We start from the raw sequence: 144,179 nt of genomic DNA on the forward strand, positions 1-144,179 counted from the left end.
CTGCCTGAGTTCGATTCCTGGCCAGGGATCTCATGAGTAGGAAGTAATTGAAACGTTCTGTTGTGCCATTCAGGTTCCCCTTCACTCCCGTCCATCCCTCGGGGGTAGCACTTGAGTTTGCCGGCTCAATGGGCCTTCATCCCGATATCAAAAACAAAATATTTTAATTTGCATATCTGAACTGGTCCCATTCCTCACTCTTCACCCCCCCCCCCACACTAGCCAGCATGCTTGACTGGTTAAACTACCTCCATTGCAGATGCCGTGTGGGGATGCCTTCAATCAGCAGAGGCTTTACAAGTGGCTGAAAACGCATTATGTATTTGTGAAATAAAAATTGGACAAGGGCAATGGAAAACAGGCACATGTGCAATTCATGTCCATTTCTCCAAAAACGCTTAGACCTAAGCGTGACATTTTGTAATTCCATTTCTCTACGTAATGTGAATTAGGAATAATTTTTAAACCACATTTTAAGCACACGAGTTTTTGAGCATACAAATTCAACCACGAGACTTGTATTGAAAGTTAGATCAACCGTAGCTGTTTATAACATACAACATAAATAGCTTCTGGGCAAGTGTCTGAACATCTGAATGCAACAGGGAAACTTGCTTCCAAAAGCAATGTGTGGCGAATTGCTCCGAGGCCGTAAGAAGTTGGACAAACATTTCAATATAGGACGACAGAGCTTGGGAAATTGTTGGTGCTGGTTGTGGCTGCCTTTCCGCTCGTTTGTAGTTTCCTGAGCCTCCCTGCAAAAATCTGCGCGTGTTACAAATTCTGCGGCGTTTTGAGATGCAATTTGCACGAACGGCACGATAATGTCAAGCTACTGTCGACACGCCAATGAGAAGTTTAGCTCTCGAATGCTTTTTGGGTTGTACCGCGTGTTGCTAGGCACGATGCCCGCCATATCGCCCCACGTGTTGGGAGATTCAGGGAACTGAATTTCAGTTCCTGAATATTATTTTCGGAACAACACGCGGGGCAATCTGCATACAGAGAGATCGACAACACTAACGCAAAAACATACTACTAATTTTGTATCTGGGCGAGGCTCAATTAAACGCACAAAGCACGCATATTTTGTGTTGTCACTGGTGATCGGACCACGACCATCAATTCTCTGAAAACGAGAACCTAGTTTAACCACAGGCGGTCCCAGTAGTCCACGGGCCAGAGCAGACATTGGCATCACCCACAGTAGCAAAATAAATGAGTAGCCGATAAGAGTGAGCGATTTGATAACCCACTCGTTTCAAATGGTTATCACATAATTCACCATCATTGGCCAAGTAAATAAATTGGAACCGCTCAAGTTATGCCACATCTCGTGGCACCGACAAGTGGAATATTTGGTTTTGGGCCTCATGGACGACAGCTCAGTGTCTTTGAACTGGGGCATTACCCTATTCCCCAAGCCCTTCATAGCAGATGCATAGTAGTGCTGGCTGGTACTGGCGATCCTAGTAATGGATCACGTATCATGAAAGAGCGATACAACACCTAGAGTATACATGTACATGAGGCATGTGACGACCAATCCAATCACCCCACGCGACGAATCGATGGGTTTAGTCGTGTCCTCGAAAAACCTGACAACCACACACACACACGGTAGAGGGCAGCACTTTACAAATCTCTTTGCATATGAGAGTGGTGTGACAAAGCAATAGCTTTACATAATCAAGAGTTTGAATTTATCCAAATTAAGAATGAATGTGGTGTTTTTTTGTGCTATCATAGGTGACAGGGCCGAGACCCATCAACTCACTACTACACTTGAGGACCCCGTTTTAACCACCGAAAGCTGCCGGGATTCGAACCCAGGATTTCAGCGGTGCTGGAATTATTTCCAACAATATTGGTGCCTGTATTGCTCAGTTTAACAAAGGATTCAACAGTGGAGAAATAAAGCTGATTCTGCATGGACCTTCAGTGCTTGCGAACAGCTCTTGCCCCAACACTCCGTTAAGGCTATATGGGGGGATCTTTGTTGCCGCACGTGTGGCTGTTGCCGCAACCCACTTGAAGGCCACGACAACAGCCACGAGCGTGGGAGGAGCCGCGCCATTCGCCACGGGCTGCACGTGGCGACGGTGGACATTTACTGGTCGTCTGTGAAAAAAGAGCTTCGTGAGCTTGTCGGATTCCTCCAGTCAAAAAAAAGATTCCGATTCTGGCGGCGAAGGTCGTGGCGACGGTCGTGCCGGCGGCAGGGGTCACGGCGCCGTGGTGCGGGCGGCAGGGGTCACGGCGCCGTCGTGCGGGCGGCAGGGGTCATGGGGCAGGGGTCACGGCGCCGTGGTGCGGGCGTAACCCTCCTGCAGCTCGACGGCGAGGCGCTCGTAGCGTGCCCGCGTCTCCGCCATCTCCCGGTCGTGCCGGGCGTCCGTGCCGGCGCAGTGCTCGCGCATCCGCCGCACGCTCGCGTCCAGCTCGGCGCGACGCCGCTCTCGCCCCTTCCCCAGCGCCTCATGCTGCCCCGCAGAGAGACCAGGGGGGGAATGACGCGATCTATCCACTGCCGGACGAACGGCCCTTCTGTCAAACCGTCGGGCCACCTCCCGCCGACTTTCGACAACTTGTTGCGTTAGTGGCAGTAGGATTTGGCTGCAATACATTTCCCCGTGACGATAAGCGGCTTCATTGAGATATCATTTATGGCCAGGTCGCTTCTGAAAAAGGGCTATTTAGCTCAGTGGGCCTTATCTCGTATAAAAAACAATGCCGAAATCAAATGGGAGTTTAGCCGGGTGGTGGTGGTCGTAGCTACGCTGCTGCATATGGCTGCCTTAGTCCAGCACTGTACAGGCAGCAACGAGGAGGGTTGGTGGATCACCGCACATACAGATATTGTGAAATGACCTTCACGTGCCGGTCGAGGAGGTGCTATACCCTGGCTCGCCAGAAGGCAGTAAATTAAAAATGTGAATTCCAAATGTTCCGTCTGTAGGGGACAGTGTATGGACTGGAGCGATGCTGATTATTTTATGGGCTGGAGTGATGGTGATGAGTGTGTGGGCTGGAGCGATGGTGGCGAGTGTGTGGGCTGGAGTGATGGTGATGATTGTGTGGGCTGGAGTGATGGTGATGATTGTGTGGGCTGGAGTGATGGTGATGATTGTGTGGGCTGGAGTGATGGTGATGATTGTGTGGGCTGGAGCGATGGTGATGATTGTGTGGGCTGGAGCGATGGTGATCATTGTGTGGGCTGGAGTGATGATGAGTGTATGGGCTGGAGCGATGGTGATCATTGTGTGGGCTGGAGTGATGGTGATGAGTGTGTGGGCTGGAGCGATGGTGATGAGTGTGTGGGCTGGAGTGATGGTGATCATTGTGTGGGCTGGAGTGATGGTGATGAGTGTGTGGGCTGGAGTGATGGTGATGAGTGTGTGGGCTGGAGCGACGGTGATGAGTGTGTGGGCTGGAGCGATGGTGATGATTGTGTGGGCTGGAGTGATGGTGATGAGTGTGTGGGCTGGAGTGATGGTGATGATTGTGTGGGCTGGAGTGATGGTGATGATTGTGTGGGCTGGAGTGATGGTGATGAGTGTGGGGGCTGGAGTGATGGTGATGATTGTGTGGGCTGGTGTGATGGTGATGAGTGTGTGGGCTGGAGTGATGGTGATGAGTGTGTGGGCTGGAGTGATGGTGATGAGTGTGTGGGCTGGAGTGACGGTGATGAGTGTGTGGGCTGGAGCGATGGTGATGTGTGTGTGGGCTGGAGTGATGGTGATGATTGTATGGGCTGGAGCGATGGTGATGATTGTGTGGGCTGGAGTGACGGTGATGAGTGTGTGGGCTGGAGTGATGGTGATGGTTGTGTGGGCTGGAGTGATGGTGATGATTGTGTGGGCTGGAGCGATGGTGATGAGCGTGTGGGCTGGAGCAATGGTGATGAGTGTGTGGGCTGGAGTGATGGTGATGAGTGTGTGGGCTGGAGTGATGGTGATGAGTGTGTGGGCTGGAGTGATGGTGATGATTGTGTGGGCTGGAGTGATGGTGATGATTGTGTGGGCTGGAGCGATGGTGATGAGTGTGTGGGCTGGAGTGATGGTGATGATTGTTTGGGCTGGAGTGATGGTGATGAGTGTGTGGGCTGGAGTGATGGTGATGGTTGTGTGGGCTGGAGCGATGGTGATGAGTGTGTGGGCTGGAGTGATGGTGATGAGTGTGTGGGCTGGAGTGATGGGTGTGTGGGCTGGAGCGATGGTGATGAGTGTGTGGGCTGGAGTGATGGTGATGATTGTGTGGGCTGGAGTGATGGGTGTGTGGGCTGGAGTGATGGTGATGAGTGTGTGGGCTGGAGTGATGGTGATGATTGTGTGGGCTGGAGTGATGGTGATGAGTGTGTGGGCTGGAGTGATGGTGATGAGTGTGTGGGCTGGAGTGATGGTGATGAGTGTGCGGGCTGGAGTGATGGTGATGGTTGTGTGGGCTGGAGTGATGATGATAATTGTGTGGGCTGGAGTGATGGTGATGATTGTGTGGGCTGGAGTGATGGTGATGATTGTGTGGGCTGGAGTGATGGTGATGAGTGTGTGGGCTGGAGTGATGGTGATGAGTGTGTGGGCTGGAGCGATGGTGATGGGTGTGTGGGCTGGAGTGATGGTGATGAGTGTGTGGGCTGGAGTGATGGTGATGAGTGTGTGGGCTGGAGTAACGGTGATGATTGTGTGGGCTGGAGTGATGGTGATGAGTGTGTGGGCTGGAGTGATGGTGATGAGTGTGTGGGCTGGAGTGATGGTGATGAGTGTGTGGGCTGGAGCGATGGTGATGATGCCGATTATTTGGGCTGGGCATTCCTCCTCACCTCACGAGGCTCATCCTGGTGCTGCAGGATGCGGTTGCACATGCGGTTTGCAGCCTCCACTGTGGAACAGACAGAAGGCAAGTCATGATGGGGCTCATTACATCTCGTAACGACGCTCCATCATCATCATTTACAGCCTCTTTGTCAAACTACTGCTGGGCGAAGGCCACCGGCGCCGTGTTGGACATGAGGGTTGCTTGGCCGTAGTTCATCCATCACGCGGGTCCGTGCAGGTTTGTGAATTGGGAGGCAGGGAGAGAACGGGGGTGGTGGGGAGGGTGGGATGCAGGTTCCAGAATAAGTTCAGGTATCACGAGGGACTGACGTTAGCCATGGTTGGGAATAGAACTTGGGTGGCCGGGTTTAATGTTCAATTAAATGTGCCTGAGAGGGTAGTGGGGTGGGCGGGGGTGTGGGGAGCAGTGGCACAGCGGTGAGCGCAATGCGCTACGAACCCGATTCGATTCCCGCTCACGGACAATACCACTGACAATTATCTGAACCGGTCCTGGGCCTCCCCTCCAGGTCGACTCAGCCTCAAATGAGTACCTGGTGCGGCGTGTGAACATCAGCAATGGGGAGATGAAGGCAGCTGGACGTGGTGCTGGCCACCCACCCCCTCATGTGCCGCGCCGGCCTTCACAGGTGCAACTCGCTAACAGCACTTGCCCCAAAAGTTTGTTAATGCTATCCGGTGGATATTCGTCTTTGCTGGACGGTGGTTCAGTGGGTGTTTATCGCACAGCGTTATCAACTCGGCGACCCGAGGATGATCCAATGTGAATGTAGCTTGACTATCAGGACGTTTTGCTATCGGGGACTTAGCCGATGGAAGATCGTCCGAATTGTCATACGGGGCTTCCCCATGGGGGAACGTTGTCGTTGGTTACGTGTGCCTGCGTCTGTGCGCGTGTGCCCCATGCCTGTATGCAATCGTGGTGGTCTCTGCGCGGAACTCACGGCGAGCGAGCATGGTGGGGAGCTCCTGGGCGAGGGCCAGGGCGTCGGGCAGCAGCGAGTCGGCCATGCGCGTCATCGTTTCCCCGGTCTCCTGCAAGCGGCGCATCTCGCGGTACCCGCGCCGCTCCTGCTCTCTCGCACGCCAGGCACTCGCTTGCAGGTTAAACCCACCTAGGGGAGCTCCAGGACTGGTTTGAGTAGTTCAGAAATATGGAAATCAAACTCGGGATAGACGAGTTTGCAGTGCAGAGCGCTAACCAATGCGACAAAGACAAACATCCCGGGTACAGCCTGAACAGACTGTAGGAGCAAGTGCTGTTAGCGAGCACTTATCAAGACTGGCACGGTATATGAGGGGGTGGGTGGCCAGAACCACGCCTGACCGCCTTATATACAGTACAACAACAACCGCCATGCGCCACTAAGTGGTGGTGACGTCACCACGGTGCTTGTGCCAGGCTAAGTGCACGTTAAGGCCACGTGAAGTATTGAACGCCCGCCGGAAGGTCACGGGGCAGACCCAGGTGCCATGGGTCGACTGACTGAGATGACTGGTCGATGCACCACCTGTGCTCCCACCACTGTGCCAACTTTCTGCGTTTTATCCACCCGGCGCTCCGCTTGTAATTGCTGTTGTAGGGCGACTGCCTCCAACTGCCCAGTAGCTTCAAAGTGGCTTGGCACTGTCCAGTAGCGTCCTTCATGAACCTCCAGAGGCCGATCTTGATAACGCTGCTACCGGTCATCGGCTGTACATCCTCAACATCGGATCGATGATCGCGATGCTCACCTCGAACTCCCGAAGCATGAAGCGAGCCTGGCCATGCGTGAACGCTTTGTGGTCCAAGAGGCGGGTGCTGATCTCTCCAGCATCTGCAACACGATCATCATCAGAACCGTTATCAGCAGCATCACGATGATCAGCAAAAGCACAAATGGCATCATCGGCACAATCATCATCATTAGCATCACCAGCAGTACAATCATCATAATCATCCATTATTTCCTTGAAAATACTTCCATCAATTTATGCTATCAAAACCTGTATGATTATCATCATGCCACTACCATCTTCGTTATCACCAATATTTCCCATGACAATCAACATCACCACCATCAACAACTGCACCTTAGACCAGTCACCATTATCACTGAAACACAACACGAGCTCACCCTTCACGATTTTTTCCATCCCGGTTCGCGTGGCCATCGTCTTCGTGTCCGTGGAAAGAGAAGTTGAAATCGGGTAAACCCGCGGGGACAAAATCGGAATGAACAAAATCCATCAACATGGTCACCCAGCACCAACATCAACGCACATCTATGTCAAAATCATTTCAGGCTTCCAGTAAACCACGTGACTTCTAAGTGGCCACCCCCACTCCGAATCCCCCCCCCTCTCCCCGCCCCCTGTGAAAACAGACGTTGCTCCTCCACGTAGCTCACTCCTGCTCGCTCCTTCCTTCCCTCTCTTCCCCTTCTCCCATCATCATCATCACCCTCTCATTCCAAACATCTTGGTCCGGCCATTCTTTCCTGCACGGGTGCTCCTCCTCCTCTCTTCCTGCTGCTCATCTTGAGCCGTGCCCTCCTCTTTGCCCATCTTTGGGACATGTTGTTGTTGTTTGACTTGCATCCCACTGGGATTTTTGCACACAGCGTTGGTGTACGGTGTTTTTTCTGCAATATTTTGCTGTCTTTTCTTGGATTTTCTGTTTGCACTTAGTCACATATTCACTTTAAGATGTTTTTTGTTCATGTTTTTGTTTTTTGTTTGTTGCGGTTGCACCTGATTCAAGAGCCGAATGGCTCACAGGGCTATACCTAATAAATGAACTTGATCTGTCCCGGCATTCGTTCCCTCTCCCTATTCCTTTATATTTTTTTCCCACGCATTAATTGCTTGACTCTTACTCCCGTTCCTGTCATGTGTCCCACGGGTAAAGAGTTTCCGTATCATTTTACAATGCACGTAGACAGTTCGTACACTCCTGAATGATGATGGCCTCCAAATGTCGTGCCGGTCTCTGGTCATACGTCTCCACGGTGGCCATTGCGATTTGGCCAAAGCGGGGGGACACAGCAGTGCAGTGTAACATTCGAATTTGCTTCACTGCCGTGACATTTCCTTTACACTGGCCACCGTTGCAAGCGGATTATCCGGGTGAAAACATTTGAAACTAGCCGAGAAGCCGTTTCTCTGCAATGACAAATAAGAGACGGCTGTCATTTGTATACTCTTCTCATAATTCTGAGCTCGAAGCACAAAAGTAATCTGGTTAATTTTTTTTACGTAAAACTATTCTCGAGGATTTTGACGAAAACATTACACTGGAGTAATAATTTTCGATTTATAGCTTTCGTGACTGCAGGGATTCATCTTCTTGGTTCTTTCGGTAAAGTCACGTAGAAGGGATATAAAACATAATATACAATTCTCACGACGTTTCGGCCACAACGGCTGCCTGCGTTGTGGCCGAAACGTCGTGAGAATTGTATTTTATTATGTTTTATTTTTATTATTTCCCTTCTACGTGACTTTACCGAAAGAACCAAGGAGTAATAATTGTCAAGTCAGAGCAATTTTAAACGAACCGTGTCAGTCTTCCGCCTGTTACTCCCACACCTCTTCGGGGTCACGACTGTGCCTTTTCAAATTTCTTCCGCCGTTTATGCATTCAGACGGAAAATCCCGTTTAGCCAGTTACCCAGACAGTTTGGGTGACCAGCAGCCACTAACAGCTAAGTTATCGTCGGGGTGCAGGGGAGGAGCCCAGCCAGCAGCCAGCCAGGAAACTCGAGGCACCAGGTTATGTTGACCAAAGCAATACCCAGGCTTCTTTAAGCTTTGCGTGGCTTCCGAGATCTGACGCGATCGTACGCATTCTGGGTCATTGCAACATGACAATAATCACGTCAGCAGCATACATCGATGATGATCTTTGCATCGCAAGCACATCGCCATCAATGGCATCAGCATTTTCAATCAATTACCACCAAAATAATCACCGTAGCATAAAAAACAACTCTGCATCAGCACCATCAGAATCATCACCACCATCATGGCATTACCATCTCATCCGCCACACCGTCGTCTTTACAATCACCACCACCACCAGCGTCATCATCATCACATTGCATTATCATTTGCACCTAAATCCACTATTAGAGTCGCACATTCATCATGAAATCAGCACTATCAATTCACCACCATCATCAAGCTATCACACCATCCGTAGTCAACAATCACCGTCAATTCCATCATTACCATTATCGTCACCGCTTTTAAGCGCTTGCACTCGCATCAGCCCGAGTGTCTTTTATCTCATAACTGAATTACAAATCACGGCGGTTAAATTAACACTCAGATCAATAACAACAACAACATCATCATCATCAGCTGACTCCTGAAGGCGTCTGTAACACTGGGCCCACGTGATCCGCGTGCAGCTTGACTTCCGGGTCGAGTGTCGCCCGCCACGCCCCTCCGAAGCCCCGCCCCTCCGACGCCCCGCCCCTCCGAAGCCCCGCCCCTCCGAAGCCCCGCCCCTCCGACGCCCCGCCCCTCCGACGCCCCGCCCCTCCGACGCCCCGCCCCCTCCAAAGCCCCGCCCCTGCCCCCCGGCGTTTTCGGTAGAATCTTCCGGCTTCGGCGAAAAACAGCTTCATGGCTCAATATCCTTCTTCCACAGTCTAATTAAAAAACATTTGATTCTGAATCCGGTAGATGTACATTTTCTTTCTCGGTAGGCGTCTTCTGATTCCGGTGAAGGCCTCCCGAATCCAGGTACAGTAGATGGAATTGCCCTTCTCGTTAGCTGCACGTCTGATTCCGGTAGACAACTTTTGAATCCGGTAGAATTATATTCTTGGTTCTTTCGGTAAAGTCACGTAGAAGGGAAATAATAAAATTGTATTGTTTTATATTTGTATTATTTTATTATTTCCCTTCTACGTGACTTTTACTGAAAGAACCAAGAATATGAATCCCTGCAGTCACGAAAGCTTTAAATCCGGTAGAATTCTAGATTTGAAGCTTTCGTGACTGCAAGGATTCATACGCTTAGGTTTTTTCGGTAAAGTTACGCAGGTAAAAAAATAAGAATACTGCTATTATTATTTTTTTAATAATAAAAAATAATATACTTCTATTATTACATAATAATAAAAAAATAATTATAATAAAAAAAAAATCTATATTTTTATAATAATAAAACAACAAGATTTCTATAATATTTATTATTTATTTTTGTGACTTTACCGAAAAAACCGAAGAGTCCGATAGAATTATCCAGAATACACACAGACGTCTTCCGATTCTGGAAGACACGTCAGAATATTCTTTACAGTCTTCCTCTTCCGGAAGAAGAAGATTACAACAAATCTATTACGTCACAGCCCCCACTACCGCCCCTCCCCCCCACTCGCTGTCGGCATCAATGGCGGACGCCGAGGCGGAGGAACGCGATCGGCGCGCGCGGGAACTCGAGGACTTCGCGCAGCAATGCCGACGGCGCCTGGAGGAGGTCGCCTCCTCCCTGGGGTGGAGCATGGAGGTCCTGGAGCGAGCGGCGAGCGAGGAGAGCCCGGTAAGTGGTGCCCCCTTTTAAATTCACTTCTCCACCCGTACCCCTCTGCGCTGTAGAAACCTAAGGATCGTTGCGCCGCTGTTTCGAATTGGTAGTCCGTATTGGCGACGCACGTTGTTACGCCCCCTCTGATTGGCTCTTTCTTCTGGAGTGTCTCTAAAACGAGCATAGCTATTGGGCGACGTTTTGCGACGTGCTTATGTGGACTACGATACTGAATTGACGTTGGCTACGTATGGTGGGAAAGAGGTTCAACATCCATACAGTCCTGTCTTCTCCGGACCATGAGACGAACGTTTCCTCCCTGTATCGTAAAGCAACAGTTGTGGCTGCATCGTATTATTTTGTAGGTGGCTTTGTGTGTGTGTGACCAAGATTTGTTTCACGTTATTGACACCGGGCACAAGTTTGGGGTGTACGTCTTGGTGAATGTGATCCGCGTGGCTAAAGATGGGATTGTGTTTTCCCGACTGCAGGTTGTGTGTCCCATAAACTCGGGGCACCGCATGCCGGCCGCATCACTGGAGCGGCACGTCGAGACATGTCGACTCAGCGCGCAGGGCTACTCCAAGGACGACCAGGCGAGTGCCCGAGTGTGTGTTTTGTCACCTGTAGTGTATGGCGGTTGAGGAGCGGTAGTGGAGTCGTCGGGGGGTGGCTCGTGACATTTCCACTAGGTGGGGCTGTTGGGAGTGAGCTGAAAAGATGGTGTTCTAATTAAGAAAAACATCGTCATGTTATTGGCCTTCCCATGAAAGTGATATAATTCCTGGTGCGATGTGTAAACATCGCTGCTGGGGAGACAAAGGCGGCCAGGCCTGGTGCTGGTCACCCACCCCCTCGCGTGCCGTGCCGACCTTCATATAGGTGCTCACTAACAGCACTTGGCCCAAAAGTCTGTTTAGGCTACATAGGGGCTCATTGTCTCGTCTTGTATGGTGATAGAACACAGTGTGAATGAGACCAAACAGTCTTGTCTAGTTGACCAAGTCCGTAACATGGGTGGATGAAGAATTTTAACATTTAAATTTTCACATTTTGTGTTTTTTTTCAGGAGAAGATGATCGACACAACTTTTTTCTACGAGAAGGCCAATGTCCCGTCGATCAAGATTGGTAACAGTCGCACATCACGACTCGACACGAAACCATCAAGATTTCAATGTGCCCACTTCATTCGGATCTTTGTGTGTTGCAGACAAAGAGCAGCAAGCACAAATCATCCGTGAGGCGAGGGTGAAGAGCTCACAGGGCATGGGGCTCTTTGCACCAGGTGAGAGGGAGGGAATCTTCATTTACTCACTGTGGGCCTCGTGTGTTCGTGCGTGCATTGGCACAGTGGGGAGCACGTGTGGTGCATCTGCCATTCATCTCGGCTAAACCACAAGACCGGGTTCCAGCGAGCCTTTGGCACTTAATGCGATGGTCTCAAAAGTGCACCTAGCCTGGCACAAGCGCCGTGCAGATGCCACCAACACTTGGTGGTGAATGGCGGCTGTCGTGTGTGCGAGCTTGAGTCTGATTAGCTTGCCAGCCCATTCAGAACGTAGCACAGCACAACCGGGTGTGGTGGCATGCCTGTGATCTAGCACTTTGGAGGAAAGGGTTTGGTGGATCACATGGAGAACTGTGCAACTGCCAAACCTGCTGGGCTTCCATGCAGATCTGCGCTCAATTATATTATAATTCGCAATGATATTGCGACTGTGCTTAATTGTGCTTGAAAACATTACCACAGGTTTCTTTGATGTCGTTTTCAAGAGCATGTTTGGATCAGTAGCGGATTACTTTGAAGGCACAGGGGTTTCTGAATCGGGTAGAGATTTGAGAAACTCCTAAACTCACTAAGATGCCAGGTGGCCAGGAGATGACAGTACAGCAAGTGGGTTCTTGAACCCGTTCGCGCGAATCTCTAAATTATATCCCCAGCGTTTGCGTTTTGGGTTCTCTTCGAGTTCTCTGGGCTCCTTCCGCATGCAAAACTAATTTGAAATGAGACGTTCAGAACGACCCATCGCATGCCATCCTCACACCCAGGTCTTCGAGTGCCACATGGGTCTTCCCTTGCCCCCCTCCCTACCGATGAATCCCATATTAATTTGCCATCCAGGACACAATTAAAATTTTGCATTCACAGATGTCCAGTCAAAACTGTCAAAACTGGACATCTGTGAAAAAGAGCTTCCTAGCTCATTTGATTTCTCCAGTCTAAATAAAGCATTTAAATACAGAAGCAGATAACTACGCACACTGCCTAAAAAAATAATAATTATAACTTAAATGCAAAAAAAAAAGGCATCACCACCAGGCGGAAATGGTAGATGGCTGTCGCCTGATGAAGCTGGTTGTAATTACTGGCGACACGTCGTGCCCAGATTGTAAATGTTGTGGCTTGGCACTCCAACACACAACCGGTGTGCTGTACTTGTGACGAATTGGCCACGTTCTGTTCACGTCACAACCCTTACTAGTTGGCTGTGTCGTGTGGCGGCGGGTTTTAACGACACATTTATATATTTACGCGATCTAACCCAAAAAAACCTCTTATGGATGATATTGGTCGCAAAGCCTACGTGTTAAACTGGTCGATGGCTATGTTGTACTGATGAGCCTTAGCAAGGATGAAACCTGCAACCTGTATGCAGTTGTCGGTGCCTATCACCAGGCAGTGTGCAGAATGCGTGCGAGAATGGTGTCATTTTGATCTGCAACGCACAGTGAGGTTTTCTTTTTGCTGTTTGCTGATGTCCGCTCTCACGATGCTACCACGCGTGGCAACGGAGCCGGCGAGCCGGCTTCCCACAATGCAGTCGTATTCAACCTTATTACGCCAGTGGTGTCACTGTACGTCACTAGAGGGCGCTATGGTGGCATTCGTTTTTCTCGTTCACCAAACGGTAACAGCATTGGTACCAGGCACGTAGCAATGTACTGGTTTATCGATCTTGATTTGAAGCTTTCGTGACTGCAGGAATCCATACTCTTTGGTTCTTTCGGTAAAGTCACGTAGGAAAGCTTTCCCACCTGATAACGGACGCTTGTGTTGCGCCCGAAACGTTGCGATTTATTTTATTTTATACCTACGTGACTTTACCGAAAGAACCAAAGAGTATGGTTTATTGATTTTAATACAATGTATAGTGCACGAGAGTCGATTATTTGCGTTTTATGAAAAATATGTGCAAATGGTCATTACATTCAGGCAAATGGATTCAACAAAACTATACAAACGAGACAGGGAGAATGTAAGGAGATATATAAAACATGACGGGTGAAAACCAGATTTGAAGAGTAGTTGCCTTCAGCCGTTTCACAACCTTTGAATTGGGACAATTAATCACATTGCTGGTTAAAGCCTTTTTGTTTTGACTTTTTTGCTCCCCCTACTTCCTCCCACTCTCCTTCCCCCCCCCCTCCCCTCCCCCAGTCACAGGGGTGAGTATGTGAAAGACGGAGTGAAGCATTGGTCGTTTTAGCGCTTGCTCGCTCGCTCGCTCGCTCTGCCAGGGTGTTGTATAGTCTGCCCTGGCAGTATCCTTCCGCCTGGTATCCTTTCACCAGCTCACCCACTGTCGCCGAGTCTCGTGCACGTGTACACACGCGCGTGTGTGTGTGTGTGTGCAGTGCGTGTGCCGGCCTTCATAGGTCCTCGCGAACGGCACTTTCTCCAACGGTCTGTTAAGGCTATACGGGGGTGATCTTTGTCTTTTTCACTGGAGGAGATGGAAGAGGCTCGGTCATGTAATATTTTTGGGAAGCGTAACGGCGAAGAGGCGTTGGGCAGGACAGCAAGCTGGGACACCCATCAGATGAGAGACGAGCACACATTGATGATAGGGTGGAGGCTGATGAAAGAAGGAAGACGGGTTGATGGAAAATGAGAAGTCAGACTTCAAATAAGACTTGAAGTATCAAGATCTCTGAGCAGCCCATCCAAATTTGTTGGTGTTGCTGCACTGGCCAGAGGCGCTAAAGCAACAATAACCAAAAACCGAACATGCTTGTCAATCACGCTGGCCGCTAAAAAGGAACAAAATGTAACAGGTGACGTTTTGGGTAATTTCATACAAACACTGAGTCCATAGAGATGCAGTGGATAAGAGTTGAGTTGCAGACTGCGCTTTACACCACTTTCATCCAGATGTATCCACTCGCTGCCAGTGGTAGAAGTGACCGGTTCTTTGACCTGCAGGCGTGAGTCAATAGCTGAGAACACACAAGCAGAGTAATCGGGTGACAGGAGCTGGGGTAGTTGTAGAAATAATGACCCGGGTTCGATTCCCGTTCATGGCCAACACCAGTGATAGTTATCTGAATGGGTCTTGAGCCTCCCCTAGGTCGACACATCCTCAAATGAGTACCTGGTATGATGTGTAAACGTCGCCACTGGGGAGACAAAAGCCACTTGGGAGACAAAAGGCGGTCGGGCGTGGTACTGGTCATCTCACTCCCTCCTGTGCTGTGCCGGCCTTCATAAGTGCTCGCTTATCAGCACTTGCCCCAACAGTCTATTAAGGCTAAACGGGGGATCTTTGTCTTTGTGCACGAGTGAATGGTGGCACAGTACTGAGTGTTCGGACTTGGCAACCATGGTTCAAATCTCAGCCATGGGTATAACATCAGTGGCGAACGGTAACTGAATCTTTTCCAGAATGCCCTTCAATCGGGGGGCTGGCGGGGGCGGCATGGGGGGGGATCTCCTTCTCCCTGTGATGCATGAGCGTGGGTGGTTGTGCTCGTGAGCAGGTGTTGCGCACACGTTTGACTAAATATGCCGCCCGGTTGCCCTCTCCTGACTACTTTTCAGGAGGGTCACAAGTGGCTGTTTATTTTTGTTTAAAAAAATAATATATATGAATCCCATTGCCGATATTCTTTTACAGAAGCCAATCAAGTTTTTGACCCGTTCGGTTACAAGCAAGAACCTCAAATACTGTTATAGCTGGACTAAAATAACAAACCAATAATCACTTTAATCGGGAACTTCAGGGACTACTTTCCGCGTTGGACGGTGCACAGGCGGTTCATGCAATCACGCTGAGAAATGACCTCAACTTCACCATCATTATGAACACTGCAGAAACGTGGTTGTAATCGATTAATATCAAGAAGCCATCGTGGCCAATGTTTATTGACGTCACCGCAGCTACACCGTTGTTCACTTAATTCTGCTAAATCCTGCAGTTTTAAAGGAAAAGTTCAACAAATTAACACATTTCAGAAAAGCAATGCCTGACTCGTCGTTAGCTGCGTTGCCACGTCTGCGGAAACATCTGTGCAGTCCCAGTTCAGAACCGTCCTTGCGCAGTACCGACTGTAGCATTAGATCATGCGTTCTAGAATCTGCATCTTGATTTGTGGTTGCATTAGTGGTTTAAATAACATCACTGCAAGCTGTAAATGGGACAAATGGAAATCATGGGGTTTTGTGAAGAAAACGGATATACCTCGACACTCGCCGGCACTGAATAATCCCGGTATCCGTGTGTGTGTGCATTTCTGTATGTATGGCTGTGTGAGCGTCTGTGTGCCTATGTGTGTGTATGTGTGCATGTCTATTCGTGTGCGTGTGTGCCTGTCTGTTCGTACGCGTGTCTGTGTGTCTATTCGTACGTGTGTGTGCGCGTGTGTCTGTGTGTGTTCGCACGTGCCGTGTACGCGCAGGCGAGTACTCGGTTGCACCAGGTGCGGTGCCGCTGACCTACGACCGTGCGGCGTGCGAGCTCACGCGAGCCGATCGCGTCGCCATCTACGACTTCATGGTGGCAGAGGCGGCCAGGATGGGGGCGGCCGCGAGCCAGCCAATCACAGACGAGCTCTATATCGACTGGGCGGCCAAGCTCAAGAAGGGTGAGGCACGGGGTGGATCAGAGAGGTCTGAGATGCCAAGTTGTCACCGCTGTAAACCTCCCGAGTACGGATTTCAGCAGCCGCCAGACTGAGTTGATGGTCTCAGCCCATCACCAATGAATTGCATAGAGCCCCATAGACTAGTACTATGGCCCGTAGACTTGCATTGCGACCCATAGACTTACACAGAGTCTCGTAGAGATATCATGTTGAACTACACTCACTATAACATGAAGACGCATTGAAGAGATAAAAGCTCTTTTGGATTGATAATTGTTTTTTTTACCCTTCTATCCGTATGGATCATGTTTGCATAGACCACAATACCTGCAGTCATAATGCAAACAAAAAACACAACTCTGATAATGTGCACTGTCCTGCACATTATCAGAGTTATCATTAGCAGAGTTTTGTTTTTTGTTTGCATTATGACTGCAGGTATTGTGGTCTATGCAAACATGACTCCTTGTAAAAAAGGTGTAAGTTTTGTTGCCAGATAGAAGGGTAAAAAAAACAATAATCATATTTTTTACTGGCAAATGAGGTTCCAATGGTCTCTTTGATTTTTAATATTTCCTCTTTCCCTGCCTAACCATCCGTTTGTCTGTCACCCATCCGTCTTTTGTCCGTTCGGTCTCTCCGTCTGTTGTCGCGTCCCTCGTGCAGCCCAGTCGAAGCAGAGCGGCCCCAAGTCGCACCTCGAGGTGCTGGCCGAGATGCGTGACTACAAGCGCCGGCGCCAGAGCTACCGCGCCAAGAACGTGCACATCACCCGGCGCTCCCACACCGAGGTGTCCCGCTCACTCGATGCACGCTCGCTTGCTCGCTGACTCACATACTCAATCACACGTTCGTTTACGCTCTCGCTCGCTCGCTCACATACTTGCTCGTTCCCTCACTCACTAGCTCACTTGTTTACTCGCTCGCTCACTTGCACGTTTACTCGCTCGCTCGGAGTTGGGAGTTATGGGTTTCATTTACCAACACGCTCGTGCGCTCACTTAAGCATCTTAGCCGCATTAATCGGATACCAGAGGGTCATATGTTAGGCCTGACAAGTCATCTTTGTCACTCCAAGGGCCTCTGTGTGAGTTAAAACTAAAGCAAAATGTTTTATTTTAGCAGGTAAGGCCCACTGAGCTATGTAGCTCTTTTTCAGAAGCGACCTGGCCACAAACGATAGCTCAATGGAGTGGCTTATCACGTGTAAATTTATCGCAGCCAGATACTCTAAATGTGTGTTGATTCTAAATGTGGAGGGAAAAACCGGGGGACCTGGAAAAAAATTCACGTGACCACGGTGGGGGAGACACGCAGACTCCAAATATACATTGCGTCAGGTTTGGGATCAAACTCACGACCCCCTGTATACCAGGCGAGGTAGTTAACATCTCGCCACCGCGTGTCAATGCGTGGGTTCCCGTGCCAAGGGTGTTTGAAAGTCTAACTCGGCCCTCGGTAAGGAAGAAGCTCCCTGCCCTTTACAACGACCGCTGCACCTCACTCCATGACGCGGGCGCCTTGTTAACGGCGTGGTCGTTGTGTCTCATCGCGAACCCTCTCGTCGCCCTCGGGATCGCCACCGCGGCGCTCGCTCAGATCCTCCGGGAGGTGATCACCGTGCACACGGGCGAGCTGGCGCGCCAGTGGCGCGAAGATGCTGCGGAGGGGGGCGCGGTGGAGGGGAGTGGCGGGGAGGCTGCGGCTGCACCGCCCTCCAACGAGGACGCGCCCGACAATCGTACGGCCGACCGACGCAGCCGGTAAGAGGCATCGAGTGAGCGAGAGGATGGTTGGGGCGAGAGAGTGGTGGGGCGAGAGAGTGGTGGGGTAAGGGATTGCTGGGGCGAGAGAGTGGTGGAGTGAGAGAGTGGTGGAGTGAGAGAGTGGTGGAGTGAGAGAGTGGTGGAGTGAGAGAGTGGTGGGGTAAGGGATTGCTGGGGCGAGAGAGTGGTGGAGTGAGAGAGTGGTGGAGTGAGAGAGTGGTGGAGTGAGAGAGTGGTGGAGTGAGAGAGTGGTGGAGTGAGAGAGTGGTGGGGTAAGGGATTGCTGGGGCGAGAGAGTGGTGGAGTGAGAGAGTGGTGGAGTGAGAGAGTGGTGGAGTGAGAGAGTGGTGGAGTGAGAGAGTGGTGGAGTGAGAGAGTGGTGGGGCGAGGGGGTGATGGGGAGTGAGCTGATGGTGGGGCGAGAGGGTGGTGGGGCGAGAGGGTGGTGGGGCGAGAGGGTGGTGGGGCAAGGGATTGCTGGGGCGAGAGAGTGGTGGAGTGAGAGAGCGGTGGAGTGAGAGAGTGGTGGGGCGAGGGGGTGATGGGGAGTGAGCTGATGGGGGGGCATGAGGACGGTGGGGCGAGAGAGTGGTGGGGGGAGAGGATGGTGGAGAGCGACCATTGCACCAGCGCTGAGTTTTTGCCGCAGCTGCTGAATAGAGTTTGGGGCAACGCGTCTTATCCACATTGATGTCGGCGGCACAGTTGGTGGATCAACGAATTTGTGGAGTTCTCGTCCTATTTTCCCTGAAAATAAATCCATCCCCTTGGTTGTAAAATCACCATCATCATGAGACGTCATTCATCCACTGCTGGATGAAGGCCTCTCCAAGACGTCTCTGTCGCTCGGGGTCTCGCGATGCTACAGATCAATCGGCAACTTTGCACAAGTTGATTTCATCGTTTTCTTAGGTTTTTTCGGTAAAGTCACGTAGGTAAAAAATTAAAATTAATAAAAATCAAATAAAAGATAAAATAAAAATCACGACGTTTCGGAGGCAACACAAGCTTCCGTCTTCAGGTGGAACCGTCACAGCACGATTGCTGTTTCAAATACTTGAGTACTTGATACAGCTATCGTGCTGTGACGGTTCCACCTGAAGACGGAAGCTTGTGTTGCCTCCGAAACGTCGTGATTTTTATTTTATTTTTTATTTGACTTTTATTAATTAAAATGTTTTACCTACGTGACTTTACCGAAAAAACCTAAGAATATGAATCCTTGCAGTCACGAAAGCTTCAAATCTAGAATTGATTTCATCGCTCCGTCTTTGTGGTGGACGCACTCCCGGCCATGTTTCCACCTCTGGCTGCCAGTCCATCGTTAGTGTCCACCTCGGCCCATCGTCCCTTCTAGCCGTGACTTGTCATGTGCAAGCCCACTTGCCCGTCTGAACGGTAAACGTGATTTATGTCTTGTCTGCGTTCATTCCGTGGTCCACTTGTCTCGGTTTGATTTATTGCGTGAAATTCTCCGTGCACAAGGTTTTGGCTTGCGTTCCATTTTCTTTGTCTGCATCCGTTTGTCGGATCCATACGGATGTTAAACGGCCTCCTCGTTGTTAAGCCTGACTCTGGAACCAGACGAGGCAAACGTCGATTCTCTGTCACAGCTCCAGTCATATGGACTTTACAATGACATCTGTGTCGTCACTTCTGTCAGAATCTGAAGACGCTTTCTCCCTTTCGCGTATTCTTCCACGCCGCTCAATGTCCTTTTAACGTAAAATTTGTGCGCCTGGCAACTTTAATGAGAGCACGAATGTTGTAACACTTGACGCTTATCCTCATCATTTCATCATGGTTCTACTCGCTTTACTGTGGGTTAGGTGCTTGTTGTGGGCCACCATTCCTGTGCTGAATGGTTTGAAACTAATGGCAACGACTGCAATGATTTGCATCGTCCTCCTTCCTGAGCTGTTGTGTTTGATCTCTCAGGTCGAGGTCGCGAGAAACTCGGCGCTTGGATGACCGGGAGACGAGAACCCGGAGCCAGAATCGGGGCTGGGGCCGCGATCACAATCCGAACCGGAGTCGGGAACAGAGTCGGGAGCGAAGTCGGAACACAAGTCGCCATCAAAGTCCGGAGCGGAGCAGGCATGGGAGCAGGGATCGCAGTCGGGACCTGGGCCGGAGGAATCGAAGCCCGGAGCGTAGCAAGAACTGGCGTCAGGACCGGAGTCGGATTCAAATCCCGGTTGCCAGTCACAGCCGGAATCACAGCCGGGATCGGAGTCCAGAACGGCAGAGCAGGAAACGGGACCGGAGTCGGGACCGGGATGAAAGCGCAGAGCGGAATAGTAACCGCAGTCGGCATCGGAGTCCGAATCAAAGCCCGAAACGGAGTGGCAGCCGGAATCGGAGTCCAGAACGGCAGAGCAGGAAACGGGACCGTAGTCGGGACCGGGATGAAAGCACGGAGCGGAATAGTAATCTCAGTCGGCATCGGAGTCCGAATCAAAGCCCGAAACGGAGTCGCAGCCGGAATCGGAGCCGGAATCGCAACCCGGATCCAAATTCGGACCGGAGCAGCAGCGGCAGCGGGAGCGAGAATTCCCACGGGATTGCCGAGAAGAAGCTGCGCAAGAAGAAAAAGAAGAAGAGGAAACGGAAGCGCGAGAGGAGCCATCGGAAGAGCCAGGAGTGTGGTGGTGGCGGCGGCGGTGACGAGGAGGAGAGCGGCGAGGCAACGTAGACGCACCGTGTGCGCCGGTGCTGCAACTGCGGGTAAAGGTGCAGCTCTGCAACCGCTCGCTCTTGCTGCTACTGGAGGAAGGGCTTCCACTCTGGGGAACTCTAAAACGGGAAGTTGGTCTGCTCCCCACACCGTCGGGACGTGCTGGAAGAGGTGGACTAACCCACGCGCGTGGCCTGCCTGCCAATCGACCGACCGACCGTGGTTAAACCCCGTTCACACGGTGTAGATGGGATTCAAGAAACCCGAGATGGAGTTGAACCGCCGTCGTCTGGGTTGCACGTCCGGTCTGCTGAGCGTGGGCGATAGGATCCGTCACGACCACCACATCTCCACGGCACGCGGGAGTTTGGCTGTAATTTGAAAGGACCTCAAAGAGACCGTCTCTGATGCAGGCCCTATGGCCCCCACACTGGATGTTAGACCGAGTTGCGTGGACGTCGCGTGCCCTGACGTCGACGTGAATAAAACCTGTTCGCCACACAGCCGCGGTGGAGCTTAACTCTATGGGTCACATGGTGATGTGTGTGGTGATTGCTGCCCGGACCGATCCGGTGTGAACCCACTCTTACCATAACGTCGGTGGCTCCCATCCCCCCTTTTCCTTGTCTTCTCTCCCCCCCACCTACCGGCCCAGTCGACTGCCCGCTTACTCCTGCCGGCAAATATTGCGAGTAATGCTACAATAACAAACACAAAAATATTACTGCGTTTTAATTATGTTCACATCTAATTGACACGACATTCAGTTAACACTTCACAACCGTTAACTATAAATGCTTACAATTGAATATTTACACTAATAAAACCCCTTACCGGTGCCGTGAAGCCGACTGGGAGGAAGTTACGTAATTCGCTGGGGTGTAGAATCGCTTCAGAGATACTTTGATGGGATTCAAGAATGTATTTTGTACAATTTGTAAAATAAGTTCCAGAAATAAATGGTGACAATCGGAACGGGAGGTAGCACGAGCATAACACGTGGAAGGCCGAGGTGTCCAAGGCCACGGGTTCCCCAAATTTCACACTCCAGGTAAGCACATGGCATTAGAAATACTCGTGCTTTCGTTAACACGGTGACCACTGCTGTTGCGTGATTTGTCTCGCGTACGTCCCCCCCCCCCCCCTCTGTCATCCACCCCTCCCACCCAGAGCTGTCACACATACCCCCGGGGTTACGCATACCACTGGTTAACTACCGCTGCCCTACATCGCACGGGCCGACGATGCGTCAAGCTGCAAAGTGTCCTCGTAATAAACGGGTTCGGGCCTTCCAACGTATAAAAGTCGGATGGATTTATTTGGCGATAAAAAGAAAAACACCATCATCCTTGGCTCGCGCGCCGCTGAACAAACCCGCACGGCTCGCGCCGTGGTTTTGCCGCGTCGGTCGTAATTGCTTCGGTCTCTGCCCTCCTCGCCCGCTATTACGCGCCGGCTCTTCAACGGCCGACCCCAACGCAGCGGACGTCCGCGCGACGTCCAATTTCAAGCAAAGCCCTGCGGCGACATGCACCGGCTGGACACGCGTGATTTGTAACGCGACCTGCAGGAGGAGTTGGAAGTTATGGGTTTTCAAATGACGGTCCTTGCACTTCAAGTTTTTTTTTTTAACGTTTACAATCAACAGGTGTGCATGTTGAGGCAATGGCTCGAATGAGAAACATTCTGTACGTTCGTCGGTGACACTGCAGAGAGGTGATCTGCTATGAAGAAGGGCCGTTTGCTGACACGTAACCTGTTATATATCACTACTGTCAAGGGGGCAGCGATGTTGACGGATGTGTTGAGTTTTTTGTTTTCTGTGCTTGTGCACCACTGCCAATGCTCCGTCACAATCGCTCTGTTATTGACCTGAATGTTTAATTGCATCTCTTTCTCTTATGATGGGAAAAACATTGTTCCACAATAAACCCTCGATGAGTCTTCAGGCTGAGTTTCAGTAGGCTTCCTGCTCCATGCATTATGGAGTGTTTTTTTTTTGTCCCCCTTCGTGGGAAGAAACTTGAGTGCCCAGAGAAAATCCGCACGTGCGGGGGGAGATGACGCACAACACGTTACAGATTCCATTGCTGTTCTGCCATCTGCCCACCTCGCATCCCAAGCCTGCTACAACACCTGACATTCCCAGGCAAAACTGCCAATCCACCATCCCAAATACCAACCAATCTCAAGCTCGTCAAGCCTCTCGCCATCCTACTTGCCTTGGGTGCCACGGTGGCGAGATGTTAACTACCTCGCCTGCTATACAGAAAGTCGTGGCTGCTATCCTGACGCATGTCTGCTTGTAGTTTGCATGTTCTCCGTGTGGACTTTTCTCCTGATCCTCCGATTTTCCCCCCTCCACAAATAGAAAATTGCGTTTAGAATATTTAGCTGCTTAACGTTTCCAAATGATGAGCCTCTTTGTTGGGCTATCATTTGTGGCCAGGTTGCTTCTGAAAAGGAGCTGTTTCGCACCGTGGGCCTTACCTGGCGAAATGAAAACAGTAATAGTAATATAACCTGTCGGAATTACCACCACTTCTTTGCTCACTTGAATGGAGCACTGAAATGTGAACCTATTTGGCGTGGAGAGAGTTAAAAAAAAAAGGCACTGATGTGGTTTAAAAAGTCAGAGGTCTCCTGCTCTAATGAACATTGAGGCGGTGCTCGTCTGCCGTGAACAGCCCTGCGGAGCCGCTGGTGGACATTCTGCGTTCCAATCGTGGGGCAAGTCTATCCAGGTTTGAACAAACACATTCCTGCTGCGGAGGGAGCTGGTAGGAACGTTGGGTTGCTCGGTCAATGGCCAGGTCAACGGCGGCGTGGTGTATTCCGTAAATATGCCCGACTGAGGGCGTGCACAAGCCGGCGTGAGTAGGTTAAACGTTTGAGTTTTATAAGGGCACCACGGAGTGACCAGCAGATCCCCACCCAGCCCCACCCCTCCCACCCCCCACCCAGCCCCACCATCCCCACTCAGCCCCTTCCCACCAAGCCCCACCCTCCCCACCAACCCAGCCCCTCCCCTCTCCATGCAGCCCCACCCCTCCCATTTTTGGATTCACGACGGACGGACGGACACTATAATCCTCTGTGGGCTGGTGTAACCAGGAGGTTCCTAGCGGTATAACTCCGTTTGAAAATCCAATACCTGATGAAGCCACCGGTAAGCTGGTGCTCTTGTTGATACATGCATCCATACGCTGGCCACGTACATTGGTAATGTTTTCAAACTTGACAATCTTGTTTGGTCATGGACTTTCACTGACAAAAATGTTGACAAAACTACCGACGGTTCCACCTGAAGACGGAAGCTTGTGTTGCCTCCGAAACGTGATTTTTATTTTATTTTTTATTAATTTGAATTTTTTACCTATGTGACTTTACCGAAAAAACCTAAGAATATGAATCCTTGCAGTCACGAACGCTTCAAATCTAGAATTGACTTTAAATTGTTTTTTTTATTTTACCAGGCCAGGCCCTCTGAGCTATTTGGTTCTTTTTCAGAAGCGACCTGACCATAAATGATAGCTCAACGAAGTGGCTCATCGTGGAAAATGTATAGCAGCCAAATACTCTGAACGCATATTGTTGATTCTAAATGTGGTGGGAAATACCGAAGGAGCCGGAGAAAATTCCACGCGACCACGGTGAGAGAGACACGCAGGCTTCAAATATACAGCAGGCGTCAGTTTCGGGATCGAAGCCACGGACTCATGTACACCAGGAGAGGTAGTTAACATCCCGACACCGTGGCGCCAACAAATACGGTTCGACCACTGTTGACTTCTCACCACAAAGTGGTTACTTTGACCGTCCTCCCGGAGGGCTCATGGGTTCAAGTCACCCCCCACCCCGAACCCCAACCAGGACCTGAACCCGGACATTTTCCCATTGCGAGCCGGGCTCGTCCCTACAGGCGAGGCACCAGGCGCGTCGTGAGGGCGGTGGCAAAAGTGACGGACGAGGGCTTTGTCGCCTCCGATGTCAATCACCGGCATCAGAAAACGCCGGGGCGAAATTATTGCCGGCCATTCCAGAGTCGTTAGGTCTATAATAAACCCCGCGTGTTTCTCACGCACGCGATAATGAACGCCGACTCGTGTTGGCATCGAGAATTAATAAGCTGTCGTGGGTCACGCCACATTGACAATTTAGTGGTCGGCTATATAAAAAAAAATATGTAGCGTAAACGTCCGCTCTCAAAACCCTTGTACGGTTGTGTCGTACGCGGTCGTTTTGTTGTGTTGGCAACCCGAGGGCACCCAGACTGTTCACGATCCATCACTAAACTAAACAATTGTGATTTAAAGCTTTCGTGATTGCAGGGATTCATCTTCTTGGTTCTTTCGGTAAAGTCACGTAGAAGGTAAATAATAAAATAATAAAAAGAAAACATAATAAAATAATATTAAATAATAAAAGAATATGTTTTTTTATTTTTATTAATTTATTATTTCCCTTCTACGTGACTTTACCGACCGAACCAAGAAGATAAACAATTGTGTTTTACCAGCTAAGGTCCACTGAGCTATGGAGCGACCTGGCCACAAATGATAGCTCAACGAAGTGGCTCATCACGTGGACATGTATCTAGCAGCCAAATACTCTGAGGCGCACGTTGATCCAAACGTGGAGGGCAAAACCGGAGGACCCGGAGAAAAAGCAAACTTGGTCGAAGCCCTCATCCAGCAGCGGATTGACAAATGGGCCGTCCATGCACGTGTGTATGTTACAAGTGGAGTGTTGGACGGGGTGATACTAACTCTGGCAAGTTAACATTCACCCCCCACCCCCACGGCAGAGATGTCGGGGTATTCAACAGGACGCATGTCTCTTGTTTGTTGACTTGGCAAATGCGTACACGGTGCCATCAAGCAGGCTTTGGGTTAGTCTTCTCGCCATCGGGGTCGCTGGCCGTCTGCTCGTGACGATTAAGGGCCTTCGTGATGGTGGTCAGGCCCGGACAATCCTGCGTGGCCTGAGGTTAGAGTCGTTTACCTAAATAAAGTTTTGTTTTTGGGGGGTGAGATCGCGTAAATGTAAACGTGTCGTTAAACCAGCCACGACCCAACACAACCAAATTTGTGAGTTTTGTCACGTAAACAAAATGTGCCAATTGGTTACTAATTCAGCACACCGGTGTGTTGGAGAGTTAACCAACAACAGCCAATTAGTAAGGTGTGTGTACATGCCAAACCTTACTAATTGGCTGTCGGGTAGTGGCGGGTTTAACGACACATTTACGCGATTGAACCCAAAAAACCTTTATGGATCATATCGGTCGCGGAAGCCTACGTGTTAAGCCGTTTACTTGTTCACCTTGAAGTGTGACAGGGATGTCCTCTGGCCCCTCCACCGTTTAACATCTTTTGTGACCACTTTATGCGAGAAGCTTCCCATTGCTGTCCCAGAGGAATTTCCATCAGCCGCAGATACAATGGGAGGCTGATAATTTCCCGAGTGAAGTCAAGGGATAGTATCTTTTGATCAACCGCGTTATGAATATTCATGACATGAGAAATAGTTGGAGGCTCTGCTGCTGAGCCTGGAGCATGCCAACAAGAGGTGGGGCCTTACCATCAGCCCCACCAAAACAAAGCACCTGCCTGGGTATTTTGTGGTATGGAACACTCCACCCCTTCAATTCCCCATGAGTGATGGGGCAGTTGTGGGAAGATTAGAGAAGTTCCATACCTGGGCAGTGTGTTCATGGCCAGCTCCAGTTTGGCAGCGGAGGTCTCATTTAGTTCATCAGCTGCGTAACGCTGTGTGGGAGCTACCTGGTCTATCAATCCATAAGAATCTCCGGGGTTTCTCGGTCACAGTGATGCCCAGCATTCTCTACGTTTTGGATATGTGGACCCCCATAGAAAGGTATCTGCGCTGGCTTAAAGCCTCAGAGGTCGGCCTGCCTACGATCAATCCCGAGTTTAACCAGGCTGGATTGTGTGAGGAGCTCAGATCTGGAAAGCGAGGCTACGTTATGGCTGGGTCATGTAGCCCGCATGCCCATTGGCCGAATAGAGGGGGATACACGGGTGCTGCACGGGACAGAGAAGAGATGGACTGACGCAGTACAGGAGAATGTGGAATTGAGTGGACTTGGCCTCATTGGAGGAAGTTTGTGAAGGATGCTACTGGGCAGTTGCAGGTAGTCACCCTCCAAATAACAACGGAAGAGCGACACTCACAACAACGAGCGGTTTGCCGAGTGGATAAAACGCAGCAAAGTTGAAACACTGGGGAGTACAGGTGGTGCATCTACCGGTTATCTCAGCCAACCCACAACACCTGGATCTGTCCCATGACCTCCTGCGAGCAATCTTTCGACACTACACGTGTCTTCAAGGTGCACCTAGCCTGGCACAAGCGCTGTGGCAACGTCGGTGTCTGTGTGTGAGGGAATGTGGGTGTGAGAGTCTAGGGTTGTGTGAAATAGAGTACGTGTGTGTGAGTGTGAGTCAGAGAGGGAGAGATAGATACGGGCATCAGTGTGACTGTTTTCATTAGTAACGCCTCTTTTATCACCACTGTGGTGTATTTAGCATCCCGCACCGACACGCGCACACAGATATACACACTGACACACACAAAAAACAAAGATCCTCCGTATAGCATTAACAGACTTTTTGGGTCAGTGCTGTTAGCGAACACCTATAAAGATCAGCACGGTACACGAGGGGGTGGGTGGCCAACACCACGCCCGACCGCCTTTGTATCCCTAGTGGCGATGTCTACGCACCGCACCAGGTACTCATTTGAGGCAGAGTCGACCTAGGGGAGGCCCAGGACCTGGTTCAGATAATCCTCACTGATGTTGACCGTGTGCGGGAATCGAACTCGGGTCGCCGGGTTCTCAGCGCAGCGCGCTAACCACTATACTACCGCTCCCCCACACACGCATTGGCACACACAGACACATGTACGTATGTCTTTTTGAACTTCTTTCGCACCGTACACAGCCAACCGTGCTAACCGGAGGTGATATGTACACGTAAACATTGGCACATACAGATATAGACAACAACAAAGGGCCCCCGTATAGCCTTTGCCAGGCTGTTGGGGCAAGTGCTGTTCGCACTTTGAAGGCCGGCACGGCACACGAGGGAGTGGGTAGCCAACACCACGCTCGATCGCTTTTGTCTCTCCAGTGACGATGTTTACCACACCTGTCAACCCACACGGTTCACCCCGTATTCTTGTAGAGGGAAGTTGAGTTTTCAGGTCCATACGGCGTACAGCCGTTTCAATACGGGCAAAACTATGTTTTTCTGTCTATTTGTTTGTGTGTTTCTCTTGTGATATGACTTTGTAGGATGAACGTTGAGATGTATAAGGCGCACGGGGTGACCAATAAGATCTGAATTGGTCTGTAATAAGGTACGGCACTTATTCTTAGGGTTTTTCGGTAAAGTCACGTAGGTAAAAAATTAACATTAATAAAAGTAAAATAAAAAATAAAATAAAAATCACGACGTTTCGGAGGCAACACAAGCTTCCGTCTTCAGGTGGAACCGTCACAGCACGATAGCTGTATCAAGTGAGAGAAATTCCAAGGAAACAGTCCTTGTGTATATACTGGTTGAGGGTGGGAGGAGCCAAGGTAGGCCCTGAATATTATTTTTGTGAGGTTTTACCTACGTGACTTTACCGAAAAAACCTAAGAATAGGTAGGGCACTGATAAGGGGTTGACAGGTATGTGGTTTATGCACCGCACCAGGTACTCATGTAAGGCTGAGTCGACCTACGGGAGGCCCCGGGACCGGTTTCAAATATCGAACTCGGGTCGCCGGGTTCGTATAGTGCATGCAGCACGCTCACCACCGCGCCACCCAAGACAAAGCCACGACAGAGACACAATGCTGTTTCAATCATAATTATAATTGAGACGAGGCTCAAAAGAAAGCCGTCTCTGGTGTGGACCAATCAGTTTCAAGGACAAAGCATCTCCACTTCAGTAATATATTTTCTTGCTGTGGCTGTCACACCTGATGATGATTGCTTGTGTTGCAATCGAAACGTCGTGATTTAATTTAGTTGTTTTCATTTATTATTTTGTTACCTACGTGACTTTACCGAAAAAAACAAAGAGTATGCATCCTTGCAGTCACGAAAGTCAAATCTAGAATGCATTTCTTATCAGAGTGTGTTTTTTGTTTGCATTTTGACCACAAACATTGCGGTTAATGCACACACGATTCCTTGTAAAAAGGTTTCAGTTTGCCAGATAAAAAATGGGGAAAACCCCTATTATCATAATTATCATTATTCCACTTCTTTACCCGGGGAAAACCTCGTTGGGGTCTCAAGACCCGTCTAGAGGAGGCTTCTCCCAAAAGTTTGTCACTGGATGTGGCGATGATCTGCCGCGTAGATGCCCAGTCGGGTACATTTTTGGCGGTGTCTTTTTCCGAAATTGACACGAATATGGGACAAAAGCAGAGGGTAACACGATGGCCTCGTCTTGCCAAGGACGTCACGGGTTCAGTGATACTATTATTCATAGAGTGGTACTGTTAAACATACAGCAATGAGTAATGCTAGTGTTCATACGGTAATACTATTATACAGGAATACTATTATCCATATGTAATACTATTATACAGTGATAATATTATACATACAGTAATACTATTATACATTATTACTATTATACATACAGTACTACTATTATACAGTAATACTATTAGACAGTAATACTATTATACATACAGTAATACTATTATACAGGAATACTATTATACATACAGTAATACTATTAAACAGGAATACTATTACCCATACAGTAATACTATTATACAGTAATTCAATTATACAGTAATACTATTATACATACAGTAATACTATTATACGTACAATAATACCCCGATATACGTCTCCCCACCTCTACGTCGTTTCTCAGCTGCGTCGTCGCCGCGTTATTATTATCGCCGCTACCCGATCGGCCGTCGCCGCTACCCCACAGCCAACGTCGGCTGACGGCATTGTCCAAGCCCCCTTCTCGTTATGCGTCGCCTCTCAGCCCCCCCCCCTGCCGCAGTACGACTCCCCTGTGCACGAACGATCTTTGCGTCGGGCATAAAAGACACCGTTGCCGTGCTGCAGAGTACAATATATATTACATAGGCACGCTCATTTTGGCGATTCGGCGGGGCTGGGAGGGAGGTTGGGAAATGTGACTTTTCGTCGCGTCGTTTCGATATGCGTCGTTGCACCGTGCAGGAACGCATCCCCGACGTTAACCGGGGTGGTGGGGGGGTGTTGCCGTGGATTTTGTTTCAGGGCCAACAGCTTTACTGACACGAGCGTGTCGAGTTTGTTGTTAGTCGTTGTTGCTAATCGTGATTGTGCGCGACTGCCAAACGCAGCAGCAACAGCAGCAGCATCGCCAAACGTTTTTCTAGAGTCGAAATCAACGCTGCTGAGGATATTTATCCACTCCCAGAAGGCCCTGCGGCTGATAGGATGTGTAAAAAAAAAGATAAATGCAAGTGGAGGGAGAGATGTGTGGGAGGTGGATCGTCTTCTAATTCACTCTGTTGACGAGACTTGTGACTGAACTTCGATTCTGTTCCTACGCATGATGATGGCAGTAGCAGCAGCAGCAGAAATCGTGTTCAAGGAGCTCGATGCTAATGTCGAGGTCTGTTGCTGCTGCTGCTGATGGTCACGACCAGAGGGCTTCAGCCGAGGGAGAGTTCGTGTGGTGTCAGCTGTTTCTCCTCCTCCGTTGAAGGAGCGCAGGCCGCAGTGGGTTTACTCTGCGGTCCATACCTGGCCAGAATCACACGAGTTGGGACGGTCTTTAATTGTTTTCACGATGTGTGCATCTATGTATCTCTCTGTGTCTCTGTGTATGTCTATGGGTTTCTATGAATCTCTCTGTGTCTTTATGGGTTTACTACATGGCCCAGAGTTTGGTTGAGGACGTACGCTTTCGCGACCAATATTATTCATAGTTTTGGTTGCGTGGCCAAAATTTCTACTGTGGCTTGTATTGAATGTACCTCACTGTGTATCTATGTATCTCTATGTGTCTCTATGTATGTCTATGGGTCTCAGCAAGCAGGCATAGTAGGGGGCACAGGTGGTGCATCTACCAGTCATCTCAGTCAGTCAACCCATGGCACCTGGGTCTGTCCCGTGACCTCCTCCTACCAGCGGGCGTTCGACACTTCACGTGGCCTCAAAGTGCACACAGCCTGGCACAAGCGCCGTGGTGACGTCACCGCCACTTAGTGGTGAATGGCGGTTGTTTTTGTTGTTTGTTGTTGTCATGTGTCTCTATATATCTCTATGTGTCTCTATGGGTTTTACTACATGGCCCATAGTTTGGGCTGCATGGGGCCATAATCGCACGACCGTGGCTCGGGCAAGGGAGGAAAAAAAAGCGTATTAAAGCAAGCCTGGCCCTGGTGCACGGATGGTTTGAGTTGTCTGAGCCCTGGGTTCCCAGTGTCCAAGCAATGTTGCTTTAATCGCCCATAAATACCACACATTCAAAGGGGCTCGGGCACATTCACAGAATCCCACACACACACGCCAAGCTCATGCTGGCACAGCGCGCCCGATCGACTAATACGCATGGAACTAATGAATCATTGTTATCACATTCATTGTGAAATTGTTGTTCAATCATCGTTATCGATTCGTTCATTCATTGTCGTCAATCGCCGTTCTAAATAATCGCTATCAATCATTGGCATGAATCCATCGTGATGCATTCATTGTTATCATTGTCATCAATCGGCATCGCCACCATCGTCGTCGTCTTCGGTGAGCCATGATCAATCCACTGCTGGACGAAGACCTCCTCCACCAAGTCGCCGTCTCTTGAATCGGGTGCAACCGCAACAAACAAAAAACAAAAACATGAACAAGAAAACATCTTAAAGTGAATATGTGACTGAGTGCAAACAGAAAATCCAAGAAAAGACAGCAAAATATTGCAGAAAAAACACCGTACACCAACGCTGTGTGCAAAAATCCCAGTGGGATGCAAGTCAAACAACAACAACAACCACAAGACAACTTAGATTAAGGCCATCAGTCTAACTCTGTACTACAACAAACAAACATGGCTAAACCAATACACTTTTCGAAATCACCAAAAAAAAGCTATGAAAGCAATGAAAAGGCAATCATAGGAACTGTGACGGAATTTTCACAATAAATGGCATAATCAACATGTACTACCAAAACCCTGCAGCCAAACAATCCAACCGGCGCCTGTTTGTGTGCCGAGTGCATTCGTTTGCATCATCTCGTCGTCGGCTTAAACACAGCGCACATGGTGGGCTAAATACAGAATAATTAGCTTGTTTGCCACAACCATTATCATCGGCATCATCAAAGGGCGCGTTCGGCGTTGTGCAAACAAAAAAAAGTGTTCCCTATCGGAGGAACCGCGTTATAGCGGAAAACGCGTCATAGTGTGAACACCGCCACGCGTTAAGCGATGACTTGCCGTCCACAGAAAGCTAAGCAGGGTTGAAACTGGACGGATGCTTGGATGGGCGACCGCCGTGTGCATGAAACAGGTGGCTGCTGCTGCTGCCGCTCCAGCTGCTGCAAAACTACGTTGTGCGAAGCAGATAAAAAAAATTCAGTGTTGTATTGTACTCCTATGCTCCCATGTACACGCTCCCCGCCTTCACCAGCCAGCATCGACGAGCGTGGTGAAGTATGGTCAAACAACGCCCGCGATGAACAAGGCGTGGGGCAGCCTCCATCCAGCAGTGAGCCTCACAAAGGGATGTGAATTATTATATCGTTATATTATAAAATGAAGTAATAATTGTTGCACTTTGTCACGCTCACGTCACCCATTCCCTCTCCAAACTGCCAATCTCCCTCCCCAACCATCTCCCTCCCTCGTGTAAGCCATCATCTCCACACTCCACATCTCACACCCCATCTCGCCATCTCGCCACCGTCTCCCTCCTACCCCTCACCCCCCCCCACCTCTCTCTCCGACCTTACAACTATCACCAATACCCATATCTTCCTCACCCCCTCCCCCCGCCAATCATCTCCCCACCCATCTCTGTCTACCACTCGTCTCTCTCTGTCTCCCACACACCCACCCATTTCTTTCTCTCTCTCCCACCCACCCACACATCTCTCTCCCACCCACCCATCTCTCTCCCCTCCCATATCCCCTCCCTCTCGCCACCTTCACCTATAATATCCCCGTGTCTCTCCGAGTCGTCGTGCACACAATCTTTTCTCCATCCCATCCTTCCTTCCCTCCCCGTCTCCTCCTTCTCGTCCCGCGGAGCCACAGGGACCCGGCTATGGACCCCTTCTCCTCCTCCTCATCGGGCGAGCGCTCCCCGAGCGCTCCCGGCGCTCCGCGGAGGAGTCGCAGCGACAGGCTCGGAGAGTCCCCGCTGAGTCCCGGGCTCTCCCCGCGGAGTCCTCGGAGTCCCGGCTTCTCTCCGGCGGACAGAGCCGTCGCCTTTCTCGCAGGTGAACTCGCGCGCGCGCGTGCGTCTGTGCGCGTGCGTCTGTGCGCGTGTTGGGAGCGGTGGTGTAGCGGTTAGCGCGCTGCGCTATAAACCTGGCGACCCGGGTTCGATTCCCGCTCACGGCCAACATCAGTGACGATTATCTGAACCGGTCCTGGGCCTCCCCTAGGTCGACTCAGCCTCAAATGAGTACCTGGTGTGGTGTGTAAACATCGCCACTGGGGAGACAAAGGCGGTCGGGCGTGGTGCTGGCCACCCACCCCCTTGTGTACCGTTCTGGCCTTCATAGGTGTTCGCTAACAGCACTTGCCCCTACAGTCTGTTAAGGCTATACGGGGGATCTTTATCTTTGTGTTGGGAGCGGTGGTGTAACGGTCAACGCGCTGCGCTACGGATCCGGCGATCCGAGTTCGATTCCCGCTCACGGCCACCGACACCAGGGACGATTATCTGAACCGGTCATGGGCCTCCCCTAGGTCGAATCAGCCTCAAACGAGTACCTGGTGAGGTGTGTAAACATCGCCACGAGGGAGACAAAGGCGGCCGGGCGTGGTCCTGGCCAGCTACCCCCTCGTGTGCCGTGCCGGCCTTCATAGGTGCTACTCGCTAACAGCACTTGCCCCAACAGTTTGTTACAGGCTACACGGGGGGTCTTGGGTCTCTGTGCGCGCATGTGTGTTCCATTTGAACTGGACAAAGTGCCATCATCGGTGAGCTCCTTCGGCAGGCGAGGCTGCGTTGGCTGGGTCACGTAGCCCGCATGCCCAGCCACCGCATGCCCAAGCAGCTTCTGTTTGGCCGAATAGAGGGGCATAAATTGGCACGGCACGGGCTACGGATGAGATGGGTTGATGTGGTACGGTAGGATATGAATTTGATTGAACTTACTGGCACCAGCGGTGTGAAGATCGGCCTCTGTGGAGGAGGCTCGTGAAGGATGCTGCTACTGGGCAGTTGGAGGCAGTCGCCCTCCAATAACGGAGGGTGGAGGAGCGACGCTCACAACAACGAGCGGCTAAAATGCAGAAAGCTTGCATAGTGGGGGGGGGGGGGGGCATCTGCCAGTCATCTCAGTCAGTCAAGCCATGGCACATGGGTCTGTCCCGTGACCTCCCGTCAGCAGCGAGCCTTCGACACTTCACGTGGCCTCACGGTGCACCTAGCCTGGCACGAGCGCTGTGGATGTTGTTGTGTCCGCGTGTGTCTGAGATATTACAATCTTCATCATTATCATCATCAACAGCATCGTATGATATTTGTATCGACAGCAGCAGTAGCAGAAGCATAACCGTGATCGTTTTCATAATCGGGGCGATTGTCAAAAGCAGCAGCACATTCATCATCATCAGAAGCAGCAGCAACAACAGAATCATCGTGTATATTATCATCTTCAGCGGCAGCATTAAAGTAATCAATAGGAGCAGAATCATCATCATCATCGTCACCAAAAGAATCATCAGGTTCCGTCTTGTCAACATCCTCACCATCACCGTTACTGTAAACAAATGGTCTGATGTTGCGTTGGCAGTGACGCACAAGCACACTCAACAACAACAACAACACACTCAGCAACAACAACAACACACTCAACAACAACACCACACTTAACAACAACACACTCAACAACAACAACAACACACTCAGCAACAACAACAACACCACACTTAACAACAACACACTCAACAACAACACACTCAACAACAAGAACACACTCAACAACAACACACTCAGCAACAACAACAACAACACCACACTCAACAACAACACACTCAGCAACAACACCACACTCAGCAACAACAACAACACACTCAACAACAAAACACTGAACCACAACACCACCCTCAACAACAAAACACTCAACAACAACACATTCAACAACAACAACAACAACACAACAACAACACACTCAACAACACCACCCTCAACAACAACAACAACAACACAACAACAACACACTCAACAACAACACACTTAACCACAACACCACACTCAACAACAACACACTCAACAACAACACACTCAACAACAACACACTCAACAACAACAACAACACACTTAACAACACCACACTCAACAACAACACAACAACAACACGCTCAACAACAACACACTCAACAACAACACACTCAACAACAACAACACAACAACAACACACTCAACAACAACACACTCAACAACAACACACTCAACAACAACACACTCAACAACAACAACAACACACTTAACAACACCACACTCAACAACAACACAACAACAACAACACAACAACAACACAACAACAACACCACACTCAACAACAACAACACAACAACAACAACACAACAACAATACCACACTCAACACCACCACACTCAACAACATCGATGGAATCGGTGTCTCCCGCGCAGTTTCTGGGTGGATAATTCAGTGGAGAACAAAAAAACAAAATTTGTTCCTGGCTAGTAAGTGTTATTTCCTAATTGCTTATGCCTCAAAAGTACAGAAAATTCCCCCCAAACTTTGCCTTTGTGACCAGGACAGTGATATTTTGAAATGTACCTATTGTCAATTAGAAAACGTGTGCATGTGTGTCATTCCTTCACGTGAAATCCTGGTCACAAAAGCAAAGTTTGCGTGGAATAAGAGCCATTTTCTCGACTTTTTAGGCACGAGCAAAGAAAAACTAAACACTTCCTACCCAACGACAAAACTCGTGTTCCATAGATCGTGTCACTACTGACGAAGCACATCGCGGGGTCGCGAGAGGCATTCGCCCATCTGCTACTGGCAAAGAAGAGTTCACGCCTGGACGGTGGTGCACGTCTGCCCTCGTGAAGCTTGCGAGGGCACACGCCGGGGAGATGGAGCGATCGCAACAGATTGTGTGCAAGTGTTAGGAGGAGGTGGGGTGGGGGGGGGGTTATAGCGCGCTGCGTGGACGCTACGGACCCCGGCCGGCCGAGTTCGATTCCTGGCCACGGTCAACATCGATTGTATCTGGAACAAGGTCCTGGGCCTCCTCCCCTAGGTCGACTCGGCCTCAAATGAGTACCTTGGGCGCGGTGGAGTAGACATCGCCACTGGGGGAGACAAAGGCGGCCGGCCGTGGTGTTGGTCACCCACCCCCTCTTGTGCCGTGCCGGCCTTCGTAGGTGCTAGCAGCACTTGCCCCTACAGTCTGTCACAGGCTACACGGGGGATCTTTGGATGTTTTATATCACAAACCACGAGGCAGGGAGGGCTGCGATGGATGGCAACGACCTGGGAAGGAAGTTCTGGCATCCAGCAGTAGACGGAGCACGGCTGGTGATGAGGGCGATTGCAAATAGCCGAGTGAGTCAATCGCGTGAACGGGCTGTGATGTGACGAGGTTGTTGTGACGAGGTGTTCACGTGGTGTTCACGCTGTCACGTGCGCTGCTTGGCTCGCTTCAAACTAAAACCATTACGGGCGTGGCAAGTGCACAAGACAGAGACAAAGGTCCCCCGTATAGCCGCGGGTTTTTTCAATTTTTCAGGTCAAGTGCCAGATAAAGACGGCCGGCCGGCCGCCTTTGTCTCCCCAATGCCGACGTGTCACGCAGCCTGGGTGCGCGTTTAAGGCCGAGTAGACCTAGGGGAGGCACCAATTCCAGGCGACGACGATAACGTCGCACAAGTAGGTTATGTAAAGTATTTGGCGCTTTGAGGTCGGCGGTAATGATACGTGTTGTAGCTTCAGCGAGTGAGATGACTGACAGATGCACCACCACCTCTGCTGCACACTCTGCCAATTTGCCGTACGTTTTTATCCGCCCGGCGCTCCGTCCGATGTTGTGAGCGTCGCTCATCCATCCTACGTTGTTGTTGGAGGGCGACTGCCTCCAACCGCTCAGTAGCTTTCTCGACGTGCACCGCGCCTGGCACTGAGCTCCCTTACACAATTGGGTGGATCTTGACACGACTGGCACGGGTCTTTGGCAAATCCACTCAGCCCCACGTCGTCCCGTACCGCATCAGCTCGCCTCTTCTGTAGTCCGTGGCACGCCCGTGCCCCCCCCCACCACCCGCCTCTATCGGGCCCAACAGAAGCTGTTTCTGTGTCACGCACGCACACCTGGACACAGGTGATGTGTACGATGCATGTCACGGTGGTCTCGGCCACGCGTGGCTTCAATGCAAAACGAGCACTTGGAGGGAAATTAAGTCACCGTGCGTGAATGTGTGTGTGTAACACTGTGTGTGTGTAGCACTGTGTGTGTGTGACATTGTGTGTGTGTGACAGTGTGTGTGTAACACTGTATGTGTGTGTAACACTGTGTGTGTGTAACACTGAGTGTACCATTGTGTGTGTGTGTAACAGTGTGTGTGTGTGTGTAACATTGTGTGTGTGTAACACTGTGTGTGTAACACTGTGTGTGTAACATTGTGTGTGTGTAACACTGTGTGTGTAACACTGTGTGTGTGTTTAACACTTCGCGTGGCCTTAATGTGCACAGAGCCTGGCACAATCGCCGTGGTGGCGTCACCGCCACTTAGTGGCGAATGTCGGCTGTTGTTGTTGTGTGTGCAACACTGTGTGTGTGACACTGTGTGTGTGACACTGTGTGTGTGACACTGTGTGTGTGACACTGTGTGTGTGACACTGTGTGTGTGACACTGTGTGTGTGTGCGGTAGTGTAGCGGTTAGCGCGCTGCGCTATGAACCTGGCGACCCGGGTTCGATTCCCGCTCACGGCTAACACCAGTGACGATTATCTGAACCGGTCCTGGGCCTCCCCTAGGTCGACTCAGCCTTAAATGAGTACCTGGTGCGGTGTGTAAACATCGCCACTGGGGAGACAAAGGCGGTCGGGCGTGGTGCTGGCCACCCACCCCCTCGTGTACCGTTCCGGCCTTCATAGGTGCTCGCTAACAGCACTTGCCCCTACAGTCTGTTAAGGCTATACGGGGGATCTTTGTTTTATGTGTGTGTGCGACACTGTGTGTGACACTGTGTGTAACGCTGTGTGTGTATAACACTGTGTGTGTCACACTGTGTGTGGGTAGTGGGGAGCGGTAGCGTAGTAGTTAGCGCGCTGCGCTACAAAACCGGGTTCGATTCCCTCTCTAGGTCGACTCAGCCTCAAATGAATACCCGGTGCGATGTGTAAACATGGACACTGGGGAGGCAAAGGCGGCCGGGCGTGGTGTTGGCCACCCACCCCCTCGTGTGCCGTGCCGGCCTTTATAGGTGATGCTCGCTAACAGCACTTGCCCCAACAGTGTGTTAAGGCTACACGGGGGATCTTGTGTGTGTGTGTGTAACACTGTGTGTGTTGGCTGGGTCATGTAGCACGCATGCCCAGCCACCGCATACCGAAGCAGCGTCTGTTTGGTAGGAACAACACACGAGTGGCCAGCACCACGCCCGGCCGCCTTTGTCTCCCCATTTGCTGACGTTTACACACCGCACCAGTGCACTCATTCGAGGCTGAGTCGACCTATAGGGGAAGCCAAAGAACCTGTTCAAATGATCGTCACCGGTGTTGGCCGTTTGCGGTAATTATCGAACTCGCGTCGCCCGGAGGTCGGAGCGCAGTGCGCTCACCACTGCGCCACTACTCCCACGCGAACGCGTGCACGTGCACGCGCACGCGTTGGTACGCGCCCGCGAGCGCGCGCTCACACGCACGTGCCCCCCCCCCCCGCATCCTCACATCGCTCACCCGTCACGTCAGCTGCCACTGCGTGTCGGGTCTCGACTGACGCGTCGCAGAAGGTCTCGATTATAAATCAAAGCCTCGCCTACCTGCACCGCTTACCTGGATAACCCCTACCCCCCTGTCCCCCCCTCCCTCCATCACCCCCCTCCTCCTCCACCGCATACCTGTACTACCCCTCCCCTACCCCCCTGTCCCCCCCTCCCCCCTCCATCACCCCCCCCCCCTCCTCCTCCACCGCTTACCTGGATAACCCCTACCCTACTCCCCTGTCCCCCCCTCCCCCCTCCATCACCCCCCCCTCCTCCTCCACCGCTTACCTGGCTACCGCCCTACCTTGTTTTGAAGGGACCAGCCCCGACTGGACATCTGTGAAAAAAAGAGCTTTAAAGCCCATCGGATTTCCTCCAGTATAAATAAAAATTCTTATTCTGAACACCCCCAAAGACAAAGATCCCTCGTGTAGCCTTCACAGACTGTCGGGGCAAGTGCCGTTAGAGAGGTCACCGATGAATGTCGACACGGCACACGAGGGAAGGTGGGGTTGACCAACACCACGCCCGGCCGCCTTTGTCTCCCCAGTGCCGATGTTTGCAGGGGATACTCATTTTGGGCGAAGTCGAGCCTAGCGGAGGATCGCTTCAAATATCCGCCGCCGTTATTTGCTGGTCGTGAGCGAGAGCCCGTCGCGCGCTAACCGCGACACAATCGCAGCGCTGCAGCTCCCCATCAGCGAGACACGCGAGACAAAGCTCCCCCGTATAGCCTTGACAGACCTTTGAGGCAAGTGCTGTTATCGAGCGTCCGCGAACGTCGGCAGGGCATCCGAGGGGCGCGTGGCTTGGCCAACACCTGCGTAAACATCGCGCCAGACAACCCATTCGAGGGCGAGTCGACCTAGTGGAGACCCAGGACAGCCTCATATATTCGCCACTGTTATTGCGGCAAGCCGGGTTTCGTAGCGCTCCCCGGCACCTCGAGATGCGCACAGGCACGGAGTACACGCCGCTAGCCCCAGCCATCTAATCAACTAAAAAGCAACGAACCGTTCGATCGATCACTCCCTTCCCCACAGCCTCGGGCGGGTGAGGTATGGGGGGTGGTGGTGGAGGTTAGACCAGAGCGGGCTAGTTCAAAAGGCAGGGCTTCAACGAATGCTATGAGTGGAACGCTGTAGCCCAGCGGGCATGCGGCCGCTCCCATTGAAGGAGCCGCGTGTGTGTTGTGTGTGGGGGGTGGGCGTCCGCGTGGTGGTCGTGGTGGTGGTGAACGAGGCAGTCCCATCTGGATGGCTGCAGGGCTGGGTCTCGCAGCCCACCGTCAATGCCAAACGCTCGTAAGTGGGTAATGATATTTTTTATACGTATTGTGTTATACAAACAGCAAAACAAGCCGTATGAATTCAACTTTTTTTGTTTTGTTTACCAGATTGTGCCCACTGAGCTTGTATCGCAATTTTGCGTTATGAGCGACTTGGCCACAAATGATAGCTCGACGAAGTAGGCTTAACATCACGTGTACATTCATAGAAGCCAAACGACTCTAAAGGCACCTTCATTCTAAATGTGGAGGGAAACACCCGGAGGACCGGGAGAAAGATCCACGCGACCACGGGGAGAGAGAGAGAGAGACACGCAAACTCCAAATGTACACCAGGTGTCTGGGTCGGGATCGAACCCACGACCTTCTGCATACCAGGCGAGGTAGTTGACATCTTGTCACTGTGAAACCCCTAAGACGCTAATGATGCGGCTATGCTGTGGTTCACGATACGATATTACAACCAGCGATATGACGATTATCGCGATGCCAGGATCGCTTAACCGCCTACAATAGAATTCAATTATTTGACTCAAGTTATTTTTCAGAGGCGACCTGGCCACGCACCCGATGATGGCAGCTAATCACCGAAGTGGCTGACATCAACATTATCATCACACGTGGGAACGTAGAGCAGCAGCAGCAGCCGAATAATCGGAACGCGTGTTGATTCGCAATGTCGGAGGCAGTCACCCGGGGAGAGAGAGAGCACGGGGACTTCACTCCCTCACACAGACTAATACTGTCACACACTCTCACACACACTCACACTCACTCACACACACAACAACAACCGCCATTCGCCACTAAGTGGCGGTGACGTCACCACGACGCTTGTGCCAGGCCATGTGCACCTTGAGGCCACGTGAAGTGTCGAACGCCCGCTGGCAGGAGGTCACGGGGCAGACCCAGCAGGTGCCACGGGTCGACTGACCGAGATGACCGAGATGACTGGCTGATGCACCACCTGTGCCCCCTACTGTGCCAACTTGCTGTGCTTTAGCCACCCGGCGCTCCGCTCGTTGTTGTGAGCGTCGCTCCTCCGCCCTCCGTTGTTGTTGGAGGGCGACTGCCTCCAACTGCCCAGTAGCGTCCTTCACGAGCCTCCTCCACTGAGGCCGATCTTGACACCGCTGGTACCAGTCATCGGCAAGTCCACTCAGCTCCACGTCCTCCTGTACCACATCACTCCATCTCTTCTCTAGCCCGTGCCGCGCCCGTTTAGCCCCCTCGATCCGGCCGAACAAAAGCTGTTTAGGCATGCGGTGGCTGGGCATGCGGGCTACATGACCCAGCCAACGCAGCCTTGCCTGCCGGAGGAGCTCACTGATGGGACTTTGCCCAGATCTTTCAAGGACTTGTGAGCTCCTCACACAATCCAGCCTGGTTAAACCCAGGATGGATCGTAGGCAGGCCAGCCTAAATGTTTCCAACCGGCGAAGATGCTCCACTAGGGGGGTCCACGTTTCGCAAGCATAGAGAAGGGAGGGAATGACCGTGGCCGAGAAGACCTGAAGCTTCGTGCGGAGCGACAGACCAGGTAGCTTCCACACAGCGTTACGCAACCGATGAAAAGATATTGCCGCTCGACTGATTCGGAGTGAGACCTCTGCTGATAAACTGGAGCCGGTCATGAGCACACTGCCCAGGTATGGGAAACTCTCCACTCTCTCCACAACTGCCCCATCACCGATTGGGAGTTGTGGGGGTGGAGTGCCCGATGGTACAAAATACCCAGGCAGGTGCTTAGTTTTGGTGGGGCTGATGGTAAGGCCCCACCTCTTAGTGGCACGCTCCAGTCTCAGCAGCAGCGTCTCCAACTCCTCTTCTGAATGAGCAGCTATTACCAAATCATCGGCATACATAACGTGGTTGACCAATAGGGAGCCATCCCTTGATCGCACCCGGGCGTCGATCAGCCTCCCATTGTATCTGTACCAAATGGTAATTCCCCCGGTACAGCTATTGAAGGCTTCACGAACTACGCAGTCGAAATAGATGTTAAATAATGTGGGAGCCAGAGGACATCCCTGTCGCACCCCAAGGTGTACAGGGAAAGGCTCCGACTCCCGGCCACGTAGTTTTACCCGGGCCCGCTCACCATCATGAAGGTCCTTAATGATCGTGAGCAGTGGGTCAGGGACTCCGAAAGCACGAAGAACAACCCAGAGCCCAGTCCTACTGATGGTATCATAGGCCTTGACCAGGTCAATGAAGCAGAGATGTAGGTCTTTTTGGAATTCCCTACACCTCTGCTGTAGCAGACGGACAGAAAATATGGCATCTGTGCAGGACCGCCCTTTCCTGAAACCACATTGGGGCTCCGCAAGCCTCTCCTCAGCATGCCTAGCAAGGCGATGTTGAATAATCCTTGCCAGGACCTTACCCGGCACACTGAGGAGTGAGATGCCCCTGTAGTTGTTACAGTCGGTACGGTCCCCCTTCTTAAAGAGGGGGACCACCAGGGCATCCTTCCAGTCCTGCGGAACCCGTCCAGTGGTCCAGACTGTTGTTATGATGTCATATAGGGCAGTCTGTGCACAAACGCCACCCTCCCTCAGCATTTCGCCTGGGAGATCATCTCTGCCCGGTGCCTTCCCTGGTCTCAGACTCCGGATCGCCCTCAGTACTTCCTCAACAGCCGGTACCTCAGCCAGCCACTCACAGGGGGTGACCTCTTCCAATATTTGAGGCACCGCAGCCTCAGCAGGGTTATCCCCACTTTGTGCCATGATGTTTTCCTGGCTGAGAGATTTTCCCTCCCCCAGGACCTCACAGAAATGCTCAGCAAATCTGCAAACCTGTTCCTGGGGGTCGGAGATTGGATCACCGTTTTTTCCTCTAATGATGGTAATAGGTGTGGCGCTGCAGGTTACTTTTTGGATGGAGTTACACACTCACACACTGTCACACACACTCACTCACACTCACTCACACGCACTCACACACACTATCACTGTTACTCTCACTCACTCTCTCTCACTCACTCTAACTCACTATCTCTCATTCACTCTCACACTCACTCACACACACACTCACACACTCTCACACACTCTCACACTCACTCACACAGACTAATACTGTCACACACTCTCACACACACTCACACTCACTCACACACACTCACACACTGTCACACACACTCACACAGACTAACACTGTCACACACTCTCACATACACTCACACACTCTCACACACTCACACTCACTCACACACTCTCACTCAATCACACTCTGACACACTCTCAAATAAAAATAATAAACCTCAATATTTTAAGAGCCACAAGTATGCACGCGGTGAGTAACGGTCACGAAGGGGTCACTAAAGAGCCGGAACCGCAGGTCGCCAAACCCCTGATCTAGCCCAAGGAGGTGAAGTATGGTCTCGTAACCTCCGCGACTCGCACGGCGTGCGCGGATATTTCACGTGGCCGCCGCCGTGCGTCATCGAAATTGAGAGTATCTTGCGGCGTAACAAAAAAACATTCTTCAGAATTCGCAAACATTTTTGGACCTTTCGAACCGAGGTCGGGGGGGCTTGCAATAATTCATCGCGATGCAGGCGGTCGCGTAGTCGTCTGTTCCACTTGGTGGTTGACACCACACCACCCGCAGTATTGACCAGGGCGGACCACCGGAGTCGAACCGCGCCAACCTCCGCAACGAGCGGCCCCAACGCGTAACCACTGCGCCGTCAAGTTGACGAATGTGACGAGATTTTGTTTTTGTGCATGTGAAGAAAAAAAAACCTTTAGCGGTTTAACGAAGACATCAGACAATCGAATTTTTTTTAATTTTGGAGACTTGAGTTAAGGCTGCCTTGCCTGCCCCTCGCCACCCTCCGGGTGCTGCTGTCACTGTCTCTGCGGTTGGGCAGTTTCCACCGAACTCTGTCTGGGTTTTCTCAACGCCCCCCCCCAGCAGAGAGGCCGAGAGCGAGCGAGGGAGCGAGGGTGGGAGCGAGCGAGGGAGGGAGGCGACTCGCGTTGAGGTGACAGCGCTGAGAAATGTGACTGTCACACAGGTGAAGTTGATCGGGACGGCCGCTTTGTAAGGGTTATTACTCCGTCTGTGGCTGCGCGTGTTTACCCAGCAAAGCCTCGCGGAGTCCCAAGACTCGTTCTGCGGAGGGTCCTGCCACATTCTCGCTGTTAGGGGAGTGGACGATGATCGTTAATTGTTCTGGAAATTCCAATCGAGTGATTTTTTTGGTGTATTTTTATTGATTCACTTGGTGAATATAAACTGAACTGTAAGCTAATTTAGTTATTTGTTTTACCAGGTAAGGTCCACTCAGCTTTGTAGTTTTTTTTTTAAAAAGCGACCTGGCCACGAATGAGAGCTCAACAAGGTGGTGACGGTGAAAACTATTGAACCACTCAACTATTTGTATTTATCTTCTTGGTTCTTTCGGTAAAGTCACGTAGAATGGAAAAAATAAAATAATAAAAAAAATTTAACATAAGAGAGACAGAGTCTCTCGACAGACCTGTTCTCCACCTGAGGACGGCTGCTTGCGTTGTGGCCGAAACGTCGTGAGAATTATTTTATTATGTTTAATTTTTATTCTTTTATTATTTCCATTCTACGTGACTTTACCAAAAAAAAGCAAGAAGATGAATCCCTGCAGTCACGAAAGCTTTAAATCGAAACTATTTGTATTTATTTACCAGGCAAGGCCCACTCAGCTTTGTCGCTCTTTTTTTGCAGAAGCGACCTGGCCACCACAAATGGTAGCCCAGCCGAAGTGGCTCATCATCATCATCACGGGGACATTTGTAATGGTAGCCAACAAACTCTAGAACGCGTGCCGTTGATGCTAAATGTGAAGGGAGAAACCCCGGAGGAGCCGGAGAAAAATCCACGCGACCACGGGGACAAAGAGAGGGAGGGAGAGGAAGAGACACGCGCAAACTTCGAATACACAGCAGGCGTCGTCAGGGGTCGGGTTCTAACTCACGTAGCCGGCGCACAATGGCCTCCTCCTGCGAATGGCGTCACGTGGATCTCGAACATACTCCGTGAAGCGGATTGGCACGGCGCGCCGTGTTTGTAATACACGACCGCGGTATTAACCAGGGCGGCCGCTGGATTTCGAACCGCGCCCAAACCTCTGCCTGCGACAAAGCGGCGGTCGCCATTGATTTGATGCAACGCGCATTGGGCGAGAGATGTAATCGAGATGCAATAGCGAATTCGGTGCGCTCGTGTGTCTGAGCCTCTGTGTGCCTCTGTGTGTGTGTGCAAATGTCCTGGTGCGATGTGTGTTTTCATCGCCACTTGGGAGAGACAAAGGCGGCGTGGGCGTGGTGCTGGCCACCCACCCCTCGTGTACCGTGACGACCTTTATAGGTGCTCGCTAACAACACTTAGGATATACGGGGGGGGGGGGGGGTCTTTGTCTTTATATTTATCTTACTATTCATGCGTGTCTTTGTATTTGCACTAATGGTGTCGCGGTTAGCGCGTTGCGCTACGAACCCGGCGACCCGAGTTCGATTCCCGCTCACGGCCACCAACACCCAGTGACGATTATCTGCACCGGCCCTGGGCCTCTCCTAGGTCGACTCAGCAGCAAACGAGTGCCTGGTGGGGATGTGTAAACATCGCCACTGTGGAGACAAAGACAATGTCGGGCGTGGTGCTGGCCACCCCACCCCACCCCCTCGTGTGCCACGCTGCCCTTCGTAGGTGCTGCTCGCCCCAACACTGCGTGCACGGCTATACGGGGGACCTTTGTCTTTAGCTTTGTCGCGCACGTGTGCGCTTTTTGCCCGAGTAAATCCGCTGCTGAGTGCGCGCTTCCGACACGAGGCGAGGAATTCGCGCGCGCGCGAAAGTTACTCACGGGTCGCTAGACTCCCGATGGAGCATCACACACACGCGCGCGCACGCACACAAAGACAAAGATCCCCCGTGTAGCCTTAACAGACTGTTGGGGCAAGTGCTGTTAGCGAGCAGCACCTATGAAGGCCGGAACGGTACACGAGGGGGTGGGTGGCGAGCACCACGCCCGACCGCCTTTGTCTCCCCAGTGGCGATGTTTACACACCGTACCAGGTACTCATTTGAGGCTGAGTCGACCTAGGGGGAGGCCCAAGATATGTTCAGATAATCGTCACCGGTGTTGGCCGTGAGCGGGAATCGAACCCGGGTCGCCAGGTTCGTAGCGCAGCGCGATCCGCTACACCACCGCTCACATCGCTACCCCCCCTCCCCTACACACACAACAACACCGCACACAGACAGCACTCCCACAAACAATGGGGCTGTATTAGAGGATTTTTTTTTACCACCGGGGCATAAATTCTCACTGAATATTATTTTTTCCGGCTCGCTGTGTCGACTGGCGTGTACGGTGGCAAGTGACCGTCAGTCGCCACAGCCCACAGAGCGATACTCGATGTGGTGTGCCGGGTACGTACGTATTTTTGTGACCTGTTGCCGAGTAGGCGCGATTGAAATGAGTGCCCCCCCCCTCCCCCCCGGACACAGATTTGTGGTGGGAATGACAACGCAGGCAATACTGGGCAGTGAGGTCAGGTGACGGTGGTGGTGTTGATGGTGGTGGTTGTTGTGATGATAGTGGTGGTGATTGTTGTGGTGGGTGGTGGTTTCGGGGTGGTGGTTCTTGTGATGTTGGTGGCGGTTGTTGTGGGTGGTGGTGGTTGATGCGGTGGGTGGGGTGGTTTGGGTAAATGCGTGGTGGGTGGAGTGGATGGGGTTGTGGTTGTTGTGATGGGTGGGTGGGGTGGTTGGGGTAGTGGGTGGGGTGGTTGGGGTGGTGGGTGGGGTGGATGGGGTAGTGGGTGGTGGGTGGGGTGGTTGGGGTGGTGGGTGGGGTGGTCGGGGTGGTGGGTGGTGGGTGGGGTGGGTGGAGTGGTGGTTGGGGTGGTGGGTGGTGGGTGGGGTGGTTGGGGTAGTGGGTGGGGGTGGGTGGAGTGGTGGTTTGGGTGGGTGGGGTAGTAGGTGGTGGGTGGGGTGGGTGGAGTGGTGGTTTGGGTGGATGGGGTAGTGGGTGGTGGGTGGGGTGGTTGGGGTGGTGGGTGGGGTGGTTGGGGTAGTGGGTGGTGGGTGGGGTGGGTGGAGTGGTGGTTTGGGTGGATGGGGTAGTGGGTGGTGGGTGGGGTGGTTGGGGTGGTGGGTGGGGTGGTTGGGGTAGTGGGTGGTGGGTGGGGTGGGTGGAGTGGTGGGTGGGGTGGTTGGGGTAGTGGGTGGGGGTGGGTGGTATCGTGTCACTGTGACCGATAAAACTCCCAAGCGAGCAACACATTCACAGAGGAGTGGGCAAAGCAGGGGAAGTAGGACCAGTGGTAGAGTTAGGTTTAGGGTCAGTGAGCGTCTAGTACTAGTGGCTGGTTGATGTGTTGATGAGAGTTAGGTTTGCTCAATGCACCTGCAGGTTTAATTAAAGCCATCACGATCGGCCCGACCGTTCGACCTGTGTGTCTCTCTCCTCTCTCTCCCTCCTCACTCTCTCTCTCTCATCTCTCCCCACTCTTTACGATCAGAGGAAACAAGAAGATGCTCAGTATAGTCGGCACTTTGCTTTCGTTCATCATTTCGTTTTTTTTCAATGTTTTGCTTTATGTACCCCCCCCCCCTTTTTAAATGAAAGATTTTCACAAAAGATTTCACGCTCTGCTCTCCTCCTTCGTACCCCTTCCCTCTATCTCTACCCCCTCTATCTACCCCCCTCTCTCTCTCTCTCTACCCCCTCTCTCTCTACCCTCTCTCTCTCTCTACCCTCTCTCTCTCTCTACCCCCCCCCTCTCTCTCTACCCCCTCTCTCCCGACTCTATCTCTCTCCTCTCTCTCGCGCCTCCGCGACACAATCCGCGCGTTTCTCTTCTGGAATGCATTCAGAAGCCGTCGAAGGGCTGACGACACACGCACACACGCATCGCGCGCTGGTGAGCGGTATCATCATCTCCCCTCGATCTGGCACCTCCATACATCCATCCAACACTGCGTGTGACCCCCCACCTCGTCTTCCGTACGGCTCATGCAAATACAGGATAGCGACGACGACTGTGTCAAGGTGGTCAAGCCAGGCAATGGCCGTCGGCTGCAAGCGGAGTATGTGTGTAGGTGTGTAGGTTTGTGGGTATGGAGGTTTAAATTCGAATTTTTTTTTAATTTTATTACTTTGGTTCGCCCATCCCCTCCATGCGTTCAAGTGGGATGGGTTGGAACGTTCCAGCGAAGAACGATAACTTACGCACGGGCGGGCCTTGGCTTTAGAAACAAAAAAAGTGGCCGTTCTATTGTTTGGATGTGCAGGAGGCTCGTGGGGGGCGTTACGGGGCAGCGCCAGGCTAGGTGCACCTTGTGGAGGCTACTTGGGGCAGTTGGAGGCAGTCGCCATGCAACAACAGCGGAGGCCGGATGAGCGACGCTCACAACAACGAGCGCAGCGGCCGGGCGGCTAAAACGCAACCAGGTGGCAGAGTGGGGAAGCACATTTGGTGCATCTGCCAGTCAACGCACTCAGTCAACTCATGACACCTGGGTCTGTCCCGTGACCTCCCACTAGCAGCGAACCCCCCCCCCCCCGACACTTTACGTGGCCTCAATTTGCACCTAGCCTGGCACGAGCGCCGCGGTGACGTCACCGCCACTTTGTGTCGAATAAGCGGTTGCTCTCTCACCTAAAGACGACTGCTTGTGTTGCGATCGAAACGTCGTGATATTTTTTTTAATTTTTTTTGTGTGACTTTACCGAAAGACCCATAGAATAAGCGGTGGCTTGTTGTGGTCGCTTGCAAATATTTACCGAACAATATCCCCCCTCCCGCCCCCTCCTCCCTCCCCCCCAACTTAAATTTGACTCGCAACGAAACGTGGCCGCCGCCTGGCAGACAGAGCGCGCGGTGGTTGGACCGACCGTCAAAAGGCACCAAACCGTGGTGGGGGTGGGGGGGGCTCCATCCGCAGCATGGCAGAGGTCGCAACCGGGTAGCCGATACCCGTACCCTACCCAATACCCGGCTACCCGTACCCGGCCGGGTACGGGTACGGGTACCCGTTTGCGACCCTGGTGCGGCCGGGTACGGGTAGACCGTGAGTCACTGCTGAGTAACCGTTTGTCACTCATTTCCCAACGTCTTGTCTCTTTTCACAATTCAAGTTCCTAGAATCAACCCACCCGCACCTGCAACATGGCTTCATCCCAGAGGTCGCAATCGGGTACCCGATACCCGTACCCTACCCGTACCCGGCCGGGTACGGGCAGGGTACGGCCGGGTACGGGTACGGGTACCCGTTTGCGACCCTGGTGCGGCCGGGTACGGGTACGGGTAAGGAATCAAAACCCGTTTGCGACCTCCGTAGCAAGGACGAGAGACGCACGATAAACCTGGCGACGGGAACGGCGGCGGCCTGAAGGGTGGGGAAGGGGCACCAGGAGAGGGCGAACCGCCGTGGAGACGGAGCGATGAGATTCTGCACGTGCGCGGGAGATAATTGATATTGGCTGATGATGATGGTGGTGGTGATGGTGGTGTAAATGATTAAACTACGTTTAGTTTTGGTTTACCATGTAAGGCACCGCTTTGAGCCGTATAGCTCTTTTTCAGAAGCGAACTGGCCACCGAAAATAATCGACCAACGAAGTGATGATGATGGTGTCAACTATTGAACTACTAAACTATTTTTGTTTAAATTGATTTGGCCAGGTAAGGCACACTGATCTATATAGCTCTTTTTCACAAGTGCCATAGCCATCACAAATGATAGCTCAACGAAGTGGTGATGGTGTAAACTATTGAACTACTAAATGTTTTATTGATCAATTTGACAGGTCAGGCCCACTGAGCTATATAGACATATTTTTTTGCAGAAGCGACCTCACCATCGTAAATGATGGCTCAACGAAGTGGGCTCATCGCGTGGAAATGTACGGCAGCCGAATACTCCGAACGCACTATATTGATTCTTAACGTGGAGGGAAAAAACCGGAGGACCTGGAGAAAAGTCCACGCGACTACGTGGAGAGAGAGACACACAGATTCCAACTCTACAGCAGGCGTCAGGGTCCCGATTGAACCCAGGCGAGATAGTTAACATCTCGCCACCATGACCAGATGTGTAGTTGATGATGATGGTGATCCTGATAATAGTGGGATAGTCCCTCTAGAAATGTAATGGGAGATTGTCCCTGGAAACTGGAATCAAACCCTAGTCCCGTGGGATGCTGGCTATGAAGGCCGTGGCGGTGGAGGGGGTGGGGTTCTCACGATTATATGGAATCGCTCATCACTCTGGCGCCGAGGCGTGAAGTTCGTGCTCTGAGTATGAAGTCGTTTGAAGAGGGAATCCCGTGAACTCATTTGACATCACACAGTGACGGCACACACACGAACTCATTCACCCACTCCCTCACGCGCCCATTCAACCACCACACTGCAAGTGACAACAACACCCTCAACCACTCACCTACCAATTCACTCACCAACCTACTAACCAACCTTCCAAAGATCCCCCGTGTAGCCTTAACAGACTGTTGGGGCAAGTGCTGTTAGCGAGCACCTATGAAGGGCGGCACGGCACACGAGGGGGTGGGTGGCCAACACCACGCCCGACCGCCTTTGTCTCTCTACTGCCGATGTTTATCCACAGACGCACACGTACATAATAACAACGTCCCCTCGTTGAACCTCACAGGCTATTGTGGCAAGTGCTGTTAGCGAGCACCTATCCAGGTGTGGACGGGGACACGATGGGGTGGGTGACCAGCACCACGCCCGAACGCCGCCTTTGTATCACCAGTGCTGAATGTCATACATCGTACCGTGTATTCACTTGAGGCTGAGTTGACCTAGGTGAGAGCCGCACCATATGATCGACAACAAAACTTAAATCACACTCATTGAGGATTCATCATCCCGGCTCTTGCCACCAGAGGGCACACGACTAACCACCATCGTCTACACTTGCAGGGGTGGGGAACATTTTTTCTGCCAAGGGCCGTTTGGATATTTATAACATCATTCGCGGGCCATGAAAAATTATCAACTTAAAAATTTGCCTGTTATATTTGATCCAACATTTCATTAACTCACCCCTAATGTGATGGCTGGAACTGCTTCTCTTTGGCGAGGCGTTTGATGTTAGCTGGTGTTGACGATGTTGCTACTCGCAACTGCTTTTCCAGGTTTGCTCCGAGATTTATTGATTTTCGAGTCCCGCCTGCGGTTGCCTTGGCAGGGCCAGACACAAATGATTTCGCGGGTCTGATACGGCCCGCGGGTCGGACGCTCCCCACCCCTGGTCTACAGCAAGCCATTAATGTATGCACGGTATGTTGAACTTCTTTCGCACCGTACGTAGTCAACCGCGCTAATTGGAGGTGCCAACGTAAATCGACTGCTGGGTGAAAGTAGGGCTGAACGATTTGGGGAAAATATCTAATTGCGACTTTTCTGACAGATATTGCGATTGCGATTTGATTTGCGATTAAATTTGTTTTAAGTCACGCTTCAGTTCAATATTCACTGTGTAATAGATTTAAAACATGTGATGGAGCATTACCATATGATACCATCAAAATATGAACTGCTCGATATATTCTAATGCAAGGATGAGAACTTAAAAGATATTAATTGCTTCCAACACGTATTTATAAAAAAAAGTTTTAATGGAAATAGAATAATCTAACATAGAACAATTGTTAAGTTAAATAAATAAAGTTATAATAATACAAAATAAAATAATTCCAATCAGAAAGTAAGAGGACTTTTCAAATCGCAAAAAATCGCAGCCTTTGCGATTTGCTAATCGCATTGTTTCAAATTGCGATTTGAAATCGATGAACCGTTCAGCCCCAGGTGAAAGCATCCGCAAGCCGTTGCGATCTCTCGCGATCCAGCGATCGAACGCTCCATCTCCTGTGCGGAGGCCCCTAACATCTCGCTCCGACACAACAAAACGCTCGCTCACAGCCCCCTCTGCACGCCGGACAAAGGCCTTCCCCGCGCCGCTCATGCGGGTTTGTTTGACCATACTTCACCACGCTGGTCAGTGGGCAGAATCGAGGGCCCTCTCCTCTGTCGCTCGCCACTGATGTTAGCCGTGAGTGGCAAAAAAACAACTCCACGGGTCTGCCAATGTTCATAGCGCAGTGCAGACCCATTTAGGGTTCATCCTCACAATCATTAGTCAAGCCTCGTCCAGCCCTGACTACCTCTAACCCTAACGTTGGCATGAGCCAGTGGGGTCGCTATGGGGTGTGCAGGCGGTGCAACTGCACCGGGACGGGAGGTGGTGGCTGCGCTGCTGCCATGTTTGGCCATGTTTGTTTGTTGTAGTACAGAGTTAGACTGATTGCCTTTATCTAAGTTGTCTTGTGGTTGTTGTTGTTGTTGTTTAACTTGCATCCAACTGGGATTTTTGCACACAGCGTTGGTGTACGGTGATTTTTCTGCAATATTTTGCTGTCTTTTCTTGGATTTTCTGTTTGCACTTAGTCACATATTCCCTTTAAGATGTTTTCTTGTTCATGTTTTTTTGTTTATTGCGGTTGCACCCGATTCAAGAGCCGAATGGCTCACAGGGCTATACCTAATACATGAACTTTGAACTTTGAACGTGGCCGCCTGTCACTCAGCGCTGTCGATCCAGCCTCGAGGGTTGGTGGATCACCGCCAAGCAAGCCCGTGGGGGAGGGGGGGTCCACCCGGGTGGCAGTTGCACCGCCTGCACCACACTCGGTAGCGGCGCCACTGCAGGTGAAGGGGACGCGTGGGGGGGGGGGGGGTGGTGAGGGGGAGACGGGGAATTTTTGGCACTTTTTGTACGCAGCATGGACGGGTTGTGCTTTTTCTGTAATTATTTTATTGTTTACTTAATGCGATGTTTAGATTTGCGTACAATTAATTTTAGGTGTATCTTGTAATTGTATTGTTTGTTGCGGTTGAACCCAAATCAAGAGCCGAATGGCTCACAGGGTAAATCCTAATAAATGAAACTGAAACTGGGAGGGGGGGGGGGTGGGGGATGGGGCGACTCGCCAGGGTGACCTCCCGCACGGGACGATCGTCGTGGGGGGATACCCCGGGCGTTGGCGCAAGGGTACGGGGCGGTAGCGGTCTGGGGGTTGGTAGGTAGGAGGTGGAGAGCATGATTAGTCATCCCGCACGTGTGTGTGTGTCTGTGTGGGGTTTATTTTATTAGTGTAGCGGTTAGCGCTACGCTGCGCCATGATCCCCGCTTCGCGAGTTCGATTCCAGCTCACGGCCAACACCACGGTGACGATTGTCTGAACCGGTCCTGGGCCTCCCCTAGGTCGACTCAGCCTCAAATGAGTACCTGGTGGCGCTGTGTAAACATCGCCACTGGGGAGACAAAGGCGGTCGAGTGTGGTGCTGGCCACCCACCCCCTCGTGTGCCGTTGCGGGTTTTCATAGCTGCTGCTCGCTAACAGCACTTGCCCCGACAGTCTGTTAAGGCTACACGGGGGATCTTTGTCTTTCTTTTGTGTGCGTGTCTGTGTCACGTGGGGGTCTTCATAGGTGCTGCTCGCTAACAGCACTTGCCCCGACAGTCTGTTAGGGCTACACGGGGCACCTTTGTGCGTGTGTGTTGTTTCGGTGTGACCGCTGCGTCGTCATGAAGGTGGGCGCGTGCGTGCCTGTGCGTTGTTGTCCGCGTGTAGCTGCGTGTGCGTGCGCGCGTGCGTGTCTGTGCGTTTGTGCGCTAAGAACCCGCCGACTCGAGTTCGATTCTGGCTCACGGCCAATGTTTCTTGACGAATGTCTCGACCGGTCACGGGCGTCCCCTAGGTCGACTCAGCCTTATAATGAGAAGCTCGTGCGATGTTGGGTAGACATCAGCGCTGCGGTGCTGCTCGCTAACAGCACTTGCCCCAACGGTCTGCCGAAGGCTACACGGGGGGTGGGGACCTTTGTCTTTTGTGTATCGTGGCTGCCACAACGCGAACCCTGGCCGCACCCACAGCCAATAGCCTCGTGAACCTGACGCGATAAGGACGCATAGAGGACCACTCCCACTCAAAAACAAACCCACGCACCATCATGCACAGACAAAGATTACCCCCCCCGTATAGCCTGCACAGGCTGCTGGGGCAAGTGCTGTTTAGCCAGTACCTGAGTGTGACCGGCACCACGCCCGGTCGCGTTTGTCTTTCCCACTGCTGGTGTTTTACACACTGGACCGTACTTACTAAGTTTGAGTCTCTAAGTGATACATTATGAGTTCTACTTTGCCAGTACCAACATATGAGAATAGGTTTTTTCCCCTTTTTTCTGGCAACAAAACAGTTGTTAAGATGTTAAAACACCAAAATTAAACCTTTGACAAGGAATCATGTCGGTATTAACCACAATACTTGTGGTCAGAATGCAAACAAAAAAACATACCCTGATAATATATGCATTGTCTTTGAAACGGTGTTAGACCAGAGGACGCCAAAAGGCGTACAGCCTCTTGGCGTCTTCTGGTCTAACACCGTTTTGAGACGAGGCTCAAAAGAAAGCTGTCTCTGGTGTGGACCAAACAGTTTCAAAGACAAGGCAAATATTATCAGAGTATGTTTTTTGTTTGCATTCTGATCACAAGTATTGTGATTAACGCAGACATGATTTCTCGTAAAAGGTTTCAGTTTGGTGTTTTAACATCTTAACACAGCTGTTTTGTTGCCAGAAAAAATGGGAAAACCGATTTTCTCTTCAAGTGCTGTTAGCGAGTAGCACCTATGAAGGCCCGCACGGCACACGACCGCCTTTGTCTCCACCAGTGGCTATGATTACACACCGCACCAGGTACTCATTTGAGGTTGAGTCGACCTAGGGGGAGGCCCAGGACCGGTTCATAAAATCGCCACCGGTGTTGGCCGTGAGCGGGAATCGAACCTTTGCTCGCCGGGTTCGGAGCACAACGTGCTAACCTCTACACTACCGCTCCCCACATATATACGAAGACTAAGATTCCCCCGTATAGCCTGTGACATATATTCACACATACACACATACACAGCGTCCCCACCAAAACACACACACACGAAATACACAACTCCACACCCACCCACAGGGTCCCCACCCAACACACACGCGCCCACACACACACACCCTTCATACACGACTTCAGCTGCTACGCGCTCAGTGCAGTGTAGCGGACCAAACTGGCACCTCCAGCAATCCATTTGGTAGTTTTTCAACTCGTTGGCGTGAGCGCAGCTTTATTGGTAACGAATGACAGCCCTAGGTGCTTGCTGTGGCATTCAGTAGAATCGTTTGGGCTGCTGTGAATTCTGATTAGCTGCGGGTGGTGCAAATCCACGCTGTGTGTTAGTCCACCTGTTACTCCACGCTGTGTTTACGCGGTGTGTTAGTCCACGTGTTCGCCCGCGCTCTGTGTTAGTCCACGTGTTAGTACACCTGTGTTTACGCGGTGTGTTAGTCCACGTGTTAGTACACCTGTGTTTACGCGGTGTGTTAGCCCACGTGTTAGCCCGCGCTGTGTGTTAGTCCACGCGCGCTGTACCCTATGAAGTTAGTCGACACGCGGGGTTGAGTTTGGACCTGTGTTGTTCCTGCTGCTGCTGCTGAAGACGCTATGAGTGCACTCGATGAAGTGAAGAAGGAAGCGATTGATGGGAAAATACACAATAAGCAAGGTATCGTGACACCATCATCATTATCATCAGTTGCTACATCATCATCAGCTGTGGCTATGTTATCATTGTTATCAGCATCATTGTATCATTGTTATCAGCATCATTGTGTTATCAGCATCATTGTGACACTACTACAACCACCACGACCAACTCATCACTGGAATTATCACCATCACTCGGTCATCATCATCATCATCACTGTCACCATAACCACCATCGCTCCATTCTCATCATCACACGATTAGCAAACACCGTCAACAGCATCACTCCCTCATCATCATCATTACACCACTGTCACCATCATCACCACCACCACTACACTGGCATCATTGTCAATCACGCATGATCGGGGAAATGCGTCGTAATAACAATCATCATGATCATAATCGCCACAAATACAAATCTATCTGGGTCATTTCACCACCAATATCACCACTGCACCATCATCACCACCATCACCAATAATACATCATCATCATTACCACTCCACAATCGTAAACACCACTACATCATCATCATCACCATCACCACTACCACCAACATACACAATAATCATTGCCATCACCGATGTCACAATTACAATGACGACATCACCACCACCACCACCACCATCATCATCACAAACATCTGCAGCTTCAACACCATCATCATCATCGTCGTGAAAAACTCGACATCTACATCTCACGATGTGTATCATAACCGCACCCTCTTGTCACGACGGACGACAGCCCGGTAGCACACGCACGCACACACACACGCACGCACACACACACGCACACACACGCACACACGCACGCACACACACACGCACACACGCACGCACACACACACGCGCACGCACACACACACACACACGCACACACGCACGCACACACACACGCACACACGCACGCACACACACACGCGCACGCACACACACACACACACGCACACACGCACGCACACACACACGCGCACACACACGCACACACGCACACACACATGCACACACACACACATGCACACACACACACACGCACACACGCACGCACACACGCACACACACACACGCGCACACACACGTACGCACGCACGCACACGCGCACGCGCACACACACGCACGCTCAGTCGCTGTGCAGGTGAGAGAGCCTTGAACCAGATAGGGGTCCGTGTGTCAGTCTGTACATAAGGAAAAGAATCCCCCGTGTCACGTTCCAAACTGTTGGGGCAAGCGCGCACGAGGTGGGGGGTGGGGGGTGTCGGGTTGGGTGTTGTGGGGATGGTGGCGCGTTCGATGTCACCAGAACCACGCCCGGCCTGGCCGCATTTGTCTCCCCAGTACTAATTCCTCTTGTACACGTCGCATCAGGTTACTCATTTACGGCTGAGTCGACCCAGGAGAGGACCGGGGTGGGAATAGTGGGAATAGTGGGGGGGATGACCCAAGACCTGAATCGTGCTCAGCAGGTCGCAAGGTCGCCTGCCGGATTCGCCGCGCCGTGTGCGCTAACCGCAGCGCCACCGCTCCCTTCCCCCCAGCATCACGGACTACGCGTGACGCGCGCATTAGCCGCTCGTGACGTTCACAGGCGGGGCGTGACGCGATGCAGCGTGGCGAGTAAAGCCCATGAGCACACACACGAGGTGGCCGCGGTTCGGTTTGTTCGCGTGCGCTCTCGTCCGGCGGGGCGAGGAGCGGTGGGCGAGGTGGTTAGCGCGCCGAGCGACGAAGCCGGCCACCCGGGCTCGGATTCCCTGCCAAGGATGACGATCTCGGAGGCAAGCGCTGACCGAAACGCACCGGTCCTGGGTCTCCCACGAGTCGACTCAGCCTTAAATGTGTACGGCGTGGTGAATGGTCGGGTAAACGTCAACAGTGGGGGAGACAAAGGCGGCCGGGTGTGGAGCCGGCCACCGTTCCACTCGGCTCCCACAGTCTTCGAGGCTACGCTGGGGGATCTTTGCTCTGTGACAAACACGTGGCTTGCGTGACTTCGCTATCCACTCGGTCAACAAAGACAAAGACCCACCCCATATCGCCGTTTGCAGACTTTCGGGGCAACAGGCACACACACCCGCACAGACGACCCACAACAGACAAAGGCGGCGACTACTTCAAAACGCCGCCGTGCGGACTCACTGCTGTGGTCACGCTCACACACAGACACAGAGATCACCCCCGAACCGACCGTCTGGACCGCAGGGGGCAAGTGAAGAGTCGACCGAGGGGAGAACACATGGGCCGATTAATTCAAATTGCACTTTTCCACGAAACCTTGCCCGTGGCCGGGAATCGAATTCGAGGGAGAACTCGCTGTGCGAACCAACGCACCGGCGCTCCGCCCAGCAGGGCGAGGTTAGCGTTCGAGCGATTTGTTTGAGTTTCAGGTTGAAACCGGGCCAGCTAAGGTCACGGCTGGATGGGGCCAGGTCAAGGCTTGGTGAAACCGCACGGCCTCACACAATGGGGCACGCAGGCATCACAGAGACAGAGAGCCGCACGACTTCCTCCACGAAACCTCATGGGGCAAGTTCTGTTCAGTTAGCGAGCACCTGTTGACAAAGATCCCCCGGATAGCCATAACATGCTCTACTCTTTGGCAAGTTCTGTTCAGTTAGCGAGCACCTGTTGACAAAGATAAAGATCCCCCGGATAGCCATAACATGCTCTACTCTTTGGCAAGTTCTGTTCAGTTAGCGAGCACCTGTTGACAAAGATAAAGATCCCCCGGATAGACTTAGCATACTTTTTGGGGCAAGTGCTGTTAGCGAGGACCTATGAAGGCCGGCACGGCACATGAAGGGGGCGGGTGGCCAGCACCGCTCCCGGCCGCTTTTGTCTCTCCAAGTGCTGATGTTTACACATTGCACAAGGTACTCATTTGAGGCTGAGTCGACCTAGCGGAGGCCCAGGACCGGTTCAGATAATCGTCACTGCTTTTGGCCGTGAGCCGGGATCGAACTCGTGTCGCCAGGTTCGTAGCGTAACGCGCTGACCGCGCGACTCACTTGCTGTCCACAATTATAATTATACACACAAGCACACACAACAACAACCTGCTACCAGGTTGTTGTTTTTACGTGGAAAGGAAAACCACGTGGTTCGTGCCCTTCATTGATCACGGATGCGCTGAGACTCCGTAATGATGAGGCACAGCAGCAACCGTAATCTATATGCGCCTCTGCGCATCAGCTGGTGAAGCGAACGTCTGTGCCCATATCTGACGCTGTCGGTGTGTGTCTATGTCTATTTCTAGGTCGACTCAATCTCAAATGAGTACCTGGTGCGGTGTGTAATCATCACTATTAGACAAACAACAGCGGCGGGCGTGGTGCTGGGCACCCATCCCCTCGTGTGCCGTTCACCAACAGCACTTGCCCCAACAGTCTGCTAAGGCTATACTGCTAAGGCTATACGGTTTTTGCTTGTGTCTATGTGCGTCTCTGTGTATGTGTCTACATCCGAGCGTCCACTCGTACAGACACGGGCGAATACTCGATCCACGCGTTTCTCACATTGAGTCCATAATGACCACGGGAGCTTGTTGCAAAGTGGACGTCCTTACAGGACCACTCTGACCGTTTCATCACCATCACCACCACTACCTAACTTGAGGTCTTCTCTTCCCCTTCATCTTTGGGTACGACTCCAATGGGTGTCTCGTGCACCTGCCCTCCACCACACTGCACGCGTGTCCCACCCATCACAACCTCATCCTCGCCTTGATTGCATCTACGGCGCTCTCCTGCCACGGTCTATTCCCAGAGTCAAAATTGCTTTTACGATCATCATCATCATCCTCCTCCGCCATCCTGCATCCGGGTTCCACTCATTGCTACCTCTTACTCCCTGATCACATCAACATCCATTTCCTTGCACGTGCTCTTCCGAATCTCCAAGTTACTTACCCCATCCTGCAATGGAATGCCTGGCATGGCTCCGCATCTCTCCGTATTTAAAGGTCGCCCGATTCGTCTCTTCCCATAGCGTCGTTTGTAAAGTCCAGCTCTCTGACCCGAACAGCGATGACACAAACACTAATAACTATTTAAACGTAAAAACATTTTTTTTTTTTTTATTTCAGCAGATAAGGAACGCTGAACTATATAGCTCTTTTTTTTCAGAAGCGAACTTGCCACAAATGATAGACTCGACGAAGTGGCGAATCATCACGTGGACATTTATAGCAGCCAACGACTCTAAACGCGTGATGTTGATTCTAAATATGGAGGGGAAAACCGGAGGATCCGGAGAAAAATCCACCCGACCACGGGGAGAGAGAGACACGCAAACGTCAAATACACAGCAGCAGGCGTCAGGGTCAGGGTCGAACCCACGACGTCCTGCATACCAGGCGAGGTAGTTAACATCTCCTAGCCACCGTGGCGCCTCTCACCTCCCCGTCATGCTGTGTTTGAGGCCACCTTTAAAAAAGAACCCTGAAATTATATAAATATAATCGGTGACGTTTTGGGGTATTATTCTTCATTTTTGTTTTGAAGAAGGGTCATTGCTCGAAACGTCACCTATTAAATATTTATATATATTACCCCACTTAAGGCCACAGTGTTACGAATTATTTAGTTTTTGTGTGGTTGTAACTATGGTAGTAGCAGCGATAGAAGAGTGATAGAGAGGCGACTGACTGCCGGTGAGTGAGCGAGTGACCGAGTGGACCAATGAGCGGAGTTCACGGGCACGGTAACCATGGCAGCAGTAGTCATAGTAGCGATAGAAGAGCGACAGGGAGGTGATTGGCCGCCGATGAGTGAGCGAGTGACCTAGTGGACCAATGAGCGGAGTTCACGGGCACGGTAACCATGGCAGCAGTAGTCATAGTCGCGATAGAAGAGTGACAGGGAGGCAACTGACTTCCGGTGAGTGAGCGAGTGACCGAGTGGACCAATGAGCGGAGTTCACGGGCACAGTAACCATGGCAGCAGTAGTCATAGTAGCGATAGAAGAGCGACAGGGAGGCAACTGACTTCCGGTGAGTGAGCGAGTGACCGAGTGGACCAATGAGCGGAGTTCACGGGCACGGTAACCATGGCAGCAGTAGTCATAGTAGCGGTAGAAGAGCGACAGGGAGGCGACTGACCGCCGGCGAGTGGCCGAGTGGACCAGTGAGCGGAGTTCACGGGCACAATAACCATGGCAGCAGTAGTCATAGTAGCGGTAGAAGAGCGACAGGGAGGCGACTGACCACCGGCGATTGACCGAGTGGACCAATGAGCGGAGTTCACGGGCACGGTAACCATAGCAGCAGCGATAGAAGAGCGATAGGGAGGTGACTGACCGCCGGTGAGCGAGCGAGTGAACCCGAGTGAGTCACGGAGTGCTGAGTCATCAATCGGCCTCGACCGCTGTGCGCTGAGTCCCTGCCGCGTGCAGGTGAGGGCAGCATGAGGGCACCTGAGCGAGACGACGGCGATCCGGCACAGACCGAACCTTGGAGGGAACCGATGCGGGGTGATTCAGAACTCGCTTAGTCACGGCCGTGGCAGACACGTCAGCGGGCCGTACAAATGATGTAGCTGGTGCAGAGTGGGAAGATGTGTGATGGACACGCCATCGCCTCGTGTGTGTGTGTTTGTGTCTACTCCGGTCTTAATAGGTGTTCACTAACATCACTCGCCCCAGCAGTCTGTTAAAGGCTACACGGGTGACCTTTGTCTTTGTATCGTGGTGAACGCGCAGCCGGCGACACGAATTCAACTCCCGCTCTCGACCAATAGAACAGTGGCGAATATTTGAGCCGGTCACGGGTCTCCCCTAGGTTGATTCAGCCTTAAATGAGTACCTGGAGGAGGTGTGTAAACATCGGCCAAAGGGGAGACAAAGGCGGCCGGGCGCGATCGGTGTTGGCCACACGCATCGTCGTGCGCCGTTCCGGGCATTCACAGGTGCTCGCAAACATTTACCCCGGGGGTCTTTGTGTGTTTACACGCTTTCTTTTAACTCGTTCTGTCTGTTGTTGTTGTTGTTGTCGTTGTTGTCGTTGTTGTTGTTGTCGTTGTTGTATCCTAAAATCTTGTAACTCAATTTTAACCCACTTTCCAATGTGGTATCGACTGCAAACATGTTATACTTATGTCATACTGATGACAATACTATATTCTATCATTTTAAAAATAATAAATATATATTTAAACATTATTTTTTATATGTTATGTTTCGGCTTGGGTCTTATTGTCTACGGTCAACTGACGTTGGCTGTAATTGCCCACGGTCCCCTTACGTTATGGCAAGCTTCGGGGCCACTTCTTGGAGTCGTGGAGTTTTTCCATTACTAGTACATTTCATAAAAGCGTGTTAAAAAAAAAGTTTTAAAATAACGTTTTTTATTTTAATGTTTCTCTTGGCGTGGGGCAGCGGTAGCACAGCGGCGAGCACATCGAGCCACGAACTCGGCGGCCCGAATTTGGACTTCCCGCTCCTCACGGCCAACATCAGTGACGCGAAGAGCACTCGCTCGCCCCGAGCGTTGGGCAAACGGCGACGCCTCTGAGTGTGTTGCGTTGTTAAGGCAATGCCCTCCGCCTTTTTGACCTCCCCGCCCCATCCCACCCATTTTAGACCTCAACGTCTGCAAATGATTGACAACACAGCGGGCTATGAGCAAGGTGTGGGAAGGAAATGCGGGGGAGGGGTGGGTGGGTGGTGGTGGTGGTGGTGGGGATTGGAGAACGTTTGGCACGAGTCATCTTCTTGGTTCTTTCGGTTAAAGTCACCTAGAAGGGAAATAATAAAATAATAAAAATTAAACATAATACAATAATTCTCACGACGTTTCGGCCACAACGCAAGCAGCCGTCCTCAGGTGAAGAACAGGTCTGTCGGGAAGACAGCGTCTGAATGAAACACCCCAGGCTTGGAGCGTATATTTAAGCTGGGTTGGAGGGAGAAGAGCGCCTGGACAAAATAATTTGCATATCAAGAGAAATTTAGCATATTTATGGGAAATGCAGATATGGGATTAGTCACTACTTGTGAAATGCGTAGAAGGTGGGCGGGGGGTTTCAAAGTCATATTATGCCCGTGCATTATGCAGGATTAGCAGCATCAAAGGGAGGGGATAGGGGTAGCATTAATAAAGGGAAGGAATGTTAATAGTATGTAGCTGCAGTAACGAGCTTTGGCACGAGCTTTGTACGGGGAGTCAGTCTTGGGCCTTCTAGGCCACCGCGTGCGTGCGGCTGCGGTGGTAGCGATGACGGTGGGGGGTAGTGGATAGTTTCCTCCGCAAGTTGAACGTTCTGGGAGAGAAGCCTCCTCCTCCGCCACCACCACCACCACCACCAACAACAACAACCAGCACAACCATCACCACCACCGCGAAGCTGCCAGTGCGTTGGTGGGGGGTTGGGGGAGGGCAAAACCGTGGGTCGTGTAGCACCACCGGTGGAGCGGGCCGACTCCGCAGGTAATGCCCATCAGTGGCTTTAGACTGCATTGTTTCTAGATCTTTTGCTGCAGCCTTGCACCCCCCTTTGGGGTCGTCCATAAATGACGTCACGCACCTAGAGGTGGGGAGGGTCAGACATTTGTTTGGGTTTTCATTTAATTGTTCTTTTCGATGATTTACCTTTTAAAAAGAAAATCTGGCCACGTCTCGCACCCACAGAAAGGGGCATCTGGCACGCCCAGGGGGTGCGTGCAACCCATGGGTTAAGAAGAATCACTGCTCGAGAGCGTGGGACGTGGAATCGTGTTGACCCGGGCGGCTTTCTCTCTCTCGCTCTCTCGAACGCCACGTGCAAATTTGTCGCTCCAGGTGTCACTCCCCACGTTCTACAACGAGCCAAACTCGTCGTCACTCACTGGCTGAAAACATCTGATGAAAGACACGTTACACACACACACAAACACAACATACCTCAACGTAGCAGCAGCAGCAGCAGAACCCTCCTGAAAAAAGACCCCTCAGCGTGTCCTGGATCAATAACTAATTATGATATCGCTATCAATGGCTTTTGCTCTTGACGACGCTTTTCAGGTTGTTTTTTTGTTCTTCCAGTGATGTCGTTTTTCAAAGAAGCGGCCAAACATTACGAAGAAAAACTGCCCCCGCCGCCTGAACAGAGTGGGGGGGGGGGGGGGGTTTCGAGACTGGGCAACGCATTTCATCACCTGAAGAGTTCCGGTTTGCTGAACGATAAAACAAGTAAACCGGTAACCTGTTCCGAGAACCGATCAACGGTTCCCAAAGTGGGGAACGCGGCATATTATTCTGGGAACGGGATGCGCCGACAAGGGCAATCGGCGATGTAAAAACCAAGACGGCACGTCGACCCATGCGACCCGTGCCGTCACGGTTTGCGCCTCGGTTCTCAGTACAACAAAAAGGCACAGGCCCTGCAATTGCGGACTGCTCGGCGGAAGGGCCCCTCCGACGGATGGAGCTGTAGGGTGTTTTGTTGTTGTTGATGTTTGGGCCCCCGCTTTTCTACGGCTGATTCAGACGTTTGTGGAAAGTGGTGTGCGTACCCACACTTTACCCCACCACTCGCGGTCTGCCGATGGACTAATCAGAGTGCACGCAGGGATGCTGCTGGGGAGAGAGGAGGCGGTGGCGGGGGGAGGGGGGCGATGAAGGAATTTAAGAAACTTGCCCCCATTGTTACAAACGCCGCGCCGGTCGATGGAATCGAACCGGCCGATGTCTGGATTGCAAGTGTCGAGTGTGGGCTGCTGACCGTCGCATCCCTTTTCTCGACAACAACAACTGGCTCAAGCATCTCAAGGGGCAGGGCCCTCTTCACAATGAGCCACGGCGCTTCGCTAAGGACCTTTCTGGGTAACCGAATGCGATGGGCGCAGTGACGTTGACGATTACCGACGTCGTATTAACTGCGCTCGCTCGCTCTCTCTCGATATATAACATCTAAATAAAACCTCGCAACCCGCCCCAAAAACACCACCGCACATTCCTATCTTTATCGAGCCACTCGATTTCACAATGCGCAGTGGCTGCGAGGGATAAAAATGAACGGGATTAAACGTCACCGCGAGCGTGGCACTGTTTGTACACGGGGATAAGTGAACAGGTTGCAGCATTTTAATGTCTCCGAGTGACTCACACGCGCCCCCACTAACTCCCCCACCCCCTCCGCACGGCATCGTTGATACCGAATTAGAGGGGCCGTGATCTCACGCGGGCAGGGCCCGTCCGCTGCGGCCAACAGCACTCGCAGGTACAGACAGAGAGAGAGAGATTCGCTGTGAAGGCAGCAGCCAGGGTTGGTGGATCACCGCACGCACACACATCGTGAAGCTCCCTTCTTGCCGTGGGTGTCGAGGGGAGGGCAGTTCAGCAGTGTGGGCTAATCGCCATCTATTTACATTTGTGAAACAAAAATTTGGACATTTATTTTACGAACTAAACAGTGTTTTTTAAATACTCTTTGGTTCTTTCGGAAAAGCCACCTAGGTAGTCACGAAAGCTTTAAATCTAGATTGTGTTTTTTATCTTACCAGGTAAGGCCCACTGAGCTAAAGAGCTATTTTTCAGAAGCGACCTGCCCATCACAAGTGATCGCTAAAAAGGTGGGTGGCTTTTCGCGTGGAAATTTAGAGCAGCCAATTACTCTGAACGAATGTTTCTGAGTGTGGAGGGGAAAAAAAAACGCCCAGAGGAACCCGGAGAAAAATCCCACGCGATCACGGGGAGAAGAAGCACGCAAACTCCAACTATACAGCAGCCGGCAGGATGGGGATTGAAGCCACGACATGCTGTATACCAGGCGAGCAGTGGATTGGCCACGTGCTGTACACAACAATTACGATCTGTCACCGTTGTGTTGTCAGGGCGTCCGTGTCGCAATCGTTGCGTTATCGAACAGTAACGCGCCTTGCCAAGGCGGGTCTAGGGTGGAGGAAGAGGATTTATGGCACATTCCTGAGCTAAGAGCCATGCTCCGTAATGTACGTAAACGAGATGTGTATACAAAGGCGTAAAACACAAACCATTATTGCACGTGGGTGATACGCTTTGCTTACATGTTTATAGGGCGTGCGTGCGTGTTGAGAGCGGTTACACGAGGGATCTTTGTCTTGTTGGGAGCGGTGGGGGAGCGGTGGTGTAGCGGTTAGCGCGCTGCACTATGAACCCGGCCACCCGAGTTCGATTCCCGCTCACGGCCAACACCAGTGACGATTATCTGAACCGGTTGTGGGCCTCCCCGAGGTCGACTCAGCCTCCAATGAGTACCTGGTGTGGAGCACAGACATCGCCACTGGGGAGATAAAGGCGGTCGGGCGTGGTGCTGGCCACCCACTCCCTTGTGTGCCGTGCCGACCTTCATAGGTGCTCGCGATTAGCACTTGCCCCAAAAGTCTGTTAAAGGCTATACCTTTGTCTTTGTCAGGTTACATGAAGGTCAGGAGGCACTCCAGGTGCCACCGCGAATGTGCTCCGGTCTGGGTTTTTGAATTTTCCGCAACAGGTGCCGCTCGATGTACGAGACATGAGAGTCAGGAGAGAGAGGAGGAAGAGAAATGGGCGAGAGAGAGAGAGGAGAAAGATAGATGGAAGAGGAGAGATGGAGAGAGAGAGATGGAGAGAGAGAGGAGGAAGAGAAATGGGAGAGAGATGGGCGAGAGATGGGAGAGAGAAAGATGGAAGGGAGAGAGGAGAGAGACGGTGATGTGAGGATTTAGAGAAGTTGAATGCGATTATTGTGCGTGTCGAGTTGTATTATAAAATGTGCGTAGTTTTGAACTGAAGTGGTCTCAAAGACGTCAGGTCATTCGATTTTTTGTTACAATATTCCGGCTCTTGTACCACTCAACACATGCATCAATAACAGTGTTGGCCTTACACATTAATAAATATAGTAGGCAACGTTTCGAGCAAATCTCCCTTTATATAGGCCACTCTACGACCTCTTTGGCTCTCTCTATGTGCTTCGAAGAAGGGCCATCGCCCGAAACGTCGCCTATGACATACACATTCTTCCTATTAAGGACACGCACACGGTGCTTATGACGGCCGCGCTGTTGAGTCCTCCCCCATTCACGTGGAACAGACACGAAGCGACACTCATTCACTCGAACCACGTTTCACGTTCGTGGAGCGCCGTCACTCAAGGCTCTCTGTGGCATAGCCACCACGCCCGTACTGTTTAAACCCCCATATTATTACTCTTAGGTTTTTCGGTAAAGTCACGTAGGTAAAAAATAAAAATATAATTGAAATAATAATAGAAATAAAATAATGATTTATTATTTTATTGATATTATTATTTAAATTATATTTTTATTATTTATTTTTTACCTACGTGACTTTACCGAAAAACCTAAGAGTATGAATCCTTGCAGTCACGAAAGCTTTAAATCTAGAACCCCGTATTCTTGTACAGGGAAATTCAGTTTTCAGGTCCATACGGGCGTACAGCCGTTTCGATGCGTGCAAAAAAGCGTCTTATTTGTTTGCGTTTTCCCTTGTGACGGGACTTTGTAGGATGAACGTTGGGATTTATAACGGCACGAGGCGACCACTAAGGTCTGAAATAATTTAGGGGCGCTGATAAGGGGCTGACAGGCATGTAGCCGTCACGGACGCGTGGACTTTGAGATCGCCGCAAACTCGCGTAGGAATTCGTGATCACGACCGTGATGTATCTTTGCGATGGTATCAACACAGCCTTGCGCGGCTGGGGGGAGTACAGCAAGTAGATTGACGCAGAGTCTCAGTTCGGGCTGTTCTTCCTCTCTATTCCCTGGAGGTTTCGCCCGGCACAGCAGTCGTAGAGCACCACGATGGCGAGATGTTAACTACCTCGCCTGGTATACAGGAGGTCGTGGGTGCGATCCCGACCCTGACGATGCCTGCTGCTGCTGCTGTATATTTGGAGTCTGCGTCTCTCTCTGTTTCTCTAGAGATGTTAACTACCTCGCCTGGTATACAGGAGGTCGTGGGTGCGATCCCGACCCTGACGATGCCTGCTGCTGCTTTATATTTGGAGTCTGCGTCTCTCTCTGTCTCTCTAGAGATGTTAACTACCTCGCCTGGTGTATAGGAGGTCGTGGGTTCGATCCCCACCCTGACGATGCCTGCTGCTGCTGTATATTTGGAGTCTGCGCCTCTCTCTGTCTCTCTAGAGATGTTGACTACCTCGCCTGGTATACAGGAGGTCGTGGGTGCGATCCCGACCCTGACGATGCCTGCTACTGCTGTATATTTAGAGTCTGCGTCTCTCTCTGTCTCTCTAGAGATGTTAACTACCTCGCCTGGTGTACAGGAGGTCGTGGGTGCGATCCCGACCCTGACGATGCCTGCTGCTGCTGTATATTTGGAGTCTGCGTCTCTCTCTGTCTCTCTAGAGATGTTAACTACCTCGCCTGGTGTGTACAGGAGGTCGTGGGTGAGATCCCGACCCTGACGATGCCTGCTGCTGCTGCTGTATATTTGGAGTCTGCGTCTCTCTCTGTCTCTCTAGAGATGTTAACTACCTCGCCTGGTATACAGGAGGTCGTGGGTGCGATCCCGACCCTGACGATGCCTGCTGCTGCTGTATATTTGGAGTCTGCGTCTCTCTCTGTCTCTCTAGAGATGTTAACTACCTCGCCTGGTGTGTACAGGAGGTCGTGGGTTCGATCCCGACCCTGACGATGCCTGCTGCTGCAGCTGTATATTTGGAGTCTGCGTCTCTCTCTGTCTCTCTAGAGATGTTAACTACCTCGCCTGGTATACAGGAGGTCGTGGGTGCGATCCCGACCCTGACGATGCCTGCTGCTGCTGCTGTATATTTGGAGTCTGCGGCTCTCTCTGTCTCTCTAGAGATGTTAACTACCTCGCCTGGTGTATAGGAGGTCGTGGGTTCGATCTCCACCCTGACGATGCCTGCTGCTGCTGTATATTTGGAGTCTGCGCCTCTCTCTGTCTCTCTAGAGATGTTGACTACCTCGTCTGGTATACAGGAGGTCGTGGGTTCGATCCCGACCCTGACGATGCCTGCTACTGCAGTATATTTGGAGTCTGCGTCTCTCTCTGTCTCTCTAGAGATGTTAACTACCTCGCCTGGTGTATAGGAGGTCGTGGGTTCGATCCCCACCCTGACGATGCCTGCTGCTGCTGTATATTTGGAGTCTGCGTCTCTCTCTGTCTCTCTAGAGATGTTAACTACCTCGCCTGGTGTACAGGAGGTCGTGGGTGCGAACCCGACCCTGACGATGCCTGCTGCTGCTGTATATTTGGAGTCTGCGTCTCTCTCTGTCTCTCTAGAGATGTTAACTACCTCGCCTGGTGTATAGGAGGTCGTGGGTTCGATCCCCACCCTGACGATGCCTGCTGCTGCTGTATATTTGGAGTCTGCGTCTCTCTCTGTCTCTCTAGAGATGTTAACTACCTCGCCTGGTGTACAGGAGGTCGTGGGTGCGAACCCGACCCTGACGATGCCTGCTGCTGCTGTATATTTGGAGTCTGCGTCTCTCTCTGTCTCTCTAGAGATGTTAACTACCTCGCCTGGTGTATAGGAGGTCGTGGGTTCGATCCCGACCCTGACGATGCCTGCTGCTGCTGTATATTTGGAGTCTGCGTCTCTCTCTGTCTCTCTAGAGATGTTAACTACCTCGCCTGGTGTACAGGAGGTCGTGGGTGCGATCCCGACCCTGACGCCTGCTGGAGTCTGTGGTCTCTCTCTTTCCTGTGGCCGCGTGGGTTTTTCTCAGGTTTCTGCGGTTTTATCCTCCACGTGTATAATCAACGTCGCGCGTGTCGAGGGTTTGACTGCTTGAAATGTTCACTCAACACGCCACTTCATTGCGCTGTCATTTGCGGCCGCGCCCCTTGTGACAAAGAGATACAGAGCGCAGTGGGCGTTATTTGGTTACATAAAACAAAGGTTAGTTTGAATGTGTATGGTGGACTTCTTTCGCACCGTACGTAGTCAACCGTGCTTATGCAAAAAAAAAACCCTGCATTGTGCGCTTGCGCTGAAATCTAGATTGAACATTACAAATTGTATCAAAATATCCCTCGAATAACTCTTCTGAAATTTCATTTGAGACTTGACTGTAGTAGCAGCATGCAAGTAATATCGCGCTAAAATATTCACACACACACACACGCGCGCGTAAAATACTCTCTCTCTCACACACACAATACTCGCACACAAAATACCCTGCGTACAAAAGACACACGCACACACCTCCGCTTAGCACGGCTGGTTGTGTACGGTGCGAAAGAAGTTTGGAGGCACAGGGAGTTGGCGGATCACGTACAGAGAGGTTTGTGAAACTCCTCAAAGCCGGCTGGGGGCTGCTGTGAGGTGACAAGGAAGTTGTCAAGGTCTCCCCCCCCCCACCCACTGTCCCCCCGACCCCCCCTCTCGCCCACCCGCCACCCGTTCCCCCCTCTCGCCCACTTCCCCCGTTCTCCCCCCCCCGGTCACCCCCCCGTTTCCCCCCCCCCCCTCTCGTCCACCCCCCCCCCGTTCCCCCGCCCCCCTCTCGCCCACCCTCTTCCGTTCCTCCCTCTCGCCCACGCCCTTCCGTTCCCCCCCCTCCCCCCTCTCGCCCACTCCCCCGTTCCCTCCCTCTCGCCCAACCCCCCCCGTTCCCTCCTTTCGCCCCCCCCCCGTTCTCCCCCCCCAGCCACCCCCCCCTTTCGCCCGCCCCCCACGACACTGCGGGGTGACGATGTCCGTGTTTGTCTCTCCACCCTCTCGACACACTCGCCGCCGCCGTCGTGATGAGCGCTCCGCGTTACATTATTGATGGCGTGCCGCGTGCATTGTGCGCTCGCAGCTCATCCATTATTGACGCGGGGAGAGTCGTCATCTCTTGCATCCTCAGCTCCGGAAGATCTCCACCACCACCACCACCCCACCCTCGTGCCAGCGACCCCGGTTGCCACCTGTCCCGGGTCTGACCCGGCTTTTAACCGGAGGCGGGGAATCTCCCATCACCCCCGGCAGTGCTGGTTAGGGGACATGTCAACAGCTCAGTTACAACAATGCCAACGACGTTGCTAGCTTGGGGGGTTTGAACCGTTGGACTAACGTTTACACAATCACACTGATGTCCATTGTCTTTTGTGTATCCCTATGGGTCTCTGCGGGTCTCTATGTGTCTCTGTGGGTTTAATAATCGGTCCATAATTCGCTGTGGCTCGTGTCTTCAATGCTCTACGTGTGATGGAGATGCGATGCTTCGCGGCCTGTTGTCGATGTTCCGATGATGCGGTTGACGGTTCCACGGGCGTCTTCGAGGAGAGCCAATTACGTTCGCCACAAATGAAACACGATACCGTGCCGATCTCGACAAAGAAGATAAACCATCACGCAAACTCCGGTCACACTCGCAGCGACTTTGGGGCTGGGCCATCGAACAAAAGACGGCGGTCACCGCATCGCGCGTTTTTCGGATGCGCTTCTGCGGCCGTCTGGAACGCTCTTCCTTCAGATATGAGAAAGCCACTGGAGCTGTGCACTTTTAAAAATCACTTATTTAAAAATGCTTTTTATTGTTACGTTTGTTGTCCTCTCCCCGCACGGTTGGCTACGTACGGTGCGAAAGAAGTTCACAATACACGCGTACGTCAAGGGACAACGGCGCATCTCGCTAGTGTTGCTCATTAGGGAAGGTGCCGCTAATGACGATGAAAAATAATCCACTTTTACAATTCTCTCCCCTCTCCACCCCCCACCGCCGTTGATGACCCCCCCCTCCTCCCCCACTCGCAGATGAGAGGGAGAGAGTTCAAAAGAAAACCTTCACCAAGTGGGTGAACAAGCACCTGCAGAAGGTGAGGTATCGTGTGTGTGTGTCTGTGTGTGTGTCTCTGTGTGTGTGTCTCTGTGTGTGTGTCTCTGTGTGTGTGTCTCTGTGTGTGTGTCTCTGTGTGTGTGTCTCTGTGTGTGTGTCTCTGTGTGTGTGTCTCTGTGTGTGTGTCTCTGTGTGTGTGTCTCTGTGTGTGTGTGGGGAGCGATAGTGCAGCGGTTAGCGCGCTGCGCTATGAACCTGGCGACACGAGTTCGATTCCCGCTCACGGCCAACACCAGTGACGATTATCTGAACCGGTCCCGGGCCTCCCCTAGGTCGACTCAGCCTCAAATGAGTACCTGGTGCGGTGTGTAAACATTGCCACTAGGGAGACAAAGGCGGTCGGGCGTGGTGCTGGCCACCCACCCCTCGTGTACCGTTCTGGCCTTCATAGGTGCTCGCTAACAGCACTTGCCCCTACAGTCTGTTAAGGCTATACGGGGGATCTTTTATCTTTTGTCTCTGTGTGTGTTTCTCTGTGTGTGTCTCTCTATTTGTGTCTGTGCGTCTCTGTTTGTGTCGCTCTGTGTGTGTCTCTGTGTGTGTGTCTCTGTGTTGTGTGTCTCTGTGCTACGAACCCGGTGGCCCGAGTTCGATTCCCTGCTCACGGACAACACCAGCGGCGATTATCTGAACCGGTCCTGGGCCTCCCCTAGGTCGACTCAGCCTCAAATGAGTACCTTGTGTGTAAACATTGCCACTGGGGAGACAAAGGCGGCCAGGCGTGGTCTTGCCCACACCATCCACCGGGTGTGCCGTTCCGGCCTTCATAGGTGCTGCTCGCTAACAGCACTTGCTCCAACAGTCTGTTAAGGCTACACGCGGGACCTTTGGTGGGTCGTCGCATCGCCAGAACGTGGCAGATCACGGTGGCGGGTCGGGGAGATCTTAAACCAGCAGTGGAGAGACCACGGCTGATGATGATGACGACGACGATGTTTCTATATGCGTTGTGGCTCACTCGTAGCTCAGTGGACTTTGGCTGGTAAGATGAAAAAATAGTTGAGTGTTTATTTGAATATATATTTTAAGTGATATGATTACCTCTCGTGTACTTTGCACTCCCATCGTGTTTTGTACTGTTGGTAAATGAGCTTTATAGCTCATCTGATTCCTCCAGTCTCAATACATATTCTGTTTCTGATTCACTCATTCAACCACCGCACTGCAGGTCACAACAGCTCACCCACTCACCTACTCACCCACTCACTCAACCACTCACTCACCTACTCATCCACTCCCTCACCTACTCACCTCTTCGCTCAACCACCACACTGCAGGTCACAACAATGTACCCACTCACTCAACCACTCACTCACCTACTCACCCACTCCCTCACCTACTCACCCACTCCCTCACCTACTCACCTCTTCGCTCAACCACCACACTGCATGTCACAACAATACACCCACTCACCCACTCACTCATCCTTTAACTCACTCGCCACACTGCAGGTGAGCTTTATGATTCATCGGATTCCCCCAGTTGTAAATCAATATTTTGATTCTGATTCATTGGCTGTGTGTTCTCCCGCGTGTCTCGTGTGCTGTGCGGGTAGGCCAAGAGGCGCGTCGATGATCTGTACGTCGATCTCCGGGATGGACACAACCTCTTGTGTCTCCTGGAAGTGCTGTCCGGGGAAAAACTGGTTCGTGAAGAATACCCGTACGCACACACGCTCCTACACTCACCCACTCACACTCACTCACTCAATGACTCACTCACACTCCCTCATTCAATGACTCACTCACACACTCGCTCAGTCACACTCACTCACACACTCACTCACTCATTCAATGACTCACACACTGACTCACTCAATGACTCACTCACACACTCACTCACTCACACACTCACTCATTCAATGACTCACACACTGACTCACTCAATGACTCACTCACACACTCACTCATTCAATGACTCACTCACACACTCACTCAGTCACACTCACTCAGTCAATGACTCACACTCACTCAATGACTCACTCACACTCACTCACACTCACCCAGCCGGACATGGTGCTGGCCACCCACCCCCTTGCGCACCATTCCGGCCTTCATAGCCATCACAGGTGCTGCTACTCGCCAACAGCACTTGGCCCAACGGCCCGTTGAAGGCTATACGGGGGATCTTTGTCTATAGCAGGTGTGGTCGTGTGCGTGTGTGCGAGCAGCCCCGTGAGAAGGGCAAGATGCTGGTGCACATGCTGCAGAACGTGAACATCGCCCTCGAGTTCCTGCGCAAGAAACAGGTACTAGCAGCAGAAGCAGCAGCACCAGCGGGAGAACGCCTCACTGAGCCTCAAGACCCTTTATTGAGAGGACCCCTCACCGCTCTCCACCCCTCTCCACACCCTCGCCCCTCTCCACCCCCTCGCCCCTCTCCACCCCCTCGCCCCGCTCCACCTCCTCGCACCTCTCCACCCCCTCACCCCTCGCCCCTCTCCACCCCCTCACCCCTCGCCCCTCTCCACCCCTCACCCCTCTCCACCCCCTCGCCCCTCTCCACCTCTATCCACTGTCCCGGTCCGTGGCGGCAGGTCAAGTTGGTGAACATCCGCAGTGAGGAAATCACCCAGGGGAGCCCCAAGCTCACACTGGGCCTCATATGGACGCTGATCCTGCATTTCCAGGTGCGACCACTCGCCCGCTCACCGCAGTTGCGGACACGCGGAACGAGCGTCTCTTACCTTGCAGCTCCACTGGCCTCTGCATTAACTCACTCACTTATCCACCAACTTTCTCTGTGAAACGCACTGGACATCTGTGAAAAAGAGCTTCATAGCTCATCGGATTCCTCCGGTGCAAATACAGATTCTGATTCTTACTCGCTCACTCACCCACTATTCTACTAACTCACCCACTTGCTAATTTATCTGCATATTCCCTTATACACCGACTCACCAATTCACCAACTCACTGACTAATTCACCAACCAACTCACTCACTGACTTACCAATTATGTTGACGTGCGGCGCATTTAAGGTTCACGGTTTGGTGACGGTTTAAGGAGTGGCAATAGACCGACCTATAGTGACCAGACACTGGGTGTCGAACCCAGCCCAGAGGTTTGCTCATACTGATCAATGCTGCTGACACTATTCACTCTCAGAAGGCTGTGGTGGCTGTTGGTTTGTCGCAGAAATGCTTGTATTTGTTTTTACTGTTGAGGGAAGGATACGTGAGGGAGACATAGTGGAGTGTCTGCTTACATTTTTTATTATTTATATTCTCCACAATGACGCTCACGATTACCTTTTGTCACTGGAGTAAGCATATCGTATGTTTGAATAAAACTGTTCATTACGTATTAAAAAATATGATATTGTGGTAGCCGGCACGACAGCTATATCACTACACACAGTGCATTGTGGGAGTTGCACAAGTACACGCAGTGCATTATGGGAGTTGCACCAGTACACGCAGTGCATTGTGGGATTTACACTACTACACGCAGTGCATTGTGGGAGTTGCAGAAGTACACGCAGTGCATTGTGGGAGTTACACCACTACACACAATGCATTATGGGAGTTATACCACTACACACAATGCATTGTGGGAGCGAGCCATCGTGAGCCAATGTCGATCAGCGCATGCCGGGGAGTTGCAAGCTTGCGATTTGCGTTAAATTGCTAACGGGCTTGGGCTATGTGGGGGGCTGTGGTGGGCTGTGGGGGCCTCTGTTTTGGTGGGGCGGGGGTGGGGTTACCCAGGTGTCGGAGATCGAGGTTGGGGACCAGCACCGTGACCTGACAGCTCAGAGCCGGCTCATGGTGTGGGTGAGGAACACCATCGACGGCTACCCGAGCCTCAAGTGCGACAACTTCTCTACGTCATGGCGAGATGGCAAGGTGTTCAACGCCATCATCCACAAGCACAGGTAGGGCGGTGATGGTGGTGGTGATGATGGGGGTCATGGTGGTGATGGTGAAGGTCATGGTGGTGAATGGGATGATGATGGGGGTCACGTTGATGATGATGATGATGGCGGTCACGTTGATGATGATGGGAGTCATGGTGTTGATAGTGAGGGTCATGGTGGTGAATGGGATGATGATGGGGGTCACTTGATGATGATGGGGGTCATGGTGGCATTGACCCTCATCATATTGTGAGGAGCGGTGGCACAGTAGTTAGCGCACTGCAATTCCCACTCACGGCCAACACCAGTGACAAATATCTAAAACGATTCCTGGTCCTCCTGGTGCGGTGTGTAGTAAACATCAGCACTGGGAAGACAAAGGCCGTGATGCTGACCCCCCCCTCCCCCCGTGTTTCGTGACAGCCTACATAGATGCCCCCTAACAACACTTGTACCAACAGTCTGTTAAAGGCTATACGGGGGATCTCTGTCTTTGTGAATTCGTCGGTGTGGTACTTCTCCACCTCTCTCATTCCACGTCACGCGCCCTCGAGCTTGCCCGACCGCTGCGCGTGAATCGCGCAGCGAGGGAGTCGAGAGGTGCCGGGGGTGGGGGGCTGATGGCTGCTGTACTGCCGCGTGCGTGCGGCCAATGGAGAGGATCGGAGGGCGGGAGGTAGTGGGGGGTGAGTGGGGGTGGTGGTGGTGAGTGGGGGAGCTGAATCGGCCACTGAACGGCACGGAGAGAGAGGGACAAAGAGAGAGTTCAGTCCATCCTGGCTCGCGAGCAGCGGGGTTCTTCCCTTTATAGATTTTTAAAAATACCACAGCGCACCGGGCATTTGTACCGCGGTTTCACACCGCGTGCTCACACACACACACCTCACTTTTCACACCTCAATCTCGCGCATCTCTTTCACACCTCATTCCAGCCCCTAACCCTCCCGTGTCCGGGTACGTAGGCCGGACCTCATCAACATTGAGAAGGTCTACGTGAGCAGCAACGTGGAGAACCTCGAGCGGGCCTTCATTACGGCCGAGGAGAACTTCGAGGTCATTCGCCTCCTGGACCCCGAAGGTGAGACATCAAAGGCAGAGGCAAGGAAGAAAAATAACGCGCACACGCGCACGGGATTTCAGTCGTGGTTTTCCGTGGTTTCATCTCGGTCAAAGGTGGGAGGTGGCTCATCGTCAGGGCGCCACGGTGCCGAGATGTCTTCTGCCTCGCCTGGTATACAGGAGGTCCTGGGCTCGATCTCGACCCTGATGCCTCCCCGTGGTCGCGTGGATTTTTGTCCGCGTCCTCCGGTTTTTCTCTCCACATTTTCGAATCATCGGGCGTTCAGAGCCTTTGGCTGCTGCTATATATTTCCGCGTGATAAGTCACTTCGTTGAGCTATCATTTGTGGCCCAGTCGCTTCTAAAAAAGAGCTACGTGGGCCTTACCTGGTCAAAAAAAAAAAAAAAAAGTAAAATAAAAATCTGTGACCGTGTCTCTGCGGCTGTTTGATGATAGAGATCATGCATTTGATGTTGTTACTGATGACACTGCTGCTGTTGCTGATGATGTGGCTACTGCTGCAGCTGTAACTGCTGATGACGATGGTGCTGATGATTTCTGATTCCCCGCTGCTGATATTGCTGCTGATGATGCTGTTGCTGCTGCTGATAGTGCTGTTGCTGATGATGCTTTTGCTGGTGATGTTGCTGTTGTAACTGCTGATGATGATCACGGCGGTACAATTGCTGCTACTGATGGCAATGATGATGATGATGCTAGATGTGGATGTGCCCAACCCCGACGAGAAGTCCATCGTCACGTACGTCTCCTCGCTCTACGACGCCTTCCCTCGAATCCCCGCTGGTGGCATCAGCCTGCAGGTGTGTCCCCGTGTCTCCGTGTCCCTTTGTGCCCGTGTCTCCGTGTCCCTGTGTATCGGGTCCCCGTGTCTCCATGTCCCCATGTCTTTGGGTCTCCATGTCCCTGTGTCTCCATGTCTCTGTATCCCCATGTCTCCATATCCTAGTGTCCCCGTATCCACATGTTCTCATGTCCCCATGTCGCCATGTCTAACTCCCGTGTCTCCGTGTCTCCTTGTCCCAATATTCCCATGTCCTTGTGTTCTGGTGTTTATCTGCCCCCGTGTGTTTCAGTGTTTTGGTGTCTCTGTGTCTCACCCCAATGTCCCTGTGTCTCCTTGTCTCCGTGTCTCACCTCCGTGTTCCTGTGTTTCCTTGTCTCCGTGTCTCATCTCTCATCCCCATGTCCCCGTGTCCCTCCCCCCGTGTAGGAGGTGGACGCGCACTGGGACGAGTACCAGCGCTTGGTGCGAGATCTCCTCGCCTGGATCGAGCAGCAGGGTGCTCGCATCCGCCAGTCGTCTCGGCCCACAGACGAGGCGGACGCCAAGGTGCTCCTCCCTGCCTCTCTGCCTCCCTGCCTGCCTGCCTGCCTCCCTCCCTTTACTTTGTTGAACCACGTGACAGAGAGGTCACTGATTCACGTGGGACGACAACAGCCGCCATTCGCCAATAAGTAGCGGTGACATCACCATGGCTCTTGTGCCAGGCTAAGTGCACTTTGAAGCCATGTGATGTTTCGAAGCCTTGCTGGGAGGTCACGGGAGAGAACCAGGTGTAGTGGGTTGATGGTGTTTTAGCTGCCCGGCGCTCCGTTCGTTGTTGTGAGCGTCGCTCCTCTTCCTTCCGCTTTTGCTGGAGGGCGACTGCCTCCAACTGGCCATGTCTGTATGTTCAACTTCTTTCACACGGTGCGTAGCCAACCCTGCTATTAGAAGGTACATCGTCCAGCAGCTTCCTTCACAAACCTCCTCCTCCACAGAGGATGATCTTGATACCGCTGGTACCAGCCATTGGCAAGTCCACTCAGCTCCAAATCCTTCTACATCACATCAGCCCATCTCTTCTCTAGTCCATGCCATGCCCATTTAGCCCCCTCTATCTGACCAAACAGAACTGTTCTTGGGCATTCGGTGGCTGGGCATGCAGGCTATGTTTTCAATCTTGATGTAAAAGTGCATAGCTCCAGTGGCTTCCTAATTTCGGAAGGAAGAGCGTTCCAGACGGCCGCAGAAGGGCATCTGAAAGCGCGCGACGCGGTGACCACCGTCTTTGCACGACGGTTCGCCAAAAGGCCGCCGCTGCGAGGACGATCGGAGTTCACGTGAAGGTCGTGTCTGGCCCTCGACGAGATCAGCGAGGTTCGCCTGTGGCAAGGACTTGGTGTGCAACGAGCGCGGCCGTGGGGTTTTGTGGGCAGAAGGAAGGAAGTGCCGGCGTGGTGTTTTGCCTCGTGGCTTGCAGGCCGTGCTCGCCTGGTTTGCAGAGCTGCGGGACACGGAGATGGTGGCTAAAGCCGAGGAGAAGAGCCAGATCTACGCACTGTACAAGGCTCTCGAGGTGTGCACACACACGCACAATTGTGTACATACACACACTTGTGCGAGTACACACACGTGTGTGATATGATGATGGTGATGAAATGGATTTTGGGATAATCATGACTGGCTATATGATTGTCACGTGATGGCGACGACACTGATGACGACGATGATGATGGCGATCACAATGCCGATGATGATGATGGCAGCGATGACGACGATATTAACGATCACAACGACTACGCTGATGCAATGACGATCACAGCGATGTTGATGATAACAACGCTGAGCTCGAAGATGACAGTGGTAATGACTAACTGAACAACTTCTACGACGACGACGACGACGACGGTGGTGTGACTCAATCGATCGGCGACCGCGGCGCCCTCCGCCCGCTCGTACGCCGGACTTCTTTCAAGCTCCTCCATCCACCGCTGTGCGGCAGGTGTGGATCAGCTTCGGGCGCATCCGCGTGCCGCCTGACCTGACCCCCGAGCACGTGGAGGAGGAGTGGTCCAGGCTCGTGCTGCTTCTCGACGACCACGAGCGGAGCATCGCGTCCGGGAACCAGAGGTACGGGTGGGGGGTGGGGGGTGGGGGGTGGGGGTAAAGCACCCCACGGCCCCCCCCCCACACCCCCCCCCCTCCCCCTCCCCGTTATCAAACCCACTGAAGGCCTCCAATGCCCCACGAGCAACTTTCGCGAGCGACAAACGAACACTGCTTCCCCCTCTCTCTCTGTTACCGTAGCAACCGTCTCGGTTGGCCACAGCAACCGTCTCGGTAACCGGAGCAACCGTGCGTGAGGAATCCCCTCTCTGTGGCTTCATAGCGCTGACCGCGATGGCTGTTGCTACCCTTTTTTGGAGACCCGAGTTCGATTCCTGCTCACGGCCCAAAACCAATGACGATTATCTGAACCGGTCCTGGGCCTCCCCTAAGTCGACTCAGCCTCAAATGAGTACCCAGTGTGGTGTGTAAACCGTCGCCACTGGGAAGACAAAGGCGGCCGGGCGTGGTGCTGGCCAGTCACTCTCTCGTGTGCCGTGCCGGCCTTCATTGGTGCTCGCTAACAGCACTTTCCCCAGCAGTCTGCTAAGGCCATACGGGGGATATTTGTCTTTGTATCTGTGTGTGTGTATCTGTGTGGGGAGCGGTAGTGTAGCGGTTAGCGCGCTGCGCTATGAACCTGGCGACCTGGGTTCGATTCCCGCTCACGGCTAACACCAGTGACGATTATCTGAACCGGTCCTGGGCCTCCCCTAGGTCGACTCAGCCTTAAATGAGTACCTGGTGCGGTGTGTAAACATCGCCACTGGGGAGACAAAGGCGGTCGGGCGTGGTGCTGGCCACCCACCCCCTCGTGTACCGTTCCGGCCTTCATAGGTGCTCGCTAACAGCACTTGCCCCTACAGTCTGTTAAGGCTATACGGGGGATCTTTGTGTGGGGAGCGGGAGCGTGGCAGTTAACGTGCTATGCATGTGTGCGTGTGTGTGCGTGTGTGCGCGCGTGCGTGTGTGCGTGCGTGTGTGTGCGTGTGCGTGTGCGTGCGTGTGTGCGTGTGTGCGCGTGCGTGTGTGTGCGTGTGTGTGCGTGCGTGTGCGTGTGTGCAGGAGTGAGCAGGAGGCCAGGGCGGAGAGCGAGCAGCGACTCAAGTCGCTGGAGGAGCTGCTCGCCAAAGTAGCACAGACGCAGGTAGACCAGGCGACCTCGGCGTGATTGTCAACAACAACCGCAGCCTGAGTGTGTGTGTGTTGAACTTCTTTTGCGGCGTACGTAGCCAACTGTGCTGATCGGAGGTGCGGGGGAAGGACAACAAACGAAACACAAAATAAATTAGTGTTCGTGCGTGTGTGTGTGGCCGTCACAGATACAAATGTATAATCAGTACCAACAGGCGACATTTCTTATCATGGCCCTTCTTCAGAATATATATATGCAGCGGACCTGGGAAGTAATGTTTATTGCTCATTTTAGGAAATGAATATTCTAACACGAGAGAGGGCAAGGTTGCCACAGGATGGGCATTTCCCAACGTCGACACGTGGTTGGAACCATCCGACCAACGTTGACCTGACGTTGACACGTGGTTGAAACCGTCGGACCAACGTTGACCTGACGTTGACACGTGGTTGAAATCGTCGGACAAACGTTGACCTGACGTTGACACGTGGTTGAAACCGTCGGACCAACGTTGACCTGACGTTGACACGTGGTTGGAACCGTCGGACCAACGTTGACCTGACGTTGACACGTGGTTGGAACCGTCCGACCAACGTTGACCTGACGTTGACACGTGGTTGAAACCGTCGGACCAACGCTGACCTGACGTTGACACGTGGTTGAAACCGTCGGACCAACGTTGACCTGACGTTGACACGTGGTTGAAACCGTCCGACCAACGTTGACCTGACGTTGACACGTGGTTGAAACCGTCGGACCAACGTTGACCTGACGTTGACACGTGGTTGAAACCGTCGGACCAACGTTGACCTGACGTTGACACGTGGTTGGAACCGTCGGACCAACGTTGACCTGACGTTGACACGTGGTTGAAACCGTCGGATCAACGTTGACCTGACGTTGACACGTGGTTGGAACCGTCGGACCAACGTTGACCTGACGTTGACACGTGGTTGAAACCGTCGGACCAACGTTGACCTGACGTTGACACGTGGTTGGAACCGTCGGACCAACGTTGACCTGACGTTGACACGTGGTTGAAACCGTCGGACCAACGTTGACCTGACGTTGACACGTGGTTGAAACCGTCGGACCAACGTTGACCTGACGTTGACACGTGGTTGAAACCGTCGGACCAACGTTGACCTGACGTTGACACGTGGTTGAAACCGTCGGACCAACGTTGACCTGACGTTGACACGTGGTTGAAACCGTCGGACCAACGTTGACCTGACGTTGACACGTGGTTGGAACCGTCGGACCAACGTTGACCTGACGTTGACACGTGGTTGAAACCGTCGGACCAACGTTGACCTGACGTTGACACGTGGTTGAAACCGTCGGACCAACGTTGACCTGACGTTGACACGTGGTTGGAACCGTCGGACCAACGTTGACCTGACGTTGACACGTGGTTGAAACCGTCGGACCAACGTTGACCTGACGTTGACACGTGGTTGAAACCGTCGGACCAACGTTGACCTGACGTTGACACGTGGTTGAAACCGTCGGACCAACGTTGACCTGACGTTGACACGTGGTTGGAACCGTCGGACCAACGTTGACCTGACGTTGACACGTGGTTGAAACCGTCGGACCAACCTTGGCCTCACGTCGACACGTGATTTGGAACCGTCCGACCAACGTTGCCCCGACGTTGGCCCAACGTCGGCCCTTGACATCCCCCGCCCCCCGCGCGTTCTCCGTGCCCGGCAGGCGGAGGTGGACGGGGCAGAGTGGGGCAGGGACGAGCCCGGCGTGACGATGGCCCTGGCCGGCGTCCAGGCGTTGGAGCGCCGCGTGCTGCTGCTGGGCACCGCCGTTGACGACGCCTCGCGGGCACGGGTGCGGCGCTCGCCACTCGTCATCACCGTGGTCGTGATCGTGATGATCATCGTCATGCTCGTGGTCATCGTCATGATCACGAGCATGATCATCGTCATGATTATGAGGCTGATCATCGTCAGAATCATGATGCTGCTAAAGATTATGATGATGCTGCTTATGATTATGATGCTGCTGACGATGATCAACATGATGCTGCTGCTGATGATGATTATGATGTTGCTGCTGATTATGATGATGATGCTGCTTATGATGCTGCTGCTGCTGATGATCATCATGCTGCTGATGATGCTTATGATGCTGCTCTTGATGACAATAGTATTGCTGCTGATAATGGTGCAGATGCTCACGATCGTCATGCTGCTGATGATTATGATGATAATGCAGCTTCTTTTACCGCTGAAAATGCTATTGGTGCTGCTCGTGTTATTTTAGCTGTTGTTCCTGCTGCTGCTGCTCTTGCTGCTGCTGCTGTTGCTGATGATGATGATCCTCCTCTCCTGCAGGATGCCTTGCTTGTGGAACATCAAGCGGAATACGACAGACAGCTGCAGCTAGTTAACGTGGCCTACGCGAACCTCAAGGTGGGGCTGCACACGACGAGGCCGCGCTCGTTACACACCACAGAGCTCGCCACAGATGAACCACGGCACCTCGCCGAGCTCGTCAAGGAGCGTAAACGATCATCGCGACAACTCCGGTCATCCTCGCAGCGGCGGCTTTTGGCTCGCCGTCGGACGAAGACGGCCACCGGTTTCCGCCGCGTGTGCCGTACGTGCGGAGCGGCGGTGCGCTTTGGACCCGGCGAAAAAACCCGAGTTCTGTTTCCGCTCAGTGGCAACAGTAACAACAGCCAATATCTTCTTGGTTCTTTCGGTAAAGTCACGTAGAAGGGAAATAATGTCGGAAAGACAGCGTCTGACGCTGTCTTCCCGACAGACCTGTTCTTCACCTGAAGACGGCTGCTTGCGTTGTGGCCGAAACGTCGTGCGAATTGTATTTTATTATGTTATATTTTTATTATCTTATTATTTCCCTTCTACGTGACTTTACCGAAAGAACCAAGAAGACGAATCCCTGCAGTCACGAAAGCTTTAAATCGAAATTTAACAGCCAACATATTCATATCTACAATAGACCGGTTCCTGGCACCTCAAGGTCGGCTCAGCCTTAAAAACGAGCGCCTGCTGTGGGGAGACAAAGGTGGCCGGGCGAGGCTTGCTAACCACATCCACCACCACCACCACCCGGTGTGCCGTGCCGGCCTCCGCAGGTGCTCACCACACAGCGCTTGCCCCAACAGTCCTGTTGGACCTGGGGGAGTCAGTAACCTTTCGAAGAAGACAAAGAAGAGACATCTTTTTAGATTTTTTTTGTCTGTGACCAAAATTGTTTTAGAGCCGCATCACACGCAGAGAAAGAGAGAGAGCGACTTGTACACAGACACAGCGGCATGTGACAAACTAATGCTGACTTAAATCAACAAAATATGCGATGGAATAAATGTGCGTCTATTTCGTATTTTTACACCCCTCCCCACACCCCCCTTTAGTTATTCTGTAACAAAACAATTTTGACTGTTGTACATTTTTTTGTCATCGAGACCCATTCCCTGCCATTTTTAATCAAAAATCTCGAAGTTTTAGGATAATTTTATCGTCTTCTTCTTAAAAACGGCAGCCAAAGAGCCGCCAGGGGGAAGCCAAAGGGCCACTGCATGCGGCTCCCGAGCCGCAGCTCTTGCCGACCTCTCTGCTCGAGGCTATACGGGGGACCTTTGCCTCTGTGCGGGACACGTGCTGTGTGTGTGTGTGTGCGCCAGCGCTCGTGGGAGGCGCGTGCGCTGCACCTGCGGGCGCTGCTCGTCCTGGCCGCGAGCGCCCGCGGGCCTCTTGAGTGGATGGCGCGCGCCGAGGCCGCGGAGCTCTCCCACGACTGGAGCCGCACGGATGGGTTGCCCGCCAAGGGCGACTCGCTGAGAGTACGTCTCTCTCGCTCGCACACCGCGCGCGCCGGCTCGCTCGCTCGCCCACCTGCTCACTCGCTCGCTCATCCGCTCACTCGCTCGCTCGTTCACCCGCTCACTCACTCGCTCGCTCACCCGCTCACTCGCTCGCACCCGCTCACCCGCTCGCTCACCCGCTCAATTGCTCGCTCACCCGCTCACCCGCTCGCTCATCCGCTCACTCGCTCACCCGCTCACTCGCTCACTCACTGGCTCACGCACACGCTCACTGACTCGCTCACTCACTCGCTCACTCGCTCGCTTGCTCACTCATTCACTCACTCACTCACTCACCCACCCGCTCACTTGCCCACTCACCTGCTCAATCACCCACCAGTTTACCCGCTCGCCCACTCGCTCGCTCACCCACTTACTCACCCACCCACTTACCCGCTCGCTCACCTGCTCACTCACCTGCTCGATGAAGCTCCCTTCAACCCGCTCACCCCACGTCAGCGATCTGGCCGATGTTTGTTCTTCTAACCAAGCGTTGCATTTTCGTTGTGAGAACTTCTCAACTCACCGGCGAGTCGAGACGATTATAATCGCCGCGTTGAAGGGGCGCGCTCACGAGCAATTTGATTTGTTTGCCTGCGTCGGGTGGTGGAGGGTAACACGACAAAAAAATAAAAAATTGGCCAGATCATGAAGCGGCCTGCCCCCTTAAATCGATTATTAATTGGGCCACGTATGTGTGTGTGCGTCTGTGCACCTGTGTGTGTGCACCTGTGTGTGTGTGTGCACCTGTGTGTGTGCACCTGTGTGTGTATGCACCTGTGTGTGTGTGTGCGTGTGTGTGCATGTGTGCACCTGTGTGTGTGTGCGTGTGTGTGTGCGTGTGTGCACCTGTGTGTGTGTGTGCGTGTGTGTGCGTGTGTGCACCTGTGTGTGTGCGTGCGTGCACCTGTGTGCGTGTGTGTGTGCACCTGTGTGTGTGTGCACCTGTGTGTGTGTGTGTGCACCTGTGTGTGCGTGCGTGCGTGCACCTGTGTGTGTGTGTGCGTGTATGTGTGCACCTGTGTGTGTGCGTGTGTGTGCAGGCTCTGCGTGCGGAGCTGTTGCACGTGGAGGAGGAGGTGGCAGGGATCTGCGAGTCTGGGCAAAGTCTCATCGAGTCGGGGCACCCAGCGCAGGATTCCATCACGGTACTTTCTCCCCTCCCTCCCCTCCCTCCCCTCCCTCCCCTCCCCTCCCTCCCCTTCTCCCTCCCTTCCCCTCCCTCCCCTTCCTCCCCTTCATCCCCTCCCTCCCCCTCTCCGACCCCACCCCTCCCTCCCCTCCCTCCCCTTCCTCCCTTCCTCCCCTTCCTCCCTCCCCTTCCTTCCTCCCTCCCCCTCTCCCTCCCCTCTCTCCCCTCCCTCCCCTCCCTCCCCTCCCTCCCTCCCCTCCTCTCTCCTCCCCTCCTTCCCCCTCCCTCCCTCCCTCCCCTCGCCCTCCCTTCACGTTGTCGTCTCTGACAGCAAGACTCATCACCAAAATAGACAGACACAGAGAGACACAGATAGACACACAGACAGACACAGACACACACAGACACAGACAGACACAGACACACACAGACACACACAGACAGACACAGACAGACAGATACAGACAGACACATAGACAGACACAGACACACACAGACACAGACAGAGACCACCACCGCCACCACCACCGCCACACTCGGTCCGCACTCGGTGATGGTGGCGATGATGGTTATGTTCCGGACGCTGCTGCCGATGATGATAGGCGCCGTGATGATGATGACAAATGCGTTGCTGATGATTATTAGCATAGTTGTGGTGATGATGACGATGGTGGTGCTGGTGAAAATGACGACGATTGTGATTACAACGGGAATGACGGTGATGATGATGATGATGACGTTAATGAATTTACAATGTTGATAATGAAATGGTGGTTATGATTGTGATGACGATAATAATGATTACATAAATGCTGATAACGACGATGGTGATTACGACGGTGACAAAGATGATGATGCCGATGACTATACATACAATGATGATGATGATGGCTATCATGATCACAACGATGACTTACAATCATGATGATGACAGTGATGACTACAATGATGACGGTTGTGGTGGTGGTGCTGGTGGTGGTGGTGGTTGCGGTGGACGTCCAGGCTATAACGGGGGAGCTGGAGGGACGTCTGCTCTGGATCCTCACGCTGGCCGGGTGTGCAGAGATGCACCTTCACGAAAACACGGCGCACTTGCAGGTGAGTCCAGCCGATACTTTGTCTAGACAAGTCAGTCTATTGTCTAGAGACCCCTTCAGTGACAAGTCAGTCTATTGTCTAGAGACCCCTTCAGAGACCAGTCAGTCTATTGTCTAGAGACCCCTTCAGAGACCAGTCAGTCTATTGTCTAGATACTCCCATCAGATACTGATCAGCCAGTCTGTAATTTAGCACTGTGTACCTTGGCTCGCCAGGAGAAGGCGGTAAAGCAAAGATATAGACTCCACCTGTTCCATCTGTATGGGATAGAGTGTTGTTCCCTCGCACGCGTGCATTTTATCCGGGTACTCCAGTTTCCTCCCACATGTAAACATTTATCAATTGGCCCATAACACCGCAATATATATAGAGGTCCTCAGAGCTTGGAGGTGGGGGGTGGGGAGCTGTGGTTGGATTTTGGTGCCGGCTCACTGTGTGGTTGCTGCCTTCCCGCTCATCTGCGGTTCCTCCTGCACTCGCCTCCGAGTCGCCCAGAGCTTCGCCAATCACTGCGACTTGATAAGAGCCTTGACCCCCTTGCACGCGCGGGTTAACTCTCCGGGTGCTCCGGTTTACTCCCTCGTGCATAAACAACGGGCAGTGTTTTATTTTCCCCCATAGAGGATCGCAGAGCTTGGGCAATTGTTGGTCGCGTCGGCTCCTCGCCACCGCGTGGCTGCTGCTGCTGCTGCCTTCCGCGTGCATCTGTTCTCTCTCTCTCCTCTCCCTCTCGAACTTCCGAGAGCGACCGCCCCGTGCGCCGTGAGTCGCGCGGTGGCGTTGCCCCGGCGTTGACGTCGCTCATCTCCGCCCTCGCAGTTCTTCGAGGGGGTGCGCGACGCGGAGGCGGAGATCGGGGAGGTGCGCCGGGGCCTGGCGACGCGCTGCTCCTGGGGCCGCGCGGCGGATCGCCGGCAGCTCGAGACGATCTTCGAAGAGATCCAGGTGAGGGCTCGCTGATTGCGCCCGGCATACCACGTCCAGTATACCCCCCCCCATCGCTACGGTTGTGGCCACGTGTCAGGTGCGCTACGGTGGCTAGGAGATGTTAACTACCTCGCGTGGTATACAGGCGGTCGTGGGTTCGATCCCGACCCTGACGCCTGTTGTGTATTTCTTTCTCTGTGGTCGTGTGAAATTTTATTGGGGTGCTCCGGTTTTGTCCTCCACATTTATAATCAACACGTGTTTAGAGTATATGGCTGCTATACATTTACACGTGATAAGCCACTTTCTTGAGCTATTATTTGTGGCCAGGTCACTTCTGAAAAAGATAGCTCAGTGGGCCTTACCTGGTCAAATAAAAAAAGAGTTGATAAAATAATTCTCCATCCTGCGATCAATCGGAAATACACAATCGAGTGAGGATGCAATCCCTGACCGTCACCTCTATCCCCTTCTCCCCCATCCCGCACCCTCCCCCTCCACCACCATCATGTCATCATCGTTGTCGTTACCGTCGCAGGAGGAGGAAGACACGGTGCTGGCTGATCTCCAGTCGCGGGCCCAGGCTCTGGTTGCCGCAGCTGCTGGCGTGGCGAACGTCGGGGCAGTGCCGGGCGTGCAGGCGGTACCGCTCCGGGTGCTGTGCGACTACCCCGCGGGCGGAGAGGTACGGACGGGGGCGCGATATCCGTTGTCGTCGTTGTTATCACAATTGTAATTAGTGACCCCGTGTGACCCCGTGTGCCCCCGTACCTCTCTCTTGCCATGCCAGCTGTTCCCAGCGTGTGTCCCTGTTCCAACACAATTACTGTAACTAAAACGGGAAAAAAAGCTGCAGGAAATGAATGAAGATTTGAACTAAGGAGTTTGTAAACTTGATCTCTGGTAAATGTCCCCGTGTGACCCCATGTGATCCCGTGTGACCCCGTGTGCTCCCGTCCAGCGGGGAGCGGTGGCGCAGTGGTTAGCGCGCTGCGCTACGAATCCGGCGACCTGGGTTCGCTTCCCGCTCACGGCCAACAGCCAGTGACGATTATCTGAACCTGGGTCTCCCCTGGCTCGACTCAGCCTCTTAAATGAGTACCCGGTGTGGTGTGTAAACATCACCGCTGGGGGATACAAAGGCGGCTGGCGCGCGGTGCCGGGCACTGATCCTCTTCGTGTGCCGCAGTGCCGGCCATCATCGGCGCTGCTCGCTAGCGGCGCTCGCCCCACGACGGTCTGTTCCAGGCTACCCGGGCGACCGTTGTCTCGTTCTGTTGTATCCCGCCCCGTCTACAGCCGTTGCTGGCGCAGGGCACGTGCTGCTCGCTGCTGGGCCCCGCACCGCGCCCCGGCTGGTGCCGCGTGAGCGCAGCGGCGGCGGCGGCCCCCACGGAGGCCCCCGCCGTGTGCCTCCTCGCTGAGCCGCCAAACAACGATGCCCTCGAGGCCGCCTCCAGGTGCCGCGCTCGCTCGCTCAATTGCTCACCAGTCGATTCATTCCAACACTCATTCATTCATCTCCCCTCCAGGTGCCGCGCTCGCTCGCTCAATCGCTCACCAGTCAATTCATTCCTCCACTCATTCATTCATGCCACTCCGAGGTGCCATGCTCGCTCAACTCACCAGTCAATTCATTAATTCATTCCCCCATTCATCCAGCTTCTACGTCAATCATTCATTAATTCGTTCAGGCGGCCTTCATGTGCCACACTTGCTTGATTGCTCAACATTCGAATCATCCACTCGCTCATTCCACGTGGTACGCATGAATGTGACACACGGGCTCGCTCCCACCGGCCGATTGAGTAGTTAGCTCACATGTTCACTCGTTCATCGACTCAAGTTTAGCACGCGAGTGTTTTGGAGCCGCTTGTAATCTACATAGAAGTGTCCGATGCTTGGCGGGAGCTTTAGAGAGGAAAGGTTCAGCACGCGGTACCAACCCGGATCCTTTACTCACTCACCGAGTGCTGGACGTGGGGAGTGTAGGCCTCAAAGATAAAGGATCCCTCGTATAGCCTTAACAGACTCTAGGAGCAAGTTCTGTGAGCGAGCACCTATGAAGGCCGGCACGGCACACGATGGGGGCCGGTGGCCAACACCACGGCCGACTGCTTTTGCCTCCTGAGTGGTGAGGTTTGCACATTCCACCAGGTACTCGTTTGAGGCCGAGTCTACCTTAGGGGATTGCCCAGGATCCGGTTCAGATAATCGTCACTGGCCCCACCACCTCCGCCACCAACTCGGGTCGCCACCTCCGAGGCACAAACCGCCGGCAAAAAGTCACGGGAGCAAGAATGGAAGAGGGTAGAACTATGTGTATGTTGTTATTGGTAACTTAACGTCCTGGGGAGAAGTCCAGAATTCCCAGTACAGTGGCAACGTCCTCAATAAGAGGACGATCCTGGAAAAAAAGCAGGACAGGTGGCAACCCTCCAACCACTACGACCACCACTACTACTACTACCACTACCACCACAATCACTACAACCACTACCACTACTACCACTACCACCACAATCACTACAACCACTACCACCACTACCACTACAATCACCACTACTACCACCACTATTAATACAACCACTACCACCACTACCACTACAACTACCACTACCACCACTACAACCATCACCACCACCTAATCCTCCTGCTAACTGCGCTTGGCCTGATAGATTTGAGACGGCCTAACAGGACAGGCTTCTCCTGTGCATCTGTGTGGTGCCCTCAGGCTTCTGGAGCTGCTCAATGCCGTGTCGATCGAGCGCGGATCCACCGTGCAGGGCCTACTCGCCTGGCAGAGCCTGCTGGAGGTGGTAGAGGAGACCCGGGGCGTCACGGACGAAGAGGTTTGGTGACAATTATTTTTTCCGGTTTTCTACTTCTTGAGGATCATTAATCTCACGGGGGAAGGGGGGGGTGGGGGTGGTTTAATTTCATCCCAGAAAACATTTCCCTGCTCCAGCCCACCACGCCCAGTATAGCTCTCACACCACGGTCGTGGCCGCTAGTCACGTGCCACCTACCCCCGGTCCACACGTTCACTTGTTCGCTTACAACACTGGTGGGCAACCTGCTTCCCATGCAGGCCCTCGTGGTGGCCTGGTCCAAGTGCATCTAGGATGACGCGTGGGACCATGATGAGTGCACAAGCACGATGTCGAGCTTGCGGGCCCACCGGGTTGAATGAAGACCACTCACGTGGCCCACCGACTCGTCTGGGTTGACCATCGCTGGTTTTGTTGTCAAGGGCATGGCCGCGAGATCCACGCTCCTACGCCACCAGCGCTCCGACCTTGGGAAGAGTCGTTCAACACCGATTTGGCCCAGTCTGCGCGGCAAACCCGTAAATTGTTTGGTTGAGGGATTCGAGTGGACGCGCCGCTTGAATCGAGCAGTGTTGTTATTTTATGCATCGTAAGAGCTTTGGGAATATGACAATGGGAGGGAATTCCAAAGCAGAGCTATGCGATGGACAGAAGCAGAATGGGACGGGACGAAATTTTCCGGTCTGGTAGACCGAGTACTCAACATGGGCGGATGAATAGATGGGTGACGTTCACTGAGTAACAACGCTAGTAGTGATAGAAGAGTGATTAGGAGGCGACGGACCATCGGTTAGTGCTGGATCATCAATCAAGCGGACTGCTCTACGTTGGATTCTACCAAGTGCGGTGGCCGTACATGGCAGTGATGGTCAGTTTGGTAGGCAGGGTCCTCAACATGCGTGGACGAATCAATGGGGTGGTGGTGGTGGTTGAACACGGTGTGGTGGTGGTTGGACACCATGGTGTGGGGGTGGTGGTGGTTGGACACGGTGTGGTGGTGGTAGTGGTTGGACATGGTGTGGTGGTGGTTGGACACGGTGTGGTGGTGGTTGGACATGGTGTGGTGGTGGTTGGACAGGGTGTGTTGGTGGTTGGACACGGTGTGATGGTGGTTGGACACAGTGTGGTAGTGGTAGTGGTTGGACACGGTGTGGTGGTGATGGTTGGACAGGGTGTGGTGGTGATTGGACACGGTGTGGTGGTGGTAGTGGTTGGACACGGTATGGTAGTGGTGGTTGGACACGGTGTGGTGGTGGTCGTGGTGGTTGGACACAGCGTGGCGGTTGAGACGGGGACGACGAGCAGTGTCTGGCTGTCGGTGGACGAGCGTTGTCCGTCTCCCCCGGCCCGTGCAGCTGCTGGCGCTGCAGGAGGAGGAGCTGAGCTCGGCGGTGGAGACGCTGGGGCAGCTGCTGGCGAGCTTCGACGCCGCGCAGAGCCACGGCAGCGCCCTGGGCTGGCGCGACTCCGCCGCCGGCGAGGCCGAGGCGGCAGCGGCGCGGTACCGTGCTGCCATACAGGAGCGGCGGCGAGCCGGTGAGGCACGAGCGAGCGAGACAAAGACAACAATGAACCATAATCAACAGCCACAAGTACACAAGACAAAGATCCCCCGTGTAGCCTTGAACAGACTGTCGGGGCAAGCGCTGTTCGCGAGCAGCACCTATGAAGGCCGCAATGGCACACGAGGGCGGTGGGTGGCCAGCAACCACGCCCGGCCACCTTTGTCTCCCCAGTTGCGATGTTTTACACACCGCCAGCAGGTACTCATTTGAGGCTGAGTTGACCGAGGGGAGGCCCAGGACCGGTTCAGATAATTCGTCGCTGGTGTTGGCTGTGAGCGGGAATCGAACCCGGGTCGCGGTGTTCCTATCGCAGCGTAGCGGTAACCCGCTCCACTACCGCTCCCCGAGTACACGGACACACTGGAACACTCACACACGTGTACACGTCAACGCGCATGAACATGTGCACGCACACGCAGGCACACACACACACGTGTACATGTATGCGTATAAAAGACAAAGATCTCCTGTATAGCCTTAACAGGCTGTTGGGGCAAGTGCTGTTAGCAAGCATCTATGAAGGCCGGCACAGCACATGAGAGCGTGAGTGGCCAGCCAGCACCACGCCCAACCGTTTTTGTCTCCCCAGTGCCAATGTTTGCACACCACACCAGGTACTCATTTGAATCGACCTATGGGAGGCCCAGCACCGGTGCACTGTGAGAGGGAATCGGACGTGAACCGCCGTGTTCATCGCAAAGAGCGCTAACTGCTGCGCCTCCGCTCTCCATCACCACGATGGCGAGATATTTACTCCCTCGCCTGGTATACAGTGGATTTTTCTCCAGGTCCTCCACTTTTTCCCCACTTTTAGAATCAACGTGCGTTCAAGAGTATTTGGCTGCTGTAAAATTCCACACGATAAGCCACTTGGTTGCTCTATCATTCGTGGTCAGGTCGCTTGGAAAAAAGAGCGATACAGCTCAGTGGACCAGACCCGTTAAAAAAAAAAACACTTTGGTTTAGTTTTAGTTTGCTCGCACTCTGCTCGTGCACACTCTCACACACACGGTGTTCGCCTGCACCCACAGCCGCTTCTGCGGCCGCGGCCGCAGCCGCCGCCGCGGCCGCAGCGGCCCGGGAGAGCGAGCGGGCCGCCTCGCTGCTGCGCGAGATCTCAGCGCGGCTGGAGCGATGCCGCGAGACGATGGAGCGAGGGGTGGAGGCGGTGGTCGACGGGCCGCCCCGACTCCCCGACCACCTCCGAGCGCGGCTCGCGGAGCACAAGGTGACGCTCCCACTGGACACGTGGACGCACGGACACAGAGACGCACGGACACGACACACGGACACGACACACGGGGACATGCGGACACACGGACAGATGGACACATGGACACACACAAACGCAGATGCGTGGACACGACACACGGACACGGGGACATACGGACACACGGACAGATGGACATATACAAACGCAGACACGTGGACACGTGAACACATGGAGACACGTGGATACACGGAAACACGTGAACACGTGGGCACACAGACACGGGGACGCATGGACACACACAAACGCAGACACGCGTGGACGTGAATCAACCTAGGCGAGGCCCAGGACCGCTTTCCACACACACACACACACACGCGTGCAAACAACCGGCACCTCCGCCATGCTGTGCACGTGGGCCTAGGTGACAGAGGAGGAGCTGGCGAGCGTCGGGGAGGAGCTGCCTGGCGTGGCCGTGGCCATCGAGGCGGCGGCGACGGCGGCGGCGGCTTCTCCTGCCGCGTCGCCGGGGCGCCGCGCGGACGCCGCGCTCGGCACGGAGCTCGGCCGCGTGCAGCGGGAGCACCAGCTGCTGATGCAGGCCTCGTCCCTCTACGGCAGCAGGTGCCTCCACGCCGCTGCACCACCGGCACCGGAAACCCCCGGGTTCGCGTTCGCGGTCATTACCCGGAGTGCCTCCTGAACCGCCGTGGAAACCCAGGGGGTCGGCAGCACAAAATAACGAGAAGAGCCGTTTTTATTATTTTTATTTTGGTAATTAAGAAAAATAAATCCATCATGATTTCAAGACTCGCAATGCACGTGGATACGAGACGGTAGTACTTAGTAAACAACGTCACGAAGCGGTCCTTAAAGAGCTGCATGCGGATCTGAGCCGCGGGTTACCGACCCCTGCCCATGGTAAACTGGGCCCCCTTGATCAGGAAGTTGGCAGCCCAAAATGACAAGCAGAGGCATTTTTTTCGAATTTCATAATCGCATGTAACCTAACAGAGACAAAGATTCTCCGTATAGCATTTAACAGACTGCTGGGGCAAGTGCTGTTAGCGAGCACCTACGAAGGCCGGCACGGTACACGAGGGGGTGGGTGGCCAGCACCACGCCCGGCAGCATTTGTCTCTCCAGTGGCGACGTTTACACATCGCACCAGGTACTCATTTGAGGCTGAGTCTGCCCAGGAAAAGTTCAGATTATTGTCAGTGGTGTTGGGCCGTGAGCGGGGAATGAACTCGGGTCGCAGGGTTTGTAGTACCGCAATGCGTAACCACTGCTCCTCCACTCCCCAAACCACACGGACCGCCACCACCACCATACGGAATCTTGCCATGGGGCAAGGTGCCATCCTGGTGCCCCCTCTTGTGACGACGCGGCGTCAGCACCGCCCCACCAAACAATTGATCACCAGCAACCAGGTCTGCCACCAAAACTATGCCAGTAAACTGCGGCAAAGTCCAACACAGCAACAATACCAGGTGCCAGACCACGGTACAGATCAATGCCTGCCACCTGGACTGTACTGGGTCCAACCTGGACAGGTGGCAGCCCTATTCTTTGCTACAGTCCGCGAAAATGGCGTGCCCTCTGTTTGGGTGGCAGCAGGGATTAATTTGCACCGAGATGTGGTACCGGTATTGTTGCTGTGTTGAACTTTGCTGCTGTCCACTGCACGGTATTGATAACAGACCTACTCATCTTCTTGGTTCTTTCGGTAAAGTCACGTAGAAGGGAAGTAATAAATAATAAAAATAAAACATAATATATAAAACATAACATTTTATTACTTCCCTTCTACGTGACTTTACCGAAAGAACCAAGAAGATGAATCCCTGCAGTCACGAAAGCTTTAAATCGAAACAGACCTACTCTTGCCGACTGAGAAATCTCCCCGGCTTTGCTCCACAGTAGAACGGACGGCATCCACATGGCAACGGCTGTCCCAGCGCACAAAATTCTCCAGATTTTCTGCGACCCGCCCCCTTGTCACCGCCCCACGCGCGCGCTTAACAACAATGGCGCTGTCACGCAGGCTGCGGTCCCTGGAGGTGTTGCTGAAGAACCTTGAGAACGCCGAGGAGGCCACCTCGAGCCTCGAGGGCAGGCTGGGCGAGGGAGGCTTCGCGCCGTGCGAGGCCGGGGCCCTGGAGGAGCTGCGGTCGCGTCTCGCGGTGAGCGGAAAAAAACGCGCGGCCAGACCCACCGCGGGCACCGTCGGGTCAATGCGCTGATGGGTGAAGGCCTTCCCCCCCGAGCCTCGGCCTCCTTTCATGGCCCTGCGACGTTTACCGGTCCATCCGGGCGCCTGCTCGCCGGCGAACCGCATCGCTCCATCAGCGCGGCGCTTCAAACGACGCGAATTTGACCGCAAGCAAAATTTGCGGCGGTGGATGTCGGAGCGGTTCCAGCTGAGTGTTCGCAGTAAGCACTCTGCATCGGGCTTACGAAGCGTAGTAACAATATGCGGACTTGCTGCTTTGCAATAGGTATGTATTTGGTGTTGTGCACATCTCAACACACCTGTTTCATCGCCAGAAAAGGGAGCAAAGCCTATTGAAACATTTTAAATCGTCTTGATACTGGCAAAAGGGACATTTCGGACGACTTTAGGTGGCCCGGTCTGTCTACACGGTGACATCGAGGAGACTTTCCGACAGCTTCCAACGCGAAAGATATTACTGCGGCATCATCGTTTGTGGAGATTGCTGCCAGCGAGGTGAATCACTGTGCCAAGACCGCACCGCTGTGATGCGGCCGGGCGGCTTGGCCGTTTTGCCGAAACTGCCCACAATCGGTTAATTCAGTGATTCAGCCTATCATGCATCCGTTGTGGGGGGGGGGGGGGCAATAAAACAACTTCCACTTTGTGGGGGAAGTCAACAGCACCTCCCCCATTCTCCCCTTTCTCCCCCCCCCCAACCTCGCCTGCCATAGCGATGCTGAATTCCCACCACCGGCGCTGCAGGACTGCAAATGTGAAATGAGCGTCGATTCCGCGCTCATTCGAGCTGCAGGTCACTTCGGCTCGCACAGAGTTGACGGGCGCTGGCCGCTTTGTTGAACGCGGCCACCTCTCTCCGTGGCCTCCTACGGCCGCGTGCCCCCCTCCCCCTCTCGCCCTCACCGCCCTCCGCGGGCCTCCCCCTTCCAGGACCTGCAGCGCGACGCCGCGCGTGGCGGCGCGGCGTTTCAGTCGCTCCGCTCCTCGCTGTCCGAGTCGGAGGCGGCGAGCGAGCGGCTGCTGGGGACGCTGGCGGGGCCCGGCGCCGGGGAGCCGGCGGCGCGGGCTTGCCGCGACGCCGTGGACGGGCTGCTGGGGCGCTGGGCCGACGCCACGCAGCGTCTGGCGGCACGGTGAGCGTCGCGACGCACCGCCGTCCGCTGGGCTCGTCCGCTCGTAGCGGACACGGACGCCGAAAGGTCACGCCGGTTTTTGTTGCATGCGGGAGGTGCGCGGGTTCGATCCCAAACGCTGGTGCCTGCTGCGCGTTTGGAGTTTGCGCGTCCCTCTCGGCGAAGTGACAGCTCGACTAAGTGGCTCATCACGTGGACGTTCTATGTCGGCCAAAGGAACGCGCGAACGTCGATTCTAAAAACGTGGAGAGGATAACACCGGAGGACCCGGAGGATAAATTCTACACGACCACGGGGGGGAGAGAGACAAGCAAATATACAGCAGGCGACCGGGTTATCATGGAGCCCATGACCGCCTGTATACCAGGCGAGGTAGTTAACATCTCGCCACCGTTGCGCCTCCGTTGGCTCCGCGAGCAGGCTGGGCGACGCGTTGGCGCTCGAAGGCGGCCTGCGCGCCTACTGGGACGGCCGCGACTGGCTCCATGCGTTCCTGGCCGACGCCGGCGCCCGGCAGGACGCGCTGGATCTCCGTGGCGAGGATCGCGATGCAACGCGGGAGGGGGCGGTGAGCACGCTGCACGTGCAGAAGGTGAGGCGCCCGCTCTGCTTGGTTCTGGGCACGCGGGACAGAAGGAGGGGACAGTCTTCGCTGTGAGCGTGCCGATGGCCCCCAGTTCGCTGACTCTCGGGCAGCTTTCGCGGGCCGCAAGAGCGTGCCGGCGTCGCACTTCCAAATTTTTTGGCAAACTCGAAAAAATCCCACGTCGCCCCGGGCGACGTCGGAGTGCCGGGCCGACGGCTCCGAACCCCACGCCAACGTCGGCACGATCGTCGGGGGCATTCGACATCCTTGGCAGAGCAGCCGTGCCGGCCGTGTGCCGAGTCGCCTCTGTGCTGCACGGGGGGGGGGGTGGGCGCACACTTACGAATGTTTTTGTTTTGTTTGTCATCGTCGTTGTCGACGTCACGTGGGGCTGTCGTCACGTGGGGCTGTCGTCACGTGGGGCTGTCGTCACAGACGCTGCTGGTGGAGCTGGAGGAGAACGAGCACAAGCTGAGCGAATGCGGGGAGCGGGCCAAGCAGTGCGCCGCTCACATGAAGGTAGGCAGGCAATGTCTGGCCGAGAAGTTGGTCGGTATGGAGGGTGGGGGGGGGAAGGGGGGTGGGGGTGCCGGTGGGGGGAGGGGGGTGCGTGGCCGCTTCAGAGATTGCTCGCCACTGATGTTCGCCATGGAGGGGCACAGAACTCAGGTTGCCCGTAGTGATAGGGGTATTGAGAGGGGTAGGGGTAGTGATAGGTGCAGTGGTAGGGGTCGTGATAGGGGTAGTTATAGGGGTTGCGGCCGTGATAGGGGTAGTGATAAAATAGCGATAGGGATATTGATAGTAATATGGGTTGGGGTAGTGATAGGTATTGGTGTAGTGATAGGGGTTGGGGTAGTGGTAGTAATAGGGGTAGTGGTAGGGGTTGGGGTAGTGACAGGGGTTGGGGAAGTGGTAGGGGTTGGGGTAGTGGTAGGGGTTGGGGTAGTGGTAGGGGTTGGGGTAGTAACAGGGGTTGGGGTAGTGGTAGGGGTTGGGGTAGTAACAGGGGTTGGGGTAGTGGTAGGGGTTGGGGTAGTGACAGGGGTTGGGGTAGTGACAGGGGTTAGGGTAGCGATAGGGGTTGGGGTAGTGGTAGGGGTTGGGGTAGTGACAGGTGTTGGGGTAGTGGTAGGGGTTGGGGTTGTGGTAGGCCTGATCATAGCTGAGTGGCGGGGGCAGGGAGTAGCAGTGTGATGATGGGAGAGCGGAGACTAGTCATTTGGCGAAACGTCTCGGTGCAGCGGCACAGTCCGGGAAAACGGGCCCTCGTGACGCGGCGACTGCCTTGTCCGGTGGGCACGCGGATGACATTGCGCAATATGGGGCGTGCGCGCGCCTGTGTGTGTGCGTGTGTGTGCACCTGTGTGTGTGTGCGTGTGGCCATGCCGGCAGGCCTACGACGTCGCGGTGAAGAGCTACCGGACTGCGGTCGAGGTCCGCGTTGGTGCTCCAGCCAAGGGGCAGGACATGGCTTCGTCGGCCGACGTCCTCACGGCAGAGGTGACGCAGTTAAACTACAAGCGCTGAACATTTTGTTGTTATTTGAGAGAGGTGATGCCCACCGAGACCCGGCCACAAATCATAGACTCAACGAAGTGGCTTATCATCACGTGGGAATTTATAGCAGCCAAATACTCCAAACGTGTGATGTTGATTCTGAATGTGGAGGGGAAAACCGGAGGACCAGGATAAAAATCCACGTGACCACGGGGAGAGAGAGACACGCAGACTCCAGATATACAGTCGCCAGGCTCGGGATCGATCCCACGACCTCCTGTATACCAGGCGAGGTAGTTGACATCTCACCACCGTGGCGCGCAGTTGAACACGTGCCGTCATGGTGCATCATGGGGAATAGCTCGGTAGACGTGGGGTCCTTTCCCTATCCGCTGCTGGATGAAGTACTCCTCCCGCCAACACCGTCATCATCATCATCACCATTCATTATCACCACCCTCACCATCGTAATATCCACCACCACCATGATCACCATCATCATCATGATCATCACTGCCCTGTGCCCTTCACTCGTTGATGCCTGCACCCGTGTTGTCTCATCCACCACACGGTGTTCAACCACCACCAATACCACCACCACCACCACACTGCAGGTCACAACAACAATACAAAGACAAAGATCCCCCGTTTTGCTATAACAGACTGTTGGGGCAAGTGCTATTAGCAAGCACCTCTGAAGGCAGCCACGACAACACAAGGGAGTGGGTGGCCAACACCATGCCGGCCGGCTTTGTCCCTCGAGAGGCGATGCTTACACACCGCCACTAGTTACACATTTGAGGCTGAGTTGACCTAGGGAAGGAGGCCCAGGACCGGTTCAGATAATCGTCACTGGTGTTGGCTGCAAGCAGGAAGCACCGGGTTCGTTGTACAGCGCGTGAACCGCTCCCCACAACATACACACTCACACTCGCTCACACACCCACGTACCCACCCACACGCCCACATGCACTAACTCACCCACTGAATCACCCATCCACTCACCCAACCACTCACCACACTGCAGGTCACCTCACTCCTCGTTTTGCTTCTTCCCTCGCACTGCTCCACTTGGGAATTCCATCCTCCCATCATCATCATCATCATCATCGTCGTCGTCTCTTTCCCCCGAGCCTTGAAAATCATAAAAATAACAATCACGTGCGATTCGATAAACGTATTCCACTCTATATTTATTGCAATTTTGAAACTGGTGCTGTTTGTTGCTGGCCGCTTGAAGTTGGGGGCCTCTGGGCCCTGCGCAGAGAGAAAAAAACTCGAGACGAACCGACCAGCATCACACCGACTCGTCACGTTGCCACCAACAGGTGCAGGAGTTGAACTCGGGCTACGCGGGGCTGATGGGCCGAGCTCGTTCCAACCTGGAGGCCCTGGAGAGCCACCTGCTTCACCTGGAGACCTGCGAGAAGGTGTGAACCATCACCACCACCGCCATTATCACCACCATCACCACCGCAATCACCACTGCCATCATCACCGCCATCACCACTGCCATCATCACCACCATCACCACTGCCATCATCACCGCCATTACCACCGCCATCATCACCACCATCACCACCGCCATCTCCACCGACATCATCACCGCCATCACCACCGCCATCAGCACCATCGCCACTATTGTCACCAACACCTTTACCACGATTGTCACTGCCATCATCGCCACCACCACCATCACCATCCTCAACACCACCAACATCATCATCATCACCACCATCACCACCATCAATGTAAGCACCATCAACATTCTCACAATCATAGTGTTGTCAATGCCACCATCACAAAACCCATCGACACCACCATCATCATCATCATCGTCACCACTGACGCCAACCATCATAACCACCACCGTCAACCACCGCCGCCACCACAACCATCAACGTTGTCACCACCGCCACCGTCCCCACACGGCCGCGCGTTGTTCCCGCGCAGGACTCTGCGAGCGTCTCGCTGGCCAACGGCGATGCGGATGACCCTGACCGCCTCCGCAAGGAGGAGATCTCGTTCCGGGGCCTGCGCGGCGGCGCCGTGACGCTGTGGCAGCTGGAGCGCGCCGGCGCCGTGGACCCCGACACATCGCTGCGGCTCGCCCGTGGCTCCCTTTCTATCGAGGATGTCTCCGGCGCCTTCGAGCGCTATCTGGACGGGCGCCGCAGCGTCGCCGGACTGCTCGTGGAGGCCACGGGCCAGAAGGTGTCCCCGTACGAGGCCTTCCGCCGCGGCCTGCTCAAGCCCGCCGCTGCCCTGGAGCTGCTCGAGGCCCAGGCCGCGACGGGCCTCCTCGTCGACCCGGCCGACGGTGGCGGCTTCACCGTGGAGGAGGCCGTGAGCCGCGGCCTGGTCGGCCGGGAGTTCGAGCGGCAGCTGCTGGAGGCCGAACGGGCCGTCACGGGATACGTGGACCCGGCCACCGAGGCCAAGGCGTCGCTCTTCCTGGCGATGCAGCGGGGGCTGATCCCGCGCGAGCAGGCCCTGCGTCTGCTCGAGGCCCAGCTGGCCACGGGCGGCATCGTCGACCCGTGGGCGGGCCACCGGCTGCCCGTGGAGGCGGCCTACGAGCGAGGCCTCGTCGACGAGGAGACGGTCGGGCTGCTGTCGGACGCGAGCGGCGATGCCGGTTCGGGCGGCTTCTCGGACCCTGGCACGGAGGAGCGACTGCCGTACCGGCGGCTCGTGGAGCGCTGCGTCGCCGACCCAGACACGGGCCTGCGCGTGCTGCCGTTGCACAAGAGGGGCGGCAAGATCGCGCAGGACATGGTCATCAGCAAGATCGAGGAGGTGGAGAGGATGAGCGCGGAGCAGGCGCTGTGCAGCGCGGCGGCGCCTCTCATCTCCGAGTCGACGCTCACGACCAGCGAGACTCGGTACGTCAAGGTCGAGACGGAGCTGTCCGACCTGCTCAAGGCCACGCCGCTGTCGGTGGGCGGCAGGGTGACGTCGCTCAAGGAGGTCTTCGAGAGCGAAGCGGTGGACGAGGAGACCAAGCGGCGGCTCATGGAGGAGTTCAAGGCCGGCAGGATCACCCTGGAGAAGCTGGCGGCGTTGATGGCGGAGGCGGCAGAGGGGCGCGGGCGACATGGCGACGCGGGGAGGGAGCTCAAGTTCAGCGGCCTGCGACGGGAGCTGTCGCTCGACGAGCTCGCCAAGAGCGGCATCATCGACGGCAAGACGGCCAGCCAGCTTCTGGATGGGTCGCGCAGCGTCGAGGAGGTATGGCGCAGTGATGGCACCTGCGAATCTTTACCTGGAGCCGGCGAGAGAGAGAGGGCGAGTGAGGGAGAGAGAGTGAGAGGGAGAGAGAAAGTGAGGGAGAGAGGGCGAGAGAGAGAGCGAGAGTGAGGGAGAGAGGGCGAGAGAGAGAGGGCGAGAGAGAGAGAGAGAGCTCGTGAACGATAGTCGAAGCGTCGGGCTACAAGGGGAAGCTGGCAAATGCACTATGATATGGTCACTATGACATCCAAGGGGAAGGAATGGCAGGAGCCTATAGAAGGACGTTGGGCTCAGGATTAATCCGAGCAGAGCACGTGATGCTTGCGAGCGTGTGTTTGGGGAGGGTTTGGCGGTGGTGGCTTTGTCACGTGACGTAACAATCCATCTGTCTCTTGCGCACGATCCGATCTCACCGCTCCATCTCATTGGCCGGACGTTGCACGTTAACCCCCCCACCCTGCCTCACTCCCCTTCGGCTCGCTCGGCACGGTGCTCCGCCGTTGTAAACCTCGATCACCCGGCACGAACTCCTTCACTGCAGGTTCCCAACCACCCTCATCCCCCCCCCCCTCCTCCCCTCCACCAGGTGAGCAACTCCATTAGCTCGTACCTGACGGGCACGGGCTGCGTGGCCGGCATCTTCTTGGAGTCGACGGGCGAGACGCTCTCCGTGTACGCGGCGATGCGCCGCGGCCTCGTCCGGCCCGGCACGGCCCTCGAGCTGCTGGAGGCGCAGGCGGCCACGGGCTTCGTCGTGGACCCCGTGCTCAACGCCAAGCTCACCGTGGACGAGGCGGTCGCCGCCGGCCTCGTCGGCGACGAGTTCCACGACAAGCTGCTGTCGGCCGAGCGGGCCGTCACCGGCTACCTGGACCCGTACACCGACCGGTCGATCTCGCTCTTCCAGGCGATGAAGAGGAACCTGGTGGTGCGCGACCACGGCGTGCGACTGCTGGAGGCGCAGATCGCCACCGGCGGCGTCATCGACCCGCAGGCGAGCCACCGGCTGCCCCTGGAGGCGGCCTACGAGCGAGGCCTCATCGACGAGAAGACCAACGCCGTGCTGCTCGACCCGCTGCAGGTCACCAAGGGCTTCTTCGACCCCAACACGGAGGAGAACCTGACCTACGCCGCGCTGCTGGCGCGCTGCTCGCCGGACGCGCGCACGGGCCTCGCGCTGCTCGCGCTGCACGAACGGAGGGCGCCGCGCCAGCGCAAGATGTCGTCGACGTCGAGCGTGCGCCAGCGCCGCGTGCTGGTCGTCGACCCGGACACGGGCAAGCGCGTGACGGTGTACGAGGCGTTCTCGCGCGGAGTCATCGACCGGGCCATGTACCTCAAGTTCTCCAAACAGGAGTGCGAGTGGGAGGAGATCAACGTGACGGCGGACGACGACGGGGGCGCAACCTCCTCCACGCTGGTGGACAAGCGCTCAGGCCGGCGCTTCTGCCTGGACGACGCCCTGGCCGCCGGCGTCATCGACGACACGGTCCTCCAGCGCTATCGCTCGGGCGAAATGTCCATCTTCGAGCTGGGGGACCGGCTCAGCACCAGCGGGCTCGCCGCCGGCGAAGGCGCCGTGTCGCCCAACCAGCCGCTGTCGCCGGCCCTCGACAACGACGACGTCGCCGGCGCCGACCCGGCGCGGAGCGACCCCACGGAGGAGACGGCGCCCATCGCCGGCGTCCTCGATGGGAACACCGGCGAGGTGCTCTCCGTTGGCGAGGCCGCGCGGCGCCGGCTGCTCGACGGCGCCACAGCACTCGCGCTGCTCGAGGCGCAGGCCTGCACGGGCGGCGTCCTGGACCCGGCCACGGGGGAGCGCCACTCAGTCGCGCGGGCCGCCGCGCTCGGCCTCGTCGAGAAGTTCACGGCGGAGAAGCTGTCGCTGGCCGAGAAGGCGTTCGCTGGCTTCGAGGAGCCCGGCACGGGGCGGCTCGTCTCGACGGCGCTCGCCATGCGCCGCGGCTGGCTCTTCCCCGAGGTGGCGCAGCGACTGCTCGAGGCGCAGTACCTGACGGGCGGGCTGGTGCAGCCCGGGGCCGGCGGGCGGGCGAGCGTGACGGAGGCGCTGGCGAGCGGTGAGCTGGACGACGCGGCGGCGCGGAGGCTGCGCGACGCCGGCGCCCACGCGCGCGGGCTCCTCTGCCCCAAGACGCGGGCGCGCGTCACCTACGCGGAGGCGCTGGCGCGGGCCGTGCGCGACCCGACCACCGGCCTGCGCTTGCTGGAGGCGGCCGGGCAGGGAGCCAGGGCCGGCCTGGTCACCGGCGGCGTCACTGTCCGGAGCGCCGTCACCTCCTCCTCCTCTTCCTTTCAGTCGTTCAGTCGCTCGTCGCAGCCGGTGGCGAGCGGGCGCAGATAGAGCCGGCGCCCGCTTGGCGCGTTAAGAGGGAGTCGCGGCTCGGGTCGCAGTTCACGTAGTCGCTTAAAATTGTGGGGGGGGGGAGGGGGGGGGGAAGTTCGACGGCGGATGAGAGCCCGGTTGTGAATTGTGACTCTCGACGCCGCGGAGGCGTTATACATGTGTGCATCGGGGCTAGTTGGGGTGAGCCAGATCAGCGGGCTTCGTACCAGCCGTGTCAGACGGCGCGCTCAGACGGCGCCGGTGAGATTCCGGTTTGCGAGTCTGGGTTCTTTTTCCGGCCGCCCGCAAGTTAAACCGCCCTCGTGTCCGACGCTCCTCAGCCAGGCCGGCAATAGCAGAGCAAAGTCTTTCGCGTTAGATTTGGGTTATCGATCTCAGACGTGTTCCGGGTTGGGAGAATCGAGCAGCTCCCATCGATCGGCTCGAGAGATTTTTTTTTTTAACATCGCTTCGCATTGGGCAGATGCTTGAGTGCCCCGCCTATGGGCGTGGTTGACGAAAGCTAACGAAGAGATTTTGTAAGTAGTTCTGTAGAGTCGCCTTCCAGCGCCATTTTCGGACACGCAAGTTCGTGCACTGCTAGCTGCCAGAGTTCCCACCGCCCCCACCACACCACCCCCCCCTCCCCCCACACTAATTTCTGGTCGCGTCTCGCGGAAAAAGCTGGGTCGGTCAGTCCCACAAATTAGGAAACTTCACGGATACTTCAACAAGTTTCCGTGAAGGAAACTTAAAAAAAAGTCCAGATGTCCCGGGAAGGTACGGCGCCTCCGATTGGCTTGATTTTGACACACCCACCCACACAACAACGACTCGGCCAAACACGGACCGTCAGCTTCTGTTCCGACCATGCGCCCCTGGGCTGCTCACAAGTCGTTCAATAGAAAAGCGCTCTGGAGCAGTCTGGAGCGCTCCGCACATTTAAACGCACCCCCCCGATGATGATTACGCAACGCTCGCAAGCATCACAAAGGTCGCTCACGGTCACAACTTGCCATTGTAGTTCCCGTTCATCGTAAAGGGAATGACGATCGATCGCTGAACGTTTTGTGAAGCTGTCGGAGCAGCTTCAGGCATCTCCTGGGGGGTGGCTCACGTTCGCCTCTAAGAGAGGGTTGATGGATCGCCCAGATGCCGTGAAACTCCATTCCGTAGGGCAACGAGGAGGTGCCGTGCCCTGGCACGCCAGGAGAAAGGCGGTACGGCAAGTGGACCGATCGCCATCTGTTTCCATCTGTGTGCGGGAGAAAGTGTTACCTCCTCCGCACGCGTGGATTTTCTCCTGGCGCTCCGGTTTCTTCCCACTCTTACAAACACTCATCGTCAATATGGCCGAGCACATGTTAAAAAGAATAATAATGATAACAGGATGCTCCTGAAAAAGAGAATCCTTGCTTGCTCGGCGTGACTTTCCTGGATTAGAAACTATATTCATAACAACAATAATGATTGTAATTACGCCTACAGTTGATATATCTTGCGCAGATAATTCCGCGTTTATTTCGACAGTGGCGGAAAACCGCGGTGGCGTGGGACAGCGGCGGCCATCGTTTTTCCGTTGCCGCGGCTCGAGATTAAAAAAAACTAAAAACTTAAAAAAAATATTTTATCTTATCGTAGCTCTTTTTCAGAAGCGACCTGGCCATCACTAATGAGAGCTCAACGAACGAGAAGCGGCTTATCACCACGTGGACATTTAAAGCAGCCAAATGCTCTAAACGCGTGACGTTGATTCTAAATGTGGAGGGAAAAAGCCGGAGGGCCCGGAGAAAAATCCTACGCGGCCACGGGGAGAGAGAGTGGCACCGCCAACTCCAAATATACAGCAGCAGCAGGCGTCAGGGTCGTGATCGAACCCACGGCCTCCCGTACACCAGGCGAGGTTGTCAACATCTCGCCTAGCGACCTTGCCGGCGGTTCCAGCTGTGCAGGTTCGTTGGTCACGTGCGAGCGTGCGGTCGCCAGAGTTCGCGCTTGGGGTCCGGTCGCGAAGCGTTTGGCAGTGGGAGTTGTGTTCACACGAAACAAATATATATAAAAAGTGGCGAGGGTGTGAAAGCGGCCTTCCGTCTAACCGTGACGGGTAGTAGCGAGCGTAACGTTACCCTTAACTTAGCCTGGCTTCGCGAAGTTTAATTAACTAAAAAATTAAACTAAAACCGCGGGTTAACCTTGACCCTAGGCGTTCGCGATAACACTGTGCCCTGAAGACAGAAATGAATACGGCGTAGGGTGTGGTAAGAGGAGGCCTACTATGTGAGTTAAAAGGCCCTGTTATCCTGGTGCTAGCAGAAGTGATGCCCATCAGCCACCATGATCAGCTTGAGCTGTAGACTGCTGAGCAGACAAGCCACGGTGCGAGCTCAAGGATAATGAAGGCCTTTTACCCCCCACGTGTTGAACTTGTTTAGCACCGTGCGTAGCCAACCAAGCTAAACACAAAAAAAATCAGTTCTAAAGATATTCGTTTTCAATCGAGATGATTTAAAAGTGCATTGCTCCAGCGGCTCCCTAATGTCGGAAGGAAGAGCGTTCCAGACGGCCGCAGAAGCGCGTCTGTGTTCGACGGCCCAGCCAGAAGCCGCCGCTGCGGGGATGAGCGGAGTTCGCACGATGGTTTCTGCTCCTCTTAGCTCACCGCGCTCTAGGAGGGCACGTCTCGGGCAATTACCCTTCGTCCTAGCAGAGAGAGAGAGAAGAGGGCCAGAGAGATGAAATTCACCTCTAAAATAAATAATTATCCCTGCAATGAACGACCGGCCCGGTGCAAGTGGTTATCGACGAACGAGATTTCGTTGCTTGTGCGCCCACTGCCAACTGCCAGTGTCGCGAACCTCGTTATCATCATCATGATGATCGTCGTCGTGGTCATTCGGCTCAACCTCGATCGGACTCGTCGTGTAAGTCGTCCGTGCGGACGACGCTAAAGCTCGAGCGAGCTTGGAGCCCATCGACGCTGCACACGGCTTTATTTATCGGTGTGGTGGGGTTACGCGCGACCCACAGTCTACCGAGAGGTGACAGTTTTAACGCCGTAGGCTGCTAAAAGAGTGACATTACAATATATTCAAAACGTATAACGGGCAGAGAGAAAGATATATGTGTCGTATATGGGTGGGCCTGGCTGTATTTCTTAGTGGCAAATAAATGCACAGCCTTCCAAGAGCAGAAGTCTCGACTGAATTATGTTCATTGTTGTTTAACCATCGGATGTGACCGTGCCTCCCTCTCTCGCGACGTGATGTTCAGCCAGCCAGCCAGCCAGCAAAACTTGTTTTCCCCGAATCGACTATATTTGCATCATCATCGTCGTCGTCATCGTCATGACGTGAACATCGGGCTTGAACACCTACGTGTTAAAGGTCAGCAAGAAGCTGCTGAAGTTACGGAGGAAGCCTGCTGTAAAACCAGGTGGGGTTTAAGACGTTTAAATCAGATTGAAAACTCATTTTGTTTAGAACTTATTTTGTGTGTGTTTAGTCTCTTGTGCGTCCCCCCCTGCCCGCCCGCACCTCTGATGAGTGCGGTTGGCTACGTACGGTGCAAAGGAAGTTCAACATACATTGACTCAACTACCTCAATGTAAAATCACAGCTGCTGCTCTACGTTAACATCAGCCACACATTAAGACGCGATTTAAAAAAACTAAAAAGTGTAACCGACTGAGATTCCCGAATGTACCGAGTGAAGGGCATTCCACAATCGCGGAGCAAAAAAAACCTCTCTCGTGTCTCCCATCGAACAGAGTCCCCGGTCTTTGTAATCTTCACAATGAGTAGATCATCTTCTTGGTTCTTTCGGTAAAGTCACGTAGAAGGGAAATAATAAAATAATAAAAATTAAACATAATAAAATAATTATCATTATTTTATTATGTTTTATTTTTAAAATAATTATCATTATTTTATTATGTTTTATTTTTATTATTTTATTATTTCCCTTCTACGTGACTTTACCTAAAGAGCCAAGAAGATGAATCCCTGCAGCCACGAAAGCTTTAAATTGAGTAGCTCATCATCATCAGCAGCAGCAGCACATCTCGTGAACGGCAGAACGAGCGGATCTACGTTTTTTTTCCCCCAGCGGAATGTGATAACTTGAGCAGGAGGGTGATTTCACCGCTCCGTCTCCCACGATGGGCGTCGCTCCTCCTGCCGATTCTGTCCTTTTGTTGTTGTTGTTGTTGGTTTGCCACTCGTCACCACTCTCGTCACCCGAGGGGAGAGTTGCCAGGCGATGGGAGGAGGATTTGTAGAGGGGAGGGAATCGTCGAGTGGAAGATTCATCGCCGTAATATTTGCGAGCTCTGTCAGTAGGTGGCGGTAAGAATGCACCGAGCGGCGGCTTCGAGTAATTTGGAGGGGCGTTTAGGAATTCTGACTCCACGAACGAAGGGGCGTTGTGGAGAACGTCAATAACTCAACGGGAATGGGCAATCTATCGCTCCCGGGGAGACAAAGGCTGGCCATCCACCCCCCTCGTGTACTCTCCCTGCCTTCATAGGTGCTCGCTAGAAGCACTTGCCCCAACTGTCTGTCCAAGCTATACAGGGGATCTTTGTCTTTGCTTTTTCTTTTATATGGCTCTCCATGTATAATAGAGGTCTATTGTGTGAGATTGCGTAAATAAATGTGTCGTTAAACCCGCCACCACCCGACACGGCCAACTAGTAAGGGTTGTCACGTCAATAGAACGTGGCCAATTCGTCACTAGTACAGCACACCAGTAATTACAACTAGCTTCATAAGGCGACAGCCAGATGTAATTACTGTCGAAACGTCGTACTCAGATTGTAAATGTTGTGGCTTGGCTCTCGGTGTGCTGTATGAGTGACGAATTGGCACGTTCTGTTTACATGACAACCCTTATTAGTTGGCTGTGTCGGGTGGTGGCGGGTTTTAACGACACGTTTATATATTTACGCGATCCTAACCCAATAAACCTCTATTATGGATGATATTGGTCGCGAAAGCCTAAGTGTTAAACGGGTCTCCGTGTATCTCTACGGGTCTCTATGGGTCTCCATGTTTCCTTACGGGTTTCTATGCATCTCTGTGGGTCTTTATGGGTGTACGGTCGATTGTTTGGGTCGCATCTTGGCAGCATTCACAGTGGCGAGATGTTAACTACCTCGCCTGGTATACAGGGGGTTGTGGGTTCGATCCCCGGCACCCTGACGCCGAGTGGATTTATCTCCACATTTGAGTAAACATGCATTTAGGGTATTTGGCAGAATTAAGATGTCCACGTGATAAGCTGCTTTGTTGAGCTATCAGTCCTTGGCCGGATCGCTTCAGTGGCCCTTACCCGGTCAAAAAATAAACCAAATCGTTTCTGGTTGATGGCAATATCCGCACCGCCGCCGCGGTTTGTTCAAACGAACCCCGCACGTGGTGGGTGTGTGGTTAGTGTGGTTAGTGGGGTGGGGTGGGATGGTGCGGGTGGAGCCGGCCTCCGTCCAGCAGTGGAGCGACAATATCCGTTGGGTCTTACGGTAAAGTGGCGTAGATAGGTTTTGTTTTTCTTCCGGACGACGAACGCTGGTGTTGCGATCGAAACGTGGTAGTTTTTTTTGTTATTTTCTTTGAACCTACTATCTACGCGACTTTACCGAAAGACCCAAAGGATTTGATTTCGTGCAGTCACGAAAGCTTCAAGCCAGTGGAGCGACTTTGGAACAGGGCGAGGAGGAGGAGGAGGGCGGGGAGGGAGATGAGGAGGAGGTAGGAGGGCAGGAAGATGAGGAGGGAAGGGAGGGAGATGAGGAGGGCGGGGAGGGAGGGGAAGGGAGGGAGATGAGGAGGGAGGGGAGGGAGATGAGGAGGGCGGGGAGGGAGGGGAAGGGAGGGAGATGAGGAGGGAGGGGAGGGAGATGAGGAGGAGGTAGGAGGGCAGGAAGATGAGGAGGGAGGGGAGGGAGATGAGGAGGAGGCCGCCGCCTCCGTGACTTCCCCCCATCGCTCCGCTCGAGTTTGCTGGATGCGACGTCTCGTCCCGGAGTCGTCGTCGTTGTTTTTTTCTTTCTCCTCCTCCTTCTTCTCCTCCTTCTTCTCCTCCTTCTCCAACCTCCGCCGATTGACTTATTCCCGGGCGCCCATCAGCACGCCAAGTCAATTAGCGCGCCGTGTCGAGTGCATGCGGGGGGGGGGGGGTATGAGATGCCAAGTTTAGTTTTTTATATCATGAAGACAAAGATTCCCCCCTGCCCGCCCCCTCCCGGTATAGCTCCAACAGACTGTTGGGGCAAGGGCTGTTAGCGAGCAGCACCTATGAAGGTGCCCGGCAAGGCACACAAAAGGGGTGGGTGGCCGGCACCACGCCCGGCCGCCTTTGTCTCCCTCGTTGGCGATGTTCTGCACATCGCGACGGCTATTCACTCGAGGCTGAGTCGACCTATGGGGAGCACCAGGACCCGTTCGGATAATCGTCACTGGTTGTTGGTGGCGGTGAGCGGGAATCGAACCCGGGTCGCCGGGTCGGTAGCGCTGCACCACTGCTGCCCTGAAATCAAACACACACGGGCACAGAACCCAGTCTAGCCTTATAGACTATGTAGGGTACTCAAATACCCCTTCCGTGGAGCCTCACGACTCTCTGCCGAGTACAGACTGCAGGGGCAAGTGCTGTGAGCGAGCACCCGTCAAGGCCGGCATGGCACCACTGCCCGGCCACCGTTGTCTCTCCGCTGCTGCTGTTTACACACCGCGCCATGTACGCATTCAAGGCTGAGTCGACCCACCACAAAGACACACACACACACACAGACTCACTCACATGCAACGCATACGCGTAGTCTCTTCAATGGTCACGACCCGTTCTGAATGGGTCTGCAATAGGACGCACGTCTGCCTGCAGTAGGGAGCGGTGATTGCTTGACGCGAACCCACGTGCGCGACCTGGGATGGCATTGTTCATCGCCTGAGATTGCCCTTCGCGCCTGTATGTATGTGCAGTCAGTGATTCGGAGACGAGGTTTGTAGGAGGGCACCTTCTTTATTATCACCATTCACGGTCTCGTCCGCACTCTCTCCACAGTGGCTTAGCCTGGCCTGTACACGACACGAGCTGTCCAACACTGACGACGCTGACTGAGACAGCCACCAACAATCCTGCAGCGCAGTGTCGACAGCGACAACGAGACGAGTTCACTCCCTGAAACCGGCAGCCTCGAGCCCCCCCCCCCGCTCTCGGCTCCCTTTAATCCTCCCAGCGCGGCCCTGGCACCGCCGCGTCCCTTCTCGAACCCGCCAGCAGCTTCCAGGGGCCTCCTCCGGACGGGTTCTTCCACAACCCTCGTCCCAGTTCCTCCGCCCTGCCCACACGACACGCGCTCGGCCGGCACGTGCCGCTGTCTGTCCACCGCAGTGGCCGCTTGTGGCCACCAGCCGGCGCTATTACACTACATCTGTATGTACACCTTACATTATGAGACCTTCTTTGCCAGTAGCAAGATATAGTAATAGGGGTTTTACCCTTTTATCTGGCACCAAAACTGACACCTTATTGCAATAACCACAACACAAGCAGTCAAAATTCAAACAAAAAGAGACAACTCTGATAATGATATGCACTGTCCTTGAAATTGATTGATCCACACCCGAGACGGCTTTTCTTAGAGCCTAGTCTCCACTGGTGTTGGACTTTTTGTTTGCATTTTGACTGCTTGTGTTGTGGTTATTGCAAACATGATCCCTTGTATAAAGGTGTCAGTTTTGGTGCCAGATAAAAGGGTAAAAACCTATTACTATGTACACCTTGTTCTCCTGTAGCGCATGAAGTTTCCATCACGCGAATTGGATACAGCGCGATGACTGTGTTGGGGAACACATTAGAAAAAAGTATATATTTAACGCGGATGCGGATTGGATGCAACGCGATCGAGTGAACGGAACTGCGTCGCGCAAGTTAGGAACAAGCGGGTTGCACGGCTGCCTCGGCGTAGCATCGCACACGGCATCGGGATACTGCTGGATGCTTCTAGATGCTACCCATGCGTCACGCATCTCACGTGTTATCGCGGACTGTGCTCTTACCTCGAGATTATATATCATTTATTAGAACGCGATTTTTCCATTTCGGGAAAAGCAAACTACCGTCGCGTTACAGGAGGACAGGCTGTACCTTGAACTTCTTTCGCACAGTACGCCGCCAACCGCTACCAGGCAGACAGCGGCATGAGGCAGCCGCTCGCAGGAGTTGACAACTACTTCCTCCGAACGTTGTGGCAGCCACAACCTCCTTCCTCACTCGCTTGTCGTTTGAGTTGAAGGGGGCTGCTTCTCCATCACCCTTCCCGTTCTCCCCCCAAAAAAATATTTAAAAATGTTTGTTTGTTATCTTACCAGGCAAGGCCCACAGAGATATTTCGCTTCTTTTTCAGAAGCGACCTTGCGACCACAAATGATAGCCCAAATAAAGTGGCTTATTTGTCATCATGTGGATTAATGTACAGCGGCCAAACACTCGACACGCGTGTTGATTCTAAATGCGGAGGGGAAAACCGCAGGACGACGGGGAGATAGAGACACGCAAACTCCAATTATAGAGCAGGCGTCAGGGTCGGGATCGAACCCACGATCTCCTGCATACCAGGCGAGGGAGTCAACATCTCGCCAAAAACACTCACCGCACGCTCACCGCACGCTCACCGCGCGCTCACCGCGCGCTCACCGCGCGCTCACCGCGCGCTCACCGCGCGCTCACCGCGCGCTCACCGCGCGCTCACCGCGCGCTCCCCGCGCTCTCACCGCACGCTCACCGCACGCTCACCGCACGCTCACCGCACGCTCACCGCACGCTCACCGCACGCTCACCGCACGCTCACCGCACACTCCCCACACACTTTACATGGCGTGTTCTCTCTCTGTCTCTCTGCGGCTCGCGTCATTGTTGTTGTTGTTGCTGCTGTTTGCTCTTCTCGCTGTTCTTGGCTCTCGGAAGGCGTCAATATCAGAACGCGCGCGGCTGCTGCTGTTATTACCACAACCCTCCCCTTGCCAGCTGGCGAGGAACACCGCCCCCCCCCCACATTCCCCCCCACAGCACCCCCCCCCCCCCCCCCCCCACAATCCCCCCCCACAGCACCCCCTCTCTCCCCCCCACACACCAACCCAATCTCTCCCCCCCACCACACACCCTCCACCCAATCTCTGTCCCCCCCCCCCTCACACCCACCCCCCACCCAATCTCTTCCCCCCCCATACCCACTCCCCAACCAATCTCCCCCCCCCACACACCCACCCCCCACCCATTCTCCCCCCCCCCCATTCCCACTCCCCAACCAATCTCCCCCCCCACACACCCACCCCCCACCCAATCTCCCCCCCCCCCACACCCACTCCCCAACCAATCTCCCCCCCCACACACCCACCCCCCACCCAATCTCCCTCCCCCTCACACACACCCCCCACCCAATCTCCCCCCCCACACACCCACCCCCCACCCAATCTCCCCCCCCCCCACACCCACTCCCCACCCAATCCCCCCCCCCACCACACACTCCCCACCCAATCTCCCTCCCCCTCACACACACCCCCCACCCAATCTCCCCCCCCCCACACACCCACCCCCCACCCAATCTTCCCCCCCCCCCTACACCACACTCACCCCGCGATATTCTCATCAGCCTCCCAGCGCTGTGATTTCGGCAAGCCCAGATGTGAGGCTGGCGCAGTGGGACGGATGGGTGCTGTACACACAAAGACAAAGATCCCCCGTATAGCCTCAACTGATTGTTGTTGTTGTTAGGGGGGTAAGTGCTGTTAGCGAGTCGCACCTATTAAATGCCTGGGTGGGCTCAGCACCCCACGCCCGGCCGCCTTTGTCTCCCGAGTGGCGATGTTTAACCACATTGCACCAGGCACTAATTTGAGGCTGAGTCGACCTAGCGTGAGGCCCAGGACCGGTTCAGATAATTGTCACGGCACTGCCGTGCCTTGCGTGTGTGTGCACGCATCACCCACACGTACGAAGGTTAATGCACTTTCTCAAAACGAGTAGGAACCCGTACGATATGCAAATAAAAATAAAGAAACGGCTCATATTGCTATGCTCTTATCAAACCCTCCCTGTGCTCGGAGCGCTACAAGTACTATGCTTTGTTAAGTACTGTAGTGCGCCTTTTGGCGTCATCTGGTCCAACCCATATGAGACTAGGCTATAAGGAAAGCTGTCTCGGGTGTGGATCAATCAACTTTAAGGACAGTGCACATTATCAGAGTTATGTTCTTTTGTTTGTATTATGACTGCAGGTATTGCGGTCTATGCAAACATGACTCCTTGTAAAAAGGTGTCAGTTTTGTTGCCAGATAGAAGGGTAAAGAACCAATTATCATACTGTAGTACTAATAATAACCTACCAAAACGATGTGTATTGTTAGGTTAAAAAAAAAATTATCTCACGATTTAAAGAATAATATTCTGACGAAAGAATTTCAGGAATGAACACGAATTGAAAAGTCAGAGCAATTTTAAATCGTGTTCATCTTCTGTGTCCATTACTCCCACCTCCTCGGTGCCACTATATTTTATAGGTATTATTTTATTATTTAACGTCCTCCGAACTTTGTGCTTCCGCCGTTTCAGTTCAACTCCATGTCTATTTGTTACACGGAAAATAAACCGAAAAAAAAAATCCCCGTGTAGCCAGTTACCCAGCTAGCTTCGGTGACAGCAGCAGCAGCAGCCACTCACCGTCAAGTTATCATCGTTGGGTGTGGAGAGGAGTCCAGCCAGCAGCCAGGCGGTGTTCGCTCACTCTCGTGGATGGAGGACTACTGGACGTCTGTGGAAAAAAAAGAGCTCAATAGCTCATGGGATTCCTCCCAGTATAAATAAAGACTCTGAGTCACGGCCGAGCGGGAAGGCAGTAGCAGTCTAAACAAAACTATAAACTATTTCTTGTATCTTCTTGGTTCTTTCGGTAAAGTCACGGAGAAGGGAAATAATAAAATAATAAAAATATAACATAATAAAATACAATTCTCACGACGTTTCGGCCACAACGCAAGCAGCTGTTCTTCCGACAGACCTGTTCTTCACCTGAGGACGGCTGCTTGCGTTTTTTCAGATGCGACCTGGCTATCACAAACGACAGCTCAACGAAGTGGCTTATCATCACGTGGACATTGATAGCAGCCGAAATACTCTAAACGCACGTTTCTAAGTGTGGAGGGAAGAACCAGAGGACCCCGGAGAAAAATCCACGCGACCACGGGGAGAGAGAGAGACACGCAAACTCCACATATACAGCAGCAGGCGTCAGGATGGGGATCGAAGGCCACGACCTCCTGCGTACCAGGCGAGAGAGTCAACATCTCGTCACTGCGGCGAGATAATCGCAGTGAGAAGCCGGCACAGCCAACAGTTACACACTCTCAGCGGTCATCTCTGCATCAAGTTGTTGTCGGCCAATGAATGAGTGTTCATATGCGGGAGCGCCCGGAGAAACCCCACAGATGCGAGGGGGAAACACTCTATCCCACACGGAAGGAACAGGCGTGAAACGTGATGACTTGGTAGGCTTCGATTAAAGGTACGATTATTTCTCGTTTGTTCAAACACTGCTGGTGATTGAATTAAAATCTCTTATTGGCAAGCCACTTCCCGTCACGACATGAACACGGCGAAATAATGCGGGCTGGGAATACAATAGAGCTCGCCCAGCCTTAGCCAGACCACCAGTTCAAACGAACTGAATGCGTGGCCTGCGGTTTGTCGTTTAGAACCACCACGTGGCAATCACGAGCAGGGAACGTCTGACGATGGAGGTTACGGACGAGGAGGGACGAACGAGGAGGAACGGACGAGGAGGAACGGACGAGGAGGTTACGAACGAGAAGGCTACGGACGAGTTTCCCATTGGACTTTTGGTCGTCGGCGGGCAGAGCCTACGAGGCAACCTTCTCCCTCTCCCACCGCACGGGGCCCACCTCCTCATCCATCCAGCTACTGCCGCTGCTGCCAGACAGGAGCTGCCCTTGAGCACGATTGTCTCCACAACTGCCCCATCGCTCACGGGGCAGTTGAGGGGGGTCTGTGTGTGGAGGGGAGTGGTGGAGAGTTTGATGCCAAAAAAAAAATACCCAGGCAGGTGCTTGGTTTTGGTGGGGCTAAGTGCTGTTAACGAAAACCTATGAGGGGCCGACACGCTGCGCGAGGGGGTGGGTGGTCAGCGCCACGCCCGTCCGCCTTTGTCTCCCCGCTTGCGATGTTTGCACATCGCACCAGGTACTCATTTGTAAGGCTGAGTCGGCCTAGCGGAGGCACAGGACCGGTTCAGATAATTATCATTGCTACGTTACCGCTCCCAACACACAAACAACACACACACCCATCACACACAAACAACACACACACCCAACACACACTCAACCAACACACACACTCAACCAACACACACCCAATACACACTCTCAACACACACACACCCAACACACACACACACACCCATCACACACAAACAACACACACACCCAACACACACACACCCATCACACACAAACAACACACACACCCAACACACACTCAACCAACACACACCCAATACACACTCCCAACACACACTCCCAACACACACACACCCATCACACACAAACAACACACACACCCAACACACACTCAACCAACACACACCCAATACACTCTCCCAACACACACTCCCAACCAACACACACACCCAACATACACACCAAACACAACACACACTCAACCAACACACACCCAATACACACTCTCAACACACACACACCCAACACACACACACAACGCTCACATACACCCAACACACACACCCAACACACACACCCAACACACACACCCAACACACACAGACACCCCCAACACACACACACACACACCCAACACACACACTCACCCATCTCCCCCAAAATCGCTGGGCACGTTTCTCGTGACATACGCGCCGGGACGGCCCGACCACTCATCGACGGGCCGAGCCAAGGCGATGAGATGAACATTAAAACATAAAAATAATGAAACACACGCACACGAAATAAAAAAAACCGTGATATTCCGGGAGAGTTGATGGCTGGTGTTGAGCCGACTTCGCACAGTCGGACTATTACAACAGCGATTACCCGAAGACCCTAATGGATACAAACAAGCTGCGTTGTTTATGGGCCGAGATAACGTTAGTGGGAGGGGGGTATAAGAGACAACAATTATGCATGTATGTAGTGTGTGTGTGTATACCATCAAATCATAACATCATAAGCAGGCATGAACGAGACGCGTTTATATACACTGGGGGCTTTTACATCAGCATCGCTACCACAGACCTCGAATCATTGCACCTACCACTCACCCCCCCTCCTCCTCCCCAACATAATCGCCCCTCTCCACCACCACCACCACCTTAGTCTTCCCCGTGCTAAGATAAAACGAGAGAAAGTGTGCATGTAGATAAGTGGCGCTAAGCGTTTTGATTGGAGTTCACAAATCCAGCCACCTGCTCGCCTACCGCGCCGCGGTTTTACGACTGCTGCTGTGTCTGTGTGTGTATGTCTGTGTGTCTGCCTGGGTATTTTGTACCATCGGACACTCCACCCCCACAACTCCCAATTGGTGATGGGGCAGTTGTGGAGAGAGTGGAGAGTTTCCCATACCTGGGCAGTGTGCTTATGACCGGCTCCAGTTTATCAGCAGAGGTCTCACTCCGAATCAGTCGAGCGGCAATATCTTTTCATCGGTTGCGTAACGCTGTGTGGAAGCTACCTGGTCTGTCGCTCCGCACTAAGCTTCAGGTCTTCTCGGCCACGATCATTCCCTCCCTTCTCTACGCTTGAGAAACGTGGACTCCCCTAGTGGAGCATCTTCGCCGGTTGGAAACATTTAGGCTGGCCTGCCTACGATCCATCCTGGGGTTAACCAGGCTGGATTGTGTGAGGAGCTCACAAGTCCTTGAAAGATCTGGGCAAAGTCCCATCAGTGAGCTCCTCCGGCGGGCAAGGCTGCGTTGGCTGGGTCATGTAGCCCGCATGCCCAGCCACCGCATGCCTAAACAGCTTTTGTTCGGCCGGATCGAGGGGGCTAAACGGGCGCGGCACGGGCCGGAGAAGAGATGGAGTGATGTGGTACAGGAGGACGTGGAGCTGAGTGGACTTGCCGATGACTGGTACCAGCGGTGTCAAGATCGGCCTCAGTGGAGGAGGCTCGTGAAGGACGCTACTGGGCAGTTGGAGGCAGTCGCCCTCCAACAACAACGGAGGGCGGAGGAGCGACGTTCACAACAACGAGCAGAGCGCCGGGTGGCTAAAGCACAGCAAGTTGGTACAGTAGGGGGTACAGGTGGTGCATCAGCCAGTCATCTCGGTCATCTCGGTCAGTCGACCCGTGGCACCTGGGTCTGCCCCGTGACCTCCTGCCAGCGGGCGTTCGACACTTCACGTGGCCTCAAGGTGCACATGGCCTGGCACAAGCGTCGTGGTGACGTCACCGCCACTTAGTGGCGAATGGCGGTTGTTGTTGTATGTGTGTGTATGTCTGTGTGTGTCTGTGTGTGTCTGTGTGTATGTGTGTGTATGTATGTATGTGCATGTCTGTGTGTGTATGTATGTCTGTATGTGTGTCTATGTGTCTGTGTATGTATGTGTGTTTATGTGTGTATGTCTGTATGTATGTGTGTCTGTGTGTGTATGTCTGTATGTTTGTCTGTGTGTGTCTGTGTGTGTATGTGTGTGTATGTATGTGTCTGTGTGTGTATGTGCGTTGGCTTGGGTCATGTAGCTCGCATGCCCAGCCACCGCATGCCTAAACAGCTTTTGTTCGGCCGGATCGAGGGGGCTAAACGGGCGCGGCACGGGCTAGAGAAGAGATGGAGTGATGTGGTACAGGAGGATGTGGAGCTGAGTGGACTTGCCGATGACTGGTACCAGCGGTGTCAAGATCGGCCTCAGTGGAGGAGGCTCGTGAAGGACGCTACTGGGCAGTTGGAGGCAGTCGCCCTCCAACAAGAACGGAGGGCGGAGGAGCGACGCTCACAACAACGAGCGGAGCGCCGGGTGGCTAAAGCACAGCAAACTGGCACAGTAGGGGGCACAGGTGGTGCATCAGCCAGTCATCTCGGTCATCTCAGTCAGTCGACCCGTGGCACCTGCTGGGTCTGCCCCGTGACCTCCTGCCAGCGGGCGTTCGACACTTCACGTGGTCTCAAGGTGCACATGGCCTGGCACAAGCGTCGTGGTGACGTCACCGCCACTTAGTGGCGAATGGCGGTTGTTGTTGTAGTATGTGTGTGTATGTCTGTATGTATGTGTGTTTGTGTGTGTGTATGTGTGTGTCTGTGTGAGTATGTGTGTATGTCTGTGTGTGTGTCTGTCTGTGTGTATGTATGTGGGTATGTATGTCTGTATGTATGTGTGTGTCTGTGTGTGTGGCCTCAAGGTGCACATGGCTTGGCACAGGCGTCGTGGTGACGTCACAGCCACTTAGTGGCGAATGGCGCTTGTTGTTGTCTGTGTGTGTGTATGTGCGTATGTGTTTATGTGTGTGTATGTGTGTGTATGTGTGTGTCTGTGTGTGTATGTCTCTGTGTGTGTCTATGTGTGTATGTCTGTGTGTGTATGCATGTGTGTGTGTATGTCTGTATGTATGGGGAGCGGTAGTGTAGCAATTCGCGCGCTGCGCCACGAACCCGCCCATCCAAGTTCGATTCCCGCTCACGGCCAACAGCAGTGAGAATTATCCGAACCGGTCCTGGGCCCTCCCCTAGGTCGACTCAGCCTCAAATGAGTACCTAGTGCGGTGTAAAACATCGCCACTGGGGAGACAATGGCGGTCGGGCGTGGTGCTGTCCACCCACCCCCTCGTGCGCCGTTCCAGCCTTCATAGGTGCTCGCTAACAGCACTTGGCCCAGCAGTCTGTTAAGGCTACACGGGGGGTCTGTGTCACTACCGTGTAGTGGTTAGCGCGCTGCGCCACGAACCCGCCCATCCAAGTTCGATTCCCGCTCACGGCCAACAGCGATGGTGACGATGATCTGAACACGTGGCGTGTTGGGGTTTGTGTCGACGACTCAAGCCTTGCAAATGAGTGGCTGGTGCGATGTGCAAACATCGCTGCTGGGGAGACAAAGGCTGCCACCCTCGTGCGCTGTTCCGGCTTTCATCGGTGCGACTCGTTAACAGCACTTGCCCCAAGGCCGTAATTATTATACATATTGGGGAGGGGGGGGCACATCCCCCCCCCCAAATATTCAAATATGCTCAAAATGTCCCCCCCCCCCCCAATATATTGCTATAAAATAGATTTCTGTTTATATGATTGTGGTTATGGTTGTACTTTATTAATCCCTAATCTCTGCCATTACATACAATGAAACAAGAAAAGGTTAAAAGACAGCGCAATGTAATACAATACACTATTAAACATGATTCTAAAAAATAAATAAAAAGTCAATTCCATGTGTTAGTCAATTTTTTTCATATTTTAGGCAGGAAATTAGTTTTCAAACTTAGATTTTTTTCTGGGGGGGGGACCCTCAGACCCCCTGGAAGATTTTCTCCCCCCCAATGTTGTCTCCATGGCTACGGCCTTGACTTGCCCCAACAGTCTGTGAAGGCTGTACGGGGGATCTTTGTCTTTTTTGTTTTGGGCTCACCTTTGCTGCAGGATGGTTGTGGCAGTCGCGGCAAGAGGCGAGCGGCTCGCAATCACCTGGCAGCGGCGTAAGGCACTGCCACTACCACGAGAGTACCAAGGTGCGCCTATTACATAGTTGCACTACTTCGTACGGCTGATGTTAGCGTAACGCAACAGCTGTGGTTTTACATCGGGGTGGTTGAGCCGGGTTGTATCTACGTTGAACTTCCTTCGCACCGTACGTAGCCGACCGCGCTAATCGGAGGTGCGGGGTAAGGAGAACAAACTAAACGCAACAAACAGCAACAACAACAAGAAGTTCGAAAGAAATGAGTGGTGATTGCGTCACGAGTGGGAAATTAAATCGATCAAAATTAAGTACATCAGTCAGTCAGTCCAAGATGTATAAACGAGTGGCCATATTCAGCGAAGAGCTGAGACGGAACGCAACTTTCACTCAACAGAGTGCGGTGACTGTGGTTGAAGGATGAGTGGGGATGTGATTTATATGATGGTGATGACTATAATGATGATCAGTATCAGCAGCGATAATTAATTGTAAATCGCCTTGACATGAAGCGATTTATACATCTATGTAAGACACGGACAGCATCAATCAATAATGCAAAATGTCGTAAAATTCGTAAAACCGTCATCGTCATCATCGAAAGTGGTGGTTCTTATCAACAGATATCAAGCGTCATCATCAGCATCACCATCATCAATCACCATCATGAACAATATATCGTAATGCAAAGCATAATTACCACTATTCTATTTGATAGTGATGGCCATCATCATCCTCATAATCATCGTCATCATCATCATCGTCATCATCGCCATCATTGCCATCATCATGGTGGTCATCATCGTTGTCATCATCGTCATCATCATCGTCATCATTGCCATCATCATGGTCGTCATCATCATCGCCATCATCGTCACCATCATCGTCATCATCATTATCATCGTCATCATGATCATCAGTCCTGAGAGCCACAATGTTTCCTGGCCACGTTAAATTGCTCATCCTATTAACAGTTGCTATTAATTTGAAATACCTCCATCTCATCTAAGGACAAATTCGAAAAAAGTATCTGTCATCCGGAGGCCGGCATAGGACGTGGAAATGGCATTGTTACCCTTCCCCCCACACCCACAAAACCAACTGGTTTGAACTCTCACCATCTCATCTCTGACGAAACATTCATAAACAGTATCTGCCATCCGGACCCCGTCATAGGAACGTGGACTTGGCAACAAACGCACACCGGACGAATAATGATTAACAGTAGACAAGATTGGTGTCTATGGAGACACTTTCATTTGGCGTTTCATCCGTACACTGGCAACAAATAATCACACAACAAGGCACGCGGCATATATTTGATTAGCAAACGCACATCGAGAAGAAATGCACACTCCAGGCATATTCACATTGTTCACACCCGGCTAACCACATCCAGGATACCTCTCCCGCTATGGCTGTGGCTACCTATGCTAAGCAGCCAGGTGTGCAAGCGACACGAACACACAAAAACAGAAAATTCAGCGAGGATTTAAGCCCTGGATCTCAACAACAACACGCCGCCTGTTTGAATAGTAATCGGCAATTCTCGACGTCCATCACACAGTTGTTATACGAGGGTGGAAACAAAATCATGAATGTATGACGATACGGAACGTTGATGCTTCCCAATGGTGCAATTGTAACCATAGAGACATATTTCAAGTCGTGGCAAGAGATGTTAACTACCTTGCCTGGTATGCAGGAGGTCGTTGGTTCGATCCCGACCCTGATGCATGCTGTGTATTTGGAAGTTACGGTGTCTCTCTTTCTCCCCGTGGTGGTCGCGTGGATTTTTTTCTGCGGGCCCTCCCGTTTTTCTCTCCACATTTAGACTCAACGTCACGCGTTTAGAGTATCTGGCTGCTATACAAGTCCACGTGATGCTAAATAAGCCACTTCATGGCAAGGTCGTTAACTGCCTTGCCTGGCATACAAGAGGTCGTGGGTTCGATTTCTCCTTTTGGAGTTTGCATGTTCCCCCAGTGGTCGCATGGAATTTAGAAACATGCGTCTGCAGTAGTTGGCTGCTAGAAATGTCCACGTGATGAACCACTTCGTTGAGCTGTCACTTGTGGCCAGGTCGCTTCTTTGTCTCTTTCGGTAAAGTCACGTAGATAGGTTGAAAGAAAATAACCAAAAAAACTATGACGTTTTGATCGCTTGTGTTGTGATCGAAACGTCGTAGTTTTTTTGTTATTTTCTTTCAACCTATCTACGTGACTTTACCGAAAGACCCAAAGAATATGAATTCCTGCAGTCACTTAAGCTTTAAGTAAAGATATAACGATAGTTCATATATATTTTGGTTTAAAGCTTTCGTGACTGCAGGGATTCATATTCTTGGTTCTTTCGGTAAAGTGACGTAAAAGGGAAATAATAAAATAATATAAATTTAAAACAATAAAAATTATCACGACGTTTCGACTGCAACACAAGCAATCACAAACCCACACACATTACAAACAGACCTGACGATGATTGCTTGTGTTGCAGTCGAAACGTCGTGAGAAATTATTTTATTTTTATTTTTATTATTCTATTATTTCCCTTCGACGTGACTTTACCGAAAGAACCAAGAATATAGTTAATATATAGTTCATAGCATTGGAGTGATATTATTGCAATGATATACAGACAATACAGCAGGAATAAAAAGTGATAATGCACAGCTCCTTTGGCAAGCCCCTGCTGTATGAAGACTGATATTGTCCGTAGGGGTTGTTTGACCATACTTCACCACGGTGGTCAACGCGTGTGGTGGGAAGCCCTTCAGAAAAGCCCGATAATCCGAGTTCCAGAGGCTGAATGAATGAACGGTGTGTGATTTGATTTATTGGCAACATTCGTGAATCGTTCCGTGCCACGTGTGTGTGGGTGTTTGTGATGTGTGTGGGTTTGTGTAGTCTGTGTGTGTGTGAGATGAGTGTGTGTAGCGTGTGTGTGGTGTGTGTGGGTGTTTGTGATGTGTGTGGGTTTGTGTAGTCTGTGTGTGTGTGAGATGAGTGTGTGTAGCGTGTGTGTGGTGTGTATGTAGTGTGTATGGTGTGTGTGTGTAGTGTGTATGGTGTGTGTGTGTAGTGTGTATGGTGTGTGTAGTGTGTATGGTGTGTGTGTGTCTGTATATATTTCTACGATAAGTGTGCGTGGTGTGTCTATATGATCAATGTGTGTGTCTATTTGATCAATGTGTGTGTCTATATGATCAACGTGTGTGTGTCTATGATCAGTGTATGTGTCTAACTGATCAATATTAGTGTGTACCACGCGTCCACCGCCGCCACCATCCCCCACGCGCCGCTCACTCCGTCACGATCTGCGGGCGAGGAATGCGCCAAGTCCCCGCGGCGAACACGGGGTTGTCGCGCCCGGGGTAGAACCCTCCGCTCCCCCACCCTCCTCCATCTCCATCTCCTCCCACCCCGCGCCGCCCCAGCTGCCGCCACTGGAGATCGCGCTCGCGCCCGCGTGCCCGCGCGCGCCACGCCGTGACGAGGAAGGCGCCCGCGGCGCACAGCACCAGGGCGATGCCGCCTCCCAGCGCCAGCAACCCCAGAAGGTTGGAGGAGGAGGAGGTGGCGGGAGAGGAGTCATCTGGGGGCAGCACGAGAGGAACACGTGCGCGCACTCACTCCTGCTGCTGCTGCTGCTCGGGTTGTCGCTACCTACGGTGTCCTGGTCTTACCCAGCAGCGTACTGGGACATCTCTACAGGTAGCATAGTACACCATTGGAACCTCATTTGCCAGTAGAAAAATATGATACAGTAATTGCTTTTTTACCCTTTTATTTGGCAACAAAACGGACACCTTTTTTGTTGCCAGATAAAAGGGTAAAAAAACAATTATCATATTTTTTTTAATATAGGTAGCATAGTGATTGCGATGTAATCATCATCATCACCATGATAATTTCGACTTGTAACGCCGTGCAGCGCGCCTGCACAGTATCCGTTCGCTCTTGAAGAGACGGGGAGAGAGGACGACTCAGAGACAGAGAGGACGACTCAGAGACAGAGAGAGGACGACTCAGAGAGAGAGAAGACGATTCAGAGAGAGAGAGGGAAGACGACTCAAGTTCTGCTGTCCTATATATATGTGTAAAGGTGTTTCCATCCAATAATGGGTGTTTATATGTGGGAGGAAACTGGCGTACCCCGAGAAACTAAACTTATAGTAGTAGGTTTTTACCCTTTTAAACTGGTACAAAACTGACACCTTTATTCAAGGCATCATGTTTGCAATAACCATAACACAAGTAGTCAAAAAAGCAAACAAAAAGAAGCAACTCTGATAATGATAATAATATGCACTGTCCTTGAAGTTGATTGGTCCACACTCGAGACGGCTTTTTTTAGAGCCTAGTCCCCATTGGTGTTGGACCAGATGACACCAGAAGGCGTACAACTCAAACACAGTGCAATATCAGAGTATTGAGAACTCGGGGTAAGCATTTACACTATGAGATCTCTTTTACCAGTGGCAAAATATAGTAGTAGGTTTTTATCCTTTTAAACTGGTACAAAACTGACACCTTTATTCAAGGCATCATATTTGCAATAACCACAACACAAGTAGTCAAAAAAGAAAAAAAAGAAGCAACTCTGATAATGATAATAATATGCACTGTCCTTGAAGTTGATTGGTCCACACCCGAGACGGCTTTTTTTAGAGCCTAGTCCCCATTGGTGTTGGACCAGATGACACCAGAAGGCGTACAACTCAAACACAGTGCAATATCAGAGTATTGAGAGCTCGGGGTAAGCATTTACACTATGAGGACTGAACTCTCTCTCTCTCGATCAAACCTACCTTCAGGCATGGAGTTGGACTCGTCGGACTGAACTATCTGTCTCTCGATCAAACCTACCTTCAGGCATGGAGTCGGACTTATCGGACTGGACTCTCTCTCTCGATCAAACCCACCTTCAGGCATGGAGTCGGACTCATCGGACTGGACTCCCTCTCTCGATCAAACCTACCTTCAGGCATGGAGTTGGACTCATCGGACTGAACTCTCACTCGATCAAACCTACCTTCAGGCATGGAGTCGGACTCATCGGACTGGACTCTCTCTATCCGCCGTGACGACAGCACGCGGTGGCCCTGAACGCCGCTCCTGGGATCTGAACCCTGGGCCTCGGCCAGGCCGTCGCAATCCTATTGGAGCAGAGCGCACCAATCAGACGCGGCGGGAAGATTTCAATCGAACGAGGCCGCATTGCAGGTGAACGATTGGCGAGGTATTGGCGGGGTCGTGGACATTGTGCGGCAGTCAATATCTAGCTGTAGGATTACCTCTAGAGCTGTTTCCTTCGGCTAAGTTCCAGCTCTGAGAATGAAAATATTGCGTTAGACCAGGGGTGGAGAACGTCCGGCCCGCGGGCCGTATAAGGCCCGCGAAATCATTTGGTGTGGCCCTGCCAAGGCAACCGCAGGCGGCACTCGAAATTCAATAAATCTAGGAGCAAACCTAAAAAAGCAGTTGCGAGAAGCAACATCATCAATAGCCAGCTAACATCACACGCCTCGCCAAAGATAAGCAGTTCCAGCCATCGCATTAGGGGTGAGTGTGTAGTAGAGTTACCCACTCGATGTTCACAAACTGGGAGAGCAAATCGTTAACAAGGTTTTCCCGATCAAACTAACGGTCAGGGTCTCACAAGCTGTGAGAGCTGACCGTAAACAAGGTTTTCCCGCGCGACCAAACGGTCAGGGTCAGATAGGGTGAATTGGGATCGAAAAGCAGATTGGGAACGACCAATCACAGGGTTCCACAAGGTGGCCGGGGATTGGACAACCCGGCCACGAACAAGTATAAAGCCAGAGCGCTCAGAGCTCTCGGGGAGTTGGACTACACGAAGACCCAAGACGGCGGAAGAAGCCTAGGACCCTGGACCAAGCCCTCCAGCCCTTATAAGGGCTAGGGTTCAGAGTAACCAGTGGTCGGGAGACATCTCCCTAGGTCCAGTCAGAGGACACTGAAAGAGCGGGATATTAAGTAGCCTGTAGGGTACGGGGGCTTGTACGTTCTGAGTGTAACGGGTGAGGGGACGGTATACCCCTCAGTGCATAGGGACTGTGTTAATAAGACGAATAAAAGTGTGTGCTACAAAAGACGTTGAAGAGTCCGTCTGTACAACACTACATTTGGCGTCAGAAGATGGAAACAAGAAGAACGAACCGCACGCGAAGTCCCGATGATGCAAGCTCCGACTCACCTGTGGGTGCTGCGGGTGGCGCTGAAGATGTTGGCGTGTTGCCAGCCGCCCCACCACCAGCTGTGCAGCCGATCGCCGCGAGCGACGGCACCCAGGCTGCTCACGCCCGCCTTGCCCAGCTGCTGCATGCTGCAGCAGCCATCCTGGAGCAACTTACCCTGGGGGCTGCGGGCGGGGAGGAACGGCCGACAGCGAACGTCCCCGCCATCGCAAACCCGGAAGAGAACGTCCTTCCCGCCGACAGATCACGTGGGGGCGGAAGCCAAGTGCATGCTGGGACCTCCGGGGGCCAATCACGACACACTGCGTCATCAGAGAGCGACGCTGCCTCTGCAGGACCCTCCAGCAACACCGCGTCATCACGGCTGCGACGCCGTACAGTACATGTTGTCGACCAAGCCATCGCTGCGTTCGGGACCGAGTCCGAGCTTGACGAAGACGACGACACAGCTGCTTTACAGCAGCGACTGCCTGTCTTTCGCGAATTCTCGTCCACAGGGGGCGACTGGGCGGCATTTCAACGTCGCTTCCTCAGCCACCAGGAGATGGTGGGCTGGTCGGATGCACAAGCACTTCGTGCACTGCCAGCCACCTTGGACAATGACTCTCTCGCTGCACTCATCTCCATTCCCAAGCGACAAAGGGCGACACTACAAGCAGCACTTCAGCGGCTGTCTGATGTCTACGGACCTCCTTCCGCCACACGCCACCAGTTCTACGAGAGACGGTGCAAGCCAAGGGAGTCGCCATTGGCGTTCCGCACCGCGCTACTCGCTATGGCAAGAGCGGCTTACCCCCGCATGGACGATGAGGCTATCGACGCACTCGTCCTTCAGAAGCTGCTGGAGATGGCGAGGGGGCTGCGCCTTGTCATCCAGGCCGTGGATGACGAGGACATGTGCACACTGCGAGCTGCCCGGAGCATTCATGCTCACTTAATGCTGGACCAGGACGAGACCATCACCGCTTCCGCTACGACATCGGTGCCTGCCAGCAGGGACAACGCTCGCTCTCCTGATCGAGTCTTCTCGACGTTCAGCGCGACGCCCCAGCGATCACCAGATCGCACCAGTCGCCGCAACAACTGGGAGCGGGGACGGCCATTCCCCCGCGGCGACGCGACGTGTTTCAACTGTGGCCGCCGAGGCCACTTCTCTCCCGACTGCCGTGCACCTCGCCGCCGCTCCGCCGGATCCCGAGACCGGGACTACAGAGCTTCTAGAGCAGCGCAGCATAACCGGGCAAGTCGCGGCACCCCACACGCTCGGTCCTCATACACACCACAACACACCATTGACTCCGCTCGGAACACGGCGTATGATGCGCGGTGTTTGGCCGACTTTTCGCGACCACTGCGACCCGGGCAGTGGTCAGAGCTGGCCCATAGAGTGGTTGCAGCGACGGTGGGTTCCTCGGTGGTCGTTGGTTCGATCGAGGGGGTAGAGGTGCGCGTGCTTGTCGATACCGGTGCATCGGCCACTATCATCTCTGAGTTGATTTACAATATACTGCCCGTGCGATGTCGATCTTTGGAAAAGGTTTCCGTTCCGTTTTTCGCTGCAAATGGAAGTTCCCTGGGGATTCTCGGCCAAATTCGGGCGCAAATCGCCATTGGAGATATTAAATTGGCCGGCCCTGTTTTTGTGTCTTCTTCCCTTGCGGTGCCGCGCCTTCTGGGAACTGATTTTCTCGCCAAAATGCCCATTAAAATCCTTATCGATCAGAGATGTATTGAACTTCCCTCGGGCCGCCGGATGGCATTTTTACCCGCGGCCACGCATTCACGGACGGAAAATGCTTCCGTACAGGCTTTTGCGGCTTGCGCTGTACGCATTCCGCTAGGGGCACAAATGCTCGTACCCTTACGGTTAAAGAAACCGCTCGCTCCCACCGCCTCGGTAAATGGCATTTTATTGGGACCTTCCAACACAGCAGTTAACAGCCTTTCATTGGTGGCCGCACAGACTCTTGTAGCGGGCGACAGGGAGCCATTTATACAAGTTTTGAATGTCGGTCTGTCAGACACCGTCATTCCACAGGGGACAGTGCTCGCTCATGCGACAGTGGCGCCCCTGGGGACCGGGGTTGTCGGACACGTAGCGAACAGTCAGCAGCCTTGCCCTCATAACGTTGATGAGGGATGGATTGACGCTCTCTGCGCGGATGCCGGCGATTTATCCGGGTCACAGCAGAGTAAATTGCGGGCTTTTTTGCGGGAATTCTCGGATGTGTTCAGCAAATCACAATTTGATATTGGCTGCACCAAGCTGCTGCGTCACCACATTGACACTGGTGACGCTGCCCCTATCCGCCAAAACCCGTTTCGGCTCAGCCCTGCGGAGAAACAGCATGTTAAATGGGCAGTTGACGACATGCTGGCGGCTGATATCATTTCTCCTTCCAACAGCCCCTGGAGTGCCCCGATAGTGCTGGTCAAAAAGCACGATGGCAGTCTTCGATTCTGTGTAGATTTTCGGCGCCTGAATAAAATTTCCGTGGCTGACGCATATCCTCTTCCACGTATGGATGAGTCATTGGATGCTCTGGCAGGGGCGCGTTATTTTTCCACTTTGGACCTTCTGTAAGGGTTTTGGCAACTCCCCCTCGATGAAGCGTCAAAGCCAAAGACTGCTTTTCGGACACCACAGGGCCTTTTTGAGTTTAATAGATTGCCCATAGGGCTCCACTCGGCCCCAGCGACGCTTCAGAGGCTCATGGAGCTGGTCCTCGCTGGGCTCCAGTGGGACTCATGCCTTATCTATCTTGATGACGTTATCGTCTTTGGCCGCACGTTCAACGAACACATTGAACGGTTGCGCGCTGTTTTCGAAAAGATGCGAGCTGCGGACCTTAAATTCAAACCGCAGAAGTGCCACTTTCTGCGTGAGTCTGTGCGCTATCTAGGCCACATAGTCAGCCGCTCGGGTATTTCCACAGACCCTGAAAAGACTAAATGTGTCAGCCAATGGCCTACCCCCACCTCTGCTGGGGATGTTCGCAGTTTTATCGGGTTCGCGTCGTACTACCGACGTTTTGTGGCTGGTTTCGCTACAATCGCCAAGCCACTACACGCTCTTACAGCGAAAGGGCTGAAATTTCATTGGGGAGACGCGGAACAGGCCGCATTTGACTCCTTACGGAATGCTTTTGTAGCAGCACCGCCCCTGGCTTACCCCGATTTCGCAAAGCCGTTTATTCTGGACACCGATGCCAGTAACACCGGGATCGGCGGGGTGCTGTCCCAAATCGTTGATGGCGTTGAGAGGGTGGTTGCCTATGGAAGCAGGGTTTTGTCCCCTGCAGAGCAACGTTATTGCGTAACCCGACGCGAGCTGCTGGCCATTGTTTACTTTATGCAACAATACAGGCCATACCTGTACGGTCAACGGTTTACCGTGCGCTCCGATCACTCTGCGTTACAATACGCTTTGCGCATTGATCAACCGTCTGGCCAGCTCTCCCGATGGCTTGAAGTCCTCCAGGACTACAATTTTATGGTGATTTACCGTAAGGGTACACAGCACAGTAATGCGGACGCGCTATCTCGCTTCCCGTCAGAACAATGCGCCTGTTTCACGGGTTCTGGCCGGTGCAAACCGCAAATAGTACGCCCGGTTGCACCTCCTGAAACGGTTTCTGCTGCCCTTCCTTCCGATCCTGCGCCGGGTGCGGACCACGAAAATCCGCCAGCAAGTGACGACTTGCTGGGGATAACGTTGGACGAATGGGGTCGGCACCAAATGAACGATGCGTCATTGGTGCCTCTGCGTCGTCGCGCATGTGATTCGTCCTCACGTTCAAGTAAATCGAACTCTTTTGCCATGTGCCGCGGTCTGCTCATGCATTGGGATGCTGATTCTTGCCAGTACAAAATTGTAGTGCCATCGGCTTTGGGGTGTTCGGCTGTGTGCGCGGCACACGAGCGATTGTCGCACCTGGGTGTGCATAAAACCATTGGGTTGCTAAGATTACAATTTTACTGGCCGGGCATGCTTCGCGACGTAACTGATATTTTAATGGGCTGCACCCAATGTGCGCAACGTAAACCTCCAGCGAAGCCGGCATGCCCACCGCTGCAGCCCATCACGGTATCCCGTGTGAACGAGCTGGTTGCTCTCGACATTTTGGGGCCTTTCCCTACAACGCCTCGTGGTAACAAGTACCTTCTGGTTGGGGTGGAGTATTTTACACGGTGGCCTATGGCCTGGGCCCTCCCCAACCAGTCGGCAGCAGCCGTGGTGGACGCCTTTGTTCAAGGCTATGTGCTGGACAAGGGCGCTCCAGAACGGTTGCTGACCGATCAGGGAAGAAATTTTTCAAGTACCCTGCTGAGTGAGGTATGCCGCCTGTTGGGCACCTAAGAAGGTGCGCACTTCGCCCTATCACCCCCAAACAGATGGCATGGTGGAGCGGTTGCATAGAACCCTCACCTCTATGCTATGCCATCAGGTTGACGAATCCCACGTAGACTGGGACCTGCAGATCCCAGGGGTCCTCGCTGCTTACCGCATGGCGCCACACACAGCGACAGGGTTCTCCCCATTTTTCCTAATGTATGGCAGGGAGGCCATTCCCCCCGCTGATGTGCGGCTTGGGATAGAGCAGCTTCCACAGTCATCGAAGCTCACTGACCATTTGCGGTTCAACCTGCAAAAGCTGTGTGAGGCTCGTGATGCGGCGATCGAAAATTCCGCTTCCCGCGAGCGGGCAAATTCGAGGTTGCACGTCCGTGCATCGGTGGGCTCCAGGTGATATGGCGTGGCTTCATTGCCCCCAGGTGCCGGTGTCCACATCGGCTAAACTCCTAAAACCATGGCGAGGTCCGGTTGAAGTGGTCCAGGTAATGCGCCCACAGTGTGTTAAGATACGTTGGGGACGACGGCGCTGGTTCGTGCACCCCTCTCGTCTGAAGCCATTTGTTGCTCCGCGCGGCTCTGCGTCACACTCAAAACACGAGGGCCGAGCGTGTGATATGCCCGACGAGCCGGATGTCGCCCCGTTGGTACCTAACCCACAACGCAGACGTCTCATTCCTCCTGCAGATGATGCGGGACTGAGGGAGCCGTGCGAGCCACGAGTCTCTGCACGAAGGCCCCGGGAGCCGCCCAACATGTTTGCCAGGATGCCTGACCCGTCTACAACAAGAGTCTCTGCAAAGAGACCTTCTGACCCACCCAGCATGTTTGCCAGGATGCCTGACCCGCCCAACATGTTTGCCAGAATGCCTGACCCGCCCAACATGTTTGCCAGGATGCCTGGTCAGCCTGCAGCCCGGAAAGGGGCACCCATCCCCTACGACGGGCCCGCGAAATACACACGGGCTAGATCGCGTCGCTTTTCTTGATTGCCCATCATTTTTTTTGCGGCAGCTGAATGCTGCATGCGTTGTGCGTCACGAATGTCGTTATTTGTGATTGGTTCTGACCATGTACATATGTTGCGTTGTTCATGGGGGGGTATTTATAGTGGGTGTTCCTGTTCTTGTTGGATGTTCCTGTTCTTGTTGGTTGTGGCACACACACACTTTGATTCATTGATGGGGATTTTCTGCTTGTAACAGCCGGGACGGCTGAGGCTTCCGAAGGGGAGGGTGATGTAGTAGAGTTACCCACTCGATGTTCACAAACTGGGAGAGCAACTCGTTAACAAGGTTTTCCCGTTCAAACTAACGGTCAGGGTCTCACAAGCTGTGAGAGCTGACCGTAAACAAGGTTTTCCCGCGCGACCAAACGGTCAGGGTCAGAGAGGGTGAATTGGGATCGAAAAGCAGATTGGGAACGACCAATCACAGGGTTCCACAAGGTGGCCGGGGATTGGACAACCCGGCCACGAACAAGTATAAAGCCAGAGCGCTCAGAGCTCTCGGGGAGTTGGACTACACGAAGACCCAAGACGGCGGAAGAAGCCTAGGACCCTGGACCAAGCCCTCCAGCCCTTATAAGGGCTAGGATTCAGAGTAACCAGTGGTCGGGAGACATCTCCCTAGGTCCAGTCAGAGGACACTGAAAGAGCGGGATATTAAGTAGCCTGTAGGGTACGGGGGCTTGTACGTTCTGAGTGTAACGGGTGAGGGGACCGTATACCCCTCAGTGCATAGGGACTGTGTTAATAAGACGAATAAAAGTGTGTGCTACAAAAGACGTTGAAGAGTCCGTCTGTACAACACTACAAGTGAATTAAATGTTTGACCAAATATAACAGGCAAATGTTTAAGTTGATAATCTTGTATGGCCCGCGAATGACGTTATAAATATCCAAATGGCCCTTGGCAGAAAACAAGGTTCCCCGCCCCTGCTCTAGACTGTCATTCACTCAACGCGACCCTCGTATTTCAGAGCGGCTGCCCTCTCTGTCGCGTGGACCACAGGTCTCAGACAGAGCGAGGCTCTACGATAACCACGTTCTTGGGGCCGTTCTCCGCTGCACGATGAGTTGCGTGACTCAAAAATAGCTTCGGCGACTCAAACGTGCCTCGCAATCGACTCTCTCGTATCCAGCAACTCTAGTGGCAATGCCTTCCTGATGGGGGGGCAATCGCCACTTCAACAACAACAACGAAGGTGGGAATTTAACCGTCCTATATTCCAGAGGTCACTGGAGACCCAGAGGTCATTTGAACGAATCTCCGGATAGCCCCCTCTCCCCCTACTCTCCCCCCCCCCCCCCCCACCTTCTACGTAGATATATTTTTTGGGTTTAAACCGCAGCAGTTCGTACAGGAGCACAGGAGCCCGCGCAGATGCCGAGTTGGCAGTGGATGTAGACGGAGTCGGCGTCGATGATCGTGAACACCTTGACGCTGAACACGGCACTCGTGTTCACACCGTTGCCCTGGTGGATGGACACCGACTCCTCGACCGGGCAGCTGGCGTCAACACAAAAGACAAAGATCCCCCGTATAGCCCTTAACCAGACTGCTGGGGCAAGTGCTGTTAGCGAGCGCCTATGAAGGCCGGCACTGGCGCACGAAGGGAGAGGGGTGGCCAACACCACCCCCGGCCGCTTTTGTATCCCCAGCGGCGATGTTTGCACACTGCCACCAGGTACTCAATTCAGGCAGAGTCGACCTAGGGGAGGCCCAGGACCGGTTCAGATAATCGTCACCGTTGTTGGCCGTGAGCGGGAATCGAACTCGGGTCGCCGGGTTCGTAGCGTAGTGTAGCGCTCACCGCTACACCACCGCTCCCCGCACGCACGCACACGTGACACGTCCCCCACGTCAGTCCCGCACCCCCTGCCTCCCCCCGACAGGGTCAGACGATGAATTGATCGACGCGGTCTTTCGTTTAATTAATCCTCACAGAAGAAGCAGCAGCAGCAGCAGCGGCTTTTGGCTGACCATCGAACAAAGCCGGTCACTGCACCGCGCGCGTTCAGATGCGCTTCTGCGGCCGTCTGGAACCTCCTCTACCTTCCGATATTGGACAGCAACTGGAGCCATGCAATATTAAATAATAGAGATTGACAAACTCACTTCTTTAGAACGTATGTTGGTGTTGTGTTTGTTGTCCTGCCCCCGCACCTCCGATTAGCGCTGTTGACTCAGCGCAATGCGAAAATATTTCAACACACACACGATACATCCACACAATTTAAGGGCCACATTTTTTTTTAAGACAAGGCCAGCCCGTACGTAAGTTATCATTCTTCGCTGGAACGTTTCAACGCATCCAAATGGTTCAACGCATGGAGGGGGTCTCCAACCAAAATAACAAAGGGGACGTTTGTTTTTTGAATTTGGTCAAACAAAACTTCAATATATCAAGAGCCACAATGCACTGTGGTGAAACGTCACGAAGCATATCCTTGAAGAGCACCCATGCGGCTACCAAGTCGCAGATTTTCCAACCCCTGGATCAATGATGATGATAATAATACGAATAATTATCGCCCCTCCTGTGAAGGTCCGTTGGCTTGGTTGAGAAGTTGGTGATTGCGGTTTGGGATGTGTAGACCGAAGTGGACTCATTTCTCTCATGTGACAACTTTTTCTGTTGTTTGTGCCGTTTGATTTGGTGCCATTTGTTTATTTGTTTACACACTTTGTTTATTTGCTTGGCAGTATGGGGTTTCATTTACATGGCAGTTAGCTGTATGCAGGATTTGGTCGTTATGGGATGGCACAATATAAAATACAATTATTATTATTATAACACTTGGGTGAATCTAAGGCCATCAATGTTGTGAGACTGTTTGAATGTGTATCTGTAAACGCCAGGCTGAAACTGGCAAGGTTGTTGTTATTTGTTTGTTTTACGATCTGTACGCTCAGGCATTATCATCAACAACATCATCAACATCATCATCATCGTCGCCTGCCTCACCCCGGCGGGCCGATGAGGGGGTAGGGAGTCCCTCGCCGCGGCTCAGGACTCGCGCTCGCCCAGCACGACTCGAGGAGCAGCGCCAGCGTCGCCGACTCGTTGTGGAGCCGCGCGCCCACGAAGAGCGGCTCGGCGGTGCGCAGGCGGAGGGCGCCGCGCACCGGGTCCGCGATGTCCGGGGAGGCGAGCAGCAGCAGCGAGGCGACCAGCACCCCCGAAGCGGACAGCTCCACCTCCACCTGGCTGTGATGGGCATGCGGCACGCCACGTCGAGTATGCACCTCGGCATCAGCTATGACAGCAGCAGCAGCAACGTGACCAGCACCCCCGAAGCAGACAGCTCCATCCCCACCTGGCTGTGATGGGCATGCGGCACGCCACGTCGAGTATACACCTCGGCATCAGCCATGACAGCAGCAGCAGCAGCAGCAGTAACGTGACCAGCACCCCCGAAGCGGACAACTCCACCTCCACCTGGCTGTGATGGGCATGCGGCACGCCACGTCGAGTATACACCGCGGCATCAGCTATGACAGCAGCAGCAGCAACGAGGCGACCAGCACCCCCAATGCGGACAGCTCCACCTCCACCCGGCACGCCACGTCAGGAATACTCGTATGGGGAGGTGTGTGGGGGTCTTTGGGGGTAGGAGGTTGTGGACAGCAAAGGGGGTACGGGGGTTATGGGGTATAGGGGTGGGGGTCTGTGTGTGGGAGGCTAGGAAGTATGGGGGGGGGGGTCTGTGTGTGTGGTGGGATAGGGGGTATGGGGGGGGCTCTGTGAGTGGGGGGTTAGGGGGGTATTGGGGGGCTCTGTGTGTTGGGAGATAGGGGGTATGGGGGGGGGGCTCTGTGAGTGGGGGGCTAGGGGGGTATGGGGGGGGGGGCTCTGTGAGTGGGGGGCTAGGGGAGTATGGGGGGGTCTGTGAGTGGGGGGCTAGGGGGGTATTGGGGGGCTCTGTGTATTTGCAGCTAGGGGGGTATGTGGGTGCTCTGTGTGTTGGGAGCTAGGGGGTATGGGGGGGGGGCTCTGTGAGTGGGGGGCTAGGGGGATATGGGGTGCTCTGTGAGTGGGGGGCTAGGGGGGTATGGGGGTGGGGGGGCTCACGTGAGCTCGGGGTGCAGGTCTCCCGGCAGGCTGGCGATGATGGCTGCGGGGTAGGTGCACGTGAAGTTGAGTTGCAGCGCGTAGCGCAGCACGGGAGAGCGCCGCTCCGTGTAGCGCAGCGCGTTGCTGTAGCTGATGAGCGACTCGGAGCGCTGCGGTCAGCAACAATCAACAACAGCGATTAATAACAACGTGATAATAAATCACAACAACGCGCAGCGTACAACAATAACGAACAACAACAACAACAGATAATAATATAACACATAACAACAACAAACAACGTAACAACAACGAACAATAACAAATAACAACAATATAATAATGAACAACATCGATAAGCAGCAATAACAACAAACGGCAGACACAAATAAACGCGACACACAATCACAACAACAGACGACAACAGCAGCAGTAGCAGCATCAGAAGCAATGCGAGTCTCTGTGTGTTTGAAAACATCGTCACGAGAGATACAAAGGCGGCCGGGCAGGGCGTCGTGCTACGCCACCCACACCCTCGCGTGCCGTGTCGGCCTTCATAGCTGCCCGCTACGAGCACTTGCCCTAACAGCTCGTTAAAGGCTATTCGGGTGATCTTTGTCTCTGCGAGTCTCTGCCGGTGTTCTTTACTCATTTTCACAGGCGGGGAGTCACAAGTCATCGGCGTGAGAGGGCCGCCACGCATTTTGAATCCATTGGGGCTTTGACAGCAGCACGATGATGACGATGTTGATGGGGGCGGTGTTTTCACTCGTAGTGCATTGTGTCCGGGGGCCGCACTAAAGGCCACCAGCGACCCACAGTGTCCCGCGGGGGCCTTGCAATTGTAGTGTAATAGCGCCGGCTGATGGCCGGCAGCAGCGGCCACTGCGGTGGACAGACGGCGGCACGCGCCGGCTGAGCACGGGTCGTGTGGGCAGGGCGGTGGAACTGGGACGAGGGTCACGGAGGAACCCGTCCGGAGGAGGCCCCTGGAAGCTGCTGGCGGGTTCGAGAAGGGACGCGGCGAAGCCAGGGCCGCGCTGGGAGGATAAAAGGGAGGCGGGGGGGGGTTCGAGGCTGCCAGTTTCTGGGAGTGGACTCGTCTCGTCGTCGCTGCCGACACTGCGCTGCAGGATTGTTGGTGGCTGACTCAGTCAGCGTCGTCAGTGTTGGGCGGCTCGTGTACAGGCCAGGCTAAGCCACTGTGGAGAGAGTGCGGAGGAGACCGTGATTCTTCTTGGTTCTTTCGGTAAAGTCACGTAGAATGGAAATAATAAAATAATAAAAATAAAACATAATAAAATAATTCTCACGACGTTTCGGCCACAACGCAAGCAGCCGTCCTCAGGTGGAGAACAGGTCTGTCGGGGAGACAGCGTCTGAACGAGACCGTGAATGTTCTAAATAAACGAAGGTGCCCTCCTACAAACCTCGTCTCCGAATCATCGACACGATGAAGACCCGCTGCGCTACGTGTGCGCGTGCGTGCCTCTAAATGTGCGTGTCCGTGTGTCTGTGCGTCTCACGGTGACCCGGGTGCCGCAGCTCGTCAGGGAGTCGGTGCGGAACAGCCACGAGCGTGGCCTGCCGGCCCCCTCCTCTGATCCCTCGGCCCCCTCTGCCCCCTCCCCTCCTCCACCCGCCCCCCACAGCGCCACCCCCCCACAGCGACGATCGTTCAGGTGCAGATCGGGCAGCTGAAGAGGACAACGTCGTCATCGTCATCATCGTTCACGTCGTCATCAACACCATCACCAAAACCATCAACATAATCATCAACGTCATCATTAACGTCATCATTAACGTCATCGTAAATCGCATCAACACTATCATCACTACCACCATAATCAACATCATCATCACCAACACCGTCAACACAAACATAATCATCAACGTCATCATTAACGTCATCGTAAATCGCATAAACACTATCGTCACCACCACATCATCGTTAACATCATCGTTGTCATCGATCCCATCATCACCGACACTGTCAACACATCATCATTAACGTCATCGTAAATCGCATCAACACTATCATCACAACCACCATCATCAACATCGTCATCAACACCATCATCACCAACACCGTCAACACAAACATCATCATAAACATCATCATCATTAACGTCATCGTAAATCGCATCAACACCATCATCGCCACCATCATCAACATCCTCATCATAAACATCGATATCATCGTCAACATAATAATCATGTAATTACCATCAATGTCACACACACTCATAATCATCAATTAATCATTACGAGCATTTAATAATCAATTAATAATCATCACAAACACTCATTATTGCCATCATCAACGCATCCTCATCAAACATACTCATCGCCTCCATCAAGTAATTATCATCATGATATATCATTATTCTCATCATCATAATCAATTAATCATCGCGATTACAGATATTTGATGGAAAACATTCGCCGTCACGATCATATGTATCCATACGTACATTCAATGTCAACATTTGTCATCATTATAACCATCACCACCACCACCACCACCATCACTCACCTGGATTCCACGTTTCAGGAAGAAACTCGGTTCCACACGCAACTCGACTCCGTCACTCCCGCAGAGAACACGCATCCCCAGGTCTCCCGGCAAACCTGCGTCACCACCATCATCAACATCATCATCAACAACGACATCATCATCGTTATAATCAGCACGATCAACAACAATGCCACTATCACCATCATCATCATCAGCACCATCATTAGCATCCACAATGCCACTATCACCACCACCATCATCATCAGCAGCACCTTTGATGTGTTTTTATTTCAAACAGTTTCCGAAGACAGGTGCCCAAAACGTCCAGCGGCCCGCAACAAACAGCACCGTCTCGTTACGTCTTTAAATCTAATTCCAAGCGTGCGTCGCCACGCTCACAGAGACAAGCTCCATTTCAATACAAAGTTCACACTCTGAAATTCGAGCGAGTCTCCTTCATTTTAACATCTAATGATGCCATCATCCAACGCTGTTAATCGACACCCGTATCGAGTGGACTTGTCCAGGACGCGTCACGGTGGCTAGAATGGACCATAGATGATGGTCGAGAGTAAAACACGGGGTGGTCACGGTGGCTAGGAGATGTTAACTACCTCGCCTGGTGTACAGGAGGTCGTAGATTCATACCCGACGCTGACGCCTGCTGCTGTATATATGGAGTTTCCGTGTCTCTCTCTCTCCCCGTGGTGGCTAGGAGATGTTAACTACCTCGCCTGGTATACAGGAGGTCGTAGGTTCGATCCCGACGTTGACGTACTGCTGCTGTATATTTGGAGTTTCCGTGTCTCTCTCCCCGTGGTGTCTAGGAGATGTTAACTACCTCGCCTGGTATACAGGAGGTCGTAGGTTCGATGATAACGCTGACGCCTGCTGCTGTATATTTGGAGTTTCCGTGTCTCTCTCTCCCCGTGGTGGTCACGTGGGTTTTTGTCCGGTTCATCCGGTTTTCCCCTCCACATTTAGAATCAACATCGTGCGTTTGCAGTATTTGGCCGCTGCTATCCATGACATTACCACGTGATGATAAATACGCCGCTTCGTTGAGCTATAATTTGTGGCTAGGTCGCTTCTGAAAAAGAGTTTAGTGCCAGATTAACTACGAAGTTGTTCCGAGAAAATGACGCCCGCCCTGGGAGATGGAGCGATGGAATTCAGTTCGCGTGCAAGGCGGCTCCTGGGCGGATTGTTTGCAGCATCGCAGCGATCGCGAGGGGGTGGCGACGGGCTTGACGAGAGCTTCATCCAGCAGCGGATCGACCGTGGCGACTAGGATGACTCGCTGACTCCCGTGACAGAGAGCTTCAATGCTCATCATATTCCTCGTGCAGTCTCAACAGAGATTCCGAATCGGATGAAAGCGCCGTGGAATGCTGTGCGCGAAGAGCTGGCGCCTCACACACACACACATATATACGTATTTAAACAAGAGATAACATTGGGTTGTTCTGTAGAACTCGTTCTCTGATATCCACTTCCGCGGGTCGTCCGGGTGGAGGCACTGCCTGGGATACAGCTCCGCGTGGGGGCGCTTCGGCCTCTTGAGCCGACAGCGAGAGCAACAACGTTGGAGTGGAAAGTAAAATAAAACATTAAAAAAAATAAAGTTCGTGGGGGGAATGAAACCAAATATTTATTCGAGAAGGGAAATGTTAACGGCTGTCGCGCAAAGGCACTTGGGTGCGGAATGTGCAAGGCTCACACAGCAGTCTCCACGGAGCAAAGACAAAGATCCCCTGCATAACTTGTAACAGGCTGTAGGGGCAAGTGCTGTGAGCGAGCGCCTATGAAGGCCGGCACGGCACACGACGGGGTGGGTGACCATAACCACGGAGGATCCTTGTCTTTTGTTGTCTGTCTGTGTGTATGTATGTGTGTCTGTCTGTCTCTGTGTCTGTCTCTGTGTCTGTATATGTCTGTGTGTGTGTGTGTGTCTGTGGGGGTAGCGGTAGTGTGGCGGTTAGCACACTGCGCTACAAACCTGGCGAGCCGAGTTCGATTGCCGCTCACGGCCAACACCACTGACGACTATCTGAACCGCTCCGGGGCCTCCCCTAGGTCAACTCAGCCTCAAATAAGTACCTGGTGCGGTGTGTAAAAACATCGCTACTGGGGAGACAAAGGCGGCCGGGCGTTGTGTTGGACGAGCCGTCTCCGAGCGCGCCGTCCTGTCCTGCATTAGTGCTCGCTAAAAGCACTTGCCTCGACAGTCTGAACGACTATACGGGTCGTCTTTGTCTTTGTTTCATTGGCCCACCTGTTCTCGATCAGTCTCTCTCTCTCTCTCCGTCTCATACAGGTGGCAGAGGGCACTTGAAACACCGTCAAATAGCCTTCGAGGAGATGGCTCCTTGAAGGGAAACCAATCGCTGTCATTGCCGGCTCACAAATGCGCTCTCCAAGTGATCATGAAGACCACCGCCACCCAAGTCAACCCAACTCGTTCGTCAATAGTACCGCGTGTGGCCTTTCAAAGGAACACGTGTACCAGGGGCTCCTCTACTTGCGAACGAGTTAGGTTCCAGAGATGTCTGTTCGTAAGTCGATTTGTTCATAAGACCACCTTTACTGCTGTCGATTACAAACGTGTTGTACGGCGTGTACACTAAACATGGGGGAATGGCTTCAAAAGTTGAATAATCTTCTGTAGATGTAGATGCTATTGGTTATTTACATTCTGCAGATGTAGATGCCACTGGTTCTTCAGGTTCTGCAGATGTAGATATCACTAGTTCTTCATGTTCTGAAAATGTAGATGCCACTGGTTCTTCATGTTCTGCAGATGTTTGATGCCACTGGTTCTTCATGTTCTCTAGATGTAGATGCCACTGGTTCTTCACGTTCTGCAGGTGCCACTGGTTCTTCACATTCTGTAGATGTAGATGCCACTGGTTCTTCACATTCTGCAGATGTAGATGCGACTGGTTCTTCACGTTCTGTAGATGTAGATGCCACTGGTTCTTCACATTCTGCAGATGTAGATGCCACTGGTTCTTCATGTTCTGAAGATGTAGATGCCACTGGTTCTTCACGTTCTGCAGATGTAGACGCCACCACCGCCATCTATTGCGCGGCGGTTGAACTTACAACTCTGGGTCCGAACAGGCGACTGGACACACGGACGAGGTTTGTTCGCATCTCTGAAAGTTCGTAAGTCGAATGTTCGTAAGTAGAGAGAGAGTGAGACCAGAGAGATAAGAGTTGGAGACGGCACGTGTTTACATCGTGGGGAAAGTAATGATAATTCAATAGTAAACATGTTTTCTGACTAATAGTTTAAAAAAAAAATCGGCGTGTGAATAGTATTACACTATGAACAGATATTGAGTAACAGACAAACCTCTTCAATAATCAAAAAACGATATTCCCAAATGAGCTCAATGTTAATGCCCCACCCACGGTCATCGCACTGATGCGAGGCAAATGAAAATAATGTTCTGCCCAAATGATCATTGACCCATTGCCGCTCCTTCCCTTTCCCCATTAACAACCCCGCGTCGGCGGTGGTGGGGAAAGTCCACATTCCTATGGCGGGGGCGAGTCTTCCCATGGGATAAACGATTTGGTGACGCTGCTGCTGCTGCTGCTGCTACTGCGATGGCAGTGGTGCATTAGCGCAGTTCACATACTAAACAGACTTGTTGATAATCGCTATAAGGAACGGTATTTACGTACGAGGCGACGTTTTGGGGGCACATAAACCATATACTTGTCAGTGGTGAGTGTGGGTTGTGAGTGTCAGGAGGTGAACGCGAATCGTTTCCGCTGCGTGGTGTTTGGTGAGTATCCTGGTGAGTGCTGAGTGTCGTGTTAATATCCGGTGAGTGTCTGGTGAGCGGTGAGCACGTGCGTTCGAGTGTGATTGTGTCAGCTGATTGGTGAGCGCGCCAGGTGACGTGTCGGTGTGTGTCCTATGCACATCTGGTGAGTGTCTGGTGAGGGAGCGAGTGATGAGTATGTAGGTGATTGTCGTGGTGAGTGAGTGAGTGGTGAGTGAGTGGTGAGTGAGTGAGTGAGTGGTGAGTGAGTGGTGAATAGGGAGTAAGTGGTGAGTGAGTGGTGAGTGAGTAGTGAGTGAGTGGTGAGTATTGAGAGGTGAGTGAGTGGTGAATGAGTGAGTGGTGAGTGAGTGGTGAATGAATGAGTGGTGAGTGAGTGGTGAGTGAGTGGTGGGTGAGTGGTGCGTGAGTGGTGAGTGGTGAGTAAGTGGTGAGTGGTGAGTGAGTGAGTGAGTGGTGAGTGAGTGGTGAATGAGTGAGTGGTGAGTGAATGGTGAATGAGTGAGTTGTGAGTGAGTGGTGAGTGAGTAAATAAGTGGTGAGTAAATGGTGAGTGAGTAGTGAGTGAGTGAGTTGCGAGTGAGTTGCGAGTGAGTGGTGAATGAGTGAGTGGTTAATGAGTGAGTGGTGAATGAGTGAGTGGTGAGTGAGTGAGTGAGTGGCGAGTGAGTGGTGAGTGAGTGGTAAATGAGTGAGTTGTGAGTGAGTGGTGAGTGAGTGGTAAATGAGTGAGTGGTGAATGAGTGAGTTGTGAGTGAGTGGTGAGTGAGTGGTAAATGAGTGAGTGGTGAATGAGTGAGTGGTGAGTGAGTGTTGAGTGTTGCCGACGACCACCCACCCTCACCGCCGCCTCTGCTGCCCTCTGTCTCAGAGAGGAATCCGTCTCTGGGGTTGACTCCATCATCACCGCTCGCTGCTCCATCTCCCGTCAGATGCCCTCCGCCTCCACTCGCCAGCTCTGGCAATGGATCTGACCGACGGTTCAACACACGGGCTTCAACTTCACGTCATCACACCTCAACCTTGCCCTGACATCAGACACACACACACAAAGTTATCGTTGAGTCGATTACCCTTCCACGTGTCGCCTCTCCAGGCGAGCATTACCCCCCCCCCCACCCCGTGGTAGAATTTGTTCCAAGCGAGCAAATCTCCTGCACCGGTTTCGACGTTGCCGCTTCTCATCGGCAGTGTCAGGCTCGCTGAACACTTGCCGCTTAGCTCGCATTGCATCGCCAGATGCTATAGGCGAGGGAGCACCCCTCGTGTGGTAAGAGCGTGGGACGCGACGTTGTTCAACGTTGCTTTGTTAAGTTCATTTATTAGGTGTAGCCCTGTGAGCCATTCGGCTCTTGAATCGGGTGCAACCGCTCCAAAAATAAATAAAAACATGAACAAAAAACATCTTAAAGTGAATATGTGACTGAGTGCAAACAGAAAATCCAAGGAAAGACAGTAAAAT

At 53.2% G+C, this 144,179-nt stretch overlaps 3 protein-coding genes across 7 annotated transcripts; 2 read left to right on the forward strand and 1 right to left on the reverse strand.

Moving 5' to 3' along the window:
• Positions 1-305: 305 nt before the first annotated feature.
• BLOC1S5 (biogenesis of lysosomal organelles complex 1 subunit 5) lies at positions 306-9,257 on the reverse strand. 4 transcript variants are annotated; one of them, XM_078612912.1, is made up of 6 exons: positions 9,048-9,257; positions 6,953-6,992; positions 6,570-6,652; positions 5,780-5,932; positions 4,820-4,878; positions 306-2,483 (listed from the first exon to the last, which is right to left on the reverse strand). In XM_078612912.1, exons 1-6 carry the CDS (start codon positions 9,082-9,084, stop codon positions 2,298-2,300), a joined length of 558 nt encoding a protein of 185 aa, XP_078469038.1. In that variant the 5' UTR covers positions 9,085-9,257; the 3' UTR covers positions 306-2,297. The 4 variants fall into 4 exon arrangements, with proteins under 4 accessions (XP_078469038.1, XP_078469046.1, XP_078469053.1 ...); XM_078612920.1 differs by having other exon boundaries at positions 5,780-5,906; positions 8,375-9,257; XM_078612927.1 differs by having other exon boundaries at positions 5,780-5,906; positions 9,185-9,247.
• A 925-nt stretch (positions 9,258-10,182) lies between these two features.
• Positions 10,183-21,163, forward strand: SNRNP48 (small nuclear ribonucleoprotein U11/U12 subunit 48). The gene is made up of 8 exons (XM_078612942.1): positions 10,183-10,368; positions 10,845-10,949; positions 11,423-11,483; positions 11,566-11,640; positions 16,032-16,217; positions 16,884-17,008; positions 17,817-17,980; positions 19,922-21,163. Exons 1-8 carry the CDS (start codon positions 10,219-10,221, stop codon positions 20,676-20,678), a joined length of 1,623 nt encoding a protein of 540 aa, XP_078469068.1. The 5' UTR covers positions 10,183-10,218; the 3' UTR covers positions 20,679-21,163.
• An 11,722-nt stretch (positions 21,164-32,885) lies between these two features.
• LOC144731742 (plectin-like) lies at positions 32,886-107,271 on the forward strand. Of its 2 annotated transcripts, none has more exons than XM_078612954.1 (32): positions 32,886-33,138; positions 71,417-71,478; positions 73,054-73,143; positions 73,669-73,746; positions 74,035-74,127; positions 75,209-75,375; positions 76,320-76,435; positions 77,138-77,238; positions 77,649-77,768; positions 78,682-78,777; positions 79,204-79,331; positions 80,373-80,454; positions 82,159-82,287; positions 82,794-82,871; positions 84,110-84,268; positions 85,333-85,437; positions 86,424-86,519; positions 87,339-87,464; positions 87,985-88,131; positions 88,746-88,906; positions 90,181-90,298; positions 91,633-91,813; positions 92,874-93,070; positions 93,477-93,676; positions 95,100-95,238; positions 96,219-96,421; positions 96,842-97,013; positions 97,443-97,526; positions 98,403-98,510; positions 99,836-99,937; positions 100,461-101,738; positions 102,325-107,271. In XM_078612954.1, exons 1-32 carry the CDS (start codon positions 32,964-32,966, stop codon positions 104,101-104,103), a joined length of 6,870 nt encoding a protein of 2,289 aa, XP_078469080.1. In that variant the 5' UTR covers positions 32,886-32,963; the 3' UTR covers positions 104,104-107,271. The 2 variants fall into 2 exon arrangements, with proteins under 2 accessions (XP_078469080.1, XP_078469088.1); XM_078612962.1 differs by lacking the exon at positions 32,886-33,138 and adding an exon at positions 55,208-55,750.
• Positions 107,272-144,179: the final 36,908 nt, after the last annotated feature.

Source organism: Lampetra planeri, chromosome 2 (genome assembly GCF_965212315.1).
Source record: "Lampetra planeri chromosome 2, kcLamPlan1.2.h2, whole genome shotgun sequence".
Classification (NCBI taxonomy): domain Eukaryota; kingdom Metazoa; phylum Chordata; class Hyperoartia; order Petromyzontiformes; family Petromyzontidae; genus Lampetra; species Lampetra planeri.

What these genes read in the sequence shown, in the direction of transcription:
- BLOC1S5 (XM_078612902.1), bottom strand. Translation starts at nt 7,071, where the DNA reads ATGTTGATGGATTTTGTTCATTCCGATTTTGTCCCCGCGGGTTTACCC. An exon ending in CCCCACCATGCTCGCTCGCC is followed by an intron (nt 4,879 to 5,779) that starts GTGAGTTCCGCG and finishes TCTGTTCCACAG; the next exon opens with TGGAGGCTGCAAACCGCATG. An exon ending in ACCAGGATGAGCCTCGTGAG is followed by an intron (nt 2,484 to 4,819) that starts GTGAGGAGGAAT and finishes TCTGCGGGGCAG; the next exon opens with CATGAGGCGCTGGGGAAGGG.
- SNRNP48 (XM_078612942.1), top strand. Translation starts at nt 10,219, where the DNA reads ATGGCGGACGCCGAGGCGGAGGAACGCGATCGGCGCGCGCGGGAACTC. An exon ending in GGCGGCCAAGCTCAAGAAGG is followed by an intron (nt 16,218 to 16,883) that starts GTGAGGCACGGG and finishes TCCCTCGTGCAG; the next exon opens with CCCAGTCGAAGCAGAGCGGC. An exon ending in CCCGGCGCTCCCACACCGAG is followed by an intron (nt 17,009 to 17,816) that starts GTGTCCCGCTCA and finishes GCGCTCGCTCAG; the next exon opens with ATCCTCCGGGAGGTGATCAC.
- LOC144731742 (XM_078612954.1), top strand. Translation starts at nt 32,964, where the DNA reads ATGGACCCCTTCTCCTCCTCCTCATCGGGCGAGCGCTCCCCGAGCGCT. An exon ending in AGTTCCTGCGCAAGAAACAG is followed by an intron (nt 73,747 to 74,034) that starts GTACTAGCAGCA and finishes CCGTGGCGGCAG; the next exon opens with GTCAAGTTGGTGAACATCCG. An exon ending in TCGCCTCCTGGACCCCGAAG is followed by an intron (nt 76,436 to 77,137) that starts GTGAGACATCAA and finishes TGATGATGCTAG; the next exon opens with ATGTGGATGTGCCCAACCCC.